This window comes from Gossypium hirsutum, chromosome A13 (assembly GCF_007990345.1).
Source record: "Gossypium hirsutum isolate 1008001.06 chromosome A13, Gossypium_hirsutum_v2.1, whole genome shotgun sequence".
Lineage (NCBI taxonomy): Eukaryota > Viridiplantae > Streptophyta > Magnoliopsida > Malvales > Malvaceae > Gossypium > Gossypium hirsutum.
In genome coordinates, this window is record NC_053436.1 from 106,703,254 (window position 1) to 106,843,605 (window position 140,352).

The window sequence follows — 140,352 nt, forward strand, 5'->3', positions numbered from 1 at the left end:
ATTATTTCCCCATTATAAATTATATAATAGATATACATAACATAACAAGATTAATCAAATCGGGCTCGGGCCTTGAATATTTTAGCTCGAGTTTGGCTCATATTTCAAACATGTCTAATTTTTTATCCAAGTCCGTTTTTCAGGTCTAATATTTTTGTTCAAATTTTTACAAATTTTGGGTGGGTAACTTAACCAATGAACAAGCCTATAAATAACACAAACTAATTCTTTCAAAGTTTATAGTTGCTCCTTCCAATAATGTTTTTTTTCTAAAATTTAAACTTGAGTTCTTTTAATATGCCTATCACTGCATCCGATATTTATTGGTCTAAAACGATAGAATATAGAGCTTTCGGGATCGAAAATCTTTACAAAGAATGTATCTTAGAAGGGGAATGTATAAGAGCATGAACAATTCCAATACCCCGAGCTATTATTAAAACCAATGAATGTAAAACCTATTGAGCGGTTTGGCGTTTGACAAAAATCCTGTCCCAATATAAGTAGGGGTGAAGCCAGAAAAATTTTTTAGGGGGTCAAAATTAAATTATAATTTTTATGATAGTAAAAATATAATTTTAGTGTTTTTATATCTTATATCTTTATCATTTTTAAAAGATTAAATCAAATTTTTATCATTTTTAAGAGGGCTAAAATGCAATTTTACTTTTATTAATTTAAAATTTTAAAAAAACTTTAAGAACTTAAGTGAAAAATTTTTCATTTTAAGAGGTTGGGCCTTGCTAACCTCCTAACTACGCCCCTACAAGATTCTCTCTAAGCTATCGATTTCCACTACTTCATTCCCAGTACTTCCCATCTTAAAAATAAAAATCCCAGGAAGTAAAATTAGCTTATGATCAAAACCCAGAAGTAAAAATCCCAGAAACGATTTGCCTCAGCTGTTTCTTTTAGGGTTGAATTGGGAACAACGATAAAGTTAGATCCTTAACCTTTAAGGACCAAAGTGAATAAAATGATATACTTAGAGGATTACTTTGGGGGAGCCTAGTAAAATTTTTAAAATTTTAAGAGTTAAATGAGAATTTTTTTTTAAAATGGGGTGGATTTAGAATTTTTGTGAGACTAATGAAAATTTTCAAAAATTTTAATAGTTTAATTAAATTTTTTTTAAAAAATTAAAAGTTATAATGAGAATTTCAAAAATATAAGGGGCCTAATAAAAATTTTCTAAAAAATTCAAGGGAGAAATGAAAATTTCCAAAAATTTTGGAGAACTTAATTAAAATTTGCTAAAAGTTTAAAGGGAAAAATAAAAATATCCCAAATTTTTAGGAGGGGGGAGTTGGGCCTAGGATCTGCCTTTGGTTTCGGTGAATGCTTTTTAAGTGATTCGGTTGGATTCTTAATTTTTTTTTAAATTAATATTTAATTTTAAAAAAATAAACTTTTTTTTTATTTTTTTATTTGCCAAATAAAATCGTACTTATTTTCTAGACGGATTTCTTATTTGTTCTAATAATCCTTATATTAAATTCGCACTCAATTAAGTTATTATTATTAATTAAAATAATCAATTAAGTCCTTTCATTAACGATTTTTATTTTTAACCATGTTGACATTAAAATAAATTTATGGACCAATCAAATAGTGACAAGTGGTAAATTTTGATTTAATTTAATATTTTTCTCCTAAAAATAACAAAAAATTATAAAAATAAAAATATTAAAATATTAAAATTAATGTAAACTTACTAAAATTATAAACATTTATAAACATTACAAAATATAAAAAAATTATAAAATTAATAAAACTTATTCAAAACATTTAAAATTAAAAAATGAATTAAATTATTAATAAATTTAAAAATTATAAAATAATATTAAAAAACATTAAAATTGATATAAACTTATAAAAATAAAAATAAAATCATTAAACTCGAACTGGTTAACTAGAAATTATTAGATCAGTTGATTTGATAACTGAAAATTGAACTGATTATTTTAATTTAATTATTTTTATTAAACTAAATTTTCATTATCCAACTATTAATATATGCCAGAATGAAATATTCTAATCAATGTTTTCAGAACTGGATCTATGGTTGAACCGATCAAGCTACCGGTTTACTAGTTCGATCGATCTATCCAATTCAATTAAATAAAATATTAAAAAAATTAAAAGATAAAAATATTTTAAAAAATCTGGCCAACTGTTCAATTCCTAAAGTAGTTGGTCTAATGACTTTTTTCAGATCGATATTCTTTACCTATTTCAGTCTAATCGATCTAACTTACTAACCCAGTCTAATTCAAGTTTGTATAATTTTTATAAGTTTATATAAATTTTAATACATTTTTATAAAATTTTAATATCTATATATTCACTCTATTTTGTATAATTCACGTATTATTTATGGTAATTGGGAAATCAGTGACCGTCACAAGAACTAGAAAAGGCCACGTGGAGAAACCCTTCGACATGACAAGCTCGTCAAAAAACCCAAGACGGGTTGGCCGTTTAGTTGTTTCACCTTTGCGGCTTCTCCTCCAAAAATAAACGTGGTGCTTTCGTTGACTGTCACTCTCACTCCGACACAGTCTCTACCTCCCAACACAACTGCAACTATAAATAACAGAGCCGCAATGTCCCTTCATACTCCTCACCACCATTACTACAACTTCCTCCACAGCAAAACAATGGTGAAACTCAGTAATGAGAAACCCAGAGGTGAGAGAAACGACTCACAGTTCAAGGGTGTTCGAAAACGGAAATGGGGGAAATGGGTGTCCGAAATCAGACTACCCAACAGTCGTGAAAGGATTTGGTTGGGATCTTACGACACCGCCGACAAAGCGGCGCGTGCTTTCGACGCTGCTGTTTTTTGCTTACGTGGACCTTCTGCTAAGTTCAACTTCCCCCATAACCCACCCGATATCGCCTTCCGTAAGTCTTTAACCCCATCTGAAATCCAAACATTCGCGGCCCGGTTTGCCAACTCGGAGCCCCCGACGACTATCCATTCGGAGCAGTCGATGTCAAGTTGTGGAACGGAGTCACCATCGCCTTCGGTACGGTTGGAGTGGGAAACGCCTGTGGTGGGGTCGTTTACGGATGGTTTGACAATGGATGCGGGGAATTACGGGTTGGATTACGGAATATTCCCTGGATTTGATGATTTTTCAAGTGATGTTGTTATTGGATCATCGGTGGGCAATATCGCCGGTGAAGAAGAAGAGGATAATGTTGATGGCATTTTAGTTTCGGAATCATTTCTCTGGGATTTCTAAAACATATGTGAACTGAATATCCTAATAAGAACATACGTCAGCTAATTTGTCTGGATCCGTAGGAGAGGGTTCCTTTTTGTATGGCCAATCCTTTTTGCTCAATCTCCGACCAAACCAAAATACCCACTGATATTATAATATAACTTTTTTGTTTTATTCTCTTATTATTTTAATTGAATTTGTATTATTGCTCCCTTCTTAGAAAATTATTAAAAATTATTTTTTAAAAATAAATTATATTATCACGAGAAATAATTAATTATTTATTAATTTTATTCAAGGAATGAGTATTAATTTATATCAATATGTAACTATCAATATTATCACAATCGAATTATACCATATATATTTAGAAGACGGTTCATATTGATATATGTAACATACTTATCTTTATAATCTTAGACGAAATAGTATTTGTGGATGCAACAATATACTATGATAACATTCAATCCTAGATCATGAACATAATACTTTGTTTATATTTGCCTTAGCCAAAGAATCTATCCAATCACTAGCTTCTCACAAGAGACGAGTAATTTTAAAATCAGAAATTAAATGTAATAGAATGATAAAAAGTTTCAGCATATTTCTAAAGTAGAGGACGTGATTTAGAACATCATGAAACGATAATATTGAAATCAAACTCAACAATTGGATTATGAGAATTAATATCGTATTAGCCAAGAGGTCTTTCCCAATTCATCTCTAAAAACCCATCGCACTCGGCTTGACAAGCTTGACAAGAAAATTTCTTTGATGACTCAATCAAATATTTTTAAAAAAAATAGAAAAAATCAAATAAACTAAAGATTTGGTTGAAAATGGAAATCGTATTTGATACGGTCAAAGAAAAATTCATTACACATTTCCATCTTCACCTTTCACGATCACTCATTTTCAATTACTATCAAAAAAATCATTACAAATAATGAAACAAATTTCAAAAAAGAAAAATAGGAAAAAGGAAATCAAGTAAAATAAAAATCCGGCGCTGTTATATCTTATGGTTGTAAAACAAAATCCGGTGCATAAATCTTTGGAAAATGTGTTGCATTATAAAAGACAAGTTTGGATTATAGCATACTAAATGACAACATTTGTAACCTAAAAGCAAAAAAATGCCTTTGTTGTTTACTGTTTCTAAAGCTGCTCCAATGCTTCCACACTTAGGACCAAAAGTTTGGCTTAAAATATAGACAATTGTGGGGTAACAAAATCAATTTCATTTGACCTTTTTAAACTTTTTTAGGTTTAGTTTGTATATCAAGAAGACAAACAACATATGCTTTTATTATATTTATGTAATTACAAATGATTTCTTAAAATAATTAAAAATTAAAATTAAAAAGATAAAAAGAAGTGAAGTTTTCACAAATGATTTCGACGGCTAATTTTTTGATTTCATGATAACGACTTCCGAATTTAGAATACTATAATTTAGAAGGAGCACCGTTCTTTACCTACACATTCTTGTTAAATTTTTCAAAATATATATTATTGAAAAAAATATGTATCATTTTTTTGTCAAATGATCCGCACACACCTTGTGGACTATCAAAACTAGCAAACTTAATCTTCAAAATTGGTCGATCTTGGTATGATAATTCCACTTATTTTCCTTCGTGAGTATTTATGCAAATCGATCCGATTTCAATGGTTTGGGATTGTACACCGGAAGGATTACCACCAAATTCCTCAAACAATACCAAAGTGTTCTCACCATCTTTAAGAAATGATCGAGGAACATGATACCTATAAAACAACAAAATTAGAATAATGACGAAAAATACTAATAATATTAAAATATATATTTACATATGTAAAAAAACTTAGGGTTACCATCTTTGGGTAGGTTCACCACACTTAGAGACACATTTACTATCACTGTATCTACCACGGTAATCAAAAGTCTCTATCTTACTAAGCTACTTATCAACTATATAAGATGGCCAATATCTAACAAGGCTATGACCATTCATCCAAGCCATGCCCTTTCCTAAACCTAGTAAATCCATAACAACTGGTTTATTCCCCAATAGAGCTTTGAATGTTGTCTGTAATTTAAAAAAAAATCAAACATCAATATTAATAAAATCAAACATTATATGTAACATTTATATGTAAGTAAATGTATTGGTTTTAATTATCTTGTACCAAGTGAAGTTCCTATCAAACGGAATAGGGTCGGAAATCCATTTGGATGATAATTTTGAAGCAGAATTTGTGTTGAAAAACTTGTTCAAAATCCCTTTCAAACCAACTTTATATGTCCATTTATTTGAAGACAAATCTTTGATAAAATTTTTGTTCAAAACTAACTCAATTGGTGATGTAATTCTAGCTCCAACCAGATCAAACATTGGAACATAATTATTTTGATTCAAATTATATATTAAAATTCAAGGGTTTTTTATTTGTTGTGTATATATATATGTAAGGCCCAAATTATGCCCGGGCCCAGACCACAAGAATAAACCAAGAAAAAACAAAAATAATTAACGGCCCATCTAATGTCCATTTACAGTTCAAATCATTACAATGTCCACAAGTCCACTTACAATATTAAACAACCCCAAACCCAGCTGCATAACCCAAGACCCAATTAAGATCCAATAGCTAAAACCCTAACCCAAAACCCGGACAGCCCAATAGGCCCAATGCCTAAAACAAGAGTCAAGGCAGAAAACCCTAGCCCCATTCGCTCAGCGCCGGAACGACCCCAGCCCCAGCAGCCTCCGTACACAGTACGTCGTACTCCTCCAAGCCAAGCTACGCCAACTGGCCTCCGTACCTGCGAAGAAACAGACAAACACAACAGCAAGGACAAGCAAAAACAAAAAGTAGCAGTAGAGAAAAATAACAGAAAATGAAATTATTTGTATTTTTTCTTCTGATTTTCGGCTATATAAAAGCCTTATTTTCATTGTAGGTAGAGAGAATAGATACTCATATTGAATAGAGAGTTCAAAAGCAATTTTTTAGGAAGGCGATTTTCGATTTAAATCTCTGTGTATTTTTTTTTGTTTGTTTTTCATTCTTTTGGGTTCATAGTTTTAATGTTTGAAAGAAAATAAAAAGAGGAGAAAGAAGTTCTTACCTGGAAAATATGCCATAAATCTCCTTTTTGCTTTGTTTGAATCGAAGCCAAGAAGAGATTTGAAGGCTGAAAGATCATTCCCCATGCTTGAATATGTAGCTTAGTGTTTGAGAGAGGGAGAGAATCGGCCAAATGAGGGGAAAGTATGGGGTATTAGGTTTTCTGCCTTAATTGTGGCTTGAAGAAATGGCAATTGCCATTCAATTTCCTGCCACTTTGAAATAAATTGAAACGGTGGTGTTTAAGGGTGGGGGCCACGTGTTGACCTATGTCATGACTCAATTTGTGCATTTGTATGCCAAATGGGAAATTTCCACGATTAATCCCTCGGTTTTTGCACCAAATTTCAGCAGACCCCATTGGCACCCATGTGTTTTATTTTAATTTTTCCCCAAAAATTTGTACACTATTTCATTTTAGTTCGCTCCAAGGTGTTGCGTTTCGGGGGGTCCGGATTATTTTCATTTAGTCCCTGCGCATTCGCACTTGTTACAAGCTGACCCCTTTGTCATTTTGGCAGTTGTTTCCATTTATACTTTGTCCCTCTTGTTTTAATTCTCTTTTAATTGAGTCCCTCCTCTTTATTTATTCATTTTATGGCTTATTATCATTTTTTTAAGATGCATTCAATATATATTTTTTATCCTTGTTTACTTATTTTTCTTTATATATTTTAATGATTTGATTTCGTCTTTTTTTTACATACACTACTGTGTATACATATATACTTTATATTAAAGTCATTTTTCTTTATTTCATATATATATATATATTAACCTTATATTATTTATACATATGGCTTCTTTTTTTAGTTTATTCTTATATTTTATTATGTAGTTCAACGTAATATATCTCTTAAATTATTATCATACATATGTACATATTTAAGTTCTAGCCATTTTTCCATATTAATTTAAAATTTGTCGTATCCTTCGCTTTTAAATTATTTTATTATTAATCTAAGGTTTTCATATATTATTTATTTTAGATGCATACTACTTGTTTTGTGTTGTTACATATTTTCCCATTTTAAAATTTGATGTATCCTTAAAATCGTTTTATCATTCATTTAAAAAAAATTCATATATTTTTATATACATATTTATATTTTATCCTCATATTCGATCCTTTTATATATATGGTGGATATGTCATTTAAATTATTATTTTTTATGTATATGGTCATTTTTAACTAGATACTCTTTTTAAAAAAAACATACTTTGTACATATGAGCATATTTTTTTATATATTAAAGTTAACTTATTTCGTATATATATTATTAACCTTATATTATTTTATACACATGATTTCTCAAATTTTTCTTGTATTTCGTTATATAGTCCTACGTAATATATCTTCTAAGTAATCATTATTTATGTATGTATATTTATTGATACCTACATTTGATCTATATATATTATTAAATCCATGTGTTTCATACATATAGTCTTCTTTGTATATATAAGCATGTTCTTAAGTCCATTATACAATTTGTTATAAAATTAATTTAAGCTCGTAGGTATTTCTATGTCTTTACAAATAATTATTTTTAAAAGTTATTTATGTATATATGTTTTGTAAATCTATTTAGCGCATTATATCTTGTCATATATCTTTATTATTCTTTCATATTATATATATTATTTAAATTATTATGTACATTGTCAATTTTTAAATGCATTTGTGTCTAAAACATTTTACACGCAATTTGATTCAAATTTTTATTCTATAATATATATTCCAAAAATCATATAGCTATCCCTAGTTTTCATGCAAATTTGTCAACCTATGTATATAGGTCCATTTATTCGTTATTATTTTAAAACCGTTTTATAGCACATTGGCTTCTAATTGCTATGTTGTTTTTATATCTTGCATTGGTTATTTTATTATGCCATGCACATTATCGTTGCATTATTTATTGTTTTACATTGACGTGTTAATTATTCTCCATGCATAATGGAAGTTGAGTTATATTTTCAAGTTAGTCATACTTAGTTGCTTAAATGTTGTTAGTTGATTAAATAACTTGTATTATCTTCATTTCTCCATTGTCGTATTTTTATGCGTACACATATTACCCCTTATCATCGTTTTCCGCCTGATTTTTGAAATGTGGTTTTATAAAATCCAAATTTTATGATTAATTTTGTCTTATTTCGAAACGAGTTAATGTGTTTTAAGCTAGCTTCACAACTATTAGGAATTCTTTAAAACGAAAGCGATATTCGATACTTGGTAATTCGCGGAATCGTGCCCTAACGTGTTGGGTTGCAATTTCTCGTTTGCTTAAAGTAATCGAAGGCCCCTTTAGAATTTCACCAGTGTCTTCTAAAAATCCTTTAAAACGAAGGCAATATTCGGTGTTTAACAATTCAGGAATCATGCCCTATCGAGCTGGGTTGTGATTTCTCGTTTGCTCAAAACAATCTAATATTCCTTTAGGTTTTCATTCATGTTTATTAAAAACCTTTTCAAAACGAAGGCGATGTCCGATGTTTGGCGGTTTGAAAATCGAGCCCTATCGTGCTGGGTTGCGCTTTTTCATCTGCTCAAAACAATCGAAGACCCCTTCGAAATTTCACTCGAGAGGCAATGTTCAATGTTCGGAAATTCGAGGAATCGTGCCCTACCGTGCTGAGTTTCGGTTTTTCGTTGGACCAAATAACTGGGCATCCTTTTGTTAATTTCAAATTATAAACTTTCGGACGTCGAAACAAAAAGATTTTTGACAATCAACTCGGGTTATTCAACATTTATTAAAAAGAGCCACATTCCAAAAATATTTTTTTAGACATAAGGACAGTATTTAATTGATTTGGTACCAATTTTGGGCGTAGTGAGGGTGCCAATCCTTTCTCATGCGTAACCGAATCCCGAGCCTGTTTTCTAAAATTTTCGTAGACCAGAGTCGTTGTTTTAGTAAATCGCAAATGTTTTATTAAAATAACCAAATTCTTAGGTGATCCGATCACACCCAAAATAAAAAGATCGGTGGCGACTCCCTTATTCCTGTTTTTTTCAAAAATCGATTCCCCCATTTTTCATTAAATTTAAAATTGTAAAATTCAAAAAAGGGATGGTTTCGACACTAACACTAAGTAATGATATCAAGTTTTTCCCAGGGATAACTTGATGTTCCTCTCGAAAACATGTCACAATGTTGTTACCATATTTTGACTATTGAGAATATACGGAAAAAATACATATAAAATTAAATAAATATATTTTGAATCAATATAATATATATAAAATATAGTTCATAATTACCAATATATTCTCCATTAAAAAAAGCATGAAGAACATGACCAATATGATTAACATGAAATGTCACTATTCCATTCAACATGAGATCATCTTTTGTATCAATACTGTCCAAAAATTAATTAATTAATTAATCAAAACATATATAATTTATATTAAATGAATTAAATATAATTGAATTAAATAATTTATCTTGTCATATACCACCAATAATCACTAGCGTCATTTGTATACCTGAGCAAAAATGATATTTCCTCTCCATCGATATTTCCTCCTTGGGATGCAAATAGTGTCTCTTTTTTCACCATACCAATTATCAATGTTGTAAAATTTTTCATTTCATTCTACAAAATTCTCGTATTATTGAAACTTTTGGAGTTTTAGTTATATTAAATTAAGGTTTCTTTGGATAAGTAGGGATGTTCTAAGACTAATTTTAGCCATTTTCTGTAAAAATAGAGTTTTGGGGCAATTCTGGTTCTTGAGATCCAGGAGGGATGTTTTCGGCAGTTGCAATCAGGTCGATGAAGCCAACTGAAAGTCTTTGAAGCAGTATCATTTCGGGTGGCTCAGAATCCAGGATTTTGTGTGGACCGCCTTTCTTCTGTTATGCCAAAACATTAACAGGGAATGAGAAGGCAGCCTTAGCAATGTTTGTAGCGAACATATGGAAATAAAGGAAGAAATCCTGGCATACTCTGTTTAGAAAATATAGTGATATATACGAGGCAAAAGCATACCTTCCAAGCTCCAGAACAGCATTTTATTTCGAGAGATGTTGCAAGTAATTAGTATGCTCAACTTTGCAACCTGCCAACAACAAAATCAATAGCATTAGCATCAGTTGTTTACTACTAAGAAATGCACAGATCAAAACGAGTGACACACATTCCCAATGACGCAATCTGGTCACTGAGCAATTAATAAAAGATATATCCGTAATAACTTTTCACATCGTTCCGCAGCCACGATTCAGCTATACCTGGGCTGTAATATCATCCCTAATAACTATTCACATTGCTAGTACTCGAATCAAAGTAGTAGTTGCGATCCAAAAGCATTGTCCCACCGGTTTTGGATGAAAAAAAATGCTAGAATATATAGAAACGAGCCTTCTCCTCCAGCCGTTTATGTCCTGAAAACCAAGACTAAGCTGTTAGTAGATCAAGCTGTCGTTTTGCTAACACCTGTTAGAGAAAACAGGAAATTATGAAGAATTTCCATGGGCAAATCATTCACGTATAAAGGTAAAAAATATATACACTACAGATGAAAAGCGGCAGTTAGTATTGCAATGAGCAATGATGATGTCAAACCCTAGCAATATAAACAACCCGGTGGAAGGTAATAAACATTTAACGCATGACACGCCCACAAAGGAAGCTATATCGATAAAACCAGCTGACTAGTATGTGTCTTTCGCTGTCAAGAGTTATATCCTTAGCCCTCTGTATCTTAAAGTCCATTGTAAAGCTACTCAAATCACTTAATATACCTTTAACTCTCAAGTGACTTCAATGGACTTTCAAGTGAAAGGTCAGGAAGAGTCAAGGACATTGTATAGAAACCCAAATCAGAAGAGAACCTAAATTGGAATGGTTGTTGCAAGAAAGTAACGAGTCGGAGCAATTAGGCATACATAATAACCATCATGATATATATCAGTGATATTCAGGTAAATAGAACATAGAAAGGCAGATATGAGGTAAATAGGATGTCATATATGAATGAAACTGATACCGGGGGGGGGACGAACGTACATCTATTTCTTCACGATCATCAAATGCATCAATGGTGATGTTTGCGTGAACAGTAGATACACCTTTGCTAAATAATTTATTCATCTGAACCTCAATAGAATCTAAAAGAACAGAAAAAATAATTTGTAAGATTAATGAAATATGACGTTAACTTTTGTATATCCTTGCAATTTAAGGATTTAGCCTATTGTTCAGACTTATGCTTATTTGGCTTGAAGTTCAAATGTAAAATGTGAAAGTGCATACAAACCTAAATCAATAGCAGCACCGTATTCTCCCCAGCCAATCATGGCAAGCATGCGCAGGAAATAATGATTACAGAATGAACCTGAAACATTCCCATTTCCCACGCAACAAGTTAACTAACAATTACGGTGCAAAGAACTTACCGAACAAGCTGGCGTCGGTCAACAACAACGAGAACTAAATTCAGTGAACGAAATCGAAAGGAGACCCTAACACGTAAAAATTATCTATGCCGAAAGTATGGATGGATTTTTGTCCAACGCTTTTGCACACAGTGACAAATGTTTCTCTCGTCTTCAAGAGGCCCATCAGTAACAAGAAAAATCATAAAAATTGAAGCCGCCTATTAATGACAACTGACAACTTGTGCAACCTAAAAGCAAATAAATGTCTTTGTCATGTTTTAAAATCTACAATAACCAAAAGTTTGGCTTATAATTTAGACAAAATTAACTTCATTTGGCTTTTTTAGAGTTTTTAGGTTTAGCTTGTATATTATATCTATAAGAGAATATTTATCATCAAAGCAAAGAATAAATAATAAATAAAAAAAACTTATGCTTTTATTATATTAATATAATTACAAAACCTAAGATGATTTCCTAAAATAATACAAAAACTTAACTAAATAATTAAAAAATAAAACTAAAAAGACCTAAAATTATTGAAAAATCTAAAAAAAAGACTTTTAAAGAGTAAAATCATCACAAACGGCTTCTATGGCTAATTTTTTAACCAGAAGAAGGTCTTCTGAATTTGTCTTCGATAATTTTGAAGGAGCACTATTCTTTACCCACACATTCTGTTAAATTTTTAAAAATATATATCATTGGAAAAAAAATATTTGAAGATATTAAAAAAATAAAATGAAAATAACTTACCTTTTCAAGAATTGATAAAGCATCCACTTTAGAGTCAGATTCACTTTTGTCAAATGATCCGCACACACCTTGTGGACTACCAAAACTAGCAAACTTAATCTTCAAAATTGGTCGATCTTGGCATGATAATTCCACTTCTTTTCCTTCATGAGTATTTATGCAAACCGATCCGATTTCAACGGTTTGGAATTGTACATTGGAAGGATTACCACCAAATTCCTCAAACAATACCAAAGTGTTCTCACCGTCTTTAAGAAATAATCGAGGAACATGATACCTATAAAACAACAAAATTAGAATAATGACGAAAAATACTAGTAATATAAAAATATATTTACATATGTAAAAAACTTAGGGTTACCATCTTTGGGTAGGTTCACCACATTTAGACACACATTTACTATCACTGTATCTACCACGATAATCACAAGTCTCTGTCTTACAAAACTGCTTATCAGCTATATAAGATGGCGAATATCTACCAAGGCTATGACCATTCACCCAAGCCATGCCCTTTCCTAAACCTAGTAAATCCACAACAACTGGTTTATTCCCCAATGGAGCTTTGAATGTTGTCTGCAATTTCAAAAAAAACCAAAAAAAAATATTAATAAATCAAACATTATATGTAACATTTATATGTAAGTAAATGTATTGGTTTTAATTACCTTGTACCAAGTGAAGTTCCTGTAAATCGGAATAGGGTCAGAAATCCATCTTGATGATGATTTTGAAGCACAATCTGTGTTAAAAAACTTGTTCGAAATCCCATTCAAACCAACTTTATATGTCCATTTATTTGAAGACAAATCCTTAAAGACATTTTTGTTCAAAACCAGCTCAATTGGTGATGTAATTCCAGCTCCAACCATATCAAACATTGGACCATAGTTCTGCATTATTTTCATTCAAATTATATATTAAAATTCTATGGTTTTTTTTATTATATATATGTATATACCTTGAATCCAACAGTGACACTAATTAATGATATCAAGTTTTTTTCGGGGGATAGTTTAATGTTTCTCTCGAAAACATATGTCACATTGTTATTACCGTATTTTGACCATTGAGAACCTACGAAAATAAATACATATATATTCAAATAAATATATTTTGAATTCAATATAATATATATAAAATATAGTTCATTTTACCGATATATTCTCCATTGAAAAAAGCATGAAGAACATGACCAGTATCATTGACACGAAGTGTCACTATTCCATTCAACATGGGATCATCTTTTGCAACATCAACACTGTCCAAAAAATTAATTAATTAATTAATCAAAACATATATAAGTTATATTAAATGAATTGAATATAATGTGATTTAAATAATTCACCTTGTCATAAACCACAAATAATCACTAGCATCATTTGCCATATCCTTTTGATCAACAATCTTGTTAACGGAAAATCTCCCCTTCCTTGAACAGAAGTCGATTCGATCAACTCAGGTCGCCATGTCCATTTCAAAGAACTTGGTTCATCTTCAGCTTTGTTCAATTTCTTAACCATCAATGAAGTTTGAGCAGAAACCTAATTTTAAAAAAAAAATATAAACCCATTAATAATCATAACATATTTATCATAATTATAATAACCCAAAACACGAAAATAGGATTTACCTTAGCGGGATTATATGCTTCCTCCCTACAATCTGGAAGGATACTAATAGGCCATGCTGGAACAAAGTAATTAATGCCTCCGAAGTTGACATTTGCATCTGTTTTGGTATTTGTATTGCTCAAAAAGCAACTTGATTTCTCTTTTGTTTGATAAATAGTAGCCTAAATCACATATATAATTAAGAACAATAATTAGAATAAAATGATAAATATTTATTATTTTTTTCAAGTAAATTAAATTTATTACCATGACTAAATTGTTGAGTTTTTCATTTTTAGCTTCCCCATTTGTAAGAGTATACTCAATAGAATGTAAAACATCATGAAGCTGCTTCAAATGTCCCCATTTTGGTTGGTTCAAATTTCCTAATAAAAATTAATAATTAATTAAAATAATTATAATTTATAAATATATATATATACATTCAAAGGCATGAAATTACCATATTCATCAAGAGGTTCATTATAATCATATGTAGTGGTAATATATGGGCCACCAGAAGTTCTACCAAAATTAGTACCACCACGATACTAAAAAAAAGTGGAAAACAAAAGGGTTAATTAGTAAAATTTAATTATTAATTTTAAGAATTTAATTTCAAAAAAATCACTTGCCATGTAATAATTTTGTAGTGTACCACCCTTTTGGAAAAATCGAGCAACAGAGTAAGCAAGATCTTCTGCTGTTCTAAAAGGGTCTGGACCACCCCAACTCTTAAACCTAAAATCAATTAAAATAAAATTTAATTTAAATTTTATAATTTAAATTAAATTGGGAACTATTTTAAGAAGAAAAAAAAAATCACCATCCAGTCCAATTTTCAGTCCACATTTTAGGGGTATTAGAGTCTTTTGGTTTGTATTCATCACAATACCAACCATTGCATGTCTCCAACTACAATTATAATTAAACAAAACAAAATCAAAATTCAATTATTGTCACAAAAAAATGTATCTCTAAATAAAATAATATAGTAAAAATAAATTAAATATAGTACCATAGGTTTTGGTGGAGCAGCTTGTTTAATTATTATATGATTAATATCAAGAGAATCAGCCATTTGGGCACACCAATTAATATATGATTTCCCATCATCTCCGTATGGTTCCATAACATTCCCATATTCATTCTCAACCTATATGTACATTTTATTTTGATATTATTTAAATAAATAATAAAAATAAAAATAATTAAACATAAAATTTTATCATATATACCTGAGCTAGAATGATATTTCCTCCTTGGGATGCAAATAGTTTCTCTTTTTTCACCATATCAACTATTAATGATATATACCTGAGCTAGAATGATATTTCATCCTTGGGATGCAAATAGTCTCTTTTTTCACCATATCAACTATTAATGTTGTAAAGTTTTTCATTTCATTCTAAAAATAAGAAATATTAAACACATTATTTATATATAAAAATAAAAAAAAAATAAAATAGAATTTTTATTTTTTAAAAAAATTATTGAAAATTAAAAGAATTACCATAAAGACATCATTTTTAGTACGGAGAGAAATTCCAGGCATACTATGTAACCATACAGGAAAGCCTCTAATAAAAAATAATAACAAAACTATTAGTACTGAAAACCTAGTTAGATAATTTATTAAATAACATAATTAGTTAAAATTTAAAAATAAATTAATTTACCCATAATTCCACTCAGCACAGGTATAAGGTCCAATTCGAAGAATTGCATATAAACTTTGGTCTTGAATCGTTTTAAGAAATCGAATAAGATCAATATTTCCACTAAAATCATACTGACGACGAGCTGGCTCATGTGCATTCCAAAACACATATGTTTCAACCGCATCCAATCCACCTTCTTTGGCTTTTCTTATAAGATCCGGCCACATCTAATAAAAAAAATCAACCAATCAATCATTCAAAATCAAATTATAAAAAAAAATCCCGAATAATTCAAATGTCAATTATTACCTGAACAGTACTTCTCGTATAATGAATCGAACCCGAAAGGATAATTCTATGATTTCCATCAATGATAATGGATCTTGAATCATGAGTTACATTAAGCGCATTCGAATGAAATAGGATGAAAAGAAAAATAAAAGCAGTAAATAAAATATTGAATATATATTCATTTTCTTATCCAGTAGAGCAAAAGAAAAAAGTGTTTTGAGTGAAAAAAGAGAAGAGTATGATAATTTATTTATAAGGGCAGTAATTGAATTCATATCAAAGACTAGATTTTCGAAAGATATTTACTTTGATTTATTTACTATTTTAATTAGATTTATATAATTAGTGAAATCAATAGGTTATCATTAAATAGATTTTGGATTTAATAATATGAGTGTTGAAACTTGAGTTTTAATTCTATGTAACAACATTAATTAAATATTTTTTTAATTATAATTAATTGAGATTTTTGTATCTATATATTAAATTAAGGTTTCTTTTAGAGTTTTAGATTTGTCATGATAATTCAATTTAAAAATTTAAATAAAATTTTTTTTAAGTGTATTTCATGTCATCATTATATTTTGTGTGAAGTAGTATAAACGTTTTTTTTTTTTGACAAATTCCTTATAAATTAGTAATTCATTTTAAATCAAATTTTGTATATACAAACTTGTGGACGATGTTGTATGAACTATAAAATCGAGCAACCAGATTCAAACAAAAACTCCCAACTAATTCAGACAATATACTACAACTCAAAACTCTCGTAATGTGTTTATCAATCGTCTTGGTTAGGACAACATGATTGTGAGCAACAATGAAGGCAGCCGATGCATGCCAGGGCGGTGCATAGCTGTGTTAACGTGGTGGCACATTGATTATTCATCTTCGAACAACACCGAATGCATCCCATGCAACAGCATCGATTACATATCCCACCGAAGTAATTCGAGGTTGTCTTAATAAATATCTTGGCAACTTCGGGCAATTCTGGTTCTTGAGATCCAGGACGAATGTTTTCGGCAGTTGCAATCAGGTCACCAAAGCCAACTGAAAGTCTTTGAAGCAGTATCATTTCGGGCAGTTCGGATTCCACGACTATGTGTGGATCACCTTTCTTCTGGTATGCCAAAAACATTAACAGGTAATGAGAAAGCAGCCTTAGCAATGTTTGTAGAGAAAATATGAAAATAAACGAAGAAACCCCGGCATACTCTGTTTAGAAAATATAGTGATATATACCAGGCTGTCGTATTATACGAGGCAAAAGCATACCTTCCAAGCTCCAAAATGTTTCAGGGTTTTGAGCATTTTATTTTTCTCGAGAAGGGTCATTCGGGTATACTCGGAGATGTTGCAAGTCTGTATGCTCAACTTTGCAACCTGCAAACAACAAAATCATTAGCATTAGCAACAGTTTTTTTACTACTAAGAAATGCGGAGATCCAAACAAGTGAAACAAATCGAACACATTCCCAATCACGCAGTCTCGTTTAAGTGGCCACTGAGCAATTAGTAAAGGGTATCTCCATGATAACTTTTCACATCGCTGGTAAATGATACGGGACAGTCGCGATTCAGCTAACCCCAGGCTATAATATTATCCATAATAACTTTTCGCATTGGTAGTACTCAAGTCATAGTAGTTGCGATCCAAAAGCATTCTCCCACCGATTTTGGATGAAAAAAAATGCTAGAATATTTAGAAACGAACCTCCTCCTCGAACCGTTTATTTTCTGAAAACCAAGCCTGAGCTGTTAGTAGATCAATCTGTCGTCTTGCTAACACCTGTTAGATAAAACAGGAAATTATGAAGTACTTCCATGCGCAAATCATTCACGTATACAGGTAAAACATATATAAACTATTGATGAAAAGCGGCAGTTAGTATTGCAATGAGCAATGATGATGTCAAACTACGAACAACCCGGTGGAAGATAATAAACATTAAAGGGTCTTTAACGCATGGCGCGCCCACAAATGAAGCTATATCGATAAAACCAGCTGACTAGTATGTGTCTTACGCTGTCAAGAGGTATATCCTTAGCCCTCTGTATCTTCAAGTCCATTGTAAAGCTACTCAAATCACCTAATATACCTGTAACTTTAAGGTTGTCGGGAAAACTGCCTTGGTACCTCCCGTATATGGTCAATGGACTTTCAAGTGAAAGGTCAGGAATCCGTGAAGAGTACACCTGCCGAGGACATTGTAAAGAAACCCAAATCAGAAGAAAACCTAAATTGGAATGGCCATTGCAAAAAAGTAACTAATCGGAGCAATTAGGCATACATAATAACCATCATGATGTATATCAGTGATATTCAGGTAAATAAAACATAGAAAGGCAGATATGAGGTAAATAGGATGCCATATATGAATGAAACTGATACAGGGGGGGGACGAACGTACCTCTATTTCTTCACGATCATCAAATGCATCAATGGTGATGTTTGTGAGAACAGTAGATAAACCTTTGCTAAATAATTTATTCATCTGAACCTCAATAGAATCTGAAAGAACACAAAAAATAATTAGTAAGATTAATGAAATATGACGAGAACTTTTGTATATCCTTACAATTTAAGGATTTAGCCTATGGTTCAGACTTATGCTCGTAGAATTTGGGAATTCCAAATATTTATTTGGCTGGAGGTTCAAATGTAAAATGTCAAAGTGCATACAACCTAAATCGAAAGCAGCATCGTATTCCCCCCGGCCAATCATGGCAAGCATGCGCAGGAAATAATGATTACAGAATGAACCTGAAACATTCCCATTTCCCACACAACAAGTTAACTAACAATTACGGTGCAAAGAACTAACCGAACAAGCTTGCGTCGGTCAACAACAAAGAGCACTAAATTCAGTGAACTTAAAGGAAATCGAAAGGAGACCCTAACACGTGAAAATTACCTATGCCAAAAGTATGGATGGATGGAGATAAAACTCCTTGATTTGTCAAACGCTTTTGCATCCAGTGACAAATGTTTCTCTCATCTTTGACAGACCCATCGGTAACAAGAAAAATCATAGGAATTGAATCACGAGTGTTTGATAGCATATCAGCCGCCTGACAGAAATAAATAACACGCTATTGATCGTGAGAAAGGAATGCTAACCAGATTCTAATTTCTTGAACCATTTCAGAAAACACGAGAAGTTAAACGAAAAAACAAAGGAGGTTACTAACCTTTTCTAGTGGAATAAACAAATTTGTACTGCCCCCCACGGTATATTTCGTACTAATCCACGCACTGGCCCTTTCAATCGCATCCTTTGAAGCCAACTCCATGGATGTTGAAAATTGAAAAGCCTCATTACTAAAAGCTATAATGTTAAACGAATCTTCTGGACTGAGCTTAGAAAGGGCTGCAGATATTGCACTCTTGGTACTCTCGAGTGGTCTCCCTTGCATGCTTTCACTTATATCAACAACAAATACGACTTCCTTTTTGAACACCTATCAAATTTGAAAAAGGATAAGGATTATATACCGAAAAGAATAACCGAGCAGGTCAAACACATGCTACACCCACCTTCCTATTCTTCTCACTTCCAGGGAAAAGATAAATACAGAACATATCCCTTTGGTCGTAATCATATAAAGACTGCAAAAGTATGCCTCCAAATATGTTACCGGAAGAAACCTATTAAAAGAAGTAGACAAGATATGATTATCAATATCTCGATGATAACAAGTTGAGATATTCCTCATGAAAATATCATAGCTACTGATTCTTACACTATATGAGAAGCGGAAGTCAGTATTCGACCATTTGAAAATTTCAGCTTCATATAAGAAACTGAACTTCCCTTCATGGCGTCTTATTTCCTGCGAAATAAGAAACAAATCATATATTGCATCATAAGCCAAAAATGAAAAAAAACGAGCACAATGATTCAAAATCAAAATATGCAACCTTCAAAGGATGACTAGCTGCCTTGCACAAGATTCCATTTGCTACACTAGAGTTCACATTCAATTCTATCTTTTCCTTCTTCGAAATTTTCTTTATAGCAGGGGTAACATACTCTGGAAAACAAAACGGTACAGTCAACGAAAACTGGCCCGCATTATATGACAACTTCTGAGACCAACGAAGCTTAATTGAAATATTAGTACCACCATCGATCTGAGAATTAAAAAAAAAAATCATCAGAAACAAAACAACAGGGAGTTAATTCATTACAACTTCGAAGCATCTGGTATCACCTGCGGTATCGTTAAAGTAAATATATGAGGCGTCAAAAATCCTCCATCTTCTGGTCTTGCTATCTTTCCAATACCCTTACTTTCTTGTTCTCCAATCAGTTGAGTAACATAAGATTTTGTAGGAAGATCAACTTCAACACCTAGAATTGAACCCTGTTAGCCAAATATAATATATTATTTACTTGATAACATTAAATAAACACAATTCCAAACACTAAAATCAGGTTAACCCAAACAGTGAATTCATTAATATTTCTCTCTTGTAGGATAAGGATTCCATTTTTAAGTCAACAAAATGAAATGAACAAAATTTTCATAATCAAACAGCAAATAGAGCTTCATGAGCTGTAAAAAAAAAGAAAGAGAGAAGTACTTTAAGCTAAGAAAAACACAAAAAAGAGATCAAAATTTGTCCATTTTCCACTAATAAGTGGAGGGAACTAACCTGGTTACCCATAGGGACAGCAATAAGACAATCACAAGAACGGCTACCCATAACGCAATGAATCCTCCACGTACCTGAAACTCCAATAATAGCGGTATCCACATAACAATCCACGTTTAAATTGACACCCATCATCTGAAGGGGAATCAAAGCCGGTGGGTCATACATTCCATGCACGTAAGGCTGGTAACTCGGCATATCCGGGTTGTCAACCATTCTCGGGTCGGATATAACAGCGTAAACCATCGGAGCTGAAGGTAAGTACCAATTCGTTGACCTCTCCATTAACGGTGGTGCCATACGACGCGCCACCGTTCTACTGTCTTTTCCTAAGTATACCCGTTTCGCTAACTTCAGACCGTCCTCCACCGCCTTTGCAAAATCCTCCGCCATTAAAGAAAACACAACGAAAACGAAAAACCCTTTCTTTCTTTCTTTTTTTATTTCTCTTCTTTATGCAAAAGCTGGGATTACTTCGATAAATGGACTCTTGCAGTGGCGTGAGCAGCACCGAATTTTTTTTTCTTTTTTCGGTTTACTATTTTCGAGTTCATTTTTATAGTTAGTTAATTAATTAGTTTTTTTTTTTTTGGCGAAAGAGACCCTTTTTATATATATTGCAACTGCGACTACGATTGGATAAAATGTTTAGGTTGCGTAGGAAAATGAAGATGGTGAGGAAGATGAACTTTCCGATCAAAACGTGGCGGCATCCATTTGGCTAAGCGAAAGATTTACCATGGTTCCGCGAAGCAGTGGATACTAAACGTCCCCAACACTGAGAGACAGGTGGGCCAGTGAAAATCTGCTGACTCATTCCACGTGGCATTTGGACTGTATATAAAGTATATAATAAATTAAAAAGTCGGCAGATTCTTTTATATATATAAAAGATAAAGTCGGCAGATTTCAATGCCTCGATTCTGTTTAATATTTTTATTTTTTGATGGTAAATTTTTTTTTATTTTGGTCCTAATTATAGAGCTTATAAAATTTTTGGGGAAATTATTTATATCCGAAATTAGAATATCTTGTCTCAAGGTTATTATATATTTCTCCATTTTATTACCCTTATTATTTCTGGCCATGGTTGGATTATAAGTAAAAACCTCTATGCAAAAATGCAAAATACTTGGATTCGGGTACTAGTGTTGGATATTGTTGAGGCGAGTTCGGTCTCTTTTAGAAAAAGGTATTCGTAGTGTACTCCTCAACTTCGGGAAATTCTGGTTCTTGAGATCCAGGAGGGATGTTTTCGGCAGTTGCAATCAGGTCGACGAAGGCTACTGAAAGTCTATCATTTCGGGCGGTTCAGAATCCAGGATTTTGTGTGGATTGCCTTTCTTCTGTTATGCCAAAACATTAACAGGGAATGAGAAGGCAGCCTTAGCAATGTTTGTAGCGAACATATGGAAATAAAGGAGAAATCCTGGCATACTCTGTTTAGAAAATATAGTGATATATACGAGGCAAAAGCATACCTTCCAAGTTCCAGAAGAGCATTTTATTTCGGGAGATGTTGCAAGTTAGTATGCTCAACTTTGCAACCTGCCAACAACAAAATCAATAGCATTAGCATCAGTTGTTTACTACTAAGAAATGCACAGATCAAAACGCCAATGACTAGTAAAGAGTAATCGCTGCGCAGCAGCTATATTATTATCCGTAATAACTATTCACATTGCTAGTACTCGAATCAAAGTAGTAGTTGCGATCCAAAAGCATTGTCCCACCTATTTTGGATGAAAAAAAAATGCTAGAATATTTAGAAACGAGCCTTCTCCTCCAGTCGTTTATGTTCTGAAAACCATGTCTGAGCAATCTATCTTCTTGCAAACACCAGTTAGAGAAAACAGGAAATTATGAAGAATTTCCATGGGCAAATCATTCACGTATACCATTAACTTTGTCGGGAAAACTGCCTTGGTAGGTCCTGTATATTGTCAATGGACTTTCGATGAAAAGCGATGAAAAGCATATGCCGATGAAAACTGTCGGGAAAACTGACTTGGTATCTCCCGTACACAGGTAAAACATATACTCACCATCGATGAAAAGCGGCAGTTAGTATTGAGCAATGATGATGTCAAACCGTAACACGTGAAAATTGCCTATGCCGAAAGTATATATGGATGGACATAACACTCCTTGATTTGTCAAACGGTTTTGCATACAATGAAATGTTTCTCTCGTCTTCCACAGACACATCACCTCGAGTGTTTGATAACATGTCAGTCGCAAGTTACAACTTTTGTAACCTAAAAGCAAATAAATTTCTTTTTCATTACTGTTTCTAAAGCTGCTCCAATACTTCCACTTAAGGTTTTTTGTCATGTTTTGTAATCTATAATGACCAGAAGTTTGGCTTATAATTTAGGCAATTGTGGGGTTTTTCATTTGGCCTTTCTGGAGTTTTTAGATTTAGTTTGTATATTAAATCTATAAGAGAATAGTTATCATGAAAGCAAAGAACAAATAAAAAAATATACATGCTTTTATTATATTAATATAATTACAAAACCTAAGAAGATTTCCTAAAATAATCAAAAAGAAAAACTTAACTAAATAACTAAAAATAAAACTGAAAATACCTAAAATTATTGAAAAATCTAAAAAAAGAAAAAGAATTTAAAGAGTAAAATCTTCACAAACAGCTTCCACGGCTAATTTTTTGACTTCACAAGGTCTCCTGAATTTATCTTCTGTAATTTTGAAGGAGCACGATTCTTTACCCACACATTCCTGTTAAATTTTTCAAAATATATATTATTGAAAAAAATATTTCAAGATGTTAAAAAAATAAAATGAAAATAACTTACCTTTTCAAGAATTGATAAAACATCCACTTCCGAGTCAAATTCACTTTTGTCAAATGATCCGCACACACCTTGTGGACTACCAAAACTAGCAAACTTAATCTTTGAAATTGGTCGATCTTGGCATGATAATTCCACTTCTTTTCCTTTATGAGTATTTATGCAAACCAATCTGATTTCAACGATTTGGAATTGTACACCGGAAGGATTACCACCAAATTCCTCAAACAATACCAAAGTGTTCTCACTATCTTTAAGAAATGATCGAGGAACATGGTACCTATAAAACAATAAAATTAGAATAATGAAAAAAATATTAATAATATAAAAATGTAGATTAACATATGTAAAAAAAACTTAGGGTTACCATCTTTGGGTAGGTTCATCGCACTTAGAGATACATTTACTATCACTGTATCTACCACGATAATCACAAGTCTCTATCTTACGAAGCTGCTTATTAGCTGTATAAGATGGCCAATATCTACCAAGGTTATGACCATTCACCCAAGCCATGCCCTTTCCTAAACCTAGTAAATCCACAACAATTGGTTTATTCCCCAACGAAGCTTTGAATGCTGTCTGCAATTTTAAAAAAAAACAAACATAAATATTGATAAAATCAAACATTATATGTAAGTAAATGTATTGGTTTTAATTACCTTGTACCAAGTGAAGTTCCTGTAAACTGGAATAGGGTTAGAAACCCATTTGGATGATGATTTTGAAGCATAATATATGTCAAAAACTTGTTTGAAATTCCATTCAAACCAACTTTATATGTCCATTTATTTGAAGACAAATCCTTGACGACTTTTTTGCTCAAAACTAGCTCAATTGGTGATGTAATTCCAGCTCCAACCAGATCAAACATTGGACCATAGTTCTACATTATTATGATTCAAATTATATATTAAAATTCTAGGGTTTTTTTATTTGTTGATATATATATAATATATATATACACTTACATTTAATCTAACAGTGACACTAAGTAATGATATCAAGTTTTTCCCAGGGGATAGCTTGATGTTCCTCTCGAAAACATATGTCACATTGTTGTTACCATATTTTGACCGAATTTTGAATTCAATATAATATATATAAAATATAGTTCATAATTACCGATATATATTCTCTATTGAAAAAAGCATGAAGAACATGACCAGTATCATTGACACGAAGTGTCACTATTCCATTCAACATGGGATCATCTTTTGCAACATCAATACTATTGTCCAAAAAATTAATTAATTAATTAATCAAAATATAATAATTTATATTAAATGAATTGAATATAATTGTGTTAAATAATTTACCTTGTCATATACCACAAATAATCACTAGCATCATTTGCCTTATCCTTTTGATCAACAATCTTGTTAACGGAAACATCTCCCCTTCCTTGAACAGAAGTCGAATCAATCAACTCGAGTCGCTACGTCCATTTCAAAGAACTCGGTCCATCTTCAGCTTTGTTTAATTTCTTAACTATCAATGAAGTTTGAACAGAAACCTAGTTTTTTTTTAAAATATAAACCCATTTATAATTATAACATATTTATCATAATTATAATAACCCGAAACACAAAAATAGGGCTTACCTTAGTGGTATTATATGCTTCCTCCCTACAATCTAGAAGGACACTAATAGTCTATGTTGGAACAAAATAATTAATGCCTCCGAAGTTGACATTTGCATGTATTTTGGTATTTGTATTGCTCAAAAAGTAACTTAATTTCTCCTTTGTTTGATGAATAATAGCCTAAATCATATATATAATTAAGAATAATAATTAGAATAAAATGATAAATATTTATTATTTTTTCAAATAAATTTATATATAAATTCATTTTATTACCATGACTAAATTGCTGAGTTTTTCATTTTTAATGTCTTCATTTGTAAGAATATACTCAATGGAACGTAGAACATTATGAAGCTGCTTCAAATGTCCCCATTTTGGTTGATTCAAATTTCTTAATAAAAATTAATAATTAATTAAAATAATTATAATTTATAAATATATATATACACACATTCAAAGGTATGAAATTACCATATTCATCAAGAGGCTCATTATAATCATGTGTAGTGGTAATATACGGGCCACCAGAAGTTCTACCAAAATTGGTACCACCATGATACTAAAAAAATTGGAAAAACAAAGGGGTTAATTAATAAAATTAAATTATTAATTTAAGAATTTAATTTCAAAAAAAATCACTTGCCATGTAATAATTTTGTAGTGTACCACCCTTTTAGAAAAATCGAGCAGCAGAGTAAGCAAGATCTTCTACTGTTTTAAATGGCCTGCACCACCTAACTCTTAAACCTGAAGTTAATTAAAATAAAATTTAATATAAAGTTTATAATTTAAATTAAATTAAGTACAATTTTAAGAAGAAAAAGAAAAACTCACCATCCAGTCCAATTTTCAGTCCACATTTTATGATAAAAATTTATCATATACACCTGAGCTAGAATGATATTTCCTCCTCGAGATGCAAATAGTTTCTTTTTTCGGCATATTAACTATTAATGTTGTAAAGTTTTTCATTTCATTCTAAAAATAAGAAAAATTAAACACATTATTTATAAATGAAAATAAACAAAAATAGAATAGAATTTTTATTTTTTTTTAAAAAGTTACTGAAAATTAAAAGAATTACCATAAAGACTGTAACACCCCCTAACCCTTATCCGTCGCCGGAACCGGGTTACGAAGCATTACTGGACTTTTCAGATCAAATACGAACATTACATAATCATTTAGCATACATATCATATTTGAATTATATTGCCTCTCTTTTGAGCCATCGAGGCCCAAAATATGTGTTAGAAACAAATTGGAACTAAATCAAGTACTCCGGAAATTTTTCGTGAAATTTAAAAAATTTCATAGATGTAGGGTACACGCGCCCGTGTGGCCAAGGGACACACCCGTGTGGCCATTAGACATGCCCGTGCCTTAGGCCGTGTTCGACCCCCTGTAACTCTCTGACTTAGGTCACATGACCAGCCATATGTCCGTGTGCTAGGCCGTGTGGTTAATTTATTTTTCAAAAATTTGGTGCAGGCTTCATATGGCCAGGTCACATGCTCGCGTGATAGGCTGTGTATCTCACACGACTAAGACACACGCCCGTGTCTCTGTCCATGTGAAAATACCTAAACATTTTGTTTTGAAAATTTTAAGTTGCAGGGGACACACGGCCAAATCACACGCCCATGTGTTAGCTATGTGTCTCACATGGTCCAGTCACATGCCTGTGTGTCTGGCCTTGTTGACTCAAAATGAACCTTAAACATCAAGTTTACCTTTCCTTACAACCTTGAACATCAAGCAACTCAAAAACCAATTGTCCAAACCCTTAAAAACACGATCAAATACCTTTAAAATATGTCAAAACAATCATTTTAGTAACCTAATCAATGTACCCTCATAGGTACTTCATATATATTATCAAAACAATCCATTAAAACACCATTTAAGCCAACTCTAAATTCATACCAATTTCAACCAAAACATATCATTTGATAGCCGCAACATAACACATATGGTTATATATATATATATATAAACAACCAATATCAACTTATAATATCACTTAAAATCACTCCACAAAATGGTAAGCATTAGATAACTAGGTACATGCCGACACAAAAAGAAATATACATCACCACGTTTTGAGTTCGGAATCGTTGTTGATGCTAAATCAACGATCAACTTTTAAGCACCTAACCTGAAAAACGAAAAATAAACCAAACGCTGACTATAAACTCAGTAGTATTTCTACAATCTGAATGCTTAAAAATAAAATAATATAACATATACATTTAATCATATATTAACAATAGTCATTCAATTGAACAAATTATTCATAACACATTCAATTCTCATCAATTGCTATCTCAATTAGCATTTCTCAATATCACACAATTCATATGTCTCATTTCTAATTTCACATTCGGTATTTTCAAATACCTTTCATAATATCACTTCATTTATTTACCCCTATTAACAAGACTCAAACTTAGACGAATACACGGATCCAACCAAAACACACTAGTTTGGGACCCAGTGCCTCATCGGATAATTCGAAGTAATAAATTGACACCCAGTGTCTTATCGGCTATGCCGAAATAAATTGGTACCTAGTACCCCATCGAATTTATCTGAAGTAATAATTTGACGCCCAATGTCTCATTGACTCGAAGTCGAAGTAATCCCTGAACTCTTCCAATCCTATGGCATGCCATCTATATCCGACTTAGCCCAACAGCTAATAGGGTTTCAATTTCACTTTTCAAAGTCACATTCATCCAATATTCAAATATCACAAAATCACATACTTTCAATTCAATGTCATAATGATAATTACTCACCTCATTTACTTACCATAACATTTAATCAAAATACAACAAATAATAATTATTAGATTCAAATTATAGAAATACAAACTAGAATTTTCAAGCTACTCCTAGTAGACTTTACCTTTTCCTCTTTTAGCCGAGGTTTCCAGCACAACATTGAATATTTCAATTTGTATTCAACTTTTGCCTAAATTCCAATTTAGTCCCTAAATTAAGACTAACTTTGTTTCTTCAAACTAATTCTATATTTTCATTCAATTTCTACTTTAGACTAAATTCAACTCTCTAATTTCATTTAAATATCTAAATTTTGAAATTTTTACAATTTAGTCTCTAAGACTCAAAACTTATAATTTATTTTACAATGCAATCCCTTTTTCATTTCTAACTTAAAATTTTATTAATTTAATCCCAAATACTTAAATTATTCAACATGAACAATGTTGAAACCATTTTTTGAAAAGAGGTCGACTTTTTATTTAAAAACGAAAATGGAGTCGCCACCAATATTTTTTTATGAGGTGTGATTGGGTCACCTTGTGATTGATCGTTTTAATAAAATATTTTAATTTACTAAAACAACGATTTTGGTCTACAAAACTCGAGAAAATGGATTCGGGAGTCGGTTACGTGTGAGGAAGGATTAGCACCCTCGTAACGCCCAAAATTTGTACCTAATTGATTAATTAATGTCTTAATGTCGAAATTTTGAAAACTTGAAAGAATTTACAATACGATCCCTCTTTTTATTAATATTAAATTTAAAAAAAAACTCTTGAATAAATTGAAACGAATGTCAAAGACATTCTCGTCTCGAGATAACAAATGTCACATCCCATAAGTTAGGACACGACATTTTGAACCTTCGAGAATAAGCTTGCCTTTAATTTTTTTTATTTGAAATCTTATACATTTTAATTTTGAACGAATATTTGGTTATTTGAGTTCAAAAAGAAAATTGAAACCCTATAAGTTAGGGTACGATTTCTAGACAAATGTGAAATATTGCCTTGTTTTGAATTTTTTTTTGCGTATTTGGGTAAAAATTAATATAATGTTTAAAATGATATACAATATACGATAAAATATTATAATAACAATGAAGTAATTACAAAGATGAATACAATAACGGTAAACAAGTCTCGATAAATAAGTAAAGCAATAAAACAGAAATGCATGATATAAAACAAACAAACATAACATAAAAATGTTTAAAAAATGAATGGAACAATGAAACCATATATATATATAAAGAGGAAACAAATGATAAACAAATGGATAAATAAGTAAATATTAGTAGTAAGAAAATACACGAATCAATAAATATTTATAATGAAAATATTAACTTTACAAACTTTAATATGTATATAAAGCGTATAGAATAATAAATAAGTAAGTAAAATAGATATACATATAATGTTAAGTTTAGATTTTTAAAATGTGAAAAATAATAAAATAGCAAAAATGAGATAAAAATATAACAATAATAGTAACAATAATAATAGTAATAATAAAATATGTAAATAAAGGAATAAAGAAAAATGTGAAAATGAAAAGAGCAAAGAAAAAAAAATGTACATACATGAACAAATACACAAATAAATAAAAAATAATATACAAATAAAATCTATAAAGGGTTGATATTAAACAACCGAGGATGGAATTGTAATTCAAACAAAATTACAGGTATAAAACATAAGAAAATAAAATTAATTGAATGGTAAATCGATACAAAGTGTAACAACCCAAAATCCGTGGGCACCAGAAAAGTGTGTTATCGGGCCTCCGTCTTAGTAAAATAAGTTCGAAAATAATTATTAAAAATATTTATGAGTCTAGTAGTGTGTTTAATTAGGTTTTAATTAAGTAAATTTAGCTTAATTTAGAGTAATTAGTAAAAAGGATTAAATTGAATAAGAGTAAAAGTTTAATTATAGATTAAAGAAAAATTAGAAGGATTTAAGAGGAAATTAAACCATTTCCTATAGCTGAGGCGGTTTGACGTGGAAAATATCAAAGATTTTATTGATTAAAAAAATATATATATTTATTTAATAATTAAGTATATTATATTATATTATTATTATATATAAAGAAACAAATAAGTTAAAAGAAACAGAATGAAAGCAAACGAAACAGAGAAGAACAGGGAGAAAGAAAGGAAAGAAGAAAGAAAAGGGGAAATAAGGTTTATGAAGCTTTGAGTTAATTGGTAAGCTCAATCAAGTCCTTTTCTCATAATTTTGATATTTTAGAAGCCTTAAAACAAGTTTTTGATGAAATTAAGCTGTTAGTTTGGAAGTTCTTAGGTTTTTAAACAAAGTTCATGTTGAATAAAATGATGAAATAGGGGTTTAATTGAACGAAATTCAAGTTAGAATAGATATAAGGATTGAATTGCAAAGTAAGCTATAAGTTTTGTGTTTTAGGGACTAGATTGAGGGAAATTCGGAATTAAGAAAATATGTTGAAAATTTAATAGTTAAATTTGAGTTTAAATGAAATTTGAATAGGAATAAGGTGTGAATTGGTGTTATAAATTTGGTTATTAACATTTTTCATCAAAACAGTTTTGGGAAGTAGCAATGGTCTGACTTTGAAAATTCACTAAAAATTTTATAAATTTAACTAGAGGATGAAAAAAATATGGAATTAAAGCTTATTGAGTCTAGTTTCTTATAGTAGAAACAGTGTAAGCAATTAATTGATGAATCAATAGATATTTGAAATTTTGTAATACTGGTTCGGGGTGATTTCGAGATGCCCTGTTTTAACTTTGGAAAATCATTAAAAATTGTACAAAAATTATTATGGAGTGTAATTTATATATGTGAACTCCTTAATGAATATAGTTTCAAAATAAATAAACAAGAACCTTATTCGAGTTCTGTACAATGAGATAATTTAGTTTTAGTAGAGAGAGGTCAGAACTGTCAAATGAAATAACAGGGGAGTATTTAACGAATAAACTGTATTAAATGGCTAGACCAAAAATTCTGGAAATTTTATGATTAGAAGATATATGAGTCTAGTTTTAAGGAAAATTTACGGATATTAATTTGGAGTTTCGTAGCTCAAGATATAAATAATTTAGTAACAATGACTCAAGTAGACAGCTTAATGGTGAAATTATATATATACATTAAAAATGGTTAAATTTGCATGTTTAGGCTCATGAATTAAATTGAATCATGTTGTATTGATGATTATAAATTATTATTTTCGTAGCCAACAAAGAACCTGAAGCATCAGCATCGAAAGGAAAGGAGAAAGTCATCGAGTACTAAAACGGGAGAATTACGGTGTGTATTACTATAATTCGAATTTTAATTATTATTGATTGCTGAATTTTTTTTATTGTTATGTATGGTAAGTAAGACTTGAGGTAAGTATGTGAAATTGATATGAATGTTGAGTGAAAATGAAAGTGATGCAAATTGAATCAAATTGAATTGAATAAGTGAATTATGGAAGATGTAATTATTTGAAAAGCGTATTGATTGAAAAATGATTGGTGATTTGAATTGTGAATTGAAAGTGATATAGGATTGAGAAAGTGAATTGAATACCCTATTAACTAGTCGGGCTGAGTCGGATATAGTTGGCATGCCATAGGATTGGAAGTGTTCAGGGATACTTCGACCTCGAGTCGATGAGACACTGGGTGTCACTATATTTCTTCGGATAGATTCGATGAGGTACTGGGTACCAACTTTACTTCGGCTAGGCCGATGAGACACTGGGTGTCAACTATTACTTCGAACTATCCGATGAGGCACTGGGTGCCATATTGGTGTGTTTGGTTGGATCCGTGTATCCGCCAAAGTCCGAGTTACGTTAATAGGGTGAAAAATTGAAATGTGAATTTGAGGCATTGAAACGAGAAAAATAAATTGAATTACGAATTGAAATTGGAATTGTGATAATAAGAGAAAAGTATGAAATGTATATTCATAAGTGATATAAATTTAAGTTTGAGAAAATACATTGATTTATGAATTAGTACATATGACATTAATTGTTAGGTATTTTAATATTTATGTTTTTACTATTGTTGATATAATTTGAATTATGGTAATATCACTGAGTATATCCATACTTAGCGTACGATTGTTTCCGTGCGCAGGTTAGTAGAAGTCAAGTGTCCCGGCTCAGCATCCAGAACATTCCCGACTCCAACACAAATTTGGTGATGTATATTTTTCTTTTGGGTAAAGGTGGCATGTACATAGGTGTTATATAGTCACTTGAATATGCATATTACTTTGGGTAGTGAAGGTTGAATTATAAGATTTAGATGGTTAAATGAAATGGTAAGAAAAGTATATGATATTTTGATACATGAACATTAAGTTGTTAAATGAATGAAGTTTTTAATCAATTTTGAATGATGCTATGATAGTTATTAAGTTGAAATTATGTTAATGATATAAATATTAGTTATATGAATGTGAAAAATTGGTGCTGGTTGTTTTAGTTTGAATTTGCAGAAGGTTTTAGGTAAAAATAAGCAGACCGAAATTTTTATAAAAAAAAAAATTCAGAATATTCGAACAAGTTCCGTTCTACTTTTAACACGTGCTTGAACTTTGAGAGTTCAAGATAGGGACTCAATTATTATATTATACCATAAAAGTTATATTAATTGTAAATTATTAGTAAGTTGTCTGATATGTCCGGTAATGCCTTATAACCTCGTTCCGGTAACGGTTTGGGGTTAGGAGGTGTTACACAAAGGACCACTCCAAAATATGCAAAAAAGGATGAGGGATTAATTGGGAAAATATCCCAAAACCTTGCGAAGCACATTTACCTTCGGCAAATCAATGGACTAAATTAAAAATGAAATAAAATGAAATGGGCAAATTTAAAAAAGAAAAAATGACCACATTGAAATCTGCTTAAAAATTAGAAGGACCATTCGTGCAAATGGCCCAAAAATTGAAAACACGAGAAACTCTCTCAATTCATCCCCCCATCTTTCCGATCTCCAGGCATTAAGGTCACCGGACTTTTCTGTGACGGCCGCCGGCTGCCTTGAAAAGCGTCAAATAAAAAGGCACCCTTCTAATTGCCTTTTTGTCCTTAGGCCTATTTTGAAGCCAAAACCCCTCAAAACCTAACCAAACTCAACAGAGAAAAAAGAAACATTTCGTTTCCTCTCCCTTTTCCTGCGTCACCTTCGACGGCGAGGATGCCGACCGACTCAAGTGAGTTTTCTTCCCTTTTTTATTTTCGCATGTAAAATAAAAATAAAAACTTAAGACTAAAATAAATAGAAATAAAAAGGAAATCACCTTTAGAAAATTTCTATATTCGATCTCTTTTTGTTTTTGTGTTCAATCTATTGCTTTTTGATTACTATCTTGTCCGGAAAAAATTATAAAGATAATGTTGGGGCTTTTATAGCCAATGTTACAAGATCTGTCTTTGTTTTTTTTTTTTGTCTGATGCCATTTTGTTTCCTTCTTTGTTGTCTTTTTCTTTTGCGTGTTGCAGGTGGTGTCAGAGAAGCGTCAGACGCATGGAGAGGTGGTGGCTGGCGTGCAGCAACGTGAAGAGGCTAGGCTGGGGGCTAGGGTTTCTGTTGCTAGTTTGGGTTATGGGCTGTTTGGGCTAGGGTTAGTTTTGGGCTTGTAAAAGAAAACTAGACTGTTTTTTTTATGGACTATTAATTTTTATTTTAGTTTTTATTTCTGTTTATTTTTTGGTCTTGGGCCCGGGCCAAAATTGGCCTATTACAAACAACATCTAAAATTTCAATATTTTCTAAACTTTCAACATAGATTAAATAGTATTTAATACTAAGATTCTAAAAATATAAAAATTATAATAAAATAAACTAAATTAACTTAGCAATTAATCTTTCAACTTCAAACCCTAATTTTTCTCTTTCTTTTCTTTCTCTTTCTCTTTCTCCCTTTTTCCTTCTGTTTCGTTACAATTGCTTTGTTTCTTTATATTTCATTTCTATTATTTTCCTATTTTTATTTATTTGTTTTACTTTAATTATTTAATTATGCTAATATAATATAATATAATACAATAATATATTAATATTTACTTAAATAATAAGTAAATATATAATATAATCTAATATATGAATTTTATTTTAACACATGTTTTCATCTACATCATCCACTTGTCAATTAAGATTTAATTGCTTATTTAGTCCCTTTACTTTTTCTTTAATTTATAATTAAACTTTACCCATTATTTAATTTAATCTTTATACCTAATTACCCTTAATTCAAGCTAATTCATCTAACCGAAACCTAATTAACCACACAACTAATTTCATAAATATTTTTAATAAATATTTACAAATCCTTTTTACAAAAACAGAGACTCGAAGGTACACTTTTCGATTACTCGTAACTATCGAGTCGTTACAAAGACATCATTTTTGGTACAGAGAGAAACTTCAGGCATGTTATGCAACCATACAGGAAAGCCTCTAATAAATAATAATAAAACTATTAGTACTGTAATTAGATAATTTATTAAATAATATAATTAGTTAAAATTTAAAAACAAATTAATTTACCCATAATTCCACTCCACATAGGTATAAGGTCCAATTCAAAGAATTGCATATAAACCATGGTCTTGAATCGTTTTAAGAAATTGAATAAGGTCAATATTTCCACTAAAATCATATTGACGGTAAGCTGGTTCATGTGCATTCTAAAACACATATGTTTCAACCGCATCTATTTCACCTTCTTTGGCTTTTCTTATAAGATCCGGCCACATCTAATAAATTTTTTTAAAAAAAGTTAATCAATTAATCATTCAAAATCAAATTATAAAAAAATATCTCAAATAATTCAAACGTAAATTATTACCTGAGCAATACATTTCGGATAATGAATCAAACCCAAAGGGTAATTCTATGATTTCCATCAATTATGATGGATCTTGAATAATGAGTGACATTAAGTGCATTCAAATGAAATAGGATTGAAAGAAAAAATAAAAGCAGGGAATAAAATATTGAATATATTCATTAATTAAATATTGGAGCGTTGAAACTGAGTTTTAATTCTAGTAACAACATTAATTAAATAATTTTTTATAATTAAATATTTTTTAATTATAATTAATTGAGATTTTTGTATTATACAAAATTCTCCTATTATTAAATTTTTTAGAGTTTTAGTTATATTAAATTAAGCATTTTTTTAGAGTTTTATATTTTTCATGATAATTTAATTTAAATAAAAAAATTAGGTGTAAAAATAGCAAATATAGTACAACGAAGGGACCAAAAACCAATTTATATCAGTCGCGAGGAGCAGCCGCCATCAACAAAAAAAAAAAAGTGTAGCAGTAACAAACAGAGCTCAAAAGGCGTCTGCGATCCCATTCCATTCATTTCATCAATAAATCATCTCGAAAATTTCAATCAATGGCGCTTGATTCTAAGTTGATTGACGACGTACTTGCGGTTGACAACACTCTCCAAGCTATCTGCTATAAACGTGGCTCCCTCCAGTTGCTGGATCAGGTTTAGTTTTTCATTCATTTTTTTCCCTATAAAGCTGAAGATCTTTGAGATACCTTATATTAGAAGGACCTTTTTAGTATGGGTTTTCCTTCTTTCTTTTTTTTAAATACTGAACTGTGATCGGTTGTTGAGCTTGAACAGAGAAAACTTCCATTGGAAACGGTGTACTTAGATATTCATGGTTCAGCAGATGGATGGTAATGCAGTGGTTATTCCTATGAATTGGGATTTTGTTTTTTGAATTGTATTGAATTAAGCAAACTCGATTTGAGTTATTTTATTTTGATGGGGTTTTTAAGGAACGCAATCCGAGAGATGGTGGTTCGAGGGGCTCCTGCTATTGCCATAGCTGCAGCTCTTTCACTGGCGGTTGAAGTTGCCAACTTAAAGGACTTTAATGGCGGATCGAAGGATGCCGCTTCTTTTCTTGAATCGAAATTAGAATATCTTGTCTCAAGGTTCGTATATATTTCTCCATTTTATTACCCTTATTATTTCTGGCCATGGTGAGTTTAAGTAATAACCTCTATGCAAAAATACAAAATACTTGGATTCGGGTACTAGTGTTGGATATCATTGAGGGAGTTCAGACTCTTTCAGAAAAAGTATTCCAAGTATCATTTGTCAGGAGCCAATCTACTCCGCAACGGATTGGTGTTGTTCCCAGGTCATGCCGTGCTTCCATCGAGAGTCTTAAAGTTCGCAGAGGGGAGCACCTCGAGGCATTGAGCCGTATATGGGTGCACAATCACCTATCATGGGAACGTGAGCATGTTCGCTCATGGTGGGGTTTGAACCGTTGCCCCTTATATAGGATTAAGGAGCAAGTATGGTACCACTTGTATAATACAGACCCGTTGAGGGGTAGATGAACAACAATTTGAAGATTTCTCTTGAAGGAGTCAGGCATCCCCTCAACAGATATAAATATGTTCATATTTTCAAATGTTTTTCTATATATTTGAAGTGTAATTGGAATATCATATCTCATACTCATGTTTGAAAATGCGTGGGGTATGAATACTTAAAAGGAAAATGGAAAGTCGGGTCTTTTCAAGACTGAAGTTTTTTGCTTCTTGTTGTAATTTTATGTCTATTTTCAGTCGACCAACGGCGGTGAATCTTTCGGATGCTGCTATAAAGCTTAAAGAAATTATATCAAAGGCTGCTTCTACTGTTACAGTGCCTGAGAGTGTTTTCCAGGTGACTTTCATGGTTATGCTTTGATTGATCAAGCTATTTGCCATTAATTGTATCAAATCGGATTTGTTTCAGGATATTTGAGCATGTCTTATTGTTCTTGCTATATAGTTATTTTTTTTCCCAATCCTTATAGGCTTATATAGAAGCTGCTGAAATCATGCTTGATGATGATGTTGCTACTAACAAAGCAATCGGGTCTCACGGTGCAAGTTTTCTCCAGCACCAACAGAATAATTCAAAGAGATTTTCGGTTTTGACACACTGCAACACCGGAAGGTTTGTTAAGTCTTCTTCCTGCTGTTCCTTGTACAAAAGTCTGATTGATAATGTTGGCAAGAAGCCATTAGAGTTCATACAGGTACTATACTGCCATATGATGGTTTTCTAACAGTGATTTTCTCTATCTTGCAGCCTTGCCACAGCTGGATATGGTACCGCCCTTGGTGTTATCCGTGCCCTTCATGCTCAAGGAGTGTTGGAAAGGGCATATTGTACCGAAACACGACCCTTCAATCAGGTAACCTTTTGTTGAAGAGTTGTCGTTCTTTAAAAGAAGTGATTCATTATCGAACTGTCTTATTGGGGATTAAATCGAACTGTTATCGAGGGTGATGTATGCATTTGTGATCAGGTTCATGCCTTTTTTGAACCCGAATAGGCCATTAAGCTTCCTGATAATATTTTCTGGTCCATTTACTTCAAGCTCATATTCAAAATCTCTGTTTTCTCTCGTATTTTCGGACTGCAGGGATCCAGACTCACGGCTTTCGAGCTGGTGCATGAAAAAATACCTGCTACTCTAGTAGCAGATTCTGCTGCAGCTGCTTTAATGAAAGAAGGTCGTGTTGATGCTGTTGTTGTTGGAGCGGATCGTGTGACAGCGAATGGTATTCCATGGCTGTTAATGATGCATTTCGCATGAATTCCATAGTACATATAACCGGTACCTACCATTGAATTGCAGGTGATACTGCTAATAAGATTGGAACCTATAGCCTTGCCTTATGTGCAATGCATCATCATATTCCATTTTACGTTGCCGCACCGCTCACTTCCATAGATTTATCTCTTTCTTCCGGACAAGAAATTGTAATCGAGGAAAGATCAGCTAAGGAGTTATTGCACACACGGGGAGGACTGGGAGAACAAGTGGCTGCTTCCGGGATCTCAGTCTGGAACCCGGCTTTCGATGTCACCCCTGCCAATCTAATAGCCGGTATCATAACAGAAAAGGTCTCACCCTTTCTCCCTTTCGTTATGTCTGTAGAGAAAAACATCAACCATGCATGTGTTAATATATCTACGGTAGTCGAACTCGGATGAGTTTCAGATATCGGTATCTGTGATTTACATTCTAATAATTAACTGTTATTTAAGCAGGGCGTAATTACAAAGAATGACATGAAGGATGATGCGTTTGACATTAAGGATTTCATAGAGAAGGCAACAGGCAAATCTACCGTATGAAGTTGGCATCTCTAACCATAAACGATTCCTAGGTCTCACCATTCACGAGACTCGATATCGAGACCTTACTTAGGTATCAAGTTTTGTACCACTTGACCCCGAAACCGTCTGTAAATTTTCCGTTGCTGTAAGACTTAGGAACCATTTTAGTTCATTTATGCCGTATTGTTGTATTTCTAACTTTACAAGGCGATGAATGCCTTGGCACAATACTATCAGCAAATAAAAAGTGTCTTGAAAATAATTACTGTTAATATGCAGTATTTTGATGGTGTAATTATAATTATCATTTTCATTAAATATTAACCATTGAACTCAACCCATGATGCCAATAAATTTGAATCCACACAAGTTAATATCATTAATCAACATTTTATCAACATTAATTTAGAATTTGATTTCAATAATTGTAATTTTTAATCCTATTAGTACTCAAACAAAAAAGGCTTATTGTGGGTTTGGATGGGCGGTATGTTTACCTGTGATTAGTGTAAAAATAACGGTAATGGTGAAATTAGATACTCTAGCGTAAGACAAAAAGTAAATTAAACGCATCGCAACGTACTCCACTACACATCCAAACCCTTAAATTGGTTACATGGTGAATTTAAAGCAACCATATTACCAATTGGAATTCAATTATCACGACGCAAAACCTACACAACCAACAAACTTTTCGTTTGGGTGGGGTTGATTGGCCGTGCTTTTTCGGGATTATTTCTTGGCACATTTGAAAGAAACATAATCTTTTTACTTTTCAAGGCATCCCTTGGAATACTTATGCACTCATCAAGGTATCTTATAGTTGGGTAAGACAGTATGCTTTTGTATCCTAGTTGTTATCATTCAAGACATAAAGACTTATTGTTAGTTCACCCTTGTCGTAATTGGGTGTGTTTAAATACAGACGGTTCGATTAGGATTGAGGATGAATTTTTTGCTGTTGGGGGGCTAGTGTGTGATTGTAATGAATGGTGAATTCTTGGTTTTAGCAAATATTTGGGAAGTTATATTGGATCGGGGTTTTGAGAGGGTTTTAATTCAAATTGACAGCCTTGAAGCTGTTAATGCCATTCACGATGTATCATTCGGGGGTTCCATTTCCTCTTTGGTCAAGAAAATTTATTAGCTCTTGGCAATTGTAGAACATTGGAGACTACAACATATTCCTCGAGAAGAAAATAATATCACAGATGGTCTCGTCAAGATGATTCGTGAAAGGAGAACAAGATTACAGATGATTGAGGATTCTCCGTTAAAGGGATTAGTTTAATTTCTTACATTTGACTTGTTTCTATTTCACCAAAAAAAAATATATTGGAATTAAAAATAGGATTCGATTTTGAAAATGAAAAGAATACAGGGACAAGGAATAAATTAGACCAAAAATAAAAATAGATGAAAGAAGGGCATTTTGGGGATGTAATCTAGTTTTCTTCTTCCGCGAGTTAACTCCGAAGAGTCCATAAATCTCTTGGAGAGAAAGCTTTGTCTTCTACATCAAATCTCTGCATTCAAAACACCCCCAAAAAAAATTCCAAAAAAATATAAAAGAAAAAGAAAATGAGCCGAGGAAGTGGAGGCGGCTACGATCGTCATATCACAATCTTCTCTCCCGAAGGTCGTCTTTTCCAAGTGGGTATGCATATCAATTCACTCTCCCACCTTCTTTTCTCCAACCACTTCATTATTATTTGTTTCAAATCGTTGATTTTTTGTATAAATTGAGCAGAGTATGCGTTTAAGGCAGTTAAAGCAGCTGGGATCACGTCGATTGGTGTTCGAGGCAAAGACTCTGTCTGCGTTGTTACTCAGAAGAAAGTTCCCGTCCGTACTCCCCTTTTATATTTCCTTTTTTCTTTATTTTGGGATTAAGAGGTTTTAAGGGTTTTCTTCGATTTGGTTTTTTAATTTCGAATAATGTTATGCAGGACAAGCTATTGGATCAGACTAGTGTCACTCATCTTTTCCCTATTACCAAGTTCCTTGGATTGTTGGCTACTGGCATGACAGGTTTATTATTGCTAAATACTTTTCCTTTTTTTAATATTATTTGTTTGAACTGTGATGATCTTGTTTTGTTGATTAGTGAATTAGGGTTTTCGGGGTATTAAGGATTCTGGGTTATTATAATGTTACCTGATTTCACATTTGTGATAATTGGCATTTTCAATCATCAGCTGATGCAAGGACCTTGGTCCAACAAGCAAGGAATGAAGCGGCCGAGTTTCGGTTCAGATATGGATATGAGATGCCTGTTGATGTATTGTCTAAATGGTATGTTCTCTTATAATGTTTAGTTGCTTTCAGATTGTTGGCTGTTGTATCTGTACAGCTCGTCTAGATAATGTTTGAACTAGTATTTAGCGACTTCAAGAGACTATTTGGTTGGATATATGCACCTTTGTATGTTAGATATTAGAAAAACTTTATATACCCTGATTCTTTACTGCTCTTGTTAACACTTTGATTGGAGGTTCTTTATTTTCTGGTTCATGGATGAAGTCTTGCTTCAAAAGAATAATACATCAAACCAACCAAATTTTTACTATTATTTTAAATTCCTATTGGTTTTCCTTTGATATTTAGGATTCTTGTTCATTTGATGATCATACTACTAATTTAGCAAAACATTCTTTCTTGGTGTAGGATTGCTGACAAATCACAGGTTTATACTCAACATGCTTATATGAGACCTCTTGGAGTTGGTAAATTTATGATTTCTTCAACATCCTACAACTATACTTTTGTTTTTTACTTTTTTCCCGATTTTGAGTTGTTAACACATGCAAGCAGATATATGCTAATGTATGTTCCAAGTAACTTCCTATGCCATTCCCTTAATATATATTTTGTTTCCTTTTATATGAAGTTGCTATGGTTTTGGGTATTGATGAAGAGAAGGGACCCCAACTCTACAAGTGTGATCCAGCGGGCCACTTTTACGGTCACAAGGTAGTTTGCAATGAATTTTATTGCTCATTGAGTTTGGTTCTATATACCTGGTGCTGGATATTCATTACTGTTTCTCTCTACTAGTTCTCCTTTTCCATTTTATTTAAAAAAGTTCTTTTTATATTGGATTGTTGTAATATAAATGCCGACAATTTTTCCCCTTTTAGTTTATAACATACTTACGATATTGAAAATCACAATAATTAAACTTAAATTTCAGTCAGTTTTACCAGAATGAATTTTGACTGATATGCTGCAGGCAACTAGTGCTGGATCGAAAGAACAAGAGGCAATTAATTTCTTGGAAAAGAAGATGAAGAATGACCCAGCTTTTACTTACGAGGAAACGGTGCAGGTATATTATTTGTATTCAATATGTATGGTACTGGAATTTGTTCAACACCACGTGTATCATTCACTAAAATGATCGTATTTGTCTAACATTTGCTATTGGTACTATACTGTAGACGGCCATTTCTGCTCTGCAATCTGTTCTTCAGGAGGATTTCAAGGCTACTGAGATAGAGGTATAACAAGTCAGCTGGTCCTTTTAGTTGTTAGTGACTTTATATTGCCATTTCAAGGTTTGGATGGATTAAATTTAAACCTTTTGGTTTTTGGCAGGTGGGAGTGGTGAAAGCTGATAATCCTGTTTTCCGAGTGATGTCAACCGAGGAAATAGATGAACATTTGACAGCCATTAGCGAGCGTGACTAGCGAGCTCAGACCATCAAGAGCCGCTGCAAAAATCTCTGTTATCAATCGAAAATGACAAATGTGCTTTAGTTTATCATATCATGTTTGAGAGAGGATAGAAAAAGGGGTTTGTAGCTTCAAATTATGTCTTCTCGAATTACTGCTTCAAACTTTAAAATTCATGTTATTTCTGGGATTTGAGGATTAGTTTATTTGAAATAACATTTATCTCATTGTGAATTTCATTTTAGTGGAAATTTTGCTACAAAGTCATTCTTGAGACTGCCCAAATAAAGATGATCTTCAAACTCCAAAGCAGATGTCACAAATGAAACAACCGTTCCATCGGGATCATCGAACCTCTTGATTATGTTGCCGTTAGCTGCCACATTGATCACCGTTGCCTTCTTCTTTACCCCACTTGTGACGAGTTCTACCAGTTTCGGAAAATTCGATATGATCAGTTTCAATGCCTTGGAGGTATGCACAAACTCCATGCCTTGAGGAACTATCTGTACCACCTAATCATGAGTTCATCAATGGTGTTTCATCATTCGAACTTTAAAGAAGAAAAGAGTTTTCGAGTACCTGGATTAAAGCGATCCAAAAAGAACCATCCGGTGCTAGATTGATGTTATCGGGTCCATCCGGGAGGTTTTCCACGAAAACCTCCGTCTTCCCTTTACTCTCACCTTTCAACCAGTATTTCAGGCACCTGAATCTGTACCCTCACCGGGAATTTACATATATCGAAAATGAATGTCAGAATAATCTGAAAGAAAACCTGAACTCGCAATGATGAAGATATTTATGGATTACCTGAAAGTTTCACATATAAGAAGAAAATCTTCATCTTTGGGGAGTGCAACACCATTGGCAAGGTACAAACCATCTAATAAAATGGAGGTGTGTTGAGTTGATGGGTCATATTTAAGAATCTGGCCATGAGGTTTTGCCTCTAGAAGATCCAGAGTCCAGTCGTAGAGTCCATATTTAGTGCTTGCTACACTAAAATAGATACTTCCATCCGATGCTTCAATCGCATCATCTGCAAACCTGATCATATTTTTTTAACAACATACCAACATTAGTATATAGGTAGTGATGATGATGGATGGATGGATGGATGTTCTCTTTTAACATTGAAGTTACCAATATTGTCTTTTAGCATAAAGAAGAACATGGTTGATTAAAAATAGGATTGGGTAGGGTTGATTTGTTTTACAATATGTTAATTGCCATGGATGAATTCGGATTTTAAAAATTTTAAGTTATTTTAATTTGGATAATTTTTAGCTTGTTTACTTTAGATTTGGGTCTATTTTGGTACAAGTTATTTTTGAGTTTGGATTAATTTCGAGTTTGAGTAATTTTATTTTGGGTATTTGAGTTTGAGATTTATTTATTTTTGTTGAATTATTACAAGGTTAGGATCATTTTTGGTAGTGTTGTACAATACGACTCGGTGATTGAACTAGTCGAACAATTTGTTCAAATACAAAAAAATAAAAAAAATAAAAAGGGGAAAATAATAGATTAATCAACATTAGGATTACTTAAAAGATTAACCAGCAGCATATACCACATGTTTCTAGATTTTTTTTAAATGATCTCGTTATAAATTTCGATCATATCCGTTCTTTTTTAGAAAATATCCAGTAGTATCCATAACCCCTGTCCAATCTATAAATAAGAAGATAATGTGCTTCAGTGTACTCAAATCCACATCTTACTATATTGATAATAATGCCCATGCCAATCGAATTAAATTTTAATATATTTCTTGATTTTTAAAAAAAGAATTCACTTATTTAATTAATTACCTCTAAATATTTATGTCTGAAATTATGCCGATTTGAACCATTTACCTGATTTCAGAACCATCTACATGTGATGCAAGAACTGTTACACCATCATCTGTAACCTTGAGCAAACCCTGAGAAAAAAAACGTCAAACATGACAGAGTTCATGCAGTAAAATATCCGCTTATGGAGTATTTTTATTACGGTAGATGGAATAATTTAATTACCTTGTCGGCATCACAAACAATGAGACCACCTCGTTTGGGTGTTGCGATTCCAAGCAAAGTATTGCTTTCAAATTTCTTCCAATCCTCCCTTGAACCATTTCGATGCAATCTCCTGATCCACCCGTCACGGGTTGCCGTATACAACGCGCCGTCTTCATCCACCGCGACATCCTCCGGACCTTCTAACAACCCTTCTCCAAGTTTAATCACTTTCTACAACCAAACTCAAGCATGTACACATATAAATGAAACAGTAAACCTGGTAAATAACATAGGAGGTGGTGGTGTGTGGTTCATGGTGTAACGCATATATATATTTTTTTTACCTGTAACTGGTTGTTTGATGGAGGAACTGAAACTGAAGGTGATGTTAATGGTAGTTCAAGTATGTCTGGTGATATTGGTGAGAAGAAGATGATTTGAAGTGCAAAGGCTGTAAGAAGAACTAACAGAAAGACCAAAGATTTTTTGAAGACAGCCATGAAACTGGAAACTGCTGTTTCAGAAATGATAATTTGTGTGTGGTTGAGAGAAACCTAGGAGATAGTGCTTTAGAATAATTCTTACATTATTGATAGATACATGTAAGAATCAGACACATAGCAATTCCTATAATTTGATGACAAGAGGTAAATTTGAAAACTTTATTAAAAAAATGAATAAATTTCTCTTTATTACGTTAAATAGGTACGTTATAATAAATTTATCTCTTAACATTTACATATTTAGTTAATTTAGCATGCACCTTTTTATTGAAAATAAATTAGAAAATTTTGAAACAAATAAAACTAAAAGATAAAAAAAAAACTTTAATAACAATCTTTTTAAAAAATTTAAGTAATCACAAAAATTTTAAACAGTATTTATAAAAAATTATAAAATTTTAATTAAAATTAACACTATTGACGAAGAGGGTCAATTTTTTTTAAAATCTATAGCCCTTAGGATTTAATGGGTCAACATTATTATTTTTTAATAAAAATTTTATAATTTAATTTTTTATAAATTTTATTTATAATTTTATGATTTTTTAAATAATTTTTAAATTTTAAAAGTGTTTAATTGATTTTTTTTAAAATGTAGTTATTAGGGTTTTTTTTTTAATTCTTTACTCTTAATAGTTTCAAAAGTTTATGAGTTGAAATAAAAGAGTTAGGTTGAAATTAAATAAATTTGATATGTTTTAATGGCATGAAAATTATAAGAATGTGGCATAGACATGTTAAGACACATGTGCATTTCCCATGCAATGTTTATTGCTTTTCGTAAAACTTGAGTGGATTTTTACTGATAATATACGATGACTTTGGCTTGTTCCATGCATGTAAGGTCATAAGAATATATCCCCACAGTATACAAGTTATACCATACGCATGCATCTATATGTGTGCATAAATACATGGTTATATATATTATTGATACACGATATCAACAAAGATCAAAATCTGAGAGGTCAGGATGAAAGGGATGGTATTTTAGTCTAAAAAATAGAAAAAAAAATCTCCTCAAATGAAATGCCTGAAGTTACTTAACTATGGGTATTTCAGATCAGGTTATTATATATATTTTTATAGTTGTATAATATGTATATAAAGGACTTATGTATAAATATTTAAATCCAATGTTTAAGGCATATAATTAGTAGATATAATATGATGTTTCTTAGGGTGAGTTTGGATGGACGGTGTATTTGTTGAATATTGGCAATATCCCACATTAGGAAAAGATAGAAATGGAGGGGGTTTGGTTTGTTATATATAGAACCCCTCCCCCTTTGGTTGTATCATCCCAAAATCTTCTCCTTTGTAATATTTCTAGAAGAAATATTGATTTGGTAGTGTCCGAGGACGTAAGCTAAATTGGCCGAACCTCGTTAAATCTCTGGTATTTTATTTCTTATTTGTTTGCTTATATTTAATAGCTTTATGTTGGTTATATTTATTTAGTTATTATTGCTATAAATATCTAAGTGAGTTCTGTCTAGTTGTTGGGTTTTAAGCGGGACCATTTGTGACCCCTCCAATTTAACTGGGAATTTTCTTAGTATAATTGTTGGCATAATAATTATCTAAATATTTCTGATAATATTGTTATTAATATTATCGTCGCTTCCGCAACAATTGGTATCCGAGCCAAGGTTTTGTAGTATGCTCTGTGTTTGCAGCTTAGTCTGATCTTACACATCAGAAACATTTCCTAAAGCTTGTGGGTATTCTGCATTTGGTGGCTATTAAGTAGAAGCTATGGCAAAAATGACAGAAGAAAAACCATCCATATCAACAACTTCCACTTCGTACATTTTGCCGAGGATTGGAACTGCAAATACGAGATTTGTAGTGGAAATTTTTGATGGAACAGGTCATTTCGGCATGTGGCAAAGTGAGCTTCTAGATGCCCTCTTTCAACAGGGTCTAGATATTGCCATTGAGGAAGAAAAACCAGAAGGGGTTGATGATAAAGAATGGAAGACCATCAACCGATTGGCATGTGGTACAATTCGATCATGTCTTTCCAGAGAGCAAAAGTATACATTCAGTAAAGAGACTTCTGCAAGTAAATTGTGGAAAGCATTGGAGGAGAAATTCTTGAAGAAGAACAGTCAAAATAAGTTGCATATGAAGAAAAGACTGTTTCGTTTCAATTATGTTCCTGGTACCACGATGAACGAGCACATTACCAATTTTAATCAGCTGGTGGCTGATTTGTTGAATTTGGATGTGACTTTTGAAGACGAAGACTTGGCGTTAATGTTGTTGGGATCGCTTCCTGAGGAGTTTGAGTACCTTGAAACTACTCTACTTCATGGAAAATCGGAAGTAACTTTCAATGAAGTAACTGCTGCATTGTATAGCTATGAACTACGCCGAAAGGATAAGTTGAAAGGTTCAGGTGAAGCAGCAGTGGAAGCATTGGTAACAAGAGGTCGTCAGCAAAGTCAGTCTAAGGGGAAGAGAAGAAAGTCCAAAGGTCGAGCTGTTGCCAAAGATGAATGTTCTTTTTGCAAAGAAAAAGGACATTGGAAGAAAGATTGTCCAAAATTGAAGAAAAAAGGGAAGACTCCGCAAGATGCAAATGTTGCAGAATGCAATAGTGAAGCAGAGTCAGACTTTTCTCTTAGTATGACATCTTCAACATTATATGCAGATGAGTGGATCATGGATTCTGGTTGTTCCTATCATATGTGTCCCATTCGGGAATGGTTCTTTGAATTTCAAAAACTAGATGAAGGGGTTGTTTACATGGGTAATGATAACACATATAAAATAGCCGGGATAGGTTCAATTAAACTGAGGAGTCATGGCGGATCTACTAGAATTTTGCGGGATGTACGATATGTCCCAAAGTTGAAGAAGAATCTCATCTCTTTGGGGTCGTTAGAATCTAAAGGCCTAGTTGTGACAATACGAGATGGAGTTCTTAAAGCAACTTCAGGAGCATTGGTGATGTTGAAAGGTATAAGAAAGAACAATCTGTATTACTACCAAGGTAGTACAGTGGTCGGGACAACAGCAGCAGCAATTACGAGTACCAAGAAGGACGCTGAGGCAACACAGCTGTGGCATATGCGTTTGGGCCATGCTGGTGAAAAATCCTTGCAAACTCTAGCCAAGCAAGGATTATTGAAAGGTACAAAGACTTGCAAACTTGAATTTTGCGAGCATTGTGTTCTGGGAAAACAACGAAGGGTGAAATTTGGCACTGGGATTCACAATACTAAAGGTATTCTGGATTATGTGCATTCTGATGTATGGGGACCGTCCAAGACTCCATCACTTGGAGGAAGACGTTATTTTGTCACCTTTATTGATGATTTTTCCAGACGAGTTTGGGTGTTTCCTATGAAAAACAAAGATGAGGTGCTTGAAGTTTTCCTTAAGTGGAAAACTAAAGTTGAAAATCAGACAGGAAGGAAGATTAAGGTTCTCCGATCAGACAACGGTGGAGAATATAAAAGCGATCATTTCCTGAAGATATGCCAAGATTGTGGCATAGTAAGGCACTTCACCGTAGGTGGAACACCGCAACAGAATAGGGTGGCAGAGGGTATGAATCGAACGCTTGTGGAGAAAGTTCGATGTATGTTATCTAATGCTGGATTAGATAGAAAGTTTTGGACTGAGGCTGTGACGTACGCTCAACATCTCATCAATCATTTGCCATCATCTACTATAAATGGCAAGACTCCTTTGGAGAAATGGTATGGAAAACCTGCTACTGATTATGACACCTTGCGCATTTTTGGTTCTATTGCATATTATCATGTGAAAGAATCAAAGTTAGATCCAAGAGCAAAGAAGGCTCTATTCATGGGCTTCAATGCTGGTGTTAAGGGATATCGTTTGTGGTGTCTAGAGGCAAAGAAGACGATAATCAGTAGGGATGTTACCTTTCATGAATCTGCCATGTTGAATAAGGTAAATCCAGAAGGAGTGAGTAGTACTTCGCAGCAGGTGGAGTGTACTCCGCAGCAGGTGGAGTTTGAGCAGAGTGTGGTAATTCCAGCAGAAGGTACCACTAGTGATTCTTCATTGGCAGATGCAGAGTCAGATGAGGAAGAGGTTTCTACCCAAGAACCTCAACAGCAATCAGAGCCAATTGCAGTCAGAAGGCAGAGACGAGAAATTCAAAAACCTGCTCGTTTCACTGACATGGTAGCTTATGCACTTCCAGTTGTTGATAATATTCCATCCACTTACACCGAAGCCATTCAGAGTTTAGAGAATAATAGATGGTTAGGTGCAATGGAAGAGGAAATGCAATCTCTAGAGAAAAACAAGACGTGGAAGCTGGCACAACTACCAAAAGGGAAGAAGGCGATTGGTTGCAAATTTGAAGACACTATTGAAGTTTGTGTTATGAGAAGATGTTCGAAGATGTGGAATATCGCCAAGGTGGAGATTTGTTGAATATTGGCAATATCCCACATTAGGAAAAGATAGAAATGGAGGGGGTTTGGTTTGTTATATATAGAACCCCTCCCCCTTTGGTTGTATCATCCCAAAATCTTCTCCTTTGTAATATTTCTAGAAGAAATATTGATTTGGTAGTGTCCGAGGACGTAAGCTAAATTGGCCGAACCTCGTTAAATCTCTGGTATTTTATTTCTTATTTGTTTGCTTATATTTAATAGCTTTATGTTGGTTATATTTATTTAGTTATTATTGCTATAAATATCTAAGTGAGTTCTGTCTAGTTGTTGGGTTTTAAGCGGGACCATTTGTGACCCCTCCAATTTAACTGGGAATTTTCTTAGTATAATTGTTGGCATAATAATTATCTAAATATTTCTGATAATATTGTTATTAATATTATCGTCGCTTCCGCAACAGTATTTACTTGCAATTAGTGTAAAAACAGTGGTGGCGTGAGATTAGATACTATAGTGATACTATAGCATGAGACAAAAAGTTGGTTATGTAGTTTCGAATAGAATTCTTCATTGGTTGGGTTAGGTTCGGGTTCAATTCGGCCCAAAAAATGAGTCTAAATTTTTTTCAAAGTTCGACCTGGATCAAAATATTAAAACCTTATCTCGATTCAGTCCGTCCGAATTAATTTTCTAAAATTTTTATTTTTTTATATAAAAAATATGATACACCAAATATATTAAAAATATTAAAATAAATGTTTCCCAATAAATTTAAAAAAGTTTTTATATTTAAATAACATTAAGATATGTGAAACTTAACAAGCAAATACCTCTAAGATAATAGAAAAATTAACAACAAAACAAGTCTTATACAATACCCGAACATTAACAATAAAATAGTAATAACGTAATAACAAAATAATAGCAAAACAATGATAAAAAAGTTGAAAAACAGAAGTAAAACAGCAAGGGTATTTTTTATTTTAAATTTAGGCCTGGGCCCGAACAAAAAAAAACTTTATGCAGTACAATTCATTTTTTAAACAAATTTTTTTTTTAATTTTATTTTTGAGTCTATATTTTTACCTTAAATATTTTTAATTTTTGGACAGGACTTCGAGTTGGAGCGATTAACCTTGCCATGAACAACTCTAGTTTCGAATGACCCTGGTAACGTGTGGCTCTGGAAATTGGAACAGGAGTATGACCCAACAATTGCGACTGCAGCACCGCAAGTATGGGCCGTTGTGTAGTTTGAGAAAACCAGTATGACCGAAAAGGGTGAGTGGCTGGGAGAGGTATAGGTGCCATTGCATGTCGTCGGTTGTGGCCAATTTGCGTGGAGTGATGGACTTTGTCGGGTTGCTGATTTTAACTAAGCTAATGATCCATGGAATTTTATTTGTCGCTTTTTATTACACCCACATGACATGAATCTCTTTCACTCCCCAGCTTCACTACTTAACGAAACAGAATTTAAAAAGTTTGAAAAAGAAAAACAAGATTAAAAGATTAAAAGTTTTCGATGTTTCTTTTCCGAAAAATGGAAATTTCAGACTCAAGTACTCAAACCCACCAATTAAACTGATTGTTCTGAATCTAATTTAAATCTTTGGAAGGCTAAAATATTTATCATTGTATTAGTTTATAAACTCATAAAAGTTTTACCATTTTTGGGACCAAAGCCCCTGCCTCCCCTGGTGCTACCCTGTACACAGAGGAATGCCCTCCTGTTTATATTCTACATACGTTACAAGGGCCGTTGGATTTGCTGACTCTACATCGAAGCGATCACCGGATTTAAGATCGGATCAACACATCAGTTTCTGCAACAGTTCAGGGCGACGAAACAGAGTACCCCATCTCTGCCATGGAGAGAATCATTGGTCGAAGCTTCGAATCACCGTGAGCCCGAGTTGTTGCATGGATTTATAGGAGTTAAAGGGATCGTCTCCTTTTCCAATTCAAGATTTGTTTCTCAGCTCTTTCTAGCTGAGTTATTCTTCTCAATTTTAAAAGGGAAAAAAAGAAAAAAACAAGGGAAATCTGCTTCAATGTGTTGTTTATAGATAGAGTTTAATGTTTATTGCAACTAAAGAAGTGGTTCAGGCTTCATAGGGTTCTTCTTATATCGGTTGTTGTTGAGCAAAAATCGATTGGCATATATATGTTTAATATGAGTGCTGTAGCAGAATCTAATGACACTTTCCTTTAAGCAATGAAGGGGTGATTCGGCTTGTCTTACTACAAAACAATCTTAAAACATGGGAGCTTGTACCATAATGGTAGTGGCTTTCTATTTTTTAGGTCCAATTTCAGTTGAAAAATGGGTATTCGAAGAAGATGAAGACAGAAAATGAAACTGCAAGGAAAATTCCTGTAACCAGTGAAAGTAACTCATACTGTACTTAGATTCATCCCCATAATTTCTCTTTCCTTTATCTTTTACTAAAAAGGAAAAAAAGAAAAATTAAGGTAACAATACGACAAAAATAGAGGTATTACTAATATCAATCAAAAACCATTTTGGTTATGCAGTTAGTATCCTCATTTTTCTCTCTAAGGATATAGTTCACTAACCATTATCCAATATTCCTCACCAAATGATGAATTCGTTTAATCAAAGCACAGTTGGAGGAATTCTTGAAAGAGTCTTCTTTCACAATCTTCACACTATTTGTTTGAATCAACACTTTCTCATCTTTTAACTATGTAGAATGAATAAGCCATGTAAATTTTTCATATGACTTATTTACATGTTTAAATTTCATTTTACTCATAATTTAATCTATTTTTTTTTTCATTTTGATATAGTAAATGTTTCATATGTTATTATTAATTAGTTTTAAATCATTCATCTCATTATTTATTGTATGTTATTTTAAAATTAACATCTGTGTTATAAGTACATAATCTATATACATACGCGTGTGATAGAATTTTTAACAATTTCTTATGTGGGAGTAAAAGATAACTTAATATACGATAAAGAATATACTTTAAAATATTTTTATAAGTTTTTAATATTATTATGAATTATAAGAAACTTATCAATCCCTAATTTTACTTGTAAAATCTAAAAACTCGAAACTCTAACAAATAATTTGAGGAAAAAAATTATATACGGAAAGATAACAATAATCTCTTCTTTTTTTTCTTTTCATTCTGTCTTTATAAAAGCCATCTTGCAATAAAAGTCCAAAAATCAATATTTTAATCATAGAAACTAAAAATTTCTATTTTGTTTAATATTGAAAATTAAAGACTTAACACCATGTTTGGTTGGGTGTAATGGATTAGCCATTACACCCCGATTCGGTGGCCCCACCCAATACGCCGTTTGGTTCACCGTTTACTGATTCGGAAGTTTTGCTATTCCTTGCCTATTCCCTCAACAGCTGTAATAGGTATTCTGGGCTTTTAGTTTGTAATAGCTATTCACCGTTTTCTTTTTTAATTTTGAGACCAAAATAGCCTGCCTTCTTCTCCCAAAAAATTTCCCATCGATTTCATATCCTCAAATCAAGCCAAATCGATTCGCCTTCACGTTTTCACATATTCTTCCAGCCAAATCGATTCGCCTTCATCTTCTTCCAGCCAAAGGTATGCTGGCAGCCAAAGGGCTTCACCATTTTCCGCTTCTTGCAGCGACTGAGAAATAGTAGCGGGAAGGGAGGTAATCTTTTTCTGCCCTCATCAAGCTTCATCCTCTCCGACTTTTCCCTTCCATTGATTGTAGAGGTAATCTGTTTACTTCTTTTCTTCATTGATTTTTCCTTCTTACGTTTGAAAACTTAAAACCGATTTCTGCCCTCAGCTCCATCTTCTCCTACGTTTTTGCTCTTCATTTTATCAGGAACGAAAAATGTCATCACTTTCACATATTTGAACTTCCAGCACCGCCGCCTGCGCCTCTACTACCAGTGAGAATAGCTTGTCTCCTTTCCTTTAATTTCTACGCTTCAGATCTTTATCTATCTTTCCGATTATCCTAAATTTTAGTGTTTTTAATTTATTTAGTTTAAAATTTTGATTTAGCTCCAATCTTTTCTTTTTCTATCTGTGTTTATTTCGTTGTAATATTAATAAATTTTATAATATTTTCTGTTAATGCCACTATGCAGTATCAATTAAGCATTTTTTTACATTTATTTCTAATTATAAATTTAGCGAAGCATTTAATTTTGTTTAGAACTTTCGAGAAGGATTTTGATGAGGTGAAGAAACTATGGCAAGCAATTCAGGAAGAGGATACCCTACAAATGGTTCCATCTATGTTTGTAATTTACCTGAGGGAACTGATGAAAGTATGTTAGCTGAGTATTTTCGAACCATTGGCTTCAGAACTTGAACTTCTCCAGAAGTGCATAATTAAAAGTTTAGAGTTTATGCAGTAGTTAACATTTACTTTGCAATAATTGTAGAAGTTTGGGGTTTTACTTGATCTCTTTAGTCAAATAAGATAATGGACAAGAGGAGAAATAGTAAGTTTCATTATCTTTTTTCAAGTTCTCATAGATTTCCAACATCATAAAGCTGTCATTGCTATCTTTGCTTTTTCCTGAAAACATCAAATCAGAAGCTTGTAAGCAATATGAACCTGCAATTGTAATTTGTGTTTTTAGATGTATCTTGATGGTGTTTCATGTTTTCAGTAGGAAAAATAATGAAATTTCGTTTTCAAATATTGCTTCTATACTGCGGCTAGCATCCGAATCCTATGTTTTTGATTAATGTGATAAGTGATAATTATGTTTATTATATGTATATCTAGAGGGAGATTTGTTAATGTTTGCCATGAAATTATATGATAATGTGGTAAGAAGGAAATTTGTGAAAATATGTTGAAAACCAATGCTAGTTGTTTGAATGAATGAAGTCAAACAGTTATGCATTGAATATATATATATGCATATAGCAGAGTTATTCATATGCATTGGATGTATGGTTTTTCTTGTATTGCGCAGATTCTTGGTTGCTTGACTGTTGTTACATTTTTCGGTGCAAGCAACTCGGATGAGACTGAATCAGTAATGAAGTTACTTTGGGACTTAATTAATCCTGGAACTGACTCTAGTGTATGAATTTTAACTGATATTTTTATCTATATATTCTGTAATTTAAATTGGAGCCTAAAAGGATAGGTTTCCTTCTATGTCTCATCAGATTGAAAGGAAAGATTCACTAGCCATTTTAACTGTCATGATATCCGCTTGGTCCTTTCTTCTTTTTACCATTGATGGGTGGAGGCTAAGTCACAAAAATTGGCAAGGGTGAGCCTTTTAATTAAAAAGTCTCATTTATTGTAAATTTTTAACAATTACAACCTCTAGATAGTTATCGTCTTTCTTTTTGTTTTCCATCTACAAACAAATTTGAAATGTCATTGATAGATCTGCAAATTTGGATGCAGGGCAATTACATACTTCTCCAACATATTAGACAGTAACGATGAAGCACTATGTGCAGCAACATGTGAGGCTCTTGCTTTAGTATTTGAATTCAACTGTCTGGAGAAATTCTCAAGTAAAACCAAGGATTCAAACAAAGAACTTAAGGACAACATTATAAAGCAACTCAGAAGCCGGTTGTCAGAAACAGGCAATGAAAGAATTTCTAGTCAAGATCCAAGAACAGGGTTCAATTCTGCCTCGGCTACTTTAGATTTCCTAGAGGTACTGATTTGACTTTGTTTTATGCATATATTTAATAGATTGTATCTTGAGCTGTCATAATAGTCTTAATAACTTTCAGGATGAGAAATGTGCAATCTCATGGATATTTTCATTGAAAAATTCATCTTTTGTCTTTATATTGTTGATTTACTTTTCTAGGCTGGCTTTGTGTAGCTGATCATTTACCTTAATTCCAGCAGTAAACAGGCTGATTTTCCAATGTTTCTATTTCATATAAATGCACTTTTTAGGACTTCTTTGGCACATGAATGACCATATTAATTCTTTTTCATGGATTTTTCTCTCAAACCTTTCTAATTATTGTTGTTGTTGATATTTTGATAGACATTATTACTATTTACATTTTTTAAGCAAACCAATGTCAAGTATTGATTTTGAGTTTAGAAAAGCAAAGATACTCCACATCTATAACTGGATGTAATTGATGAGCGTTAGATATAGGTATGTACTTGACATACCCTTGAGTGAATTCACCAATTTTATATTCTGATTTTGCTCGAGTAAATGTCATTAAGTTACCTTGTGCAAAAGATGAATTTGCCTCACCAACATTTGTCAAAGTCCTTGTGCATATTTGAGATGGTCTTAATTTGACAGAAAATGAAGTATAGTTTAACTCTCCTTGCGGTTTACTTGGCTTTTCTTAGCACTTGGCTGATCTATATGCAGGCATCCCAATATATAATATAGAATTCACCATGAGGCTTTATTCTAACAGCCATCCTGTCTGTGGGAAATCTCTCTCAAGTTATAATGAACAAAAAATAGAAGAAGAAATTCGTTCATATGATCATTTCTGCAAAAGAAATTATAATCCAAATGTTGCACATCAAAGTTACCAAAAAACAACCTTCCAATTCTCCATTTGATAAGTTGCACAGTAATAGGTCTCTGTTCTATGCTAAAAGCAATCCAATTCCTTCAGAATACTTAAAAAACAAATAAAACGGTAAAAGTACTATAGAAGCCATTATATTAGGAGTTGCATTGTATTTTGCCCTTTCCACTGGAAAAATGAGTAAATTACTCTTTATATATTAAATTAAAAAGTAAATTAATCTTTTTATTAATATATGAATATTATGTTTGGATATTATGACATGTAAACTAATATCATATTAGAATAACTAGTTTATAACTTTGGAGTAATGATTCATTGTAAATTTACCCATTTTTATATATTTCTTTAATTTTTTAATTTATCACAAGGTTCATGCCATAGGGGCAAAGCTAAAATCAAAAAATAAAAAAGAACCTCATTGAGGAAGAAAATTCAGAGAATAAGGTAAGAAAACCAAAAAATATAGCAACTGAGAGAATATACAGAGCTATGTTTCTCCGACTCTTCATTTTGCTTGAAGTATCCCTTTTTTATACCCCTGTCAGAGTATTCATTTTTCTTAAAGTATCTGGTTTAAACACCCATGCCCGACGATGAAAGAACCTCTTTGAGAAAGTTATACAATAGATTTATTATATAAATTATTTTAAATTATATAAATTCATATAAGAAAATTTATTATCAATAATTTTATGAAATTATATCTTATTAAATTATATGTAATAATAATTATTTTAAATTATACAAATTCATATAAGATAATTTATTAGTTATAATTATTTTAAATTTTATTAAATCATATATTTTAATTAAAATATATTTAATATTAATCATTTCAAATTATCTTTTATAGTATCATATATTATGATTTGAGTAAATTCATATAAGAATATTAATTATTAAGAATTTTATTAAATTATATATTTTAATTATAATATATTTAATATATTTAATAATAATTATGTTTAAATATGATTAAATTATTTATTTTTGATAATAAATAATCTTATTAAAATTTAAATAACAATAACAATAATCATTTACCAAAACAAATTTATGCTAAGGGTATTCTGGTCATTTTAGTTTTCTCCGTTATGCTATTACACCTCTATTACATTCAACCAAACACAATTTTACTATTACGCCTCTATTCCATTACATTCAACCAAACAGTTGATTTGCTATTACACCTCTATTCCATTACACCTCTAATCCAATACACCTCTAATCCAATACAGCGAACCAAACGTGCCATAAGTGTTTAAAAGAGACTGTATCATCAACTAGCATTAATGTCCTTGTTTTTTGTCTTCAAATCTTTTTGTTTCCTCCCTGAATAAGTTGAAAAGCCCAATTAGCGGCTGTTGCCGGGAAACCAGTACCGAACTACATTTTTGTCGGTTCCCCCCTTGTTATTTTCCAGCCCCGACATGGATTACCTTCCATTGCTCAACCTTTTTAGCTCGATTCCATTTTGTTTTTCCTTCAAAGTTCACAGATTTTTTATTGTTCCCATTTATTTATTGTCTCTTATATCAGCCTCCATGAAGCTTCCTCTCTTGTTTTTTCAATTCCCTTCTCTTCTTATTTATCCCATGTTTTGAAACCATTGAACAAAGAAAGGAAAAACGTTTTTATGTTTCCTTCTCTTTTTTTTGTTTTTGAAATGGAACCCAAATTTCGTGGAATTGTTCGTTCTGTTTTTGCCTTGGTGCTACTTTTCTTGTTTTACAATCACGAAAATGGCTTCAAAACACCATTTTTAGTGAAACCCAGAGTTGGGTTTTATGATCAAAGTGAAGTTATTCACAGGAGAATCATGGAAACTAATGATACCAGTGTTGAAGTCAATGACTTGGCTGTAAGAAAACCCAAAATTTGCTCAGGGTTGATTGAACACAAGGGCTATCCTAGTCAATGCGATTACTTGATTGCCCACCCTGAGTGTAATCCTGGTGGGTTTTTCAACTACATCAAGTTCTTTTATTGTAGCTGTCAAAATGTTAGCTTCTTGGGGTTCACTGTATTGGCTATATGGTTGGTTGCCTTGTTTTACTTATTAGGTAACACAGCAGCTGATTACTTTTGTTTTTCCTTGGAAAAGCTTTCGAGTTTATTGAAAATGTCACCAACTGTTGCTGGGGTTACTTTGTTGCCATTAGGGAATGGTGCTCCTGACCTGTTTGCTAGCATTGCTGCATTTGCAAGCAAGAATTCAAGTGAGGTTGGGATTAACAGTGTGTTAGGGGGTGCTGTGTTTGTCACTTGTGTTGTTGTTGGGATTATTTCTCTTTGTATAGCTGAAAAAAAGGTTCAAATTGATAGGTATTCCTTTGTTAGGGACATTGGTTTCTTTTTGTTCTGTTTGATTTGGCTGTTCTTGATTTTAACTGTTGGAGAGGTCACTGTTGGGACTGCATTGTTGTTTGTTTTGCTGTATTTGATTTATGTTCTTGCTGTTGCTCTTAATGAGGTTGGTAGGATAAACATTAGGGTGTTTAAGTTGAAGTATGTTACACCATTGTTGCCTGTTAGATGGTGTAGTTCATCTTCTATTGGAGATGAAGAGGGGGATTCTGTTTATGCCTCGTTGCTCGAATCCGGCTCAAAAAGTGACGTACCGTGTCTCGAGAATAGGTTGCCTCATTGGATGTGGGCATCTCAGGTGGCGATCTATTCAGATGAGCTTGAAGAGGACCCAAAATCAACGTGGGGTTGGAATGATGAGGATGAGGTCGTGTTGAAAGAACGGTCTTTGTTCTCTTGTTCTAAGTTTGTTTCGTTGCTGGAGTTTCCGTTGACACTTCCAAGACAGTTGACGATTCCTATGGTGGAAGAGCGATGGTCGAAAGGGTATGCCGTGGCTAGTGCTACGTTGGCGCCTATACTTCTTGCTTTCTTGTGGAACACTAAAGGCGATGATGCAACTCCATTAAGTCAGGAAATTGTGTACTTCATTGGTGTTACCTTCGGTGGCATACTCGGAGTTCCCGCATATCTATTCACCTCATCCGATCACCCGCCTCACCGGTTTTTGCTCCCATGGGTTTTGGGAGGATTTTTCATGAGCATAGTCTGGTTTTACATGATTGCAAACGAGCTTGTTGCTTTATTGGTGGGATTAGGTGTGATCTTTGGTATCAAACCTTCGATCCTCGGTCTAACCGTATTGGCATGGGGCAACTCAATGGGCGATTTGATGTCGGACATTGCACTTGCAATGAATGGCAGGGACAGTGTACAGATTGCCATGTCAGGGTGCTATGCCGGACCGATGTTCAACACGCTTGCCGGTTTGGGGATCTCATTGGTGCTCGGTGCATGGAATAAGAAACCTTCTCCATACATAGTTCCCAGAGATAGTAGCTTGTTTTGTACAATCGGGTTTCTAGCATTAGGCCTAGTTTGGTCCTTCATCGTGTTGCCCCGGAATGATATGCGGCCGAACAAAACACTCGGGATCGGGCTTATAATGATCTACTTAATATTTGTCATTGTTCAGGTGAGTGCATCCCTTGGTGTTTTATCAATAGGTTGGGATTGAAAACGTTATGGCCTTTGCTAGTTCAGTATTGTTATTTTTTGTGTATCCCCATTTAAAGAGCAATGGTATAGGAGGATAAATTTTGGTTAGAATCTTGTATAGCATTGGGTTTTAATAGTAATGGACTTCAACTTTATAATAAAAGTCGATAATAGCAGTAGAACGATCACAAAACAATAAGAAAAAAAAATAACACAAACTTTATTTAAGGATTGAAAAGCATTGTTCTAATCAGATTTAGTCCACAGATTAAAATTATATAAAAAAAAACTAAAATTAGATTTTTAAAATTTATGTAGGATAAATTACACAAGGTCATTAAATGATTAGGAAGTTTACGTTTTAGTTACTCAACTTTAAAAAGTTATAAAAAATGGTCATTGAATTATTCGACAATTTTCAAGTCATTGGATTGTTAAAATTGTTGTTGTATGGCATTTTCTGTCCACACCGCCTGCACCAATCGAAAGCTCTTATTTTCCTTTTCTTTTCAATTTTTTTTTGATGAAACAACATTGAATGTCATGAATTTGCGAATCAAAATTCAAATAACTTTCTATTCCAATCTTCAACACTGACCGTTAGACCGAGTTGGATCTAATGTATGTTCTTTTATTCATCGATAGGGTATTAATCCATTGTATATGTTCTTTTATTCATCGATAGGGTATTAATCCAATGTATCGATCGTTGAATCATTGCTTAGAGCCCAATAGCCAAACTTTTAAGAAAACAACTTAACAACTCAATTACTCAAATGAAAACTTTTAAATAGTTTAGTGATCATTTTATAAATTGTTTAAGTTGAATATCAAAATACAAACTTATTAATAATTTAATAATTTTTTGTTATAGTTTACCAATTTATGTGTAGCTTGGAGGCGCCCTTTTTCTTTTCCCCAATTAAACCTTAACTTCGATTCCAAGCTTGGCATTTGCCAATCGTATCCCACAAAGGGCATAATGGTAAATTAAAAAACTCCATCCTTGAGAACTAGATGAGTTTCACTTTCATTTCTGATCAGAATTCCCGACCAAACCAAAGCCATCAATCAAAATCTTAAAGAAAATTTTCTTTTTCTGTGTACAAAAGAAGATGCATTTGACATTATATTGGGGTAAAAATGTAACCCTCCTCGTTGATTCATGGAAAACCGATTCATGGCTAAGTTACCTCTTCACTCTACTCGCTTGTTTCCTCTTCTCTTCCTTTTACCAGTACATGGAAGACCGCCGCCTCCGTTTCCGATCCCTCTCTTCCTCCTCCTCCTCCGCCGTTCCTCTCCTCCCCAAATACCAACGCTCTGCTAAATTCGCGACGGCCGTGCTCTTCGGTGTCAACTCAGCAATTGGGTATCTCCTAATGTTGGCCTTAATGTCGTTCAACGGCGGCGTTTTCTTGGCCGTCGTTTCGGGACTAGCTGTTGGGTACTTGTTTTTCAGGCTTATCGACGATGAGGAACCATGGGTGGTGATCGACAACGCTTGCGCTTGTGCTTGATATAACTTCATTTTTACCAATATTTTTTTCTTTGTACATTATACCCCTATTTCTTGTACCAATAATCAACGTTTCATCGTGATTAGCGTTGATTATTAATGAGCTTACAAAATACGAAAATAAATTATTGAATTTACTTTGATAAATATATTTTTTTTATTTTTTAACATATTTCTCTTTATTATTTAGTGTTTCTATATTAAGATTAATATACTATTTAATATTTAAATTTGACATAATGTTGAACTTAATATTTAAATCAAATATTATTATATAATTAAATAAAAAAATTTGTGTTGATGTAAGAATTTTTCAAGTTGGACCTTCGTTGATTGATGATTAGAGATTGATTCTATTATTAGCTCGTAATTGATGCTTTAAAAAAAAAAAAAAGCCTATCATCATTGCTTTTGCTTTAATATTTGTATAGGATATGGTTAGACGTACATTCGGAAATCGGCGAGGGAAAAAACCATTACTCTCAAGTGCTTCCATTGGGCCGAATGGAGAGATTGCGATGCTAAACATGAGCATATGGGAAGTAAGTAGGCAGTTTCAATAGTGATGGCCCAAGCAAGGCCATATCCTCAACTGAACTAACCAAAACTCAAAACCTATGCCCATGCTTTGAATGTTATAATACTAATAGAAGAAGGGGGAAATGGGACAATGATTGTTCATTGGAGTCATCGGAGAGGAAAGTCAATGTAATGAATGCAAATGCTGGCATCACCCTCTCAAACCCCTCTTCCTCAATTTCTAAGATGCACCGCAAATCTCTCTTTCAACTAAATTCATTACATAGATTTGGGATAGGTAGACATGTGGGTGGTGGAGTTGTAGTACTTTGGAAAAGAGCGTGAGGTGTGAGAGTGTGGGTTTTGTTATGGTAATGAAAGGGGGATGGAGACACTGACTTGTCTTCTCAAAATGTTGGTCTTTCTCCATCAATGCTTTCAGGACCCCACGTGTGGGCCTGCTCTCTTCCCCCTCCCTACTTTCCACTTCTTTCCAATACACCCCTAATCGGTGGGCCCCACCTAATACATCTTTATTCCATCGTTTGGTTGAATGTGTTTCTAATACGCGTGTAATACAATACAGATCTAATCGGTGAAAACCACCGATTTGTAATACAGCCCTTCTGCTCAGATTAGGTGCTGCATCGTTTACCCTCCCTGTTTTACCCTCCCAATTGGCTTCCCCATTCCGTCGCCTCTTCCTTCGTTCTACCTTCGTTCTACCTTCGCCTCCCGATTGGCTTCCCCATTCCTTCGCCTCTTCCTCTGTCTCTCAACCTTTTCTTTTCTTTTTCTTTACAACCAGTCACTCTTTCGATTTGCCAACCAGTCGACCTTTTTCTTTTCTTTTTCTCTGTGTCACTCCTTCCATTGCTCTCAATTGGTGTTACTGCTACTGAAAGGTAAAGGTTTCTAACTCTCTTTTGCTCTCAATTATCTTGTAATTGTTCTAACTCTCTTCTTCTCTCTGTACTGAGTTTTAATGGCTATCTGTATTTAACATTCCTGTGGATGCTTGCTAAACTACGTACGTGTCTTGAAATTTTTCTGTGGATACTTTACTTTCCACTGGATATAAAAATTCTTCAGCAAAAATAAATAATTATATTTTGTTTTGAAAAGTAAAATAAAATCTTATTTGTGTTAGGAATTGCTTGTACAGAATTTGCCCTTGAGTTCCAAAGGAATATCATCAATGGCCATGAATGTCAGCAGTGCCTGTTTCTCAGTTTTGAGTTGCAAGAAACCCAACCGAATAAGAGCGGTTGCTTCCGAGGATTTTGCCACTACCGCTGCTCTCAAAACAGATACAGAAGACAAATTGAAGTTAGGAGGATCGGAGCTCAAAGTGACAAGGCTCGGAATCGGAGCATGGTCTTGGGGTGACACCAGTTACTGGAACAACTTTCAATGGGATGGTAAACTTTTACATTTTTCAGCTCATTTTTCTTTGATTTTTTGCTTATTTTTATGGTGTTTTGTGTAAGTAATTTCATAAAATGAAAATAACAGAATAATGGGTTTTTTCTTCTTCTCTTCCCCCCCAATATTTTAATGTAATTCAGCGTTTTCTTGCTTGTGTAACGTGTTTGTATGGTTCAAAAGTTAAAAGGTTGTTTGATATCTAGATTTTGGATTATTTTACTCTTTTTTTCTCTCTAATTAAGTTTATATATTTGTATCCCTTGTATACTGGCAGGTTCTTGGATTAGAACTATTGATTTATTGTTTTCTTCCAATTACTAGGTTTAGTGTTAGATTTGATTTGTACAACTGCCACAAAGTGATGTGTTGAGAATGTTCTATGTGGAGCTCTTGGTCTGCATTTGTTGCTTATGCTTTCTGCATATCTGATTGATTTGTACTTGCTGTGGAAGCAGATCAGAAATTGAAGGCTGCTAAGGCTGCTTTCAATGGAAGTCTTGATTGCGGAATTACGTTTTTCGATACAGCTGAAGTTTATGGCTCTCCGGTAAAACACGAGATCATCTATAAATCAATTTATTTACTTTATTTATGGAAGAATATCGTTGATGATTCCTTTTTCACAGCTCGCCTTAGGTGCTGAAAATTCTGAAACTCTACTGGGAAGGTATGTGTCTTGAATTTCATTGAGGACAACGGTGTTACTTTAAAATCTCACCGAAGGTGGAATGTAGTACACAAAGTCAAATAATCAGAGTTTGGAAACAAGAACTAATGTCAAATGCATAAACTGAGTCTGGCATATATATTCTTTTTAACACAAGTAGGGTGCCATATCTTTGTTTCAGGTGCCCTTATCGGGAAATATAAACCAGAAAATCCGCCATCTGGACCTAGAGGCCGGATTTACACTCCGGAGTTTTTAACTAAGGTATGTCTCTTGAGTATTTCGTATCCCAATTTTAATTTCAGACTTGATTGCTAAGGTCTTTTTAAATATACAGCTCCGACCTCTCCTTATCAGAATTAAGGAAATAGGAGGGAACTATGGGAAAACTCCAACACAGGTTTGTTCTTGTTCTTTTGCTTGTATATATATATATGCTTAAATCTGTTGATAGATCTGTTGCTTCAATATTATGGTCATATTAATAGCACTTAGCAAAAAGACAAGTGCATTAGAAACTCGATATTTCATGTGCTGCCCATTGGACACCCAACATCTTTAGGCATTAGGCTTGGATGGCGTTTTCTTTTCATTGCACAATATGTGACTCAGCTTAATTACAACCATGGACACTAGTCCGTCTACAACAACCTCATAATCATGACCTACACCAGCTGGGAAAATCTTGGCTCAAGTTGGTGAAATAATTGGTACAGAAGTTGTCTTCTTTAAAGTATATTTGATTTCCATGACCCATTCCTCGACCAAACAACATATGTAGTCATGCACTAAGATCACAATGAGATGAGAAAAAACCACAAAGCTTCGCAAGTGCTTTAAGTCCTCTTTGATGGCATTATCCTAATTTGGTATCTATGTATCATCTCCCCTGTAACTTTTAGATACACATCTGGAAGTTGTCACAAATAGGTGGAAACAGGCTGTTTTATTCTCATACTTTTTCATCTCGAGTTGCAACTACTCGATGGGGTATTTTAAAATGTGCTGAGATCTTTTATGAAATGAGCTTTTTTTACTACAGGTGGTGCTCAACTGGTTAATAGCACAGGAGAATGTTGTGCCAATCCCAGGAGCCAAAAATGCTGCACAAGCTAAGGAATTTGTAGGTGCCCTTGGCTGGAGACTAAGCAACGAAGAAGTGGATGAGCTACGGTCACTGGCATCGGAGATAAGTCCTGTTACCGGTTTTCCTGTGGAGAAGCTGTAATTCTTTTTGCTCCGATTCAGGTTGACTTAATTCTTGAATGTTAAACATAGAATGAATAACTCATATTCTAGTATTGGTTCCTTTGAGCCTCATCGTTTGGGTGTTCATTCTGATGCCCAATTTATGGGATCAGATAATGGGAATTGTCTACTAGTGGTGTGTGGGGCAATGATTTCTACAAAAAAAAAAGAAAAAGAGAGTAATGGTTCCTCTTTCTCTCCCCACCCTGTTTGTAATAGTACCATGTAATGTATGTATATCTTTGTGGTAGTCCAGTCAAAGAAATTCAATCCTAGAAGCCTTACCATTTATTATAATGTATAACTTAAAAAATCAATTAAAGTTTAAAAAGGACACATTTGTCTCCAATTTTGAAGAGCAAAACCATGAGCTGTTTATGGCATCGTACAAATCTATAAGCTTTAGCATATAGAAGATTCATAAGCAGCCATGGAATAGCTTAAGCTAGCTAAACTCATTTCCCAAGTTTTTTTTTAATTAAATAAAAATTGAATCCAACACTGAATATAATGTTTTAGGCAATGCATTTCTTTAAATCAAACAAATAATTTGATCTCTCAAACCCAAAAAAAGTCATCCTTGAATGCTTTATAAGAAGTCAAAGTTATGTCAACCAGATTTCCAATTTATTATTTCTGAAAGTTACAATAATAACAAATTACGATATGAATTTCAAAATTTTTAAGAAATGATATATTTCTTGGTTTATAAATTTTACTTTTTTTTAAAAACAGTCAAATTAGTAAACAAAAATTTATTTTCCAAATTAAAAAATAAATAAATAAAATTCTTGTCTTCTACTTTTGAGCCATACAATGTATGTTTGCTTGGTCCAATTCATATATTATGATTTGAGTCAATTAATATAAGAATATTAATTATTAAGAATTTTATTAAATTATATATTTTAATTAAAATATATTTAATAATAATTATGTTAATTTATATTTTACAGTATCATATATTATGATTTGAGTAAATTAATATAAGAATATTAATTATTAAGAATTTTATTAAATTATATATTTTAATTAAAATATATTTAATAATAATTATGTTTAAATATGATTAAATTATTTATTATTGATAATAATAATCTTATTATAATTTAAATAACAATAACAATAATCATTTACCAAAACAAATTTATGCTAAGGGTATTCTAGTCATTTTAGTTTTTTTCATTATGCTATTACACCTCTATTCCATTCAACCAAACACAAGATTACTATTACGCCTCTATTCCATTACATTCAACCAAACAGTGGATTAGCTATTACACCTCTAATCCAATACACCTCTAATCCCAATACACCTCTAATCCAATACGCCTCTAATCCAATACAGCGAACCAAACGTGCCCTAAGAATGTGAATAAATTATTAATAAATTTATATTTTAGTTATTTAATTTTAAAAAAAGTTATAAAATAATCGTTAAGTTATTTAAAATTTTTTATTTAAATCTTAAAAATATTTAAAAATATTTATTTAAGTCATGGGGTTATCATGGTTTTTTTTAAATAGTCTAATTAGCAAGTTTTAAGCTACAATTTGAAAATTAATATCCATTAACAAATAGAATAATATTATTTAATGAAAAATTAAAATGTAAAAGAGATGAGAAAGGAGAGCTTTTCATTTGTGCAAATGGTGCAAGCAAAGAATGCAATACAGTAGTAACTTTAACAATTCAATGACTTAAATGAAAACTTTCAAATAACTCAATGACTATTTTATAACTTTTTAAAATTAAGTGACCAAAATGTAAACTTACTAATAATTTAGTGACTTGAGATGTAAATTTACCTATAAAATTAAATTTATATTGATATTATATTTTATAAAATAATTTAAAATATATTGAAATGCATTTTTTAAATAACTTTATAAAAATATATATTATAATATATTATTTAAAATATCGGACCAACTAGGAAGAAATTAAGAAATCATTTCAATGTCATAATTGAAGTTGGAGTAAAAATATTAAATAAAATTCAAAATAGTGCAAGTTCAAGTATAAACATATAAAAAAAAATTGTGAAAAAGGTGAGTGATTGTCCACCCCTATCCATATGATAACCGTATGAAAGTGAAGACAAAGGTTATAAAAATGGACCAACAACATGGGTGAAAAGTCAGACATGATTAGTTTCACCTATAGTGATTATGCAGGAGATCAAGATGATAAAAGAAGTAATTCAAGCTATGTCTTTATGCTTGGCACAGAGATTATTTCGTAGTTTTCTAAGAAGCAATCCATTATCATATTATCAAGAACAGAAGTTGAATTTGTTGCTACTACAGTTCGTGCTTGTCAAGCTATTTGGCTTACAAGAATCCTTGAACAACTATAATTAAAGCCAGAAAGAGTCATTACAAATTTCTGTGATAACAACTCAACTATCAAGTTGTCAAAAAAATCTTGTGTTGCATAAAAGAAGAAAGCATATTGATGTAAAATATTACTTTCTATGAGATCTTAGCAACGAAGGAGCAATTGAGCTAGAGTATTGCATAAGTGAGGATCAAGTTGCTGATGTATTTACCAAGCCTCTCAAGTAGGTATCATTTGTCAAGTTTAGGAAAATACTTAGCCTTAGACATCAAGTAGTAAGCATGTATTAAACTGAAAGTACACTTTCACGTTGAGGGATTATTGAGATGTTTTTGGTAAATAAATCATCCCTAAAAATTAGGGATTACCAGATATGGTTGAGGTTTTTTTTGTATTTAATTTTGTTATTTTTAACTTTGAGCTTACTAATTTTAGCTATTGTAAAGCTATAAAATGTTAGAACCATTTGGAGTTATTCATCAATTCAACAAAATCTTCTCTCATTTGAGTTAAAAGCTCGTTTTTCTCTGTTTCTCTACTTGTAAGTGCAACATAACACTCACCAATTTCGTGACCTCACCATTGTACAAAGACTAGATCGCTCTCCCACTAAACTTTCCCCTCAAAAGCTTAACTTTGCAACTCAAGAGATTAAGCTATTAATCTCTCAGTTACTCTCGATTCCCTTTAACCTACTTAAGCTTTGCAATCTAATCACTTTTTTTTTATAAAGTAAAGCTAAAAATCAACATATGATGATAATTCTATAAGAGTCGTGGTGTAATCCAAAGTCTTTAACTATAGAAAGTGACTTTACTTGCCTACAAGAAACCAATCTTTAAGTTTTCAATTTCAACTCAATTGGTGTTCATGTTTTAAGCATTACTCATCCAATATCATGAAAAGTGACTAACCCAATACTTTTATTCTAAAATCTATCAACTTTTCAAAAAGATAAATATAATAAGGGATAAATACCAAAACTATACATGAACTATGGTTTAATGTGCAATCGTATACATGAAATTTTGATTTGATCCAATTCTTGTAAATTATTAACACAATTATTGATATAACTTCATTTTATGTTTATATATAGCATGCATAAATAATTATATTTATCCAATATAAAAATAAATTAAAGTATTTATTTCTTTAAATATGTATGATTAAATAAAAATTAAAGTTTCAAGTATACATTTGAACCACAATTAGAGTTTCACGTGTATAATTGCACAAAATTAAAATTCATGTATACAATTGTATATTAAATCAAAATGCATGTATAATTTTGAAATTTATCCCATATAATAATAAAATAGTACCTGAAGTTATAACCATTGTTTCCACTATAGAAACAAATACAAAAGGAGCCTTACCTTTAAATGTCTTAAACATTTTAATTAGTGAGTCTATTTTAGTTAGAGCGTGATAATTTTATGTATAATTTTGAGATTTATCCTATATAATAATATAGTAATACTATAACATGAAACAAAAAGAAAACTAAACATATTACACTGAAAGTAAACACTGATTGATGTAATTCAATTATCATAACATTAACCCATTTTGATAGTGTGAATTTTTTTTTTGTTTAAAAAAGTAATAATTGGTGTACAAATATTGGGAGACAAGGGAAATTGGCACCCTCACCTCTTTGCTTGTCTCCCAACACAAATCCCTCAAGCATTGAAAACCAACCCTTGATTTTGGGACAAAAGTAATCATTTTATTTTACATTATCAAATAAAAAATAAATTCAAGGAATAAATCCATTTGATATTGACCTTTCCATACAATGTTGTAAACCAAAAGTGAAATTACATGTTCCTAGTATTTTAATTTCATAATTAAAAAAGAAAAAGATTGGTAGCTAGGTCCAAAATTAAGGGAGAGCATTTGATCTTTTAGAGTGATTCGATTTTAAAAGTATTATAGTGGTTTTTTTATTATAGATTAAATTGTATTTTGTTTTTTTATTAAAAAAATAGGTCAATTAGTTTGTGTATATTAAATTAAAGAATAAATTGATTATTTTTGTTAAAAATTTTATTCATTTCTACTGTTGAAAATAAATGTGACTTGCAGTATACCTCGTGCTGATATATAGGGACAAGTTTATAACAATAAAAATGGATAGAATTTTTAACAAAAATGGTTAATTTTCATTTTTTTTAGTAAATGAACTAAAATGAAATCCAACTCTTAATATAAGGGCATTTGTGTTACTTCTAGCATAGTTTAGTTTGTTTTTTTTTTAATTAAATTGATATTAATCTACAAAAACCAACTCAACCAAATTAGAATTTAAGAACCGACTTAACTAACTTTAGTTATTGGGTTGAATTATTGGCTTTAATAATACATATTTATTTTATATACTATAAATTATAAATATATTTTAAATAATTAAAAGGATTTTAAATTAAGTAAGGTTTTTTCAGTTAAATTAATATAAAAATTCAAAAATTGATAACAGGCTAAATTAACCAGCAAAATCAAATCCATAATTGAAAATGTCCAAACCAAAATAGACTAAACCAATTAAATGGATTGCACTGCCCTGCTGAAAAACCCAATGCGTTGCAGTTGACTTTGATGAAGCTTTTACATTGAATCAAAAATGGAGGAAAATGGGTGGGGGGGTGGCATGGGGATTGGATACATGATCTTTAGCAGTGCAGGTAGCAGAGTCTGAGAAAGGGAGAAGAACAGTGAAAAGCAGTAGGTTTGAAAATGAAATGAAAAGAAGAAAGAGGGAAGGAGGGGGATGACTATTCATTCAATCATGTACTGAACTGCAACATGCAAAAATCAACTTGATTAATGGTCCCTGTAGTATCAGTATTGGGGCCTCTCATCTTCCCCCTATCATTTCATATCACACCACATCTTTTAAAAAAATTCAATTTTACCATTAAACTAAATCTTTATCCACAAATACGTTAAAAGTTTATTTTATGTATAGATTAAAAGTTAAAAAGATTAAAATCACAAAAGTTAAAGTGAGATGGCAAATGTTTCTTCTATCGAGAGTTTGATCTTTTCTCTTGATATTGAACAGCTTTAAAACTCGTGGCCAACTATTCTTTGTGTATTTAAAATTTAGTTCTTTTTTTATGAATTCAGTGTCACTAATTTTCAAGCTTAAAAGTGTGTTAAATTCATGTCTATTACAACACTGTTTTTTTTTTTTTTTACATAACTACAGAGTGAATTTATTATTATTTCAATTTGTCACACCAATGAAATTTTTAAATCCGAATATTAAAGAAACTAAATTCCTAAAAGTAAAAAACTAATGTCCAAATCTAATATCTCAAAACTGGAAGCAAGAGTTCTTGTATTTTACAATTATCAAATTATAAGCATGAAGAGTGGTGCGGCATTTATCTAAAGATCTTGTTATAATGAAATTTTTTAGGATCATTTTGGAGTTAAAATAAAAAGGGAGAAAAAAAATGACAATACACCGTTAATCATGTCACGTAGGACTTGCATTGAAAAACATGAATTTAACTTTTAATCAATTCAACTGATTTCAATACGAGAGAAATTTATTTAACAGATTTTAGGTCAACATCACAATTTCTCAATTTCTGACACGACTCGATCAGATAAATATAATATTCTCATTTCTATCTTTTAATCATAACCGTTGATTTAAAAAGGATATACCGAAATCTTTGACATAACTAGTAAGATTTTGAGAAATTTACTACTCAAAAAGGACACACAAATTGTAGATCCGAAAATAAAACAAGATTTCTTCTTCTTCTTCTTCAAACAAACAGTGAATAAAATTCTGATTAAATTTTTATATAGAAATAATAATTGTTCTCTCCAATAATTTGGCCTTATCAGGACCCTGTAGACTCAGAGCAAATATCCCATTGCAAAAATCCAAGCAAAAAGGCAAAAAAAGAAGAGAAAATTTTAAGGTACACTGAAAATTTAGACAAATCAGGAAATGGAAAAAGGAAAATAAAAAGAAAGTGCTTCAATTTTTAATTATGGAACCAAATGAGTAAACTCAAACTCAGAATCTTATACATATAATTGTACCAAAACTAAATATTTGGAATTTTACCTTAGATCCATCACTATCTTACTTTTTTTTCTTTCTTTCATGTTTGAACAGTCATTTTTTTTTTACCTTTTCTTTTTTAGATTTTCAATATTCACATTAGTTCCGATTATAAAACATCGAAATGAGAGGTAAAACTTTTCCAACGCTATTTTTTTTTTACTCAAAATACCCGAAGCAAATACTTTATTTAAAAAATATCGAATTTATTATCATTTGACTTGGTTGATGAATTACTCGAATTTATTTCAAGTTTTTTTGCCTCCAATGTATAAGAGTGGAGCATGGTGCATATAGGATATTTGTGTTATCGTTCATGAAATTATCTAGGTTGAAAATTTTCTATTCAAACTCGATTCAACTCTAGTTATTACTAGAAATTCATTCCTCCAAAAACTACTTGGACTCGATTGAATATTATTACAAAAGGATGAACTCAATTCAAAATAAAAATTTTAACAAATGGAAAATATAGAAAACTTGTGTTAAAAAATTTGGAGAAGGGAGGAAAATAGATAGAAAAGTATAAGAGAATGAAAAAAAATAGAATATAAAAAAATTCTCAAAATGAAAAAATATAAGGACCAATTGTATAATTTAACAAAAAATTATTGTTTGAAATGATGATTCAATGTATCTAGTCAGCTTACCATTACAATATTAGTAAAAATTAACTATTGAATGACTAAAATGTAAGATGGGATAAATAAAAGTGATTATTTTAGAAACTTAACCAAAAATGAAAATAAGGTTGTAAGTATCTCTCTTTCCTACGCAGACGTCACGTGCGATCTGAGGTACAACATCGTGCTTTTCGCTTCTCTGCCTTCTGCAAATTCTGCAACCTCAGTTCCCCCACCCCCCCATTCACTCATTCACAGAGACGACACCCCTCTTATACCCTTCCAAACTCCCCAATTTTAACATCTGAACCACTGTTTCCCACTCTCTTAATAAAACCCACTGTTAAAAAAATTACAAATCTTATTACCTCTTCAAAACTATTATTTACACACACTCGCTCTCTGGGAATTACATAGAAGAAAAAAAATACTGAAACTTTAAGCTCTTAAAAATGGGTTCGTACAAAAAGTTGCAGCCTTTCCCACAGCCGTCTTTACCATTATTCTTATTCTCATTATTACCATGCACAAAGGTTATTATTATGGTTATTGTGTTTCTCAATCTTTCTTCATCTTCTAATAATAATAATAATGTTTCCCTTTTTACTTTCATTTTTCATTTTAATCTCTTCTTCTTATCTACAAATGCTGCAAATTTTGCATTCATTTTCTTTCTTGTACAACCCACACTTTCTTTTTTCAGCTTCTGGTTAATCGTTTAAGCTCTGGGTCGCAATTATCCTTGTCAGACACGTTTAATTACTGCCTCTGCCACTGTCATTCACAGTTCACACTCCAAAAAAAAAAAAAAAACCCCACTTTCTTTCTCACTCCTAACATTTACTTGCCGTTTCTTCTTTGTCTCTTTATTAAAGACTGTTTTGGGGTTTCCTTTGTTTACTTTCTATTTCTGGTTACTGCACTGCTTCTTGCTTTTGTGGAAGGAAAGTGCTGATTTTGTGTAAAAAAAAAAAACAAAGTCCTTTTTTTTTATTTTCCGGCGGTGACCGGAGACATTGATGGCTGCCAGGTCCGGTGGTTCTTCTTCTTCGTCGGTCCCGACTCTGCCTCCACCATGTCCGAGATCCCCACCGGAGTATCCTGATTTGTATGGGAAACGAAGGGAAGCAGCTAAGACTCAGATGCTTGAAAGAGAAATTAGTTTCCTTGAGGTTTGTTTTTAATTTTAGTTCTAAATTGATTATTAATAGACCATTCATGCATAAATTGCTTAAAGGTTACGTTTTTCTTTAATGGATTAGGATAAAAAGTTCAACTTGAAATGTTCTTGTTAGTGTAAATTGAAACATCAATCAGACACGTATTCGGATATGGATATGTAAGCATGATCGAGAAAAACTTAAAAAAAAATTGAACATGCCCGTATTGAAAAGAACATGTTTTTGCTCATTAAACACTTAACAATATTCATGCATTTGGGGTAAATCTTTGGGATCACCTAAACATGTTATTTTCTATTAATCATCCTATGAATTTAGAGGTTTATGTTCTGAAAAGAAAAAGGGTTTAAACATACATCATTACCGATGATCTGATCGAAAAATCGGTTGGATTTATCGATACTACACGAGGCTTGTGTTCAATTTCTGCACTGTTGATGACGGTCTTGTTTCGAGCAGGAAGAGTTAAAATCGGTAGAGGGTCTTCAACCGGCTTCAAGATTCTGCAAAGAGTATGTCAAGCTTTGCAATTACCTTGAATAGCTTGCTATCTATAGTTCATTTATAGATAAATGTGTTTTTTTTTTCTTTTCAGGGTTACAGATTTTGTGATGGCCAACTCTGATCCTTTAATACCTACGTAAGAACTAAAAACGTCGTTAATTTTCACTGATTTTCATGTAATATGAGCCCTTATGATTTATATTTTTGTTCCGTGAAGCAGAAGCAGGAAGAATCGGAAGTCATGTCGATTCTGGAAGTGGCTTTGGTACCGATTTCTTGTGCTTTTGTATTTGTTATGTATAAATCTAGTTTCATTTCTATATGTGTTGGCTACTTCGGGCTACGGGCTAACTGGTTTTATGAGTTTTGATCTTTGTTTTGCTATTTGTTCTGTTTCGTAACATGGATTCTGTTCGTTTGCAGTGGGATTCCTTGCTTTAACTTATCGTGGATCTGTTGTTGCTGTTATTCGGCGTGCTCTTGCCATCTGAAATGCCTGCAGTGTTGTGATTGCGATTTATGCAACTGCAGCTCATGCATTTGCAGCTTATGTAAATGCAGGCGCTGCAGTTGCGGCTCATCGGAACACAGTTCGTGCAAATGCAGCTCATGTGACCTGCCTTCATGTAAATGCAGCTCGTGCGATTGCACTTCATGTAAATGCAGCTCATGCAACTGCGATCCGTGTAAATGCAGCTCGTGCGACTGCAATCCGTGTAAATGCAGCTCGTGCGACTGCAATCCGTGTAAATGCAGCTCGTGCAACTGCAATCCGTGTAAATGCAGCTCATGCGACTGCAATCCATGTAAATGCAGCCCGTGTGACTGTAGTTCATGTAAATGCAGCAGTTTATGTGACTGCAGTTCATGTAATTGCAGCTCATGCAACTGTAGTTCATGTAAATGCAGCAGTTTATGCGACTGCAGTTCTTGTAAATGCAGCTCATGCAACTGCAGTTCATGTAAATGCAGCAGTTTATGCGACTGCAGTTCATGTAAATGCAGCTCGTGTGACTGCAAATCATGTTTAAGCTGCTGCACAATCCCTAAATGGCGATGTAAATGCAGCTCATGCAACCTGTGTCACTGCAATCCATGTTTAAGCTGCTGCTCAATTCCGAAATGGCGATGTTGCTCGTTTCCTAAATCTGGTTGCTGCCAAAAGATCTCGTGTAGCCGGAACTGTTGCATTTTTCAATTCCCCTCGTGCACAGGTTGCTTTTGCTGCAAATGGAAATGTTCATGTCCAAAAGTAACCCGTTGCTGTAGTTGTACAAAAACCAGTTGTAATCCTTGCTGCCTATTTTTCTAATATATTTCTGCATTTTATAATTCATCTACAAACTTTAGAGCCACAATTTGTTGAACTTTAAAAAAAAAACACAGATTTAAGCTTAGAATTGCTGGGGTGTTAGCGTTGTTTTTATCAAAGAACACATGCACCAAATCTACCATTTACGATCACGATGTTAGCTGACAGTGAAAAGAGCAGGTGGACCTTAATTTTCAGGTCCCAAAATTCAAAATAGTGGACCTACAAACTGACATGAATTCATGCTGGATGGAGAAAATAGACGAAAACAATTGAATTTGCTACAGGATTCTGCCATATTTTTCTTCAAAAATCTCAAACCAAAGGATGCGGTTGAGATGTCATTTCCATCAGTTCTTAAAAAGAAACCCAGAACCCCAGTATGCACAAATCCATGTTATCATTCATTTTTCTATGATGATGATCATCATCAAAGTTTCAAAGATACCTGAGATTTGAATGTAACATATGCTTGCAGAAAAAAAACATTGAAACTATTTGGGGAAAAAAAAAAAAGAGGAAAAGATCTGCTAGGGGTCCATCTGTCCCCCCCCCCCTTTCTTTTTTCCTTGTATTGTGTGCTATTTTGTCAAATCCGCCCATAAAAAAGACCTTGGAAGTGTACCTTGTCAATGGAGGGGCTCCATTTGGAAGGTATCTGTTTAGCCAACAAGGTGATCATTTTTATACCATCATTAACTTAAATCCAAATGTAAACAAATATTACAAACCACAAAATGAAAAAGGTTTCGGCCATGGATGAGGGTCCCTTTTTGCACCAGATTTCTTGTCCTGTGTGAGGTTCATTGAGGGAAAGAATACCCAGAATTATATATAAACTGTGGGACACTCTCACATCAATGACCATGAGAAGGAAACTGGGCTTTTAACTTGGTTTTGAGCATTGCCCCATACTATTGAACCAAATTCAGGTTTAGCCATTGGGCTTGTTCCTCTTTTAGCTACAAAGGTGACTGTGTATCTCTTCTTTTCACCCACGGTTCTAAAGATGAGTGTCTTGGGCCTAACTGAGATCCCTACTGTCGATGGTCCATTTACTGTGACTTTGTACATGGATCTTGCAGGGCCGACGTTTGTTAATTCACGAGTGTATCGAACAACCCTTTTTCCCCCAAACATGACTGAAAACGATGGGTAATTGAGTTCACCAGGGTCCTTGAATTTCTTCGAACATGTAACGTTGGGGCGTTTCACTATGGTCTTGACATGGTCGACGGTGTAGCCGAGTGAGCACAAGAATGTGATGTATTCGTCGGTCGAGATGTCGTATATTAGGCCTGGTGAAAGAGCTTTTTGGGGATCGACATGGCCAGCCCCATGTGCCCATGGGTTTGACAACGATCCGTCCGCAGCATCCCTGAGAGTCGAGTTGGTGTTGTCTTGGGTGTAGGCAGTGGTCATTAAAGCCGATTTGATTGCACTCGGGCTCCATTCTGGATGAGCGGCCTTGATCAACGCTGCTAGCCCACTGATGTGTGGGCATGACATTGATGTACCTACGCATATTTAAATCAATGGTTGTGTTATGAAATGTGCTCTGCTAGACATAAAGACAAACAGATGATGCGCATGGTGAAAGGTGGTGATGTCACACAAATAACAATGAATATAGCCGTTATGGAAGTACCTGACATGATGTTGAACATGGTCTTCCTCGAGTCCTTGGCCAAACCAGTGGGACCAATACCCTCTGACCAAGCAGCTAATATGTTGACACCAGGTCCAATCACGTCCGGTTTCAAGATCTGTGGCGTCACCATATTGGGTCCCCGGGAACTAAACGCTGCAACAACCGGTGATGGTTTGATATCCAAAACCGTACCACCGAAGACAAGCGCAGCGGTTGGATTGGGATCGGACCGTGCGTATTCTCTGATCAAATCACCGACTTTCCTCCCAACCGCCACGGCTGGTAACAAGTGACTGTCAGCCACCAGTTCCTCACCGCTAGTCTCGGTGTTCGCTAATATCATCCCGACGCCGCCTGCATCGCGCACGACGGCTCCTTTTTCAACTCGGGCGGTTGTTCCTCTATCGCAAAGCACTACCTTTCCACGTACCAAAGCCGGATCGAGCGAACCGGTCAAACATAAATTACTACCGGAGCTGTTACCTTTGCTGTAAACCAAACCAACCGGTTTTTTCCCCATTCCTCGACCGCTGTAAAGCGAGACGCCGTTATAACGGATTTTATTTCCTAAAACGGCGTAAGCGGGGAAATCTCGATCTAACGTCCCGGCGCCAACCGTCATAATCCACGGCGCCACGTTGGCAAGAGTGGCCTTAGTGGGCCCGCTATTACCTGCTGAGCAAGAGACGAAAATGCCCTTCTCCATCGCCGTGAATGCTCCAATGGCGATGGTGTCACGGAAATACGGCGCCGATCCGCCACCGAGTGACAACGAGAGGACGTCGACGCCGTCTTCGATTGCCCGTTCCATACCGGCCAGAATGTCGGATCCGAAACAACCCGTTTCCCAACAAACCTTGTAGGTGGCGACGCGGGCGTGAGTCGCCATCCCACGAGCCGTTCCGCTAGCGTATCCGAGGAGACTAGCGTTTGCCACGTGAGATCCAGCGGCGGTGCTAGCAGTGTGTGTACCGTGACCATCTTTATCACGCGGGGACTGGATCTCTCCCGGTTTTTTGTAAATCCCACCACCGCCGGATGCCATACGGTAACCTTTTGAAAAGCTTCGAGCTCCAATGAGTTTCCTGTTGCAAAACTTGGGATTAAAATCAGGAGCCGATTCACACTCACCACGCCACTTAGCAGGAACCTCCGGCATACCGGAATCATCAAAACTCTTAGATTCCGGCCAAACACCGGTATCTAACACCCCAATAATCACATCCCGAGAAGCTTGTTCGAGTTGCTGGGTATTATGACCAGCCCATAGGCCAGACTCAGCATCAAGGCCTAAAAACTGTGGGGTACGAGTAGTGTGAAGATTATAAACAGTATCTTCATAAACACCCAGAACCGAATCTGATTTGCCAAGAGCTTCAGCTTGTTCTGGATCAAGTGAAGCAGCGAAGCCGTTAAATGCAGCATTATATGAATAAAGAAGAGACTCAGCTGGGGTGGCGGTGAGTGACTGTAAGCTGGAACGGTACCAATCATTGTGGGTTTCAAAAGAAAGTGGCTTGTCTTGATGTTTCATGTGAACAATGTAGGTCTTTTTGGCGGTGACTGTGAGACAAAGTAGGAAGAAGAAGAAGGTAGAAGATGCCATGGCAGCCATGGCTGTAGATTTAAGGATTATTAGTACTTATTAATGAACTTAGTTCAGTAATGATACTTACAAAAACTGGAAGAAGAAGACTCTGAGAAAAGGATAGAAGTAAAAACATTAGACTGATGTCGGATTTATAACGCACTTATGTTTCTAATTGGGCTTGTTCTTTAGCTTTATTTACTTCAATGCCATCTATAAATATGTAAATCTGAAAATTGATTTATACTAATTATATAGCTTTTTATTTTTATTACTTTTTTATTACTAATATATTTTCGTATTCATGAATATAATCCAAATATAAATATATGTTTCCCTTATATTACAAATTTAGTCACTTATATTTGAAATATTACGTTTTAGTCACTTACGTTATCGTTTTGTTACGAAGTAATCACTCTACCATTAAGCTCTGTTAACTCCTTAATGACAATCTTACAAATTGAGATGAGAATAGTTTTTTCAATCAAAAAAAAAGAAACCAAAAAGAAAGAGACGAATGGTTTTTTTTTTTAGTTCAATGTGTAATTAATTTAAAATTTTTAATTAATTAAAAACATATTATCATCCCAGTTGGATATCTAATTTGGTATTTAAAACCTATTTAGGCTGCCACGTAGGATTGCCGTTAGGAAAGTAACGGAGCTTAATGGCATAGTAACCACTTCGTAACAAAACGATAATGTAAGTGACTAAAACGTAACATTTCAAACATAAGTGACTAAAATATAATCTAAGACAAATAAAAATGACTATTTTTTAATTTACCCAAAAGTTTAATATATTAAATATCTATATAAAAATTGTATTATAGAATTTACAATTTTCAAGAGGCTAGCCTTCTATAACGGTCCATAATGTTGAGCGTGACAGATATTTGTCATTATCAGATGCAAATGCTACAAGGAAACTACAGCTGTACACACGCGATACGAAATACAACCTAACTTTACCTAAGTTTCTTTTTCATTTTTCTTATATTTATACCGTATTCATACTTTTTTTATGTAATAGTTATGTTTAATTTTTTATATTTAAATTATGTCTAATTAGTTAATATTTTATTTTTATAAATTTTGATATATTTACATATTCATGTTAAATTCGTGCTTTTTTTTTCGTATTGTACTTATTATTTTTTCTCTGTCATATTCGTATCGTATTATAATTAAGTGTAAGAATACTATCACTTTGAAATATTAGATTTTGAGTTATGTTTGTGTAAACGTATTTGATCGGGTAATTATTCAGTCTGATACTTATAATGATTAATTTTGATAATAACTATTAATATAATTATAATTTTTCACTTAAAAATTGTTTAAGCAATGCTATTAGATTAGAAGTGTTGTAAAAAAATGTAATAAAAATCTATTTTAACTAGTGGTGGAGAGTTCGATCATTGCCCTAGGTATGGAGCAATTTTAAAAATAAAATAGTTACTAGACTCACTCTTGTAGATACCTTGAGAAATAAAAAAATGTAATAAAAATAAAATAGGTTAAAATATGCCATAAATTTCTGTATTTTTGAAAATTTAGAATTTATTTCTTTTACTTTTTAATTTCAAGGATTTAGTCATTTAACTTTTTATATTCCAAAATTCAAGTGTAATTTTTAACACTGTTAAATTTGTATATGTGACATTTTGAAGAAAAAAAGATTCACTTGAATTTAACTGAAAAATAATAATGTTAACAGATAAACTTAAATTTTGAAATCTGAAAAAAAACTAAATTTTTAAAAATAAAAATATATAAATTAATTTTAAAATTTCCCAAGAGTAAATAAACTAATGGTACATTTTTAATCAATAAAATAACATGAAATTGTATGAAATGCCAAAAAAAAAATTAAATTCGATTATGATATGATTGAATATACAAATTTTTATGGTATGCTATTATGGGTGATCGGATAGCCGGGAAAGTAGGTGAGTTTGAAAATGAAATCAAGATTGCAATATTTTAAATTAGGTTTGATTTACTATTTGATTTCCGAATTTGATATTTTCTTAATTTCGTATTTATGGTTTTTTTTTGTTTAATACAATATATGTATTTAATATAAATTATACATTCTAGTATTTAAAGGTAATTGTGTTAAATTTTAATGTTTAGTTTGAATTTTAGGATTAATTTAATGAAAATTTATTATTAAATAATAATAATATATATTTTTATGTCTATTTTACGATCAATATTCGAGGTAAGTGGTTATCTCTCTCACCAAAATTATTTTCAAAGTTTGAATTTGCTTTCTTTCATTGAGATTACAATATATTTTTTAGTGCAACCAACACTTGTATTTCACGAGTTAAATACAAAAATTAAATAAATTTAAAATTAACATCAACTTTCAAACCTAAATTAGTAGTAATTAATTTACATTTAATCAGCCTTAAAACTCGAATTGAACATACAAAAAAATTAACAACATTACCTTTGACATTAAAATACGTAACTTTGACTAAATATTCATATATTACCTTAGACAAAAAAAAACATAAATACCACGTTAAAAAAAATGTCAAACTCGGTGCGAATATAATGTATTAAACATTTAAATGAAATTACCATAATTTGGTGGGGAAATTCAACATTTGATCATTGCCACCCAATTAGTAGATTTGCATTAAATGGTATACATTAAAACTAGCTTATATGAAGTTAATTTATTGGGAAAAGAAGTTTGGGATGGAGGAGATTGTATTGGTATTACCCCTCTAATTTTACAAAAAAATTATTTTAATTCTCTATTTAATTTTACGTTTTTTAATTTTTAATTTTACGTTTTTTATCAAATCGCTACAAAATAAATAGAAAGTTAAAGTTTTTATTTTTATTTTTTAACATTGTATACACGTGGATTGCCACGTAGATGCCACACTAACATCTAGTTAAAAATTTTTAATTTTAAATATTAAAATTATTAAATTATTAAAAACTATAAAAAAATATTTTTTATTTTTTTAAATAATTAAATGTTGATGTGTCATCTACATGATAATCCATGTGTATATATCACAGACCGCTGTTCAAAGTCCATGACCAAAGCACAAAGAGTGTCTCATGGAGGTCAATCTATTAAATAGGGCTCGTTTGACTCACTCAAACTAGTCCAATTTGAAGAACAAGTGACGAAGCCCATTTGCTTGAAGTTTTGGTGGCCCAGTGAAGCACTTATCGTAAATTAGGGATATCTTGGTAAATATAGAAAGTAATTTTAGAATATTGTAGGAGATTATAATTTGATAAGATTTAATTGTGTAGCATTTGGGAATTATGTAAATCTGTTAATTGTAAATAGGCTTCAATCTCTTCCATTGATGTAACTAAATTTGTATCGTTGGTTTTAAGGTAGCTCAACTATAAATAGAAGTCATCCCCTTCGTTTGCAATCATCAATTGTAATATATTATTTAGTAAGTAAATACTAATTGAAAGCATCTACTCAAACACTTGGGCGTGTTTTAGCTTTCTTGTGGCTTTACTATTCTTTCGTTGCTTCTGCATTATTTTTTATGCCTTGGAGAAATTTTACGAAAATTCTCACTTTTGCGAGTGTTAGGTTAACTTAAGTAGATTTGAATCAAAGAAATCATCTAAGGCCGCACTAACTGCGAGACTAAAGTTCTAGTCCCATAATATATGCCACATCAGCAAAATTAGCAAACATTAACTTTTCTATCCAATTTTGGGTGATTTGACAAAAAAAATACAAGTTCAAGAATTAAAAGATATAAAAAATTAAATAGAGAGCTAAAATAACTTTTTTGTAAAGTTAGAGGGCCAAAAAAATCAATATACCTTATTTGTATATGCATGTATTTTGTATTTAATTTTTTTAGGAACAAACTTTATAAATATAAATAAATTTTGATTTAATACATATTATAATAAATAAATTTTAAATTTGTATAATTACACACATTAAATTTTAATTTTATTGAATTAGAAAATAATGTTACGTATACAGCATTTATGGTATATAAAATTAAATATAGATATATAATTACACTAAATTAAATTTATGTATAACATTATAATTTAAATTAAAAATTACATATTTATTATATTAGTTTGTTGAAGATATTTAGGATTTTCTTTTTAGGGTCAAAGATCTTAACTTTTTCCTCATAAACATAAGACAAATAAAAAGATTAGATCAGTCACGGGGTCATATACACATCCTATTTTGAAAAATATAATTATTAAAATATATAGATAATGAATAAAATAATTAAAATGCCGAATTTTGATAAAAATATATTTAAAACAGGCACGAGTGAGCAACAATTTCTTTTCTTCTTTTACATCCTTTGATTAAAGTTTACGTTATTATTTTGTTATAAAGTCGTCACTATATCGTTAAACTTTACTACTTCACTAACGGCAATCCTAAGCTACAATCTAAATAGATTTTAAATACTAACTTAGATGTCTAGTTGTTGGGATGAAAATAAGTTTTTAATTAAATAAATTTAATTTGGACTGCCACGTAGGACCCCTGTTAGGAAGATAACAAGCTTAACGGTAGAGTGACTATTTTGTAACAAAATGATAATGTAATTGACTAAAACATAAAATATCAAATATAAGTGACTAAAATGTAATCTAAAGTTAATAAAAGTGACTATTTTTATAGTTTAGTGAAAGTTTTATTAACTATGATTTCAAATAAAATTTAAGTTTTTTATATAAAATAATAATTTTTTCGAAGCATTAAAAAAGCAAGATATTAACCTCATTTTATAATTTCACTATTTATTAATTACGTATAATTTTATTTATTTTTTCATCATTAATCTTTATATTCAATAAATTTCAATTAAAAATAGTAAAAAAATCTAATTAATTATCTAATATTATCATATGTCGTAATTTTCAATTAATATATGTATGTTTTTTTTCAATTAATAATTTTATTTAGACTCGAATCTAAAATCTTAACCTCAATTGTTAAAGCTAAAATTTCATTGGTTGTAAGTTTATTTTTTATTTTACTAATTTCAAGTAATTTATGAGTCATTCGGTTAAACCTTTTTGTTCTAATTGCTATATTGATCAGTTCTCAACTCGTTCGATCAAATCCTGTTCTAGTAACATTGATCACATCATCAAATATTGACAGAATTTAAATTCAATGATCAAGATGTATCTAGTTACCAAATTCATTAAACAAAGTGACTAAAAGAAGTATAAGTACCGAGCTGAACCAAATTGCGAAGTTTAGGAGTAAAAAAAATATTATCCCTTGAATATAAGTTTAACTTAAATTTAATTTTATATCACATTAACATACATTTAAGTTCTTATTATTTTATAATTAAAAAAATGAAATAGCGAATAAACAAAATAGAAAATACATAAATAATATTAAAGGTATTGTTCTCTTCTCATTTAAAATTTTATTTCATAAAATCTATAATGAATTTTTTCTTTTTCCCTTTTTTCATCATTTTAGATTTATTTATTAAATAAATCTTACTTCTGATATACCTGAAATGAAATAGTAAAAAGGAGACAGGAAAGTCAAAAGTTTCTCTTTTTCTTTAACACCTTTTCAATACATGCCTAACTATATTAAGCTTGAATTAAATTTAGAGTGGGAAAAAGTGAAACTCTTCTCGTACTGTTTATAACATAAATAAAAGGATGATATATTTTATTATATTTGAACCCATGTTTTCTTGATTACTAATCGGAGTATTAGATAGGATTTGGGTCACTTATTCGTGACCTGAATAAATCTCACTAAACGATTGAGTGCGAGGTAAATCGCAAGAAGACAGTAGGGAGAGTTCGCAGATCTAATTCGCAATGTGAGCTCGTGGATTCAGCTCGCATGAACCAAGTGACGATCGTGGTCCTAGTTCACATATACCCAAGGTGCTTGCAGAAGAGAGATTACGTGTTCTGCAAGCAACCCAGAGTAAAACATGTGTCCAGCAGGCCTAAAATTCGCTCAAAATGTTAGTCCTAGGAACAGAGAAGACCGCGTACACTGCAGGCAACTCAGGGCGAAACATGTGTCCAGCAGGCATGGAGCCCACACAGAATGTCAGTCCTAAGGATGATAAGGTCAAGACAAAACAGTGAGGTCAAGTCGTGAGATGTGATGATATAAATACCTGAACGTTCTTATTGATAAGATACGGTATAATATTACTCAACACATATCAATTGAACTAAAACTTAATCAGTAAAAAAACAAAATGTTTACCTTGACACAATAAATATAGAAAGGAGACAAGAGAGTGAAAGGCAGGTTGGTTAAAGGAGGAGTAAAAAAAATGAAAAAGAAAGAGTAATGATAATGTCTTTAAACTCGTGCGCTGAAATGCAGCAATGTAGAGTCCAGTTCAGCTCCTTGCCCTCCATTTCAAACATGCGATTCTAAGCTGCAGCCGTCAGAGGATTCTCCCCCGTTTCTTCTTCCCTTCCTCTGTTTTCTTCCCTATTTTCCTTTCTATCATGTTTCATAGTACGATTTCAAAATCTGCGGATATAATTTTATTTTATTATGGGTTTAGATATAAAAAAATTCAAATAATATTTGAATTTCGATATTTTATCTTTTTAGATAATGAATTTGAATTCATATAATGTTGAATATATTATTTAGCATTCGAGTTTCGTACATTTTGTATTTATTGTCAGATCTAGTCCAATTGATGTGATTTATTTAAAGTTTTAGGGTTGATTTAATAAAAGTTAATTTTCTCGGAAAAAAAGTTAATTACTAATATTATTAGCTAATTATAAATTTTCATCAAATCAACTTTAAAACTCAAATTAAATACTTAAAAATTAGCACTGCTACATTCAAATATTAAAATGTATAACTTTTGTCAAATACAAGTGTCACGTTGGATTAAAAAATAACATATGTACCACATTAGAAAATAAGTGTCAAACTTGGATACCAAATTATGTATAAACCTTCAAATAATGATTAACCAAATTAGTTATCTGCTTTACTTTTTAATTTTTAATTTAAAAAAAATCTTTATACTACTTACTAGATATTTAATGGATTAATATATTTGATGAGTAATTTAATTAAGTTTATTAAATACAAGTGCTGGGTGTAATGGTAGAATATAATATACTTTCAATAAAAGACTCAAGTTCAAATATTGGAGTCGACATTGTTAAGAGGAGGAGGAGTAAATTCCGAAAGGATTCAATCTCTATGGACCATAAATGAGAATAATTTTTTTTAGGGGGGGTAGGGGAAGAGTTTACAATTACATATACATTATAATCACAATAACATGTTCGAGTACATTGAGATATAATTAAACAAAACTCACACATGACAACTATATATTGTGGAATTAGCTGCGCACCCATAACAGTTGTGCATAGGTTTATTCAACTCTGGTTCGTAATAGTTTTTCTCAACAATGTCATTTTTAAGGTTTGAACATGTATTCTCTTTTTAAAATTTCACAAATATTTAAATTTAGTTAAAATTTATGTATTATTTAATTTCTCTGTATTGTAGAAGAAAAATAGATAAATAATTTTCAATTTTAGTTAAAATTTTGTCACATCTTTTGTTCGAATTTTAATGGGAAAATATCTAGTACATTATTAATAGAGGTTTTAGATTTCACAAGAAAGGTTAAAGAGTTGATAAGTTTCCTATAGAAGTATAATCAAATATTAACAAAATAAATATTTAAAAAAAGACACATGTCAATTTTTTAACACTGCTTGTGAAATAAAATATATATTACCAGTATACCAAATACTCACCTAATTTTATCATGTGTAAATTTTTATTAATTTATAAAAAAGATAAAAATATTCTCGTAATAATATAATTTACTTTTATATTAAAAAATAATTTTTGATAATTTTCAACTGAGTTGACATGGGTTACTCAACTCAATTAAAGATGTTATTATTGTAGAGATATAATTATCATGTCTAATGTTAGTAAAAAAGCACACACTTTGGAGACGAATTTAAAAGACGAATTTACTAATAAATGCCAAAAAAATTTTAAAAAAGTACACGAAATTGTTTTTTAAAAATTTTATGGGAATGGATTGATTTTACAAAAAATGCTTCGTTTTTAAGTGATTTACAGAAAAATGCTTCAGCTAGAAGCATTTTTTGTCGCATCAGTACTAAAAGTGGCAGCACCAATTTTTTTTGTGCCACCTATTAATATGAAAATAAAACTTACAAAATATGTATTTATATAGATCCAAAGTCTTATTTTCTCTTATTTACTTAAGCGATATGAGATATAGTTTATATAGATTTATAATCCATTTACAGTTCATTCTTAAATAATTTGGAATTACTTACTCTTATACCAATATCTTTTGCTCATGTTTGGTGCTGTGAATAAACGTAGAGAGAAAGGTGAAGATATGTGTGTGTGGGAGATATTATTAAATAGTATTTCAATTAAATTTATTTTTTAATATTATTAAAAATGTCATGTACCAATTCTTAATTAGTTGAAAGAATTTTTCTAACAGATATAATAGTATAGGCCATTATGAAATTATAGTTTAGATCGTTTTGTGACAAAAAAATAAATTTAAATATCTAAATATATATATATATATAATTTGAAGGTTACTTACAAGCTACAAATGGATTATGAGTCTATATATACCCATATCCAACATCCCACATAGTTTAAGAAAACAAAGAAAATGAGACTTTGGGTGTATATAAAGACTTCTTTTCTAAGTTTATTTCTATATTAATAGGTGGCACAAGGAATTAAAAAGAAATATTAGTGCTATCACTTTTAGTAAAATAAATCTATTTCCGTAATTTTTTTTAAAAATCGGTTTATTCACATAATTTTTTGGCCTTTATTAAATTTGCTAATTTAAAAGGTTGTTATTTTCTTATATTGTTGCAATATTGGAAGAGGTGGAAAAATTTGTTGAAATTTGAACACATAAGTGTCAAATAAAAGTTTTAATTATTACATCAAGTCTTACAATAAATTATATATAACACCATCTTAAATCCATTTATATTTTTTTATTGAAAATGATTATCTTATACTGTAGTAAATATATTTATAATAAATAATAAATAAAATAATATCTTAATTGAAATCACAAAAAAATATTAAAAATTGTGTGAAAAATTCAAATCCAATAGTATTTTTATATTAAAAACAAAAAAATATATAAATTATTTTATAAAATAAATATATTTTTAATTACTATATAATCAAGTTAACTTGCTATAATAACTCGAGTAAATGCTTAAAATATGAGAGAGATTATGAGTTATAGGGGCCACATGAAATGTAGGTGGGGAAGAGTAGTCTAATGTAGCCGGGGACAATGGCGTCAATCGAGGCACCAAAGCCTCCCACAAAATCTGAATAAATAGATTATCTGCATAAACACCGCACGCCCCCACTGCTTTCCCTTTTCTTTCTTCAATTTTTTCGAATTCCAATGCGCTCTTTCTGCAATTTATGAACCATCTTTCTGCTTTTTCTTTTGATTCACCGACTGTGACATTGAAATTTCTAAATTATTAAAATAATAATTTATGTTTAAAATATTACATTATATTATAATATTTTAATCATTAAACATTAATTATTATTAATAATATAATGATAAATTAATTTAACACGTTAAATTATTATTTTAAACAAAAATATTAAATTAAATTATACAATTAATTTTTATATTTTCTTTCGAAAGATTAAACCTTTAAATCTGAACATGGTTGAATAAATAAAACAATAGAATACACTTTATGTGTATACCGACTAATCATAAAAATGTTGAAAAAGGACAATCGATCTGTTTTGTTCTATAATCAGTCAAAGTGATTGATTGTCATAACAGTTCTTTTTCTAATACCTTCTCTTTCTCAGGCCAGCTTGTACCCACACATTGGTGTCTGTTCTTTTCTTTGTTCTTTTCAATTGAGGGATAAAAGAGTTAGCATGGGTTCAATTGAGTTAATTTTAAGTAATAACTTGTAATAAACGATATTCAACACGTTTTCAGGAAACATTAAATAAAAAATCGATTAAATTCAAATGAATTCGTTCATACACATATGGAACTCAATCATGAGATTTTGAAGTTTTAATAACTTCACCTTATCATCAAGTTAATGTTAATTATTGATATTTACTTGAAAACTCTAAAGCTTATGTTCTAATGTGCCAACGTCGCCAACGTTGTCATGATAGAAAGGATTACACACCCTTTGAAAAAGGCCAATAAACAAAGGAAAAATAAAGTAAAAGATTGAGTGCAAGATAATTATACAAACTTCTATCATGTTGTATGGCGATAATTTTAATAAATTGATGAAATATGAAATTGAAAGTTTCCATAATAAATTATAACACATGGCAACCAACACATGTAAGATAAAAGGAAAAAAAAAAGCAAATAGGTTTAGTTTTGGGTGGCATTTTCTGAAAGGGGATAGATGAAATAGAAGAGAAGAAAAGTTTGTATTAATATTTATCGAAAAAGTTAATACTGTGTGTTAGTTTAATGATCAAAGTGTTCATCGTTCTACATATAATCTAGGTTTGAATCATGTTAATCGTGTTGCTATTAAATCTTTGTTCTTCTCTTATAATTTAAAAAAAAAATCATTCATATACAAAATGTAGTTTTGATTTGAGTATTGATCATGCCACTCCCTAGACTAGTTAAAATAGGATTATGTCTTTTTTCTTGTCTTTATTTTGACTGTACATGTGCTAAGCTAGTTAAAATCTTTAAGAATAGTGAATAATAGTAAGGTCTTTTTCTTTTTTATCTTTAATTTGTCGACACCTTTGGGAAATTTTTGTAACTTTTTCTTTATGATTTTCTTTTTGCAATTAAAGAAAAAAAAAATGTAGGAGCTGAATTAACAAAAGTTGTGAAGGTTTGAGTTTGTAATTATTGGAGAAATTTAGTTAAGAAAATGGTTTTTATTTATAACGAAAGTTTAAAAATTTTGAATATCGAGTCAGCTTGTGATATTTATATTAATGATTTTTTTCTCGAAAAGTACACGTGTTTGTGCAAGATGGATCTGTATCGTTCCCAGCTTTCAACTGAACGACCTTTTTTGTTATCTTCGTACCTCGAATTGTGTTGAGTGTGAGTTCGAGCAACATAAACCAAATGTAGAACAAGAAATGATTTAATTTCTTTCAGTGGGAAAATAATTATCACAATAGGAAAAGGTAGAAATCGTAATCTCTAAAAAATAGAATTTATTCTTAAAAAATAAATTTTTATTACTTTCTGGTAGAATAATAATATATAAAAATTGTGTGTTCATAGTTTTACTAGTGACATCTATTTATAGGAAGAGGTGGGAGAATCCTTGTTGAATAAGAGTTGAACAAATAATATTATTTAAAATAAAAAAATAAAAATTCTCCTAGTCTAACTAGGGAGGAGGTGAAACTCGCCTTGTCACCCCTCTCCTTATGATGAAAGGATTTGAGCATCTCCTACATTGAGCTCAATTATATGTGTTTCTTAAACTCTTAACCCAACATTTTATAATTTAATTAAATCTTATACTTATTTTCTATTTTTCAAAATAAATATTATTGGTTCTATTAATTTAATTAATTCCATTAACTAAATTAATTTCCAATTAAGTAATTTTCTTAACTTAATTTTAATTCCGTTAAAATCATAATAATTTTACTGGAAAAGAATCTATGACACAAATATATTTAATTTACTTATTCAATTGGATTCATAATGGATTTTTAATTTAATTTAATTTTCAGACATCAATTATTTAAATAATAATTCAAAAATCATAAGTTAATTTTCAAGTATTCTCTAGACTCAGTGAGAAAACGCATTCATTTATGAATGTGACTCGCTTCTCTAACTTTATCATTTCTATTTATTTTTATTCATTTGGTTCTATATGCAATTCATTTCTGGTTTCAATGAGCCAGCAGATGGATATAGTTTATAATTAAGTTTCAGCTTTTCGCTTATTAATTATAAACTTATTCAGTCACGAACTCATTCCACTATAGTATCGTATCATGATTGAACTCTCCTAATTACATACCATTACGAAAACTACTTAATCAGTGATCGTCCAATGATATTGTCATAAGTGTGTTACCATTATAGGATACTCTTAATCTATTTGGGAAAAATTCGTTCTTCCAATATGATACTATTTGATTTCATGATAATTTTTACATCTTTTTCGTGAAAAGCCATTTGCTATTAAATAGTAATTAAATCAATTATCACAAAAATAAATATAAAAGTTTGATGACGTGACACTCTAAAATTATGTCACATCATCACTTGAAAACTAAAAAAATTATCTAAATCTTCAAGTAATGACATGATACAATTTTAGAGTGTCACATATAGTGCTCTAATAACTAGACCAATGATTGAACTGATCAAATTATTGATTCTCGATTCAATTGTTGGACTAATAATAAATAAATAAATAATCATAAAAATTAAAAATACTAAACCAATTAAACTGATTCAACTACTAAATTTGTTCTAGATTTCGATTTTTATTGATTTTGAGAAGTTTACGATTCAATTGGTTCAACCCTTTTGTTTAAATCAACATATTAATTAGTTCTCGATCCAATAGGGCCTAATCAATTAATCTAGTCATATTTCAATCATGCTAATCACATCATCAAATATTGGTAGAATCGAATGACAAAATTAATTTAGTTTACGAATTCATATGCTAAAATAAAAAAAATTCAAAATCAAATATTATATAATCCCAAATTTGTAGATGAATTAAACGTCTTTGAATAAATTTTGACATATGCTTTCCACCGTAAAATAGGGTTTTGGGAAAATCCCCGTAAAAAAAACTTTAGGAAAAATAAAAACAAAAGGTAAAGTATTGAGTGCAACATAATTATACATGCAAACTTGTATGGTCATGATTTCTATACATTGATGTCACATGAAATTGAGAGTTTCCATTCCAAATTAACACATGTCCATTTTTCTTTAGAAAAAAAAAAAACACAATATGATTTGATATCGAATTACATGGCAAATCAATGTAAACATAAAATTTATGGTTCATCGAAGGGTTTAGTATCAAGAAATTATTTATGGAAATGAACTGTTTTTAAAAATAATAACAGGTGTAAATTAAAAACTCAAAAATATATCGATGTAGACGTGTTTTTAAGGGATAATCTAATTCTTAAATAACATTGATAAGTTCAAGAAAAGCAAATTTAACGGAAATTACATGACCAAAAGCATCCATGTCAACATGCTTTTGCCTGACACAAAGGAAAAAGCACTGACGTGGTAGCGTTTTTTCGGGTTATCCCTTAAAAACACGTCCATGTCAATACATTTTTAAGTTTTCGATCTATATCCGTTATTATTTTTAGAAAAGGACCGTTTCCGTAAGTAATTTTAGAAATGTGCCATCATTGGTACTAAACTCTTCCTCGAAGGGATAAATTTCAAAACTATAACTATAATTTAACGTGCAATTATAAGTATAAATATATTAACAAATTCAATAATTAAATTTGGTAAAACATTAAACATATAAAGAATTATGAAAAGAATAAAATAATAGGTGATTTTGAACTTCAACCCATGGATTATCCCCAATACTTAAATAAATAAATTTAAAAAGTTTATATATTATATTTAAGTTCAAAAAGGTTAGGTTTCACATGATTAATAGTCTTGCAAAGAAAAGGAACAATGATAATGAAAGCTGACCTGTTTACCACAAGAGAAACTAACATATACATACACATATTAATAGTTTCTGAAAGTAAATTAATGGTTAAAACAGTCACCTCATTGATTTTTGGCTCAATTAATATCATCGATTTTTTAAGCATTAATAAAATAGTATCACGTTATTAAATTTTAAAGATAATAAAATATAATTATACACTTATCTATATTTAATATATTTTCCAAATTAATTTAACTTTAATTAAATGACTTAAAATAATTAATTTTTTAAATTATAAATAAATATCTTTTATTCTTTTACAAATTTTAATTATTTTGTTTTTTTTCATAAGTTAATATTTTTTTATATTTATGCAATATTTTTTTTATATTTATGCAACCAATTTTTAAAAAAATAGTAATTTTTGTGTACTTTTTTTCATGTTATTGACACATAATTTTGGTAATTATTTTATTTTGAACCTTGAAACTCGAACTTTGAGATTTAGGGTTTGGATTTGAGATTTAAAGTTTAAGGTTTGGAGGTTCGAGGGTACATGTTTGGGTTTAAGGTTTAAGATTTAAGGGTTCAGTGTTACAAATTATGAGTTTGAGGTTTAGGATTCGAGTTTAGGGTGCAAGAGTTTGGGGTCCTAAGTTTTTGGTTCAGGATTCTAGATTCAGGGTTGAGGTTACAAAAAAAAATTACCAAAATTATGTGTCAATAACATGAAAAAAATTGTTAAAATATTATTAAATAATCGAAAATGGACCATGAACAATGTGGTGAAATGGTCCATAAAATATTTTCTCTACAGACGAGTGTATAATAATAATTTCATATTTTTAAAAGTTGATGATGTGGTAAAATTTTATATATAATAAAATTTGGTTTAACTAATTCGTAAATCAATTAATCTAATCTAATTTTAAAAACTTTGCAAAATACCAGTTACTCACTAACAGTAGAAAGTGCTTAAAACAAGGAGGCAATATTTAATTTACAAGAGTTCATAAATTATCATAAAAACATGTTTTTTTAAATTGCAAATATCTTTTAAGAAGGGTGTTTTTTTTTCCCTTCTCTTTAAAGGTTTAGTGAGAAAGAGAAAGGCCCCAAGCCCTCAATTAGTTTGCATATCCAATGCAATTAGGGTAGCTTGGATTAGGGGATTTAATCAAGTTTGATGGGGGTTCTTACATAATCATTTGTGACCAATAATTAAAGGAGGAAAAAGCTCAATGAAAATTGGAAAAGAAGTGAGCATAATTTGAGGAAGAGGGCCTAAGCTGCCAATGATGCTAACTTCTATATTATTTTTTTAAGGGCTTTCCATATATATATATAAATGGATAAATTAATATATATTTAGTTTGATTTTTAAAATTTTTGTGTGTGCCTAAAGTAGTCCTTTAACAACTTTTCTCGATTTTAGTCCATTTGACAACATCATCACCTAAAAAATTATAATTTTTTTATAAAAAATTATAATTTTTTAGGTGATGATGTGGCATAATATCATAGTACTACAACATCATATGGACTAAAATTGAAAAAGTTGTCGAGTTGATAGACTAATATAGATAGAAAAATCCAGGGAGCAAATTAAAAAAAAATACCAAATTCAAACACTAAATAGGGTAAACTACATCAATGTCAATCAACTTCAAAAAGTTACAAAATGGTCATTGAACTATTCAAAAGTTTCCATTTAAGTTACTGAACTATTCAAAAGTCTTTATTTAAGTCACTGGATTGTTAAGTTTTTTTTTTAAAGTCTGACTAGCGAGTTTCAAGTAACAATTTAACGATTGGTACGATGGATCTATTGCTATCAATGAGTAGAAAAACATACCTTAAACCCAAGTCGATATGATGGTAAGTGTCGAAAATCGGAGAAGAAAACTTTTTGGATTTTGGTTCGCGAATTTGTGACATTCAAAACTATTTTATGAGAAAAAAAAACTCAAATTGTAGAAGAGAAGAGGAAGAAGAGCTTTCAATTGGTGAAGCTGGTGTGAATAGAGAAGGAACTCAAACCTAAACCAAAACGTAAACTTACTAAAAGTTTAACGATCTTAACTATACGTTACCTTACTAAATATTGCTTCATTAAAAAAATTAATATATCCATATTTGACACCTTAACCTAAATCTAAACGACGTAAACTAAGGCAACAATCAATAACTCTATTTTTTATCTGTAATATTATAAAAAGAATACTTCGAATCATTGCTAGTAGACCAGAAAAATGCCCATGAGCACAACCTTCTTACTTGACAACGGGACTCTTTCTAATTGAGTGATACCGAGCTCATGTTGAAAGCTTAGAGTGGCTTCCTACTATATTAAACACTAAACAAAACACACACACACACTCTCTCTCACACACACACACACATCCTAATCAAGAGAGGTAGGATTTTGTGGTTTTAAATCAATAAAATTAAGCTTTCAAGGACAAATAATCCAACGGTTCTGAATTGGTTCAACTAAAAGTTGATATTTCATTAATATTATTAATATATATTGCATTACATACACTTTTCAACACAAATTACCAAACCCTAAAAAAACAATACTAATAGCAATGATAATGTAGTTGTATTTTTTAATGATTTTCTATGTGGAAAGTGAGCATCTCAAAGTGTGGGTGTTTATTATATATATATTTTAAAACATAATCATATCCCCAAATGAGTGTGCCTTGTCAAAGAAAGTGAATTCATTTTTATAAAATTATTTGTATTAAATATTTCAATAAACTTCAAATTTTATATATAGAAAACTTCATAAAATTGAAAAATTATCTAAATATAGGGGATGAGTGAAGTGTGAGATTGGGGAATGGAATTATTTGGGAGGATATATAGGAATGAGAAGGTTCCCAATGGAGGTGTTCATAGTGAGTACACATTGCAAGGCACATGGGGGAGTGGAGGGAAGGGGAGATGCTTTTGTTTTGTTCCCCAACAAAAAGCATTGGTAGTTGAGACGTGTCCTCATTATAATTCAATTTTTTGCACCTAAATCTAAGCAACCTTTTTGTTTTCCTTAATGACAGATGGGTCTTAATCTGATAGAATAGAAAAAAGGGTACCCTAAAGTTTGGATTTATGGATTGATGTTAATGATCAAAGTTACGTGATATTAATATCATACAAAAATAGCGTGTCATAAGCGTCGCTTTGGCCGAGTGGTTAAGGCGTGTGCCTGCTAAGTACATGGGGTTTCCCCGCGAGAGTTCGAATCTCTCAGGCGACGTTTATTTTTTTTTTTCATTCCCTGTGTGAATAGGAAACCAGAAAACCCACTGCCCTAGCCTACAGTTTACAGTTTCATACTCCTCCTCCTCAGCTTCTGCTTCATATTTTCCAGCACTAGAATACTACAACAACAGCAAAAACCCATCATTCTTTGGCTGCAACAGCGGGCTCGATGATTTTGAGGAAACCCTGTCTTTTTCTTCCACTTTGTTGAGTGTTTTTCTTTATCTTCGTCAGGTTGTGGTATTTATATATTTATATGAAATCGTTACTATTTATTGACATAATATGATAGGTAGGCTTCATACATATAGACACGTATTATACTCTGAACTCAGTATGTGTTTATATGATGTTATGCACGTACAACCTCGCAGGAGAACGAGCTCAACTTGTGAACTTAGCCTGTAACCTTATCCCAGGAGCTCATTAGGATCCGACCTAAACCCATTGGAGTTTTAGGCAGATGATGATAATTATCCTAATACACTACTTCTTTCACTTCATCACACAAACAAACATACCTAAATATAGTATACCAATATGATTTTTCCTACACATAAATATCTTCTTTTTCTTTTAAATGGACATACCCAGAACCTTGCATGCAATCACTGCTAATGTTTAGGCATTGAATTTGATGGTACCTCTTGAATTATGGTGTGTTCATTATAGGCTGCCACACCAATACAATTTTTATTTTATTTTTACTATAAAACCATGAGACCTATTAAACCAAGTCAGACAATGTGGATCCCAAAATAATGCTTTGCCAATTCTGCTGGACTAACTTTGGGGGGTAAGAGAAAGGTTATTAGCAACCTCAAAATTTGAAAAGGTTTGAATAATATTATTAGAAAAATTATTTATAGGTCGAGTCAAATAAAAAATTTAGATATGGATTCAATCTAGAAAATGAGTTTAAAATTTTGTTCAAATTCAACCCGGATAAAAATATTAAAATTCGAATCAAGCTTGGCTCACTTGTATTAAATTTTTTATATTATTATTTTATATAAAAATAAATTTAAAAAATATAATACACCAAATACACTAAAAATATTAAAATAATATTTCCCAACAAATGAAATTCTTTTTTAAAATATACTTAAATAACACTAATATAAGCACAATTTAACAAGCAAATACCTCTACTACAATAGTAGCAAAATTAATAATAAAATAAGAGTTATACGATTTCCAAATAATAACAACAAAATAGTAGTAATATAAAAGTAAAACAATGAAAAATAGGGGCAAAACAATAAAAAAATAGTAGTAATTTTTTTTTACAAATTCGGGCCAGGGCGAGCCCAGGAAGCTTACTCGAGGCCTGATCCATTTAGAAAACATGTTTTACTTTTTTGTCTAAACCCATTTTTCGAGTTTATATTTTTACCCAAACTCTTTCAGTTTTTAAATAGACCACCCGGCCTAGCACATGGACAAGTCTAATTATTTTGTTAAAAAAAATAGTTTTAATAAAAATTAGGCCCGTTCAAATGTAAATTGAGATCGAACTTAAACATTCAAACACTAAATCTAATCTGGCTCAAATTCTAAATTTATAATATATTAAATTACGTAAAAAAAATTAAATATATAATAATATAGAACATTTTAATGAAAATATTAAAACATTATTATGTTGTCTTCATGAAAAAAATAAATTATTTTCTAAAATTAAAGCCTCAATTGAGAATTCAACGCGCTTAGTTTGGTTCGACTGAAACTCATAAATGGCCAAAATCATTTGCCAGTTGGTCAAGTAGATTTGTACCTATTCTTCTCTTTTCTTTTCTTTTTTTAATAAAAAATTCATTTAATTGAAATTAAAAAATTATAAAAAATAAAATATTAAAATTTAAATACATGAAATATTTAAATCTCGTGTGTTAGTCTAATAGTTAGGGTGTTCACTGTCCTAGGTGTAATGGGTTCAAATCGTATTAGTTACGTTACAGTTAGGATTTTAACCTCCTCTTACAATTTATAAAAAAAAATACATATAATATTTTAAAAGTGATAATATGAACCTAATATTATAATTAGTAAATGAAGTGAATTAATATATAATATGTAATGTCAGGACAAATATAATTGCAATAATGCAAGTGGCTGCTGCTAGCATACTTATTTAGACAAAAAGGATTGGAATGGAAAGAGAGTAATTTAAGAGGGGGCGATTTGATCCTTTTCATAATAATAGTATAATCCGCGTTAATCTTAGCTGTATTTCACATCTTTTAATATTTTTATTCCCCTTTTTCTTTTGTGAAAATACCGTGATTATCTTTATATTAAGAGTCAGATTGTATTTTATTTCATTTATTAAAAAATAAGTAAATTAATTCATATACATTGGATCAAAGAGTAATTTAATTTTTTATTAAAAATTTCATTTATTTCTACTGTTAAAAGCTGATCTTTATATGCCAATATGTTATACATGTGGCATATTAAGTATCACTTTCTGGTTATTTCGTTAACCACATCAGTTTTAAATAGTACAGAAGGATGAAATTTTTAACAAAAAAAACAATTTGCTCTTTGAACTACTGTACATGTTAGAATTTGTATGACCCGAATCTCGTCACTTGTTGAAAAAATAAATACAGTAGCAAAATAAGGGGATATGTGAGGAACGAGAGCCATTTTGCTACTTGACATTGATTAGATTAGGATTTTTTTTCAACATTTTAAATAGATGTAGTCGAAACTCTTTTTATATCATTCATTTTTTTTTTCAACATCAGTAAATTTTTTCTCATTTATCCGTGATTTTTATGCAATCTAACTCCTAATATAAAAGGTTATTTAATACTTTTACCAATTTTGAATCATGTCAAAATATATATTTATACACTTACGATTATACGATTATAATTTTAAAAAAAATCTTTCACATTACCAAATTAACAAAATAAATAAATGTATTATTAATAACATTATAAAAATTAAAAATAGATAGACAAAATTTAATTAAAATATTAAATATTAAATATTAGCATAACACTATATTTAAATTAATTTTTTTTCATTAATAATATGGCATGCCTAAATAAGATTTTCTTATGCACGAAACCAATGATTATTAAGTATTACCTACTATGAATATTTGTTTCAAAAAAAAAAAGATTGCCTACTACAATAAAATATTTCCATTAATAAAATATATAAAGTCACTGGAAAATATAAAATACGTATACTTGGCCAATGATTAAAATTTTTGTTTAACATTTACAAAACACGAGTTTAAACTCAGTCATCCTCTTTTCTTTGCTTAAATTGTAAAATATATAAATATATCAAAAGAAAAGATTATTGTATGGTTATATGCTCTAATACCATTTTTATTCATGTAAACTAATAAATCCTTTATATGAATAATACATTTTCCGATTGATCGATCCTATTCTTGATTATTTTATTCTGAAGCAACAAAAATGCAACTTCGAGTAAAACAAAAATTCTTGTAATTGAAACTTAAAACATCCTTTTTAACATTTTCCAAAGTGGGCAAACCAAAAGGCAATATCTAGTTATTTACAATGTGAAAAGTACGAGTTTGTGCTTAGTCTATATTGCATTCTTCATTAGACCCGTTTTCAAGGGTTTGCTTCGAAGTGTAGTTTTCTTAATGGACCGAAGATTGACTCGATGATTTGTTTCGATGCCTATGGCCATCGCGGCTTTTGTGGCTTCTCCGATGATGGTGGCGGTTGTGGTGGTCGCCGTTCTCTTTCTTTAACTCGGTTTTGGCTTCACATTCTTTAGTGTCCGTATCATCCTTTGGTGGCGAACCACCATTTTGGTGAGTTGGGACTGTGTAAACAAAGGTCCCAACCGAGGTTTCTTCATAGTCCAGCAGTGGCTCCAAAATATTGACCACATCACTCATTTTCGGTCTCTGTTTTGCACGGTGGCTAAGGCATTGGTATGCCAATGCTGCCGCTTTGCGGGCCCCTGTTTCTGAGTACTGCCCTTCGAGCTTAGGGTCCATTATCCGAGCAAGTCTCCGAGATTCATTCAACATCGGCCGAGCCCACTCGGCTAAATTCTGTTCCCTCGGAGACCGGCTCTTGTCTAAAGATCTCCTCCCTGTTAGAAGCTCCAAAAGTACAACTCCGAAACTATAAACATCACTCATAGCAGTCAAGTGACCTAAAAAAACAACAAATTACAATCAGATTCTAACCCAAAACATCAAAATTGAACAAAAAAATGAATTCGAATCAAATTTTTTGTAACCTGTCATGATATATTCAGGAGCAGCATATCCTCTTGTTCCCATTACCCTGGTTGAAACATGGGTTTTATCCCCTTCAGGACCATCTTTTGCTAGCCCAAAATCTGAAAGTTTAGCACTGTAATCCTGTAAAAGAAAAGAACAATACAAAAACATGTCAGAAAATAAGGAAAGACCCCACCATGTTTCAGGTTCTAAAACTGACAAGAAACTCACCGAGTCCAACAAGATATTTGAAGCTTTAAAATCTCTGTAAATGACTGGTTTTTCAGCTTCATGGAGATAAGCAAGTCCCTTAGCAGCTCCAAGAGCAATTTTCATCCTTGTCGACCATGGAAGTGGCACTGAATACTCTGAAATCAATGGAAGATTCATAATTTAAAATTAATTCAATACATAAAGAACAAAATTTCCAACCAAACAGGTAAATTTACAGAACATACTTGCAAAAAGTTGGTTTTCAAGGCTTCCTCTAGGCATATATTCATACACCAACAGCCTATGTTCATCTTCACAGCAATATCCAATCAGTTTCACCAAGTGTGGATGACTCAGTTGTGCAAGAAACACCACTTCTGTCTGTTAACAAAAAGATTCAAACTTTTTCAAGCATTGAAAAAAACAGAAGGGAAATTCATGAAATTCAAAAAAAAAAAAATCACTGACCAGCCATTCTCTGTGTCCTTGCAAGCCTTCTAAATCCAAGAGTTTAACAGCAACAGGCTGAGCTTCTAAACCAGGTCTAAGGTTGTCATCAATGAACCCTTTATGAACTGGTCCGAACCCACCTTCACCTAGAAAATTAGCCGATGAAAAGCACTGTGTTATCACCTTTAATTCCTCCAGTGTAAAAACATATAGATTTGAACCGGCAAGCGATGTGGAAAGATCCTCGGTGAACCTCGAACTTGGGTAACTTAAATCTATCATTGCAAGCCTGGAAAAAGAACCTTGTTTTGAATCTTGTTTCTTTGTCTCTGGTTCTGCTTCTGCTTCTGCTTCTGGTTCTTCAATACCCTTTGAACACCTTGGGATAATGGATCTCCATGTAAACTTCATTACGGCCATTAGAAGCAGAAATGAGGCACTTTTAAGATCAAATTCACCAACAAGAACTGGTCTGGAAACCCAACAGACAAAGAGATTTGAACCCTTCTTTTTTTTTTTTTCTTTCTAACACCCCATGATACTACTGTCTTTATTTATCACTCTTGAGGAATCATTTTACAAAACAACATATAAATATAGAAGGAATTCTTCAAAGTTCCACACATGTTTATAACTTTGTATATATAATAATGGAATAAATTATATTAGATATGATTAACTCTTAAACTTTAGTCATTTTTATAGAAAAACACAAAATACATAAAAAAAAATTAAATAATATATAAACTTTAAAATTTACACAATTCTTATTTATGAAGATTGAATACTATATAATTTTTACTTTTAAAAAATGTATAATATAAAATAAAAATCAATTTAAAATGAAAACATTCACAGTCTAGAAACTATTTTTTTTTTAAAGTTGGTTGCACAAAAAAAAATATTAACTTCTGAAAAAAATGATTAAAAATTATAAAGTTAAACTAAGTTGGAAAAGATAGTAAATATAGATGAGTGTATAATAGTATTTTGTTATCTTTAAAATTTAGTGACGTGATACTATTGTATTTGTGCCTAAATCTTGAATCTCGAACTCTAAACTTAGGATCAAAGTTTAGAATTTGGGGTTCAAGGTAATATTTTAAATTTAGTGCTTAGGGTTTCGAGTTTAAGGTTTAAGATTTAGAGTTTAAAGTTTAAGGTAAGAAAAATTATCAAAATTATGTGTCAATAACATGATGAAATTTACTATGATATCATTAAATTATTCGAAAAAAAACATGAATGATGTGGTGACAAGTTTCTATAAAATAATATATAAAGAAATTAAAAGACATTATTTAATTTGTTTAATTATGGGAAAAATTGAGTAGATAAATCTACAAAAGTGGGATTAAGACAAAAATGACGCGGCTGCACACATACATACAGTCTCTTCCTCCATTTTTATTCTAAAGTAGTAGATAGGAAAAAAGTACAACTTTGCTTTTTGGCCTTTGGAATGTGATCCATATCAAAACATTATATTTATCTTCATATTATACCAATCAAACTAATACATTGAAATTTAAAATCAGGGTTTGTTTAGACTTCGTAATAGAAGAAGATTTGGCATGCAAATACTATTATTATAGTGATATATGTTCTAGAATATATGCATAAATCTAATAAAATTAGAAGAAAAAAAAGAAGCTTCAATATGGCTGACAAAGATGAAATAATTTGAATGCATGATACCTCACAACCGCGTTAACTTTGTTGACTTTTCCACTTCCGTTCCATTTTCAGGGTTTATTCTTCTTCTTTGACGTTGACCTTTCCGAACATATATCATACAAAGTGGGTCCAAATATCCCATATTTATCTATAGATGGTGGAGATACCTCTTGGTCCCATTTCTCTCATCTTTTAAACACCCCTTTAAATAGTTGGTGTGTTTCCTTACGGTTGAGCATAAAAATAATAGTATCAGTAAAATTAAATATTATAATATAGAAAAAAATTAAAATAACCCTAAATTTTGATAAATAGTGGGAATTACTGTGCATTAAAAACAAAAATGAAAAAACCAAGAAAAAAAAAGAGTTTGTAAGTAGAATTATGGCCAACTTGTGAAATTAAATAATAATTTTACCACGCAAAATGAAGCATGTGACTAAGACTTGGGTGACAGGAACTATGCTTTAAGTAAGAAAACAAGAAAAGAGGGGTTCTTATGTCTTAAAATCCTTTCAAAAGGATGAATATTTGTCAATGAGGGAGTAGGTGAGTGATTTGAGAGAATAATTCCTCGTGCCCTCACCTTAAACATAGTCAAGGGGGCCATATTGTAATTAAGAAAGTTTCAATTCAATTCGGTTGCGAAATTATTAAATGTTCGTAATTTTTAGAAAACAACGGATACCATTTTGAGATGATTTTCATTATCTTAATTTTTCGTTTCAACCAATGTTACATATGGTTTTTACATGTATTCTTTTTCAATAGGAAGAAATCTCAAAATTACATATGAACTTTGATTTTGTGCAATTTTATACATGAAATTTTGATTTGATTTAATTCTCTCAAATCATTTAAACAATTATAAATATAATATCGTTTTATATTTATATATTGCATACACAAATAATTATATTTATCCAATATAAAAATAATCTAATGCATTTATTTTTTTTTAATATGTATGATTAAATCAGAATTAAAGTTCATATATATATTTGAACTACAATCAAAGTTTCACGTATATAATTACTTGTTATGATACTAACTATTATCAACCCACTGACCTGCTAATCACGACTCATACCTTTATGGATTCGCACATGCGTATTCAAGATGAGGACACTCAATACATAATATGAATTTGCCTACGTACGATACGAACCCATTTTGAGTATACATGTGTTATATCTATAAACACTAATCATATCATATAAATACACAAATTTAATTTTTGTTTTTTTTTGGGGGGGTTACATGAATTACAGATATAAAAACAATGAAAAAGTAGTCATGCATTTACATATTAAAGAATGAAATCAAGGATTTAGTGTTGTAGACATTTACCCCAAAGGAATCCCATTTCTTTATTTCTAGATTTGCATGGTAAAAGTGAAGTAATTAACAAAGACAATTAGGGGGAAATTATGCAAAAGCTTAGAGATTCAAAGTCAATAAAATTTTTTAATGGCGCCGAGTTTTTCTGACTCATTATAACCTCTGTTTTAAACAAAGGATTCCATGTCGTGGCCGGGAGAGTTCTGCCCTGTTGCTCTAAAACGCGTAATGCACTGAATTTAGGGCCCATCTTTGGTGTAGTTTTTTTCCGGCTATGGTTGGCATCAGAATTCAGAGCTTCCTGCGCACCACGTGATTGTCACAAATTACTTGGTGTTGGCCACATTTTGGGTAGTTTGTTAACCCAGTTGTCCTTGTTTAGTAAATAAATTAAAAAAAAAGTTTATATACTTAAATAATATTAAAATAAATATAATTTAATAAGTAAATACTTCTAAAATAATAATAAAATTAATAATAAAACACATGTAATACTATATCCAAACATTAACAACAAAATAGTAGCAACGTAACAGTAAAATAGTAATAAAATAATGACAAAAAGTGAGAAAATAACAACAAAAACAGCAAAGTTTTTTTATTAAAAATTCGGGTCGAGCTAAGATTGCGCCAAAAACCTTTACTTAAGGTCTGTTTCCTAAACTCATTTTTCAAGACTTATATTTTTCTCAAATCCTTTTATTTTCTCCAACCCATGGACAAGTACAGGAGAATCCATCCTGTCATTCTGCTACTTTTATGTCTTCCTGTGTACCATTCTGTAGTTTTTTTGGACGTAAGTGGATATCAAGATTTTGGCATCTTCAAATATGCATGCCTCTCATGCGCCATGCCTTTTTAACACTGCCATTTCATCTATAGCTTAACCAAATGGTAAATAGGAGTTGCAAAGTGGACTCTCACATGGAACACTTTTTTGGGTGATTAAATTCAAAGGTTCTTGTAATTGTAATTTGTATCGGTGATTAAATTGGTTAAATTTTTTTTTTGTAATAAAAAGAGTTGATAATCAATCGAACCCTTTAATTAGATTGATACCTTAACTGATCTGATTCAAATAATATTGATTAAATTTTAGAGTATTGTTAGAATCCAAAAGATAGCAATGCTAACTTTTTTCACAATATTTTCGTAGCATAATTACAGTGCATAAATATTATGGGTTTAAATTTTATTACGTGTGAGTTGTATCCAAATTTATTCTAATTTAGTTCTAAATACATTCTAATTTTTAATCCGATTATGCTTTGTAATAACTTCATTCTAAATAATAATTATTTACATATGATTGTATTTATATTTTTACTTATAACTGTACTCGTAATTTTTAGTTTGCTCAGTCGAGGATCATGATATTTGGCAGCCTAAATAAGTGTAGTATCATTCATTTAATATTTATAAATATTTTATAAAAATTAAATTTAAAATAATATATCAAAATAAATTAGTATTAAAACGCACCAATTTCAATAAAAAATTATATATCTATGAGTACAATATCAATTACCTTGCCCTAATCCTATTTTTATATTGATATAATATTTATATATGCATCATTACGAACAATACCGATCATAATTTATATTGAAAGAAAATCTTAATTTTATTGTTTTGGTTTATGATCTGAATTGATATTTCAATCGATATACAAATGATTTCGATTTACTATCTTGTTAGAATGGAGTTAGGAATTTAGTTTTGAGGAGCTGAAATAAAATTATAAAATTTTAGGGAGGCTAAAGTTAAAAAAATCTTATTTTAAAAGGACTTAATTTGAAGTGATGATAATTATAAGTAACTAAAATTGTTATTATTGCATTTAACAAGGAGACAAGATCCTTGCATGCCCAGCCCGTCTTCCACTTTCAATTTAACTCACCTTGGAAAGAAAGCCCAAATGAAATTTTTTTTATCCTATGTGTTGTTTGTTTCTTTAAAAAAAAATTATATAATTTTTTTTCTGCTAATATTTTAATAAAATAAATATATAATTTTTTGTGATCATGTTTATTTATAAAATATGATTTTGGAACATAGCAATCGTAAAGATATTTTTCTATGATAATTATTTTCTAACAAAATAAAATTTATATTTACTTAAATAATTTATTTGATTTTTTGACTAAAAATATTTTATTTTTATTTATTATATATTTCAATTAGACAAGAAATTTATAGGTAAGTATATTCAATTAAATAAGTGAATACATAATGCTTGAAGTTAAAATAAATAATTATATATAACCATTTATTTAAGAAAATAATTGTGTAACAATGATAATGTGCCTTTATCTAAAATTATATAATTAATAAAAGTTTATTGTTATAAATAAAAGATAGGACTAAATTGAAAGAAAAACAAATAAGCAATGAAATCCTACCGTAATACTATAGATAACTTGATAAGCATTAGCAACATTATTACGGTAGGAAGACGTGAGTTTGAATATGCATGTCTTATTATTCAATTTGAGGGTTGAAAAGGGCTACGAATAATTTTAGGCAAGCCCTCATTTATCATTCTCTTTTTTATTTTTCAAACTCTCAACTTTTGCTTGTATCTCTATAATTTTTATTCAATAAGCAAACCAGTAATGTATTTAGGTGGTTGACAGGGCTTTCGCCCCCCCTAAAATAGAAAATTGATCATTTATCTTTTAAAAGTTTAAAAATTTTAAATTTAAAAAAAAGTAAAATTACACTTTGACCCCATAATAAAAATTTAATTTAATCATTTAAAAATTATAAAGATACAAATTATTAAAATTTAAAAGATAAAACCCTAAAAAGTTTTCTAACTTAACCCTTGGGGCAAACAATCTAATAAAGGTAACTTTATCTTCTTTTTGTTTTTGAATATCTTTTCAATTTTTATATTTTCAATATTATATATAAATAAAAATAAAACTATAAAAGTACTATATATTTTTAATTTTTTTTATATTTGCAATAATAAAACACATTACATTTTTTAAAGAAGGACTTAAGTTTAAATTTTAAAAATGCTATTGTTGAAAAAGATAATCGCCAACCCTAATTATAAACAGTAAAATAAACATAAAATATATAAAAAAAAGTATGAAAAGTAAAACGTAAGTTGTCCAGGTCAACCATTAATATATATATATATATATATATATAATGTCAAGGAAAACAAACAGGTGTTTAGCTCCCAAGTTAATTTATACTGATACATCAAGACATCTTCTGTGTTCGTAGGTGTATAGTAGGAAATTAATTAATAAAAAAGAAGGTAAAAACACTTATTTCATACCCTTAATTTTGATATTGAATAAATTAATTTTTTTAAATTAAAGTAATATGTTGTTAACAATTTTGAAAGTGAGCAATTAAAATTAATTAATTACAATGTTAATGTATACAATTTTGATTAGTATAATAATAAATTTAGCCCTTAATATTTATATATTCTATGCAAATATTGAGAGAATATGTAAATGTTACGTGTTAAATATGTTAAATTTAGACTAAATTGACAATATGTAAATTTTTCGGACTAAATTTGTCAAAACAATATCAAATTAATAGAATATATAAAAATTGAGAGATAAACTTGTCATTATACCAATAAAATATATGTACAATTGATAAAAAAATTAAAATTGTAATTAATTGTCTTTAATTTCTCACTTTCAAAATTGTCCGGAATTAAATTACTTTATTTTTTTGAGAGGGACTATAGAAGTCCTCTTACGGAAACAAAATCATAATATTGATTCTTTTTGTGACTTTGACATTAAATTTTTGGATCACTTTAATTATCATCCTTCAAAATTTAGTCAATTATATTTTTTGGATAATAACTAATTAAACTGTTAAAATTTTAATGATAGATAATCTACATGACGGACCATATATACTTCATTGCCGACTATGATATATATATTTTTGGTAAATAAAACTAAGAAATACAAAGATTAATTCTTAGACATATTATCGAGAGTACAGTCTTTCTTCATTATCTCCTTAATCTCCAAAGGGAAATCTTCAAACATATGTAATGTTTCGCTCCTCGTTAAAGTCATTTTTGCTAAGGCATCTGCTACCTGTTTGGATTCTCTTGGAACATAATTTAAAGACCACTTCTCTTCAAAGACTAGAATTTGTTGAATCCTCTTTATTAAAGAGCTTTTTGAGCCATCAGGCTTGCTACCACAAATAGAGATAACATTTTCAAAGTTATCAGATTGAATAATGACCTTAGCATAGTCTTGTTTCTGAAGGAGAAGTAACCCATCCATCAAATAGAGATAACTATGATATTTTTTTAAAATAAAATACATGTAAATTGCTACGTAAACTATTACATTATGACCATTAAAATTTTCATTTTTATCCAAATAAAATCAATTTGGCTAACTTTTGAATTGATAAAAAAAACAATAATACTAAAGTGAAAAGAAATAGATATTGTAATTAAATTTATAATTTATAGGTCACTGTCCACATTAAAAATTTGCCATATAATTGACAGAAATAATAAAAAAAAAAGAAATGCCACATAATTTGGACTTTGTAGGAATAAAAAAAAAAGAGGAGAAAAAGCCAATTAGTGCCCACTCTCTGATGTTGACATGAAAATATCTCCTCTAGTCCTTTACAATTTCAGTTCTTTGTCCAAATCATATCTTTTGTTTTTGATTTTTTTGGGATAATCAATTGGTTTGTCATGTATACCATTATGTTATATATATATATATATATAAGGGTAAATTATACCAACGTCATTAATTACAATAAAATTACATTTTGATTGCTTAACTTTAAAAAGTTATAAAATGGTCATTGAATTATTTAAAAGTTTTCATCTAAGTCGTTAAACTAATTGAAAGTTTTTTTCAGTTCACTGGACTATTAAGTTTCCTTTTTAAAGTCTTGGTAGTGAGCTCCAAGCGATAAATTGGCAATCAATACAGTGAATCAGTACCTATTGACGTATAGACGAATATACATTAGATCTAAATCGATCTGATAATTAATGTCGGTGACTAAAGAAAAAAACTGTTTAGATTTTGGTTTGTTGATTCGTAACAATCAAAATTGATTTATGATAAAAAATGAATTTTAGAAAAGCAAGGGAAGAAAAACTTTAAGTTGATGTAGATAGTGTGAACATAGAAAATCATACAGTAGCGATTTTAATAGTTATTTGAAATTGAATGACTTAAACGTAAGCTTCTTAAATTAAAATTTAGTGATCCCTTTATATAATATTAACATCAATATTTTAATCGATTTTTTTATTGTGTTTGCTCGTTGATTTTGAATGTATCAATTAATATCCTCCTCCTATTTCTTTTATATACATGGATTTAAAATGAATTTTCATATAGCACAGATTGAGTCTTAACTTGATTGGCATTGATATTGTTGCCAGTGCAGGAGAATGTGAGTTCGAGTGTGTTGCAACACATTATATTCCTATTTAAAAGTTGGTAAGGAATTATTGATAGTTTTAGGCATTGTATTTTTGAGGATGCATCATATTAGACACAAAAAAAAATTACTATGAAGGCCTATTAAAATTAGTGATACGCGACGTGTCATATGTACCTTATATTGATGTACAAAGACCAAATTTTAACGGGAAAATTAAATAATATTTTAATACAATTATAATAAAATGAAATATTAAATACTAATATATCAATTATTGGATCTTACCCACCCTTTAAAGCTATACCCAAACTACCACGTGCTTTGTTAAACATTATTTAATTTTGTCATTATATTTATTTTATTTGAGGGTTATCATTATATTTTGAAAAATGTTATTATAAAAATATATATATTTAAAATATGTTAAACTTTTTATACAATTTATTATTATTTACTTCTTATAAATACATCATTTATGCCTTATTCAGTGACGTTAGAATTGAATTGACTAATTGAATCGGAATCAATAGTTTGATTGATGGTATATATTGAAGTTGAAGCAAGTTGTTATGAATCGATAAAAAATCGAAAAACGAAGAAAAAATTTGACAATTGAACTAGCTGAATTAATTTTATAATTTTATAATTTAGTTATTGTTGAATTGGATATTGATAATCTTATTGATTCGATCATCTATTTGATTTTTATAATATTCGCTTTAGTTAATTTGTTTTGTGAAAAAAACTTTAATTATTTTTAAAGTATATTAATATTATGTTTAAGTTTGATCCAAACCCGATTCGATCCTGCCCATGAGCATATCTACTATAACCTACACAAAATTTTAAGAGTAATTACCTAATTTTAAATTTAAAAATTGTTTATATTTTAAATATAAATATATATTTATTAATTATAAAGAATAAATTGTTCACAATTTATCCTAATTTTTATTTATGGGATATAATATTCATTTATTGTTTATATCATTTTATTATTCTATTTATTCCCATTGGCTAATTGTTTCCCACCAAGAGTCCAAACAGCCATTGGGAATCCCCTGCTTTAAATTTCTATATTCCACAAAAATAGCGTAACAGAGCAAGAAACACAGAGAAAAGGAAAACCCCATAATCATGGCTCGATTAACATTGGTCTCCTCCATCATCCTTATGCTATGCTGCTTTGCCGCAGCATCAACTTTCGAGGATTCCAACCCTATTCGGATGGTATCCGACGGTCTCCGTGGCTACGAGTCCTCTGTTCTTCGTGTCATTGGCCATACACGTCACGCTATCTCCTTCGCCCGTTTTGCTTACAAGTAGTCAAATTCATACACCCTTTATCTTATTTCTTTTGTTTTTGGAACTAAAAAGCAAAAAAAAAGATTGAATTTTTAGATGAAAATTTGACTCTTTTTTTTTTGTTGGGGGGGGGTTAGGCATGGAAGGAAGTACGAGACGGTGGAGGAAATGAAGCTTCGGTTTCAGATTTTCAAAGAGAATTTGGATTTGATCCGATCCACTAACAAGAAAGGCTTATCTTACACTCTTGCTGTTAATCGTACGTTTTTTTTTATTTAGCTCAGTTCACTTCAGTTGCTTGAACTTCCTTTGACTCACTGTGCACTCATGATCTTCGATTATTAACTGAGTCAACCGATGTAGAGTTTGCTGATTGGAGCTGGGACGAGTTCCAAAAACACAGGCTTGGAGCTGCTCAAAACTGCTCAGCCACCACAAAGGGCAATCACCAACTAACTGATGTCGTCCTCCCTGAATCGGTACAAAAAAAAGATTATGATCCTATATTACATATATTCGGATACGGGTATATTAGTAAGTTTGACTTTTCTTCGAAATCTGCAGAAAGATTGGAGGGAAGCAGGCATTGTCAGCCCTGTCAAAGAACAAGGCTCCTGTGGGTCCTGCTGGACATTCAGGTTAGCCTTGCTCGATCTCGGGTCTTTCTAAGTTTTTCGATATAGTTGAAGGATTATATGCTCGTAAAAAAATTTCGAGATGTGACCTTTTATGATATTTGCAGTACCACTGGGGCACTAGAGGCAGCTTATCATCAGGCATTTGGGAAAGGGATCTCTCTATCAGAGCAGCAGCTAGTGGACTGTGCTGGAGCCTTTAATAACTTTGGTTGCCACGGAGGGTTGCCGTCTCAAGCCTTCGAATACATCAAATACAACGGTGGCCTCGACACTGAGGAAGCTTACCCTTACACTGCTAAAGATGGTGAATGCAAATTCTCAGCTGAAAATGTGGGTGTCCAAGTCATTGACTCTGTCAACATTACCTTGGTAAGTAGTTTCATGGTCCTTGCTTTTTCTGTATAAAGCTTAAAACAAATTGCCTTAGCCCTTATGGGTTTAAATGGTTTCATCTTTTGGACAATCGAAAAACATAGGGTGCTGAAGACGAATTGAAGCATGCAGTCGCGTTGGTCCAGCCAGTTAGTGTCGCGTTTCAAGTTATCACTGGTTTCCGGTTTTACAAGACGGGGGTTTTCACCAGTGACAAATGTGGTACCACTTCCCAGGTAAGGTTTTTATTGTCTTACTCGAATCTGGTTGTGAATGTTAGATAGCTAACTGGGGGGGTTTATGTTGCAGGATGTGAACCATGCCGTTCTTGCAGTTGGATATGGTGTTGAAAACGGTGTTCCGTATTGGCTCATCAAGAACTCATGGGGAGCTCAATGGGGAGACAATGGCTACTTCAAGATGGAGATGGGGAAAAACATGTGTGGTAAGTCTTAAAACTTGTATTCGGATATGGAGATACGATACTCTTTATGTATTTTCGGAATATACTTGTATTGACTTCGCTTTTTATCTCCAATTTGGTTGCAGGTGTGGCAACATGCGCATCATACCCTGTTGTTGCTTGATCTTGAGAGACCGTCTTGAATTCTGTCATTGCTTTGTGTTTTAAACCATGGTCTAAAAATGCAAGGGGTCAATGTCATGGTACATGTTGAAGGTGCTTCGTTTAATATACAATAATTTCAAAGACATAATCTGTTGTACACAACAAAGACATTAATGTAAATCTTATCTTTGAAATGCTTCTTGTGTTTGTGTAATACAAAATCCATCAATTTATATGGTTTTATTCATCAAATCTCCACAAAAACACAGTGTTGAGGAAATTGCATCAACAATACTAGCTTTCTTGATGGAAAGGCAGAAATTTCATTAATTTTTGAAAATTTTCTGACAATCTGTACAGACTGAACGTTGCATGTAGCATGTATCCTGAAAGAGGCTGAAAATGGCAGAAAACAATATCAAATAGCTACAAAGAAGGAAAAATGAAATCTAACAGAAGGAAGTTGATCTACCCTTTTCCCTTACCCTAAACACGGAATTGCTTCAATTTTATATTATTGTGTTGGAGATTTTATCGGACATGGAACGGCGAGGTACTGAACTGCGAGGATAAATGGCTGACCTCCACGGTACATCATGCAAGCCTTCTATAGCATCATCCAGCATTTGAAGCTAAACATTCATTGGTGTTGTTCCCCTACCAAATTCGGATTTAAGGTGTAGCTTTTAATCTCCTATCTACCACCCTCTTATATAATGTAAGAAGCAACGACAACGTACCATTATGGTTCCAACCGATATATCGAAAACTGCTTATCTGCTATCCTGCAAACCCGTAGAAACAACAACGCAACTCGACATAAATCCTTCAAGTCCTACGAATAAGGTTCAACAACAGATGTTCTAATATCATACATCTATATATACATATGCATTCACCTGCAATTTCATAAAGATCCGATTTAACCAGTCAATTTATACTAAATTGCATGATTGCAGTTTATGATCTGAACTAAAGGAAACAAAGACATTACTTATCGAATGCAACACCATTTGTGCTTCAAGCTGGATGTGCTTAATCAGATACTTGATGTTGATGCATGATGATGAGCCTTCTCGGTATTTTGGAATGACACCAAGTTTAATCATCAGGATCTTTTTTCTTAAGCACACTACAACCACGTCCCTATTCATGCTCGAGAGAGCATTGTTATCATGGATGAACTAGCCATCTTCATGATGTTATTGTAGAAATGAGATAAGCTTCCTTAGGCATCCCGGCTTTCAAAAGGCAAGATATCAATGAACGTACCGTAATATCATCTGGAGTACAACCGACTGATAACATTTTATCGAAAATGCTAATTGCTTTCAGCATTCTTCCTTTCATACAATGCCCGATAATGAGAATAGTAAATGTCACTTTATCAGGATCGCATTTTTTCTTCTCCATCTCTGCTACTATTCGATTGGCCTCATCCAAATTTCCAGCCTTGCAGAACCCATCAATCACAGGGTTGAAGATAAATGGTTTTGGAACAATATTCCTACATTGCAACTCCCTCAAAAGTCGAAAAGCCTCACGTAATCTATTTTCCTTGCATAACGCATTAATAGTAATTGCAAAGGTATAAACATTCGGAGATACATTCTTCACTTTCATTGCATCCCAAAGCTGCAAGCTCCGGTTCACATCTCCAATTTGACAGTATCCATTAATCAACGAAGTGAAGGTAACAACATCAGGAATGCAACCAAAAGAAGCCATCTTCTCATACAACGATTTAGCGGAAAGCATATCACCAACTTTGCCAAAGCCATCAATCAAAACATTAAAAGTGACAACACTAGGCAAAGTTCCGGAGCTCATCATCTCATCAAAAAGAGCAGATGCCTCCTCCATCTTCCCCAACTTACAATAACCAGATATAACCGATGTATAAGTCACAACATTCGGTGCACAATCATCTCTCAATCGAATTTCATTCAATAAACTATGACCTCTATCTACTTCATATTCCCTACACAACCCATTAATAATGGTGTTATACGTAACGATATCAGGAAAACAACCAAAACTCCTCATATCATTAAAAAACTCGAAAGCCTGATCCACTTTCCCAACTCTGCAAAGGCCTCGAATTAGAATATTGAACGTCCAAGTATCGGGGTTAAAGTTTGACCCTAAATTCTCCTTATACAAACTAACTGCCTCTTCTAGATTATTTTGCTTAACCATCATATTCAACAAGTTGTTCACTGCAAAAATGGTGACCATTACATCATCAGATTGAGCCTCAGCAAGCAATTTCCTTGCCATGCCAAACTCACCAGCTCTCCCAAATGATGAAATCATAAACCCTAACAAAGTACTATCAGGTAGATGCCCATCAATCTTCATATAATCAAAAACTAATCTAGCAGAACCATATAAACCCATACAACAAAATGACCTAATAAGCAAATTATAAGTCCAAAAAGAATGATTTATACTAAGATTTAACCTACTTAACTCCAAAACCTTCAACCCAAATGTTGGGTTTTTTAACCATTTAACAACTTCGAATTCAATTAAAGGTGTTAAATTGTTGTTCAAGTAACTCAAACAGGCATCATCCAATGGTTGTGAGTAAACAAAGAGAGTGCATACAACCTTAACGAACCAAGATTCTTGCTTTTGGATTGCCTTAGGCTCTTTATTGCCTTGTGGATGAGACCCACCGTGAAATTGGATGCGACGATGACGGATGAAGACCTTAGAGGCTGAAAGAACCCTTGAGACACGATTTGTCAATGAAAAAAGGGTCATCTGTAAGATTGTAACCCCACGACATACCTAGCTCCTAATTAAACACCCCTTTTTTTTTCTAATGGACACCCAAGGTTCAAAGTTGGATTTTTCATTGAACTCTCATGGAGATGCCAGAACGATCAGTAGCTCGAAGCCTCGAACTAATTGATAGTATAATATTAACCCAGAGAAGAGATTAAACCCTCGAAGAATCTCAAGCATTCAATAACTAAAACAGATCAAAGGGTATATTGAGAACCAGACACTGTTTTTGTTTAATGGGGAAATAAGCTGTAATGCCTGCAAAGCGAATCAATGGCAGTAGTACTAGGGTTTATGTTTTTTGCCGGCTCTCATTTCACTGCCCTGAGAAGATAGACCACAACTACTGTTTATCGAAACAAGACAAAGGGTTTAAAGGTTTAGGCTTTTTTGTCTCCTCTTAAACATATTGAGGCTCACTTGGTCCATGATTAAACCAGCAATATAAGACTATTGGGCCTATAGGATGCCATTTTCATTTTGACATTTTTATTGAGGTAAAAAAATAGCCAAGAACAAGCGAAGAACGTTTGTTGCAGCACTGAATCTTGACCCCCAACCCCGCAAAAAAAAAAAACAAAAAAAAAACTGATACTAGATGAAATCTGTATCGATTCAGCTTTTTTTTTCACTGAAAACTGAGTAAATTGAAAAAAAGTTGAACCCTTTTTTTTAAAGAATTTGTGGATGATGTCTAATGAGAGGCACGCTTCTTCCAATCCTACATCTCCTCAAGAAAATGATGCTATGTAAGCTTTGAATCCTTCTGCTTGAAGAACTTCTAAATTTCGTTTGTCGTTCATGCCTTAATAATTAAGTTTTCTGGGTTTTATTGTATGAAATTATTCAAGAATTACGCTTGTTTAATTTAAATTTTGGGATAACATTCCCCAGAACTTAAACTTTAGGAATCAAATTTTGTTAATCTCACTTGATCTTAGCAATTTTTTCACTGAAATGAGTAATGGGTATAATTTCACATTTTTGTGTCATTTCTAGGTTCCTTGATATACTTCATGAAGCTCCATTATTTGGTCACCGGAAACCAAGGAGTATAGTTGGGGGTGTTTTTTATTGTTTCATACTGGCAAGTTGAAGTTCATTTGCTATTTCCCTTTCAATTTGTCATTAAGCAAAACTCTGATTGTTTTTCAAATTTTTTAGGCAGGTTGCGCAATCTTGGCTGCAGCAGCTCCTTGGATATTTCAGCCTATTGGGCATTTAGTCTTACCATTGCTTTGCAGTTGTGATGTTGTTCTTTTAATAGTCACAGGTATCTTTGCTATAGGTCTTATTTTGTATTTTTATTGAATGAAAAAGATGAAAGATGTTGTTTTGGATCTCTGCCATCCATGGGGTACTTTATATTATAGATTCAAAGACGATATTCCTTTATGTTTTAATTTGATATAGAAGGTCTTGTTTGAATTTTACAGGCATTTTTCAGCAATACCATGTTTATCAAGTCCAGAAGATACGTTTACAAGTAACTTTACCAATTATTCCAACTCCGGGGGCTTCTAAGTGACACTTGAATTTGTAGAAGATGCTAAATGCTTTTTTTTTTGTAGGGTTACTATAGTTTCAGTCAGAAGTTGAAGCATATTGTTCGTCTACCGTTCGCCATTACTGCTTATGGTGAGTATGTTTTATGTACTTAGAAGGCAAGCACTTGTTTTTATTACGTTAGGATGTAGCGATCCCTTTTATCCACACAAACGATAGTGGCTCATCTCTATGGAATCTTTTTCAGTTAGGAATAATGTTAAATTTATAGTTTATACTTCTTTTACTTATGATTTTGTAATTTTGTAATAAAAGGTCATTTTTTTGTCACCCCATTATTGTTGTACTAGGAACTGCTGGAATGATACTTGTCATGGTCTGGGAACCCTATATTCGTATCCTTTCTACCTCTACTATACTCAGGTACAGCACTCACCAATAATTCCTATTTTGGGTTATGCTTAATACTTCATTAAGTATTTGTTCTTAGTAGTTTTTAGCCTTTATGCTCATTCTGTTTTTAATTATTTTTATGCTACAATTTGTAATTGTGTCAGTATGATGTTATTGATTGCTGGGAATGTTGGGTTAATTCGGAATTTGTTATGAATTACGTATGATAATAACATTTTAACTAAGTATCATTGGCAATATTCCGCTTGATTTGCAGGATTATTATGTTGGTTGAAGCAGTATGTTCTGGGTTCTTTATGAGTGTGTATATCGGTAAGCTCGCATACCATTTGAGGAGTTTAATTAAATTAAACATGCCGATAGCTTTTTTTTTTCAGTTATTCAGGTCGGCTTTTCCAAATATTTGGTTCGGTGCCTATATATTTCTGCATTATTGTTGTTCTTGTAGGTTACATATATCAGTACAATTCATTGGATTCTCAGCCTGATGTTTTGAAGTCATTATATTCTCCCCTTCAAGCATCAAGTCCTTTGGAAGATTTGAGGTAATGGAAGATCATTTATCGATCCAATCCAAACTATGTTTTCAAGATTCACCATTGTTAATGTAAGGTTTGTGTGTCGTGGAGAGATGAAGGTTCATGCAGTGGTGTAGAGAGCCTCTTAGTGGTCGGATTACCGTTTAAGTGGTGTGAAGATAGTTTGCTAGAGTAACATAAAGTTGGTCGTCTTGAGGATGAAGATGATGGAGTTGGGTTATTTATACCCTTCATGGTGAGGTCCTCACAATATAAGGTGTCTTGTGAGGGGGAACTACTAATTAAGTCATGGAGGGTCCTTAAACACGTGCTTCCGAATATATTTGCAGGATGTATTATCCTGTTGAAGGGCTCACACATGGGCATCGATGCAATAGGCAAGAGTCCAAGTGTCCTTGCATGCAATGTCTAGCAAGGTCATATTGTTAGGGCCATAGGTGGTAGGCTGTTTAGCAAATGTCAGTCTCTGATGAGCTGTCGAGGCGTTCCTTGGACAAGGTTTTGGTGGTTTCAGCCTTCCTTAGTCCTAGGCCCTACAGCCGTGAAAGATATTCCGCCTGCATTGAAATTTGTTTTTCAATCTTTAGTTTAAGTAGATAGTTTAATATTTTGCCATTGCTGGAACTCGGCTGGTTTCTAGACATCCTAATTATGGTTGTTGCAGATTCACTTGTCATGAAACTGAGACAAAGATTAATATGAAATTACGAATCATCACTAGTAATGCTGCTGTTTATGCGCTATGTTTGTTTCTGCTTGGTGCACCAGGTATCATGACGGTGGTCGACTCTCTGATCAGCAAATGGCTTTACTGCAGTATCAGCGTGAAAACCTTCATTTTCTAAGTGAGGAGGTACTTGGATCATCTTATAACTATAATTCGTCGTAGTTCTTTTCTTCAATCTTTTTGCAGTACTATAGCAGAATATTGTTATACAAGTTATATGTCTTTAATTGCAGATTCTTCGATTGCAAGAGTGCTTTAGCAAATACGAAGGATCTAATGATGGAAGCACACCTCAGGTGATGATCTATCTTTACGGATGAATGTTGGGATAAATGTGCACATAACGGTCAAAATAATGGTTTACTCTTGACTTCTTTTCAGGTCGATCTTGCCCATCTATTAGCAGCTCGTGATCAAGAATTACGAACAGTTTCAGCTGAGGTACCCTAGTTAATATCGGAAACATGAAAACCTTATCGATGTTAGAGATATTCTTTTGAACAATTGAACTTTTTGTTCTTGCATATTATTTGTAGTTGTCTTAGGCACCATGCTTTGCTTGTTCGGTTACTTATGCCTAAGAGTAAGGTTTTAAGGTGTTAAGAATCAGGGCATGCATTTGGTATGCAAACCCACAACCCTATGTTGTTCCGACTCTTTATTTTTTTTATAGTATCTATTCTCACACCCGTGTCTGACACTTTTTCAGACATGGATATAAGGATATGACTCTTCAAATACATTCAAACTTGAAAAATACACATGTCATACATATATCCATATCCAACACTTACACTCGAGTCCCTGTGCATTACATTTACAGCTTTGGATGGGTACTTAGGGACAGAGTGTTCTTAATATTTAAACTCCAATTTGTTCATTCTTTTTCTATGCGCCCGAACTTGTTCCACTTCAGAGCATTGATAGTAAGCATTCAACCTTAGTTCCCGGCCTTATTTACGGAAGTGCAATAGTAGTAGATTGTATCAGAAACCGAGCAATTAACCATTCAAATTGCAGATGAATCAGCTGCAGTCCGAACTAAGACTTGCTCGATCTTTAATAGCCGACACAGAAGCAGAGGTCCAATGCGTTCGAACAACTAACAGTCAGGTAAGCTGCAAACACCTACTATTAATAAAGTGGTAAAATTATTGTAATCTTACACTGCTATATTGACATTGTTCATTTTATTTTTTGCTGAAAACCCAAAACAGTATGTCGAAGAGAATGAAAGACTGAGAGCTATTCTAGGAGAATGGAGCACTCGAGCAGCAAAGGTAACTACTTCTCCACGATCCTTTTCATATACTTATTTATATATACTTGGACTCGATTGTGAGTGTTGAATATTGGTATATAGCTCGAGCGAGCATTGGAAGTTGAGCGGATGTCGAACCTCGAATTACAAAAGAAGATTTCAACATTTAGAAACCAAACATATGCGTCTTCAACTGAATCAAGCGAGCAGCGTGGAGCCTAAATTGACTGCTTCCACACCAATATGTATAGACAAATCCCAACACTTTTGGAGTGGAATTAGTTTTTTTTTTTTCTCTTTTCTTTTTTGTTCTATGCTTAAATGAAGAATTGAAGACGTTTTTAGAATAAGACCAATCTTATATCAGTAAATTACACCATTAATCATTAAATTATGGGTAAGTTCGTTTTGATTATTTAAGTAAAAAAGTTACAATTTAGTCCCTGTCGAAATCATTTTTTTTGAAAACGGTCTACTTTTATTTAAAAAGAAAATGAAAAATGAGAGTCGTCATCAATCCTTTTTGATGAGGTGTGATCGGATCACCTCGTGATCGATTGTTTTAATAAAATGTTTTGATTTACTAAAACAACAATTTTGGTCTACGAAATTCGAGAAAATAGGTTTGGGAGTCGGTTAGATCTAAGTAAGGATTAGCATTTTCGTAACGCTCAAAATTGGTACCTAATTGATTGATTAATGTTTAAACGTCGAAAGTTGAAAACTCGAAAAGAATTAAAAATACGATACTTTTTATTAATGTTGATTTAAAAGAAATGCTTGAATAAATTGAATCGAACATTGAAGGCCTTATTGTCTTGAGGTAACAGAATATTACATCCCGTAAATTAGGATACGACATTTGAACCTTCTAATATAAGCTCGCCTTTTAATTGTTTTATTTTAAAATTCGTACTTTGATTTTTAAAAGGATATTAAGTTGTTTAGATCCAACGAGGAAAATTGAAACCCCGTAAGTTAGGGCACGACCTTCTCGAGTTTCTAAACGTGGAATATTGCCTTTATCTTATTTAAAATTCATGTATTTTGAAATTTGAAAGGATATTCTGCTATTTAAGTTCAATAAGAAAATCGAGACCCCATAAGATAGGGTACGATTTCTCAAATTTTCTAAATGCGAAACATTACATTATTTCGAGATTTTCCATTTTACGAATTTAGAAAAAAATCTATGAAATATTTAAAAAGATATACGATTAATTGATTATATTTAAAAAAGTCGTTTAAACCGTTAAAGATCATGCGTGGCTAATAATAATAGTGTAACATTCATTTGAAGTAACAATGACATAATATTGCATAATAAAATATAACATATATAGCCTTAACATTAATGAATCATAAAGTTAATATACATGAACGATAATATTTATAACAATGCAAATGATAATGATAACAATAATAATAACAATAATAATAATAAATTTAAATTTTGAAAGTACATGAAAAGTAGTAAATAGATAAATAAAAAAAGAGAAATAAAATGACAATGACAAGGGCAAAAATAAAATAAACAAGCTAATTTAAAAAAGGGTAGGTAAATGAATAAATAAAAGCTAATACAAATTTGGTTTAAAAAGAAGTTAATTAAATAAATAAATAAAATATTAAACAATACATTAAATAAAACCGTTTTAAAAATAAATAACTAAATAAATAAATAGAGTTCAAATTTAAAAGGAGAAGGACTTGATTGCAGTTAAAATGAAGTTTAGGGTCCAAAATTAAATAAAATAAATGCAAGGTGACAATACTCTAGAATGACATATTTTATGTGCTAATTGCATGTCGCCAGCGACGGTGTCGCCATTCACGTTGCCGAAAAATAAAAAAAGATTATTTTTTTAGCCTTTCGACTTCTTTGCTCCCAAAATGTCATCTTTCATTGGAGATGACGACCTCGACTTGCCTCATGATGGCGCAAACTCGAAAAAGGTAAGATTTCACTTTTATTTACTTTCGTTTTTCTTCGAAAATATAGCAAAAATAAAGCTACCAAAATATATATAACCCTCTTTAATCTGAAAAATGAATACAAACAGTGAATAAAAGAACCACCTTTGTGGGTTTTTTTGATTGATTTTTGTGTCTAAAAAAAAATTACAAGGATATATGGTAGCTTTTTATAGCAGAATACAATATCTTTTTTTTTTTGTTTTTTTGTTCTTTTTGGTTGCTATTTTGCTGTTGTCCTTTCTTTTTCTTTTCTTGCAGGTGGAGGAGGCCAGCTGTGGGGGGTATGGAGGTTGACGTGGTGCGCGATGGTGGTGGCTTGGAGGCTGCAAACAACGCAAAAGGAAACCCTAGAGTTTCTGAAAATGTTTAGTTTTTGGGCCGCTTGGGCTATTAGGTATTTTTGTTTTTGGGTTTTGTAATGGACATATGGACTCTTAATTTTTAACTCTTATTTCTATTTATTTTTTGGTTTTCGGCCCTGGCTAAATTAACCTATTACAATCTCAATTTAATAAATTTATCCTACAGCATTTGTATAAATTTGTAAATGTTTTATATGTTATCCCCACATGAATGGTTCCATATGTAAGAAAAAAGTTATTCAATTCCATTTTACGGAGTTACAATTATATATTCCAAGGAATTCCATTTTTACAGGTAAATGCTCAATACCTAAGTAGGTGTACAAAGTTGATCATGATCAAGTGCTTTATGAGTCGTCTTAAGCCTTGCGATTCACCTTTATCCCAAAAATATATCGAGATTTTTTACATATAAAGGATTTACTTGTTACTAATATAGTCTAGCTTTTGCTCTTCTTTAGGCTGAATTTGTTAAATTTTTAGAATTAATGCCAAAATAACAAAATATATAAATATTAAAGGCTAAATTTGTTATGACAATTGATGAAAGATATTAATGTTGTAAATAATTGTCTTTAGTTGTTCATTCTCGAAATTGATAGATTAAATTAATTCAATTTTTTAAGAGGAATTAATTTACTCAATTTCGAAATCGAGAGATTGAAAAATTCTTTTACCAAAATTATAACACTAATCTCATAACAACAATTTATTCTAATAGTTACTAATTCGGAAAATTCAAAGAATTCTTCAAATTTGTAGATAATTAATTTTATTGCTTCTCACATAATGAATTTGTTAAATCCTTATTTCATTATAAACCTTTCTTAATCAAATGTTATGACAATTTATTCTTTTACTTAAAACATTAAACAAAAAATAAAAATAAAAAAATCTATTAACATTAAAGATAAGGTTTTTCGTTTTTTTTATACAATGCTTAGAACTATTCATAATCTCTTCCTAATCCTTAAATAGGAGAATAGTGCGTTTCAGTGAAGTGTACTTAAATCTACATTTTCCTACACTGACAGCAACATCGATACTAATTGAGTTAAGGCTTCCCATTTTTATTCATTTGATTAAGTTCAAAATCAAGACTTTATTACAAGTTCATATTTGAATAGAATCAACTTTAACATTGTTAATTGATCTAAGCGTAAACTACAAAAATAGTCACTTTTGTTTGCCTCAGATTACATTTTAGTCACTTATGTTTAAAATGTTACATTTTGGTCACTTACGCTATCGTTTTGTTACGAAGTGGTCAGTCTACTGTTAAACTTCATTACCTCCCTAATGGCGGTCCTACGTGGTAGTTTAAATGGGTTTTAAATGCCAACTTGGATGTACTACATGGTAGTCCAAATTAAATTTATTTAATTAAACCTTATTTTCATCCCAGAAACTGGATATCCAAGTTGGCATTTAAAACCATTTAGACTGCCACGTAGGACTTTCACTAGGGAGGTAACAGAGTTTAACGGTAGAGCGACCACTTCGTAACAAAACGATAACATAAGTGACTAAAATAAAATTTGAAGCAAACAAAAGTGACTTTTTTTTATAGTTTACCCTTGATTTTAATCATTGATAAAAAAAAACTTATGAAAGCCTAAACTTTTTAAGCTTAGTTTATCAAAAAAAAAATATAGGCTAAATGCTCAAATTAGAATCCAACTTTTTAATGATTCCTCACATAAGGACTAAACTTTTAAAATAGTCATACAAAAGCCTCACTTTTGTAAAAGTGCTCAAATGAAGGTTAAACATTTCAAAATAATCGAATAAGGGCCTAACTTTTTCGAAAATGCTCAAATAAGAACCTTTCAAATGTCGTATGTCAGGTTTCAAATTATATTATAATTTTTCTTTTCTTTTCAAGTAATATCTGATTCGGGTGTTATTCTAAACATGTTAGCATTTACCTAATTTTTTTTACAAAATGAGCTGAAGTATGTGAAAAATCCTTGTTTGAGAACTTATGTAAAGCTTAGGCACTTATATAAATAACTTTTAAAAGATTAATTGAACCCTAATTTGAGCATGTACCCATAAATATATGCCAACCAACTATAATATAAAATCAAATTGCACAAGAGACTAAAATATGAAAGAACCCCACCAAATACCCACACATCACGATTACATATAATTATATTTAGACTTGAATAATCAGATTTTTTTTATAAAAAGCTTAAAACTACTCATAACCCCTCAATCTTTAAAAGAGGAGGATAATGCACTTTAGCGTACCAAACCTACATCCTCCTACATTGAGAATAATATCAATGTCAATTAAATTAAGACCGAATGAGTTGAATAATCAAAATCTTAAATTAAAAGATAGTTGCTAAATTAATTTCTTAATTTATTCTTTTTTATGCTTTTTAAGACATTTGAATTTATTTTTTTGAATACCCAAATACTGAAACGGCTAAGTTTATAAATGATCCCAACTCTAATTACCATACAAAGCCCATACCTTTAGTAATTATTACCTTACCATAAACAATAATTTTCTTTCTTCAATTGCTCAAATAAAGCCAGCAAACTTTTTGTGTTTCGGGCATTTATTTCTTAAGAGCAAACTTATGATTCTATAGGTCAGTTCACACTCAACACTCGCAGTCAGTCACACACACACACACACACACACACATACATACACATGCGTGTATATATACATGAATGAAGTCAAAGCACAGTCATGTTTTGTGCTTGGGTTCCCCTTGGTTGCAACTGGTTGGTGTTAGAGTTGGGTGTTTATCGAGACAAATCCAGTCCTATCTGAGAATTAGGTTTGCTTTTCCTTTTGCATTCATACCCAAATTCATATCACATAAATATATAAATTGGTTTCGCTGGTTTTTCATTTCATTGTTGTTGTTGTTGTGATTGTTAACAATGGATACAGTAGAGGGACTTGTTTCGGTGGTGAAAGCTATGGTTCCTCGAGGTGCTTATTTCGTTCCCGACCAGCAATTCAACATGTTTCACAACATTGATCGTGAGTTGTACACTGTGCTTGTAATGAACCTATGCCGAGACCCGGTGGAATCGCTTCATTGTATCGCGTTATGGTTGTGGCTTGAGAGGGTTGGGTTTAAAAAGGTTGTGACAAAACTGTTGTCTTTGCCTCGTGTACTGGTGAACGAGCTTGCCGATGAGGCTTTGGCTTGTCTTGGCGTCATTCACAACGAGAAAGTCTCTCCGTTGTCCACTAGACGCAACGATACCCCTTTGATGCAGCGCCTGATCGACAGTGAGCTGGCTCTCCCGTTCTTTGCCAAGCACCGGCTCATCGCGGTGCGAGGCCTTGCTAAGCTCGTCAACGAGGTCTGCATGAGGGCGTTGAAGGACATCATGCAACAGGCCGTCGAACGAAAAGCGCATCAGAGCTTAGCTGATCTTAGCCTGTACCATCAACAGCAACAGCGGCAGCACCCACGACAAGTGCAAGTGCAACCACCACTAGCAGCACGAGTACCAACACCAGCACCACCTAGGGTTCAATTTGGCTCTTTGCCAGCGGCTGCTCAAACCAACGAAGTACATCCCGATGATCGGACCATATTCGTGACGTTCTCGAAAGGGTACCTGGTTCATGAATGGGAAGTTAGGGAATTCTTCACCAGGCTGTATGGGAATTGCATCGAGTCATTGCACATGCAAGATGTGATGCCTAATGAACAACCGTTGTTTGCTCGGATCGTGTGTCACTCACCGGCTGCCATTGAATATATCCTTAATGGTAATGTCAAAGCTAAGTTTACCATCAACGGAAAACATGTTTGGGCTCGGAAATTTGTGCCTAAACGCCCCAAACCAGCTTCACCCGCGCCGCCGCCACCACCATTCAATTTGCCAGTTTCGCTTGGGATATAATTTAAGTGGTTTAAAAAAAATAGGGTTTAAATAGTAATAATCCCCTTTGCGTGGTGAAAAGTCAAACCTTTGTAAAAGAGGAAGGAATAGTAATTTCAGTTTAGAGTAATGGTAATTTCCATTAAAATAACCTGTTTCGCAGCGAAATTTCAATGTGTGATACTTATTTTTAAAAAATGAGAAATGTTCAGCGTCAATCACCTAATAATCCATTTCTTTGAAGTAAAATTTTGATAATGCGATTCAACGCATTTGAATTCATTAACAATTATACCCATGTCAATCGAACTAAAATTCCATCGATAATTTATAATTTTTTTTAAATTTAAAATGTAATTTTGATATTTATCAATGTTTGAAATTGTGTCAATAATATTTTTCATGCACTACTTTGTAACGAAATATGATAAGTGTGTTTAATTTAGAGAAGTCACAAACACACTAGGAGTATTTAACCTAAGAAGGCGCGAAAATAACGAATTTTTGAAATGTAACTTCAATACCTCTTTTCCCATATTCGACGTAATCTCTTTTGATGTTTTCATGCACTATTTTGTAACGACGTATGATACATGTGTTTAATTGAAAGAAGATACAACACGTCATGAGTATTTAATTTAAGGTGTGGAAACAACGAATTTTTGAAATGTAACTTCAATACCTCTTTTCCCATATTCGGGGTAATCTCTATCGGTGTTTTCATGCACTATTTTGTAACGAAATATGATAAACGTGTTTAATTAAAACGTGGTGCAAATACAATATTCCATAACAAAATGTGATAAAGGTAATTAATAAAAAGAGAGTGAAAATAACGATTTTCTAAAAAGGATATTAGTTATAATTAAGAACGAATTAAAGCATCTCACCGTCATTTATTTAGAACTATTATAAATGTTATTAGATTATGGCACACCTACGATATTGTTAAAAGTTGTCCTCCAAATATTCTATGAACTCAATTTCGAGATATAATAGTTAATAAGTAATTTCGTCATTGATTAAGCTTTAACTCAGTTGATATTTTTACTACTCTAATAATCAGGAGGATGTGGGCTTGAATATATATGCTTAAGCAAATATTATTTTTATTGAGTTTTAATTTAACTGGCACTGATTACCATTGCTGTAATCAATAGGATATTTTAACTTAATTGAAATTGATAGTAGTTGCAGTAATTAAAAAGATGTAAATTCGAATAAAAAAGAAATCGATAAAACCCCTAATTTCTCCTTGAATTCATCTTAAAACTCAAGGGCGAAGGCAAAAAAAATTTTAAGGGGGCCAAAATTATATTTAATTTTTACAATAGTAAAAATGTAGTTTCACCATTTGAATATGTTATAATTTTATAATTTTTAAAAAATTAAATTAAATTTTTAACATTTTAAGGGTGCCTAAAGTGCAAAATTACATTTACTAATTAAAAAAATTTTAAAACATTAAAGGGCCTAAATAGAAAACTTTATGTTTTAAGGGAGTTGGGCCCTGTTAGCCCCCTGGATACCCTCTTGTTGAAACTTAAAATAAAAAATTCACTTATCTTTACATTCAAACCTGATTTCTTTCTAAAGAAAAAAAAAACTATAATCCAAGTGAAACCGAAATCAATAAATTTGAGATTATCTCTCAAGAATCATTTGGTATAATCTAAGTCTAGATTTTAATATTTAAAAGACAAACAAAGTTATGTAACCTTTTAGGGGTTACATATACAAACGAGTGGACCCTCTCTATTATGGTTATTGTGAAAAATATATATATTGGGGTAAAGTTAGAAGAGAATTTTGAAGGATTAATTTGAATTTTTATCATTTTTAGAGAGCCAAAGTGTAATTTTACCTTTACTAATTTAAAATTTAAAAAAATTAAAGGGCCTAAATAGAAAATTTTTCATTTTAGAAGAGTCAGGGCCCCTGTCAGCCCTTGGCTACTATAACAAAAAATTCATTTATCTTTACATTCAAACCTAATTTTTTTCTAAAGAAAAAAAACTATAATCCAAGTGAAACCAAAATTAATAAAATTGATATTATCTCTCATGAATCATTTGGTAAAATTTAAGTCTAGATTTCAATATTTAAAAGACAATCAAAGTGATGTAACCTTTTAGGGATGTAACCTTTTAGGGGTTACATATACAAACGAGTGGATCCTCTCTGTAACGGTTATTGTGAAAATTATATATTATATACATTGGGATAAAGTTAGAAAAAAAAATTAAAGGATTAAACTGAATTTTTATCAATTTTAAGGGGGCAAAGTGTAATTTTACCTTTATTAATTTAAAATTTTAAAAAAATTAAAGGGCCTAAATAGAAATTTTTCCATTTTAAGTGAGCTGGGACCCCGCCAACCCCTGGCTACTATAATAAAAAAATTCACTTATTTTAACATTCAAACCTGATTTTTTTTCTAAATAAAAAAACTAAAATCCAAGTGAAACCAAAATCAATAAATTTGAGATTATCTCTCATGAATCATTTGGTAAAATTTAAGTTTGGATTTCAATATTTAAAAGAGAAACAAAGTGTAACCTTTTAGGGGTTACATATACAAATGAGTGGACCACCTCTGTAATGGTTATTGTGAAAAATATATTTTATATATATATTGGGGTAAAATTAGAAAAGAATTTTAAAAGATTAAATCGAATTTTTATCATTTTAGGGGGCTAAAGTGAAATTTTACCTTTACTAATTTAAAATTTAAAAAAATTAAAAGGGCCTAAATAGAAAATTTTCTATTTTAGGGGAGCCGGGGCCCCTATCAGCCCCTAACTACTATAACAAAAATACACTTATTTTTACATTCGAGCCTGATTTTATTCTAAAGAAGAAAAAACTATAATTCAAGTGAAACCGGAATCAATAAATTTGATATTATCGGTAAGGAATCATTTGGTAAAATTTAAGTCTAGATTTCAATATTTAAAAGACAAACGAAGTGATGTAACTTTTTAGGGGTTACATATACAAACGAGTGGACCATCTCTTTAATGGTTATTGTGAAAAACATATTAAATATACATTGGGGTAAAGTTAGAAACAAATTTTAAAAGATTAAATCGACTTTTTTTCATTTTTAGGGGGCCAAAGTGCAATTTTACCTTTACTAATTTAAAATTTTAAAAAAATTAAAGGACCAAAATAGAAAATTTTTCATTTCAAGGGAGACGGGCCCCTACCAACCCTTAACTACTATAATAAAAAATCCACTTATCTTTATATTCGAACCTGATTTTTTTCTAAAGAAAAAAAAAACTATAATCCAGGAGAAACCTGAATCAATAAATTTGTGATTATCTGTCATGAATCATTTGGTAAAATTTAAGTCTAAATTTCAATATTTAAAAGATAAACAAAATGATGTAACCTTTTAGGGGTTACATATATAAACGAGTAGAAACTCTCTAAAATGTTTATTGTGAAAAAATATATTATATATGTTTGGGTAAAATCATAATTTTTTTTGAGGATTGAAATTAATTTGTATATTTTTACGATAGTAAAAATATAATTTTACCATCTTAATAGTCTACATCTTTATAACTTTTAAAGAATTAAATCAAACTTTTATCACTTTTGAAACTTAAAGTGCAATTTTACCAATACTAATTGAAAGTTTTGTTAATCATAAAAGAACCTAAACGGAAAATTTTCTATTTTAGAGAGAACAGTACCCCTACCAGCCCCTAATTTTGCCACTGATATATACTATCAAATGAAATTAAGTATAACTAATTTGTACTTTATCTTTTATTGAAGAAATAATATGTATTATAAAATCTGCTCCAATGTATTTTCACTATTTGATTTTGGGTTAAATATGAAATTGGTAATTTGAATTTGCCCACTTCTCCCATATTAAAACTTAAGGTTTTTTTTTTTTTTGGTCCCAGATTGATATCATAACTTTTTTCCGTCAACTATATTAGCACTCAAGCCTAACGCCGTTAGGTTTGGGACAGGTGATAGTATCAAACAATGACATGTGTTAGTAGTGACATCTTAATGATATCATTATTTTTCTTTTCTTTCATTTGTCCAAGTCAACAAAAAAGCAACGACATTAGGCTCGGGTACGAATCTAGGACAAAAAAAATTTTAAGTATCAATTTGGGAGAAGTGAATAAATTCATATACTAATTTTATATTTAACCCTTTAATTTTTAAATTATAATTACTCCACACTTGTAATAATTAATAGTAAAACTTTGAAGAAAAAAAAGTGAAATTTTGAGTAATTTTATCAAATGAAACCGAAAGAGTTAGAAACAAAATCCAATACTTATGATGCATGGATAAATATAAAGTTGTATGAATATTGATTAATTCACTGTAATATTTATTTTATTTAATGTATTAATAATTCATTAATTATATATAAAAACATTAATTAACATTTTTCATAAATTAACCAAAATAAAGAGCATAGGATAGATGAGTTGCTTGTTTTTCCCTTTGACCAAAACCGTGTGCTTCTTACTAATTTCTGCCATACCTATATGATTAATTAATTAATTAATTAAAATAATTGACCCACCAATTATTTGAAGATACCTTATTGCCATGTCTCCACTTCATCCATGTGTCAAAATCTCTATGCTCTCACTTCCAAACAATTTCATTTTGGTTAAAATATGCCATAAGTTCTCGTGGTTCTTGTACTCTTTAGAAATTTACAATTTAATCCCTTTACTTTTCAAATTTTAAAAGTTTATGTCCAATTATTAAAGCTGTTAACTTTTTTAGGGAGCCGAGACTCCTGCCAGCCCCCTGGTTACCCCCTTGTTGAAACTTATAATAAAAAAATCACTTATCTTTACATTCAAACATGCTTTTTTTCTAAAGAAAAAAACTATAATCTAAGTGAAACCGAAATCAATCAATTTGAGATTATCTGTCAGGAATTATTTGGTAAAATTTAAGTCTAGATTTCAATGTTTAAAAGACAAACAAAGTGATGTAACCTTTTAAGGGTTATATATACAAACGAGTGGACCCTCTCTATAATGGTTATTGTGAAAAATATATATGATATATATATTGGGGTAAAGTTAGAAAAGAATTTTAAAGGATTAAATCAAATTTTTATTATTTTTAGGGGTTCAAAGTGTAATTTTACCTTTACTAATTTAAAATTTAAAAAAATTAAAAGACCTAAATAGAAAACATTTCATTTTAAGAGAGTCAGGGCCCCTGCCAGCCCCTGACTACTATAACAAAAAATTCACTTATCTTTACATTTGAACCTGATTTTTTTTCTAAAGAAAAAAAACTATAATCCAAATGAAACATAAATCAATTAATTTGGGATTATCTGTCAAGAATCATTTGGTAAAATTTAAGTTTAGATTTCAATATTTAAAAGACAAACAAAGTGAAGTAACCTTTTAGGGGTTATATATACAAACAAGTAGACTCTCTGTGTGATGGTTATTGTGAAAAAATATATATTATATACATTGGGGTAAAGTTAGAAAAGAATTTTAATTGATTTAATTAAATTTTTATCATTTTTGGGGGCCAATGTATAATTTTACTTTTACTAATTTAAAATTTTTAAAAAATTAAATGGCTTAAATAGAAAATTTTTTATTTTAGGAGAGCCGGGACCCATGCCAGCCCTAGGCTACTATAATAAAAAATTCACTTATCTTTACATTCGAGTCTGATTTTTTTATAAAGAAAAAAACTATAATTCAAGTGAAACCGAAATCAATAAATTTTGGATTATCTGTCATGAATCATTTGGTAAAACTTAAGTCTAGATTTTAATATTTAAAAGACAAATAAAGTGATGTAACTTTTTAGGGGTTACATATACAAACAAGTGGACCCTCTCTGCAATGCTTATTGTGAAAAGTATATATTATATATATTGGGGTAAAGTTAGAAAAGAATTTTAGAGGATTAAATCGATTTTTTATTATTTTTAGGGGGCTAAAGTGTAATTTTACTTTTACTAATTTAAAATTTTAAAAAAATTAAATGGCCTAAATAGAAAATTTTTAATTTTAGGAGAGCTGGGGCAATAACAAAATTTACTTATCTTTACATTCGAACTTGATTTTTTTCTAAAGAAAAATAAATTAAAATCCAAGTGAAACCAGAATCAATAAATTTGAGATTATCTGTCAGGAATCATTTGGTAAAATTTAAGTCTAAATTTTAATATTTAAAAGACAAACAAAGTGATGTAACCTTTTAGGGATTACATATCCAAACAAGTGCACCCTCTCTACAATGGTTATTGGGAAAAAATATTATATATATATCGAGGTAAAGTTAGAAAAGAATTTTAAAGGATTAAATTAAATTTTTATCATTTTTAGGGTGCCAAAGTGTAATTTTATCTTTACAAATTTAAAATTTAAAAAAATTAAAGGGCCTAAATAAAAAAATTTCCATTTTAGGGGAGCCGGGGCCCTGCCAACCTTTGGCTACTATAATAAAAAAACTCACTTATCTTTACATTCGAACCTAGTTTTTTTTCTAATGTAAAAAAATTATAATCCAGGTGAAATCGGAATCAATAAAATTAAGATTATCTGTCCCGAATCATTTGGTAAAATTTAAGTTTAGATTTCAATATTTAAAATACAAATAAAGTGATGTAATCTTTTAAGGATTATATATACAAACGAGAGACCCTCTTTGTAATGGTTATTGTGAAAAAATATATTATCTATATTGGGGTAAAGTTAGAGAAAAAAAATTAAAGGATTAAATCGAATTTTTATAATTTTTAAGGGGATCAAAGTGTAATTTTACCTTTACTAATTTAAATTTTTTAAAAAATTAAAGGGCCTAATTTTTTTTTCATTTTAGGGGAGCCAGGGCCCTTCCAACCCTTGGCTACTATAATAAAAAAAATTCACTTATTTTTACATTCAAACTTGATTTTTTTTCTAAAGAAAAAAATTATAATTCAAGTGAAACCGAAATCAATAAAATTAGGATTATTTGTCAGGAATCATTTGGTAAAATTTAAGTCTAGATTTCGATGTTTAAAAGACAAACAAAGTTATGTAACCTTTTAGAGGTTACATATACAAACGAGTGGATCATCTCTGCAATGGTTATTGTGAATATATATATTATATACATATTGGCGTAAAGTTAGAAAAAAATTTAAATGATTAAATCAAATTTTTATCATTTTTAAGTGGCTAAAGTGCAATTTAACATTTACTAATTTAAAATTTTTTAAACAATAAAGGACCTAAATAGATTTTTTTTTATTTTAGGGGAGCCGAGGCCCTTGCTATTATAATAAAAAATTCACTTATCTTTATATTCGAACCTGATTTTTTTCTAAAGAAAAAAAACTATTATCCAAGTGAAACCGAAATCAATAAATTCAGTATTATCTGTCAGGAATCATTTGGTAAAATTTAAGTCTAGATTTTAATATTTAAAAGACAAACAAAGTGATAACTTTTTAGTGGTTACATATACAAACGAGTAAACCCTCTCTATAATAAAACATATTATATATATTTGGATAAAGTCAGAATTTTTTTTTAATATCGAAATTAAATTGTATATTTTTAGGATAGTAAAAATGTAATTTCACTATTCTATTAGTCTATATATTTACAACTTTAAAAGAAATAAATCAAACTTTAATCATTTTTGAAAGTTAAAGTGTAATTTTATCAATACTAATTTAAAGTTTTGTAAATTATAAAGGGACCTATATAAAAAAATTTCCATTTGAGAGAGAACGGAACCCTACCAGCACCTAGTTTTGCCACTGATGTATACTATTGAGTAAAATTAAGTATTTAGTTCATACAAATATTCTTAACTAATTTTTTACTTTATCTTTTATTGAAGAAATAATATGTATTATCAAATTTGTTCTAATGCGTTTTCACTATTTAATTTTGGGTTAAATATAAAATTTGTAATATGAATTTGTCCACTTATTCCATATTGATATTTAAGGTTTTCTTTTTTGTCTCAGATTAGTACTCTAATTTTTTTCCATCAACTATATTAGTACCCAATTTAGGACAAAAAAAAAATCTTAAGTATCAATTTAGGAAAAATGAATAAGCTTGGGTACTAATTTTATATTTAACCATTTAATTTTTAACTTATAATTACTCCACATTTATAATAATTAATAGTAAAACTTTGAAGAAAAAAACAGTGAAATTTTGAGTAATTTTATCAAATGAAACCAAAAGAGTTAGAAACAAAATCCAATACTTATGATGCATGAATAAATACAAAGTTGTATGAATATTGATTAATGCATTGTAATATTTATTTTATTTAATGTATTAATAATTCATTAATTATATATAAAAATATTAATTAACATTTTTCATAAATTAACCAAAATAAAGACCATAGGATAGATGAGCTGCATGTTTTTTTCTTCGACCAAAACTATATGCTTCTTACTAATTTCTGTCATACCCATATAATTAATTAATTAATTAATTAATTAAAATAATTGACCCACCAATCATTTGGGGATACTTTATTGCCATGTCTCCACTTCATTTATGTGTCAAAATTTCTATACTCTCCTTTTCAAACAATTTCATTTTGGTTAAAATATGCCATAAATTCTCGTGATTCTGGTACTCTTCATAAATTTAATATTCAATCCCTTTACTTTTCAAATTTTAAAAGTTTATGTCCAATTATTAACACTGTTAACTTTTTTTGTCAAAATTATTAGTGTCAAATAAAAAAATACTCACTTGGTAGCAATGTAATTAAAAAATGATGTTGAAATGAACTTGAATTTTACAAAATAATCTTAACAGTAGTAACAGTTAGACCTAAATTTTGAAATCTAAAAAGTATAGGCGCTAAATTCTTAAAAATATAAGTACAGGGATTAAATTTTAAATTTTCAAAGAGTAGAAAAACTTATGACATATTTTAACATTTCTTCTTCTCTTAAAAATTGGATGTAATTTAGCTAAACCCATGATTTTAATTGGACTTGTGATCTAACCGACTTGATCAGCACTTATCGGTTTAATTGCTTCAATTATTAACTCTATTTGAATTAAATAAATTATTAAAAAATTTTAAAATAAAAAGTAAAATCTATTCAACCATTGATTAATCTTTTATCTCGGTTCAACTGGTTTTAAGTAGTTTATTAAAAAATTCAATTTCATTGCTTGGAATGGCATACCAGCCTATTTCTAGTTCAATCAATCAGACCAACTGATCCGATCCAATTCTAACAATAATGCGCACTTTTAACTTAAGATAAATTTAAAATTAAAAATCAATTTTTTTGAATTCAACAAGTTAAACTCCTCTTTTGCAAATTTATTTTCAAATTCTTTAATTAAAAATTAAATATCCTTGAAAAATAAAATAAATTCGGTTGATAACTGACTAAACCAAATAACTGTAATTTCAAAGTCTCGTCTGCTCCATCTTTGCAACATAGTTTGCCTTATATATATATACTGCGTTCTCTTCTACTATACTGATTAACATTGAAAAAGAAGTAAAGCAATAACTTCGCGTATAAGTTTTCCCGGCTTTTAGTTTCCACTCCGGGAAAATTTCAGTAGCTATGTCGACCATTTCGTTTCCAAGAACTAATTTCTTTACTTACGCTTGCAATGGATCGAGTCCCCGCCACAAGCTTCATTCAATTTCGCTCACTCCAACTACGTGAGTCTTTTTGTGATTTCTTTTTCTTCAAGTTAACTAAGATTTTTAGGGTTCATGATCGTACGTTTTCTTTATTAGGAAAATGAATACGAAATTAATCGGCCTGGTGAGGAAGGAAGATCATTCGGTATTGCCTCGAACGTCGTTGATTACTCATCTAAAATTCAACAGTCTAGAACCGTCGGATGAGGATCTTTTTCACGAAAAGAAATTAGTATTCGGAAATTACGTGGCGAGACAGGCCGTCCGCGATGAAGAATTGTGGGTACGTATATACTGTTTCTAACCTTTTTAATTTGTTTCATTTGATCAAATGAATGCTGATGGCTCTTTGTTTTGTTTTGTTTTGTTTTGTGTCAGGTAGCGGCATATCTGAGAGCAGAAACTCACTGGGAAGATCAACCAGGCGATGAAAAGTAGGGATTAAATTTCTAAATATTTATTTCTTGAAGTGAATGTATAATCTTTTTGTTTCTCAATTAAGTCCTTAAGTAACTATATAAGATATAGACAGATATAGACGCAGAGCAGACTGATACGTAGCTCTTTTATGTAGAGAAATACAGTACTCTTTTTATGAACCTGGAGCTTAGTTCGGTTTAGTTCATATAGATTCAAGTCTCAGTATTTGCAATGTTTCTTAAATGGATGCCTCTGATTGTATCTATTCATGATACATATACAGATTGATCGAACACCTCAAAATGGATTTCATTGAGCGGGTAGGACAGACTAGTGGCTTTCTCTTAATTACTTGCATATACATATGAATTTTGGGTTACATGTGAAATGTTTACAAACATTCCATGATTTACAGGAGTTCAATTCCTTGAAAATGCGATGCCGGGGGCAATTCGGGCAGATAAATAAATGTGTCGTCGCGGTACAATGTTTCTATTTTTATGTTCTTCTTTTCCCAGATTGGTATTCCTTTCAATGTGTTTGTTGTCTCTTTCGGGTGAGGGTTAGATCGATTCGAAGCTTCTGTGTTTCTGTTCAAAAGGACTTCCCAAGTCCAAGTAACATAGGTTCTTATGTTATGTCATTGTTTGCTTTTGATCGAGAGTTTTACTCATTGTTATCGAATTATCAGGTTTGTAAGCCGGATCTGAATGTGCAACGCACGGTGATTAAAAGCGTAGTTGGAGCCCTTGATATCAGCATTAGGCATCTGTTACATGGAGAGACTTTTCCTGGGGTACATACACTGCAATATTCTTTTATAACATTCATAACTAAGTGATTTGTTCATAACGTTTGAGAATCCGAACCTGTTGCAGCAACATAAGAAGTATCGCTTCCCCATCATCAACACAAAAAACCTTCAGAAATATGCTTACATTTCGAACTTATGCACAAGGAAATCGGCCCGTCGACAAGGCATTGGCAGCAATATGATGCGTTTTGTTATTGAATTCGCCAAATTAAGTGGTAAAAAAAGTTGCAAGCATTTCCTTCCAAGGAAAAGGTTCCCATTCCACTTCTGATTTCAGTCCCTTGTGTTGCAGGTATCAAATCCGTATATGTCCATGTGTGCAGGGACAACAAACCGGCATTCAACCTGTACCGAAAGCTTAATTTTGAGGTAATACCATTTTATCGACTCCGTTTTGCGTCCCCGGCTTGGTTTTGTGTCGATTTCTGAATGGGGTCTCTGATATACATTTTGCATTCTCCATTTCAGGTGGTTGAAATGGCAAACGCTGCGTTAGAAGAAGAGCAGATGTATTTACTCTGTTATAAGGCATGAAACTCAGTTGGATACAAATTTAGGATGGGTGAGAAAAGGTGACTTGGATAGATAACCAGAAATTGTAAATGCTATGAATTGCTAACAATATGCATTTTGCTTCGATTTAATTACATTGATTCATAAAGTTTCCTATAGTATTCTACATGTTTAAGATTTCAATTATCATTATTTGCGGTAAAACTGTTCATATTAAAAGTATCACAACCCCCCCCCCAAAACCCCTATATTATATTTTAGTACAAAAAAATAATTAAATTATCTCATGTATGCTAGATGATTGAGCAAAATAGTCCCTATGTTAAAATTGTAACATTAAATATTTATTAAATTAGTCGCCAATATATCAAGCGGCACCAACCCCAAAAATAACCCATTGTCAGACAACACAAAAAAATATTGATTTCCTTTAAATACTGAACAAATATCGTAATAATACAAAAAATAATATTTTTTTGTACTTCTTCAATATTATATGGTATTTAAAAGAAATACAAATGATTTTTGGTATAGCCTAACAATGTGATGACACCACTTAAAAAATACTAATTTTTTCTTCTAAAATAAGTGTTTTCTGAAGGATTACTTTTGGGCTTGGTGTAGCTTGATACATTAGGGGCATCTAAATTTAATATTAAAAACACATGATTCTTGTAAATAATCAATGACATGTCATATTTTCATAATTAATTTTTTTGTATTATTCATGTAAAAGAACCCTCCGTTTTTCTATATAAATATTTATTTAAAATCAATTTTTAATGGATAAATTAGCAATATATGCCGATTTTGGATGATAATGGAGAAATAGGCTAATATCTTTAATATTTAGGAAAATAGACCGATTTTGAAGAGAGAAATAAAAATACATCTTACAGAAATTATTTTTGTTGACCTATTTGAAAAATATGTTCTACAAAACAAATTTTCTTTAATAATTTGACATATTAACTCATTTGGTAAAATAATTAAACATATTTTTTATTTTCTTTTTCAAAATCAACTTATTTTCTTAAATATCGAAAAAATTCGATTTAAATATCTAATTATTTTTTAAAAACAATTTCTTCAAAATTACCCAATTTTTAAAGGTATAATTAAATTAGAAAAAATGGATTTTAGGATAGCTCATACAAAATTCTTATATTGGAAACTAGAAAGGAATGTCCTATGGATCAAAGCTGTCATCGTCTAAAAGACAGCTTACTTGCGGAAAGTGGAAATTCCCGCGTCATTCATGGGTGGGCCCCCCTGAGTTTGGAAATCTAACATGCGTTCACGTGTTCCCATTATTTTATATTTTATTGGGTAAATACAACTCGTGACCTAATTATAATTTTTATTTTATTTTAGACATTTAAAATTAAAAAAATTATAATTTAAGCACTTACGTTAAATAGTTCAATTATTTTGATCACTTTCGTCAAAATTACAAATAGCAAACTAACATATTTATGTAAAATTTGAAGATTAAATTTATTATTATATTAGTTTTTTTAACTATCACGTTAATTTGTCATTTGTGATTTTAACGAGAGTGATAAAAATAATTAAACTATGTAAGGTGAGTGTTTAAATTGTAAATTTTTTATTTTTGGTATCTAAAATGAAAACCTTTTATAGTTGAGTGACTTTTTTTTAATTTATCCTATTTTATTTTTCTTTTTTCACCAATAAATAAAAAATGATTAAAATCCAAAAGTTTTCATGATTTACCTGCAGTTAACGTCTCTCCGCCGCATAACATATAAGTCTCAGCCCTTTTTACTCCATTCTAACGACAAAGTTACGTTTTTGGGCAAAATGACAAAGTTACTTTAAAATACTCAAGTTTCTTTGAAAATATTTTATATGAAAGGGTAATTTTGTACTTTTCCAAGTCAATATAGGAGGCCTTTAACCTGCCAAACTCTTCTAATTGGATTGATATATTGCACCAGTGGGGTCAGAAAATTTGTGGGACTCGGTAAAAAAATATATTATTTTAATATTTTAATAATTTATATTTTTATAATTTTTAAATGATTATATTAAATTTTTATTATTTTTAAGAGTTAAAGTATATTTAATTATTATTAATTTAAAATTTTATAAATTATAAAATGTTTAAATAAAAATTTTCCATTTTAGAAAGATCTATAATTGTATATCTATTTTTCAAAAAAAATTAAAATAATTTTTTTGTTTTTAATTTTTTTTGTCAATAACCAAAATACTCAATATGGCATTCGGAAATAATATAAAGTATTGAAATAAATAAATAATAACAAAATAATTGAATTTTAAAAAATATATCATTTCCATTGTTAGTATATTATATTATAATATTTTTTGCCTCAATAGGCACTAAAATCTTAAAAATAAAACTATAAATATTAAATTTTAAATTTATGAATAGTAGAGAGACTTATGACATATTTTAACATTTCATATTCTCTTAAATATTTGATGTAATTTAGCTAAACCCATAGTTTTAACTAGATTTGCAATTAAACCGATCAGACCAGTAGTTATCGATTTAATTGGTTCAATTATCAACTCTGTTTGAATTAAATAAATTATTAAAAATAAAAAAATAAAATCGATTCAACCATCGATCAGTTTTTGGTCTCGGTTTAACTAGTTTTAAGTAGTTTACTAAAAAATTCAATCCTATTGTCTGGAACGACATACCGACTGGTTTCTAGCTCAATCAATCCAACCTATCGATCTAGTCTTATTCTAGCAATCATGCGCACTTTTAAATTAGGATAAATTTGAAATTGAAAATCAGATTATTCGATTTATAGGATTTTTTTCATTTCAGAGGTCAAAGTGAAATTTCACTATATATTAATTTATAGAATTGAATTGAATTTTTTTTCATTTTCTTACCCCCGCATGCCACTCTTAAGATTCTCCTCTACAAGGCATCTTATCAACCCTTAATTAGGCGAATTCCTTTTTAAGCTCTTTTTTAATTTAAGTGATAGGTTTTACAAGATAATTAAATATAAAATTTTAAAAGAATCTTCGAATATTAACAATAATATTATTAAAAAGACAACCATAATTTCAAAAGAAAAAAAAAGAAATCGTAAACCGTAAAATGAAGATAAAAAATTACCTTAATCTTTCAAAATAATAATAAAAAATATAATTTCTTTTTTGAATATTTTTGTTTCAAAATAGAAAGGAAACATGCATTAAAAAACAGGAGGTAGACAAATCAATTCCATTTGCCAATTTGGTAGATTAATTTCTAAATAAAAATAAATAGTAGAAAGACAAAGAAGCCGGCACAAAGTTTTCTTACGAGGCATTGGATTTAGGTCCTAAAATAAAAATGTCCCTTTGTTCTTTTCTAAATCATTGGGGCAATATTCAAATGACAAATGATTAAATTTTTTATTTTATTTATATTTTTATTAAATTAAATGACAAATGATTAGAAGCCAAATTATGCTTTTGGATATTTTGTGGAATTGAGAGTTTTGTGAATATTAAACTATGCATTAATAATCAGTGTAATTTTAACTTCGATAAAGAATATAATTTCAGCATATTATTTAGTAAAACAGATGAAACTCTAAATAAATGTAATTATTTTTGCCATTGAACTTCATGCATTTTTACATGTCCGTCATACATTAGCTATTTCTTCTTATTGTAAAAAAACTAATATTGTAAATATTTTTGGGTAATTTGTATAACATTTGATAAGTTAGGTATCAAATTAAACAAAAAAAATTAGGGGTCAAATTAGGAAAATAATACAAAGTTCATATACCAAATTGAAAAAAAACCTAAAGTACCAAATTAACAAAAAAGGTATCAATTTGGACAAACAAAATAGATACAAAATTCGAAAAATAAAAATTGTCAAATTCATATACCAAATGTTATATTAATCCATACCCATGGCAATTTTGTTTTATCGTCAAACTCAATTTAACACTAAAAGTTTGATTTATTTATAACATAACTTAATACTAACACTAAAAAGGTACCTCCAAAATAACCCAAAAGGGAGGAGGAGGAGGAAGCGGAGGAGGAGGATTTTTAATTTTTTTAATTTCAAGAAGAAAAATAGAATTTGAAAAGGGTTAATTGCATAAATATCATAAACTATAGTTTAGATTTTAAATTAATCTCAAAATTTCAAAACATTCTAATCCAAATTTCAAAGTATCAATATCGTATCATCCAAAGTCGGGTCGAATTTGATATGAAATATATTTAAAATATATTATCAAAATTTCAACACTTTGTGTACCAATTATGGGAACAAATTGTATATATTGTATTTAAAAAATAAAAATAGTGTCATTAAAAATTAGACGAGTTATTATTATTTTTTAATATGTAAATTCTAAGTTGTCCATATGATAAGTGTTGTATAAAAATTTTATTGGATCCAGAAATCGTAAATGGACACACGTTTAAATCTCCAATCTAATGGTCCATTTATAACACACGAATAAGTGCTTAAGTGACTCTTTATGAACCATCACATTTATTCACAAAGTAAAGAAGCCAAATAATTATAATGTTGCGTGACAAGAAATATTTTTTAATTCTAAATTTCAAACTAAATATTTAAAATTCAAATGTATGACTTCTATTGTAACCAACGACACATTTTCAACTTATCCATAGTCCTTTCTCAATCCATAAATAAGAGGATAATGTGTTTCAACGCATTCAAACTTATATCCTTCTGTATTGACAACAATGTCTGTACCAATCTAGTTAATACTCAATCAACAATTATACAATATTTTGAAATTCGTAACCAATGTAAAATTCTAACATCTATATACAATTCTTGCACGGTGGATAAATGGGAAAAATCGTTAATTGTATTTATAATGATCACTTATAAAAGTAGTCACTTTTGT

General features: G+C 31.1%; 17 protein-coding genes, 1 non-coding gene and 2 pseudogenes across 33 annotated transcripts; 13 read left to right on the forward strand and 7 right to left on the reverse strand.

Moving 5' to 3' along the window:
• Positions 1-2,478: 2,478 nt before the first annotated feature.
• LOC107894810 (ethylene-responsive transcription factor ERF017) lies at positions 2,479-3,353 on the forward strand. Its single transcript, XM_016820020.2, has one exon. It carries the CDS (start codon positions 2,607-2,609, stop codon positions 3,249-3,251), a length of 645 nt encoding a protein of 214 aa, XP_016675509.1. The 5' UTR covers positions 2,479-2,606; the 3' UTR covers positions 3,252-3,353.
• A 6,695-nt stretch (positions 3,354-10,048) lies between these two features.
• LOC107894462 (beta-galactosidase 15-like) lies at positions 10,049-16,247 on the reverse strand (annotated as a pseudogene).
• A 535-nt stretch (positions 16,248-16,782) lies between these two features.
• On the reverse strand, positions 16,783-21,289 carry LOC107893371 (inter-alpha-trypsin inhibitor heavy chain H6). Of its 7 annotated transcripts, none has more exons than XM_016818345.2 (14): positions 20,894-21,035; positions 20,728-20,807; positions 20,283-20,435; positions 19,990-20,202; positions 19,812-19,901; positions 19,606-19,716; positions 19,260-19,529; positions 18,983-19,139; positions 18,754-18,831; positions 18,479-18,579; positions 18,093-18,263; positions 17,782-17,856; positions 17,343-17,450; positions 16,783-17,187 (listed from the first exon to the last, which is right to left on the reverse strand). In XM_016818345.2, exons 1-14 carry the CDS (start codon positions 20,898-20,900, stop codon positions 16,846-16,848), a joined length of 1,956 nt encoding a protein of 651 aa, XP_016673834.2. In that variant the 5' UTR covers positions 20,901-21,035; the 3' UTR covers positions 16,783-16,845. The 7 variants fall into 7 exon arrangements, with proteins under 7 accessions (XP_016673834.2, XP_016673835.2, XP_016673833.2 ...); XM_016818346.2 differs by having other exon boundaries at positions 20,728-20,801; positions 20,894-21,034; XM_016818344.2 differs by having other exon boundaries at positions 16,783-17,184; positions 20,728-21,289.
• Positions 21,290-21,909: 620 nt separating this feature from the next.
• LOC107894461 (beta-galactosidase 15-like) lies at positions 21,910-34,870 on the reverse strand (annotated as a pseudogene).
• Positions 34,871-35,198: 328 nt separating this feature from the next.
• On the forward strand, positions 35,199-38,355 carry LOC107893370 (methylthioribose-1-phosphate isomerase). The gene is made up of 9 exons (XM_016818341.2): positions 35,199-35,431; positions 35,573-35,628; positions 35,731-35,889; positions 36,535-36,634; positions 36,768-36,910; positions 37,046-37,151; positions 37,383-37,521; positions 37,599-37,867; positions 38,015-38,355. The coding sequence occupies exons 1-9, from the start codon at positions 35,333-35,335 to the stop codon at positions 38,099-38,101; spliced, it is 1,158 nt and encodes a 385-aa protein (XP_016673830.2). The 5' UTR covers positions 35,199-35,332; the 3' UTR covers positions 38,102-38,355.
• A 1,151-nt stretch (positions 38,356-39,506) lies between these two features.
• On the forward strand, positions 39,507-41,982 carry LOC107893369 (proteasome subunit alpha type-6). Its single transcript, XM_016818340.2, has 9 exons — positions 39,507-39,740; positions 39,834-39,928; positions 40,033-40,114; positions 40,282-40,378; positions 40,751-40,809; positions 40,974-41,056; positions 41,316-41,411; positions 41,524-41,583; positions 41,681-41,982. The coding sequence occupies exons 1-9, from the start codon at positions 39,665-39,667 to the stop codon at positions 41,771-41,773; spliced, it is 741 nt and encodes a 246-aa protein (XP_016673829.1). The 5' UTR covers positions 39,507-39,664; the 3' UTR covers positions 41,774-41,982.
• LOC107893368 (protein STRICTOSIDINE SYNTHASE-LIKE 4) lies at positions 41,961-44,460 on the reverse strand. Of its 2 annotated transcripts, none has more exons than XM_016818339.2 (6): positions 44,109-44,460; positions 43,783-43,995; positions 43,621-43,688; positions 42,572-42,808; positions 42,341-42,473; positions 41,961-42,264 (listed from the first exon to the last, which is right to left on the reverse strand). In XM_016818339.2, the coding sequence occupies exons 1-6, from the start codon at positions 44,262-44,264 to the stop codon at positions 41,995-41,997; spliced, it is 1,077 nt and encodes a 358-aa protein (XP_016673828.1). In that variant the 5' UTR covers positions 44,265-44,460; the 3' UTR covers positions 41,961-41,994. The 2 variants fall into 2 exon arrangements, with proteins under 2 accessions (XP_016673828.1, XP_016673827.1); XM_016818338.2 differs by having other exon boundaries at positions 41,961-42,273; positions 44,109-44,436.
• An 8,989-nt stretch (positions 44,461-53,449) lies between these two features.
• LOC121212350 (uncharacterized) lies at positions 53,450-54,501 on the forward strand. The gene is made up of 5 exons (XM_041084821.1): positions 53,450-53,470; positions 53,620-53,730; positions 53,819-53,925; positions 54,066-54,327; positions 54,487-54,501. The coding sequence occupies exons 1-5, from the start codon at positions 53,450-53,452 to the stop codon at positions 54,499-54,501; spliced, it is 516 nt and encodes a 171-aa protein (XP_040940755.1).
• A 2,011-nt stretch (positions 54,502-56,512) lies between these two features.
• On the forward strand, positions 56,513-58,822 carry LOC107893367 (cation/calcium exchanger 4). Its single transcript, XM_016818337.2, has one exon. It carries the CDS (start codon positions 56,826-56,828, stop codon positions 58,731-58,733), a length of 1,908 nt encoding a protein of 635 aa, XP_016673826.1. The 5' UTR covers positions 56,513-56,825; the 3' UTR covers positions 58,734-58,822.
• An 803-nt stretch (positions 58,823-59,625) lies between these two features.
• On the forward strand, positions 59,626-60,378 carry LOC107894807 (copper transporter 5). Its single transcript, XM_016820019.2, has one exon. The coding sequence runs from the start codon at positions 59,830-59,832 to the stop codon at positions 60,232-60,234; it is 405 nt and encodes a 134-aa protein (XP_016675508.1). The 5' UTR covers positions 59,626-59,829; the 3' UTR covers positions 60,235-60,378.
• A 944-nt stretch (positions 60,379-61,322) lies between these two features.
• LOC107907739 (uncharacterized oxidoreductase At1g06690, chloroplastic) lies at positions 61,323-64,444 on the forward strand. The gene is made up of 8 exons (XM_041084822.1): positions 61,323-61,657; positions 61,918-62,173; positions 62,636-62,727; positions 62,807-62,847; positions 62,915-62,922; positions 63,029-63,111; positions 63,185-63,247; positions 63,890-64,444. The coding sequence occupies exons 2-8, from the start codon at positions 61,951-61,953 to the stop codon at positions 64,073-64,075; spliced, it is 696 nt and encodes a 231-aa protein (XP_040940756.1). The 5' UTR covers positions 61,323-61,657; positions 61,918-61,950; the 3' UTR covers positions 64,076-64,444.
• Positions 64,445-71,262: 6,818 nt separating this feature from the next.
• Positions 71,263-74,170, forward strand: LOC107893365 (guanine nucleotide-binding protein subunit gamma 3). 2 transcript variants are annotated; one of them, XM_016818335.2, is made up of 5 exons: positions 71,263-72,321; positions 72,790-72,842; positions 72,926-72,970; positions 73,055-73,099; positions 73,258-74,170. In XM_016818335.2, the coding sequence occupies exons 1-5, from the start codon at positions 72,169-72,171 to the stop codon at positions 74,144-74,146; spliced, it is 1,185 nt and encodes a 394-aa protein (XP_016673824.2). In that variant the 5' UTR covers positions 71,263-72,168; the 3' UTR covers positions 74,147-74,170. The 2 variants fall into 2 exon arrangements, with proteins under 2 accessions (XP_016673824.2, XP_016673822.2); XM_016818333.2 differs by having other exon boundaries at positions 71,289-72,321; positions 73,052-73,099.
• Positions 74,171-74,748: 578 nt separating this feature from the next.
• On the reverse strand, positions 74,749-77,648 carry LOC107893364 (subtilisin-like protease SBT1.8). The gene is made up of 2 exons (XM_016818332.2): positions 75,795-77,648; positions 74,749-75,663 (listed from the first exon to the last, which is right to left on the reverse strand). The coding sequence occupies exons 1-2, from the start codon at positions 77,410-77,412 to the stop codon at positions 74,999-75,001; spliced, it is 2,283 nt and encodes a 760-aa protein (XP_016673821.2). The 5' UTR covers positions 77,413-77,648; the 3' UTR covers positions 74,749-74,998.
• Positions 77,649-94,286: 16,638 nt separating this feature from the next.
• Positions 94,287-94,368, forward strand: TRNAS-GCU (transfer RNA serine (anticodon GCU)). The gene has a single exon. It is a non-coding gene; the product is annotated as a tRNA-Ser (tRNA).
• A 3,455-nt stretch (positions 94,369-97,823) lies between these two features.
• Positions 97,824-99,940, reverse strand: LOC121212572 (serine/threonine-protein kinase RIPK). 2 transcript variants are annotated; one of them, XM_041085632.1, is made up of 5 exons: positions 99,286-99,940; positions 99,063-99,198; positions 98,836-98,972; positions 98,622-98,745; positions 97,824-98,534 (listed from the first exon to the last, which is right to left on the reverse strand). In XM_041085632.1, the coding sequence occupies exons 1-5, from the start codon at positions 99,685-99,687 to the stop codon at positions 98,008-98,010; spliced, it is 1,326 nt and encodes a 441-aa protein (XP_040941566.1). In that variant the 5' UTR covers positions 99,688-99,940; the 3' UTR covers positions 97,824-98,007. The 2 variants fall into 2 exon arrangements, with proteins under 2 accessions (XP_040941566.1, XP_040941567.1); XM_041085633.1 differs by having other exon boundaries at positions 97,824-98,471; positions 99,286-99,878.
• An 8,750-nt stretch (positions 99,941-108,690) lies between these two features.
• On the forward strand, positions 108,691-110,783 carry LOC121212573 (thiol protease aleurain-like). Its single transcript, XM_041085638.1, has 8 exons — positions 108,691-109,028; positions 109,149-109,270; positions 109,375-109,490; positions 109,576-109,649; positions 109,754-110,018; positions 110,126-110,257; positions 110,331-110,466; positions 110,571-110,783. The coding sequence occupies exons 1-8, from the start codon at positions 108,844-108,846 to the stop codon at positions 110,606-110,608; spliced, it is 1,068 nt and encodes a 355-aa protein (XP_040941572.1). The 5' UTR covers positions 108,691-108,843; the 3' UTR covers positions 110,609-110,783.
• Positions 110,756-113,751, reverse strand: LOC107893359 (pentatricopeptide repeat-containing protein At2g06000). Of its 7 annotated transcripts, XM_041085635.1 has the most exons (4): positions 111,584-113,747; positions 111,330-111,374; positions 111,075-111,246; positions 110,756-110,985 (listed from the first exon to the last, which is right to left on the reverse strand). In XM_041085635.1, the coding sequence occupies exon 1, from the start codon at positions 113,356-113,358 to the stop codon at positions 111,784-111,786; it is 1,575 nt and encodes a 524-aa protein (XP_040941569.1). In that variant the 5' UTR covers positions 113,359-113,747; the 3' UTR covers positions 110,756-110,985; positions 111,075-111,246; positions 111,330-111,374; positions 111,584-111,783. The 7 variants fall into 7 exon arrangements, with proteins under 7 accessions (XP_040941569.1, XP_040941568.1, XP_040941571.1 ...); XM_041085634.1 differs by having other exon boundaries at positions 111,075-111,374; XM_041085637.1 differs by having other exon boundaries at positions 110,756-111,246; positions 111,330-111,424.
• Positions 113,752-113,858: 107 nt separating this feature from the next.
• On the forward strand, positions 113,859-118,220 carry LOC107893360 (protein FIP1). Its single transcript, XM_016818329.2, has 14 exons — positions 113,859-114,131; positions 114,382-114,469; positions 114,547-114,655; positions 114,819-114,868; positions 114,954-115,020; positions 115,239-115,311; positions 115,559-115,614; positions 115,751-115,847; positions 116,610-116,694; positions 116,802-116,864; positions 116,950-117,009; positions 117,589-117,681; positions 117,786-117,848; positions 117,932-118,220. The coding sequence occupies exons 1-14, from the start codon at positions 114,070-114,072 to the stop codon at positions 118,049-118,051; spliced, it is 1,086 nt and encodes a 361-aa protein (XP_016673818.1). The 5' UTR covers positions 113,859-114,069; the 3' UTR covers positions 118,052-118,220.
• Positions 118,221-122,897: 4,677 nt separating this feature from the next.
• LOC107894806 (uncharacterized) lies at positions 122,898-124,190 on the forward strand. The gene is made up of 2 exons (XM_016820018.2): positions 122,898-122,969; positions 123,086-124,190. The coding sequence occupies exon 2, from the start codon at positions 123,115-123,117 to the stop codon at positions 124,054-124,056; it is 942 nt and encodes a 313-aa protein (XP_016675507.1). The 5' UTR covers positions 122,898-122,969; positions 123,086-123,114; the 3' UTR covers positions 124,057-124,190.
• Positions 124,191-133,524: 9,334 nt separating this feature from the next.
• LOC121212574 (uncharacterized) lies at positions 133,525-135,607 on the forward strand. The gene is made up of 9 exons (XM_041085639.1): positions 133,525-133,722; positions 133,801-133,987; positions 134,083-134,138; positions 134,408-134,444; positions 134,540-134,605; positions 134,816-134,920; positions 135,003-135,153; positions 135,231-135,307; positions 135,407-135,607. Exons 1-9 carry the CDS (start codon positions 133,622-133,624, stop codon positions 135,470-135,472), a joined length of 846 nt encoding a protein of 281 aa, XP_040941573.1. The 5' UTR covers positions 133,525-133,621; the 3' UTR covers positions 135,473-135,607.
• The last annotated feature ends 4,745 nt before the right edge of the window (positions 135,608-140,352 follow it).

Coding starts and splice junctions, on each gene's coding strand:
- LOC107894810 (XM_016820020.2), top strand. CDS start 2,607: ATGTCCCTTCATACTCCTCACCACCATTACTACAACTTCCTCCACAGC.
- LOC107893371 (XM_016818343.2), bottom strand. CDS start 21,120: ATGGCGGAGGATTTTGCAAAGGCGGTGGAGGACGGTCTGAAGTTAGCG. Junction 19,902..19,989: donor CAGCTAGTCATCCTTTGAAG/GTTGCATATTTT, acceptor CTTATTTCGCAG/GAAATAAGACGCCATGAAGG. Junction 17,451..17,781: donor ATAAACGGTTCGAGGAGGAG/GTTCGTTTCTAA, acceptor TGTTGTTTGCAG/GTTGCAAAGTTGAGCATACA.
- LOC107893370 (XM_016818341.2), top strand. CDS start 35,333: ATGGCGCTTGATTCTAAGTTGATTGACGACGTACTTGCGGTTGACAAC. Junction 37,152..37,382: donor AAACACGACCCTTCAATCAG/GTAACCTTTTGT, acceptor TTCGGACTGCAG/GGATCCAGACTCACGGCTTT. Junction 37,868..38,014: donor CCGGTATCATAACAGAAAAG/GTCTCACCCTTT, acceptor TTATTTAAGCAG/GGCGTAATTACAAAGAATGA.
- LOC107893369 (XM_016818340.2), top strand. CDS start 39,665: ATGAGCCGAGGAAGTGGAGGCGGCTACGATCGTCATATCACAATCTTC. Junction 40,810..40,973: donor TATGAGACCTCTTGGAGTTG/GTAAATTTATGA, acceptor TTTTATATGAAG/TTGCTATGGTTTTGGGTATT. Junction 41,584..41,680: donor TCAAGGCTACTGAGATAGAG/GTATAACAAGTC, acceptor GGTTTTTGGCAG/GTGGGAGTGGTGAAAGCTGA.
- LOC107893368 (XM_016818338.2), bottom strand. CDS start 44,264: ATGGCTGTCTTCAAAAAATCTTTGGTCTTTCTGTTAGTTCTTCTTACA. Junction 43,996..44,108: donor CATCAAACAACCAGTTACAG/GTAAAAAAAATA, acceptor GTTTGGTTGTAG/AAAGTGATTAAACTTGGAGA. Junction 43,689..43,782: donor TTGTTTGTGATGCCGACAAG/GTAATTAAATTA, acceptor TTTTTTTCTCAG/GGTTTGCTCAAGGTTACAGA.
- LOC121212350 (XM_041084821.1), top strand. CDS start 53,450: ATGAAATTATATGATAATGTG. Junction 53,471..53,619: donor TGAAATTATATGATAATGTG/GTAAGAAGGAAA, acceptor TGTATTGCGCAG/ATTCTTGGTTGCTTGACTGT. Junction 53,926..54,065: donor AGTCACAAAAATTGGCAAGG/GTGAGCCTTTTA, acceptor ATTTGGATGCAG/GGCAATTACATACTTCTCCA.
- LOC107893367 (XM_016818337.2), top strand. CDS start 56,826: ATGTTTCCTTCTCTTTTTTTTGTTTTTGAAATGGAACCCAAATTTCGT.
- LOC107894807 (XM_016820019.2), top strand. CDS start 59,830: ATGCATTTGACATTATATTGGGGTAAAAATGTAACCCTCCTCGTTGAT.
- LOC107907739 (XM_041084822.1), top strand. CDS start 61,951: ATGGCCATGAATGTCAGCAGTGCCTGTTTCTCAGTTTTGAGTTGCAAG. Junction 62,174..62,635: donor GAACAACTTTCAATGGGATG/GTAAACTTTTAC, acceptor CTGTGGAAGCAG/ATCAGAAATTGAAGGCTGCT. Junction 63,248..63,889: donor ATGGGAAAACTCCAACACAG/GTTTGTTCTTGT, acceptor TTTTTACTACAG/GTGGTGCTCAACTGGTTAAT.
- LOC107893365 (XM_016818333.2), top strand. CDS start 72,169: ATGGCTGCCAGGTCCGGTGGTTCTTCTTCTTCGTCGGTCCCGACTCTG. Junction 72,322..72,789: donor GAGAAATTAGTTTCCTTGAG/GTTTGTTTTTAA, acceptor TGTTTCGAGCAG/GAAGAGTTAAAATCGGTAGA. Junction 72,843..72,925: donor GCTTCAAGATTCTGCAAAGA/GTATGTCAAGCT, acceptor TTTTCTTTTCAG/GGTTACAGATTTTGTGATGG.
- LOC107893364 (XM_016818332.2), bottom strand. CDS start 77,412: ATGGCTGCCATGGCATCTTCTACCTTCTTCTTCTTCCTACTTTGTCTC. Junction 75,664..75,794: donor CATGTTCAACATCATGTCAG/GTACTTCCATAA, acceptor AAATATGCGTAG/GTACATCAATGTCATGCCCA.
- LOC121212572 (XM_041085632.1), bottom strand. CDS start 99,687: ATGGCCGTAATGAAGTTTACATGGAGATCCATTATCCCAAGGTGTTCA. Junction 99,199..99,285: donor AAGGACACAGAGAATGGCTG/GTCAGTGATTTT, acceptor TTTTGTTAACAG/ACAGAAGTGGTGTTTCTTGC. Junction 98,535..98,621: donor TCCTGAATATATCATGACAG/GTTACAAAAAAT, acceptor TTGTTTTTTTAG/GTCACTTGACTGCTATGAGT.
- LOC121212573 (XM_041085638.1), top strand. CDS start 108,844: ATGGCTCGATTAACATTGGTCTCCTCCATCATCCTTATGCTATGCTGC. Junction 110,258..110,330: donor AATGTGGTACCACTTCCCAG/GTAAGGTTTTTA, acceptor TTTATGTTGCAG/GATGTGAACCATGCCGTTCT. Junction 110,467..110,570: donor GATGGGGAAAAACATGTGTG/GTAAGTCTTAAA, acceptor ATTTGGTTGCAG/GTGTGGCAACATGCGCATCA.
- LOC107893359 (XM_016818324.2), bottom strand. CDS start 113,358: ATGACCCTTTTTTCATTGACAAATCGTGTCTCAAGGGTTCTTTCAGCC.
- LOC107893360 (XM_016818329.2), top strand. CDS start 114,070: ATGATGTCTAATGAGAGGCACGCTTCTTCCAATCCTACATCTCCTCAA. Junction 115,312..115,558: donor TCTACCTCTACTATACTCAG/GTACAGCACTCA, acceptor CTTGATTTGCAG/GATTATTATGTTGGTTGAAG. Junction 116,865..116,949: donor ATGATGGAAGCACACCTCAG/GTGATGATCTAT, acceptor ACTTCTTTTCAG/GTCGATCTTGCCCATCTATT.
- LOC107894806 (XM_016820018.2), top strand. CDS start 123,115: ATGGTTCCTCGAGGTGCTTATTTCGTTCCCGACCAGCAATTCAACATG.
- LOC121212574 (XM_041085639.1), top strand. CDS start 133,622: ATGTCGACCATTTCGTTTCCAAGAACTAATTTCTTTACTTACGCTTGC. Junction 134,445..134,539: donor AAATGGATTTCATTGAGCGG/GTAGGACAGACT, acceptor CATGATTTACAG/GAGTTCAATTCCTTGAAAAT. Junction 134,606..134,815: donor TAAATAAATGTGTCGTCGCG/GTACAATGTTTC, acceptor TCGAATTATCAG/GTTTGTAAGCCGGATCTGAA.